Here is a 121896-nt window from a genome sequence, read left to right as displayed (position 1 = left end):
GACTCTACATTGGCTGGAGCTGCAAAGCTCATCGCTTTACAAAATATGAACTTCTCCTAGAAACAGCAAGAGTTATAGTAGGTTTGGTGTTTCTTCAAGGTTATTTTGGATTTCATAGATTTGCTTCATTTTCTGAGCAATCAGGAGAGACCATGATAATTTCTTTGTGTTAATTCCATCTCTGTATTTGGAATATTTGTGGAAACATGAACTGCAATGAGAATCGTTGTCTAATAGGTTAAAAATTAATGGCAAAATTTATAATGTTTGTTTCTACTTCTGTTGGGTGTTGGCTTACCTCAGGTGGGATGTTTCTTTATCTTTCTTCTCCTTTGTATTTCCAGTTTTTTATTTTGGGATTGCTGCAACCCAAAGAGAATCTACAACAAGGAAGTTGATTGGGTTTGCTGTTGCGATAACTCTTCCACACGTGACTTTTTTATTTTGTTAAAGAAAAAATAATTCCCGCACAGATTAATTCCACTTGATCATTTGGTTACCATTTTCAAATATTTTTGTTGAATAATCTTCAGGCAATGGGTTGTTTATGAAGTGTCATTTCATCTCTTTGTTCTTGCTGGTTTTTTTGTGTGGTTGCTCATTGAACATTACAATGTTCAACATTGAACATTGCCTGAACATTTGTTTGCATTCTGTCTTGTATTTCCATCCTGAACTGCTTGTGCAGCTGAGTGCTGTTCAGAGATGGTGCTACTTGTCATGCTCAAATACACATAATCCATGATGAAGAGCTTGTTCTCTGCACTGTGATAGCTTCTGATCAGGATTTAATTTCTGGTCTGTGAAGTCAAGCAAAATAAAATAAAGAATGATGACAAATGAGTAAAACAGTGAAACTGCTTGCCCTGAAGCCTTTGCAAAGGCGAGTCTTTTTCAATTAGTGCCAAAATGTGGAGGCACAGCTCTAATATAATTGAATAGAAGCAGAGAAACAAAAGCCAACCCCCTCAGGGTCTCCCCTTTCTATACCTGACTAAGTAAAATAGAGAAGCATAACAAAATCTTTCTTACTCTAGGTTTTTTCTTGCCAAGCTGTATTTCTTAAAAAATAATAGTAATAATAAAAGCATTTTGTTTTAGGAGACAAAATCTGTACATAAGACCAATCCTGAATTGTAGAGTAGCATGTGGACTACACTCCTTAAAGCCCACACATGATGGGTTCCAAAATCTTGTTTCAGCTGAAGGCATCGTTCCAGCATCTTTGGCCTTGTGTTTCCAGGTGATAAAATGTCTTCATCAGAATTTTGGTTTATATCAGTTTGATTTTCCATCTAAATTAGGGCAATAGTATTTTACATTCCTCAAAAGAAGGACATATAGGTGCATTAGCAGGATGTTTTTGAATACGAGGTTGTGGAAGTCATACAGGGCTTTGATAGCTCCTTATCTATAAAGTAGGTTTATAGCAGGTTTTGATAGCTCCTTATCTATAATGCAGGTTCATTTCATGAGGAAACATAGGCCTGCTCTTTCTCTTCCTCCTTGAGCAAAAATCAAGCAGTGGGATGTGGCTCAGCCTGCTGACACTTTGGTTTGTCTCACAAATCAGCCCTCTCTCCCCAGAGGACCCGAGCCCCTACCCAGTGAAAACAGGCTCCCAAATGCAGGGGGATTGTGTTTTAGTTTGTTGGGGTTTGATTTGGTTTGGACTTTTTACACAACCAAGTGGCTGCTGGCCCTAGTGCTGAAATATTATTTTTGCCGATTTTGATTAAACTGTTACATAGTAAAGAGCTATAATCTCCTGGAAGAGCAGCATTGTAGCTTTCTCCAGTCACCAAGTGGAAAATGAATTAACATCAGGGCTTGCATAGCCTGCGTGAATTGCTGAGAACTTAGTCTTGTTTAATTCATATTGATTTATTTATAAAGTGATAACAAGATTCTTGTGGCTTTTGTAACATCTGCTTTTAATTTTAGAAGCATATTAGTCAATTTGCTGCATGACAGTATTTGTCAACACCAGGTAACTATGACCTCTAACATGCCTTACTCTGTTGAGACTGGTTAACAGGCTAGACTGAGAAATAATATGCAAGCTCCTCTCTTATCAGGGGAGATCAGTTCCCAAAGTGACATGGATATTGTTGGTGTAGGTGATACCTTTAACCATGACATCACTTTAAACCCCTGGGCAACACTCTCGTCCTTGGGAGTGTATTGCTGCTGAAGGGAACTGCTTGACCTGAAACTCTGGGACTTTCTATGTTGAATTTCCTTCTCTCAAGGGAGCAAAGCTGCTGGGTTCAATCAAGAATCCCTTATTTTTACTGGCTTGCAGTCAGGAGCACTCAAGTGACTTTTACTTTTTTCTCCCAGCCTTTTCATTTTATGTTTTTTCCCTAGCCTTTTCTGTTCATTTTTCTTACATTCACTTGACACCTGTCCCTGCATTTGGAGGATGAGATAAGAAAAGAACTCTGTCCCTGTCAAGACAAGGAGCAGAATATGCCTGCACAAAAAGGGCCAGAGCAGGAATCAAACCTCTCCTGGGCAGGCAGGTGTGGGAGAGCTCCTTTGCTGCAGTTTTCTTTCTGGGGTGCCATCAGAGGGCTTTTGTCGCTGTAGTGGGTATAACTGGAAGCAGGTTTCTCTCTCTTTTGTTTTTCCTTATCTTTTTTATTTTTATTTTTTTGGAGTCATCATGCTGCAGCAAATTTTGCGTGATATGTATATTGACCCTGAGCTCCTGGCAGAGCTGAACGAAGAGCAGAAGCAGATCTTATTCTACAAGATGAGAGAAGAGCAGCTGAGGCGCTGGAGGGAAAGAGAAGAAAAAGCCCGAATGGAGGAGGCTGTGCTGAGAAAGACAGCAAGGCGCAACCAGAGTAAGATTTCTGACCTCCTTCTATGCTTCAGAGCTGGGGATGGTGGGCTTGCAACTGGCTGCGGTGCAGCAGGCGTCTGGAAGAGATGGCAAGGCTGAGAGCCAGCTGTCCCCATGGGCAAAATGACAGTCTGGGACTGCAAGAGCAGTGTGTTCCTGCTCCTTGTATCTCCAGGCTGGTCCTTTGTTTGGGGAGTGCCTTAGTGATGGAGTAAGGGGAATTGTTTTGAGGTGCCTGTTTCAGTCAGGAGTCACTGCTGATGTTCTGTCCGTGGTAACTGATGTGTCATGACCAAGTTTCTCCTCTACTCCTAAGGCCTTTCTTATTTTTCTATCACCTGACATCCTCACCCCTCACTCTAGGTCAGGCAAAAGCCTGTGCTGTTGCAGTTTCTTGACTTGGCATTAAATATTTCCATCTGGCTGTAGTAGGAAATAATTTTATGAATTTGATCTTGTTATGAAGGGGTCTTTGTGAATAAATATAATACCAAAAGAGCCATACTAGATGAGACAAAATTTTCAACTGTATTAATAAATAGTCTCCAAGAGATTGTTTAGGGAATAGGATAATAGTGTGGCAAGTCAACAACCAAAACCAAAGAGAAGAAACCAGAAATGGGTTTGCACACAATATGCAGTTAAAATATGGAGCTCCTCCCAGAGGCTGCTTGGAATGCTGAATGTATGTGTTGACTTGAAAAGAGAATAGGACAATGATGGAAGAAACATCAGAAAGTAACTTCTCCAAATGTCTTTTCCAACTGACTAGCCTTGGGTCCAAGTGGTTCCAAGTAAACAGAAATACTTAATTCCTTGCTCTTTTTTCTGAGTTAGTGCCTTTCCAACTCTTTCCCCCATTCATAGGATGAAGCTGTGAGGCTGGTGTAAAACAGAAAACGTTTTCATCTTGGAAATGTAACTACAGTGATTCCTCACTCAACAAGGAGATGTCACTGAGATACGTAAACCACTCATTTCCCTGCCAAAGATCTTATCACATCTTTAAATCTATTAAAGCTTGAATGTTCAAAGTTTCTATTAACTTTTGGTAGCTGATTTTGAGAAAGCTCTGTAATGGTTATGGGACTGCAATCAGCATTTCAAATGTTGCTTATTTGAACACACCCATGGCAGAAACACCCCAGTACAGAGACATTGTTGGATTCAGTTTTCAGACTTGAAATATCTAGAGCTTCTGAACCTTACAAAGTGCCCCTTAGATAGTTATCAATTCAAAGATTAATTTTAGAAAAGGGCTTCAAAGCAAAACTATTTTCCAAGACTCACTTGAAGCACAGACCTGCATGGAATGACTGGACTAAATTATAACAGTAGCCTTAAAACAAGGGGAAAATGACCAGAACACCCTAGTCAGCCATAGCAGGAGTTGAAAATGACCCCTCAGAGATGGCAAGGTGGATGTTGGAAAACATAATTCTGTTAAATTTTTAGTTTTTTTCATGATAGTGTTCTCACTGTGAATGGCCCTCTTGAGAGGGATGGCATCAGAACAGCTTCTCTTATACAGCACAAAAGCCTTGTTCATTTTGATTGATTTGCAGCTGAGAAAAAAATTAAAAATGCAGTTCATCTCCACATACCAAAACAACATCATATCATTGAGATAATCTGTATCATGCCCATTCTTTGAGGGAGACAGATACAGAAAACTCTAACTGCAAAAATATTTATCTGATGAATTGTCACAGTGTTGACACCTACATTTCCATATATAAATTATACATTAAACCTGTTCAGCTTCTTACTACAGGAAACCATTTTCTGGGTAAGAAATTTTCTGATTAGTTAAGTAATAGGAGAAAGAAGAGCAGCAGAGTACCCTATAGATTGTATTTGCTCTGACAAAGGCAGTCACAAATACACATTGAGTTAAATTTAAAAAAAACCCCATTTCCATTTTACCTTCTTAAATTGCCAATTAAAGGTATTGCTTAGGTTTGACTTTTGCCCACTCTTAGGAAATTTCTACTTTCTTCAGAACTGTAGTGAAGAACCATTGGAATCAGATTTGCATGTCAGGCATCTGGTTCTCCTGGAAACATTTTTTTACTTTCATGAACTGATGTGCACCAGAGTTGGAAAATGTAACTTCTTTCAGGTGTGCTGATCATTAACTGTACAGATACTTGTAATTGATTTCTACTGCACAGTTCCACAATGTGATGTTAAATGGTCTCTCAGTGAAGAAAGTTTCTTGTTTAAAACAGAAAAAAAAAAGCCAACTGCAAATTATGGATATAAAATTGTAACTACTGTGCAGTAGTCTTGCATATAGACTCAAGGGGTTAGAGTAGATGCCAATAATATTTTTTTTTCTTAAAATATTTTTTCCTAGAAGACAATTGACATCATAATTTTTTGGACCTTGAAGCTTCTTAATTTTAAATTGCCTTTAACATATAAGTGAATTTCCGGACCTTTTTCCCCTGCTACACAGTGTAGAATGCAGAGTGGTTTTCCTCCTGTTTTAAATTAGTGGCTACCAAGAGATGCAAAGCCATCCCAATTGCATGTTCTTTATTCCCTTGAAACTGAGGGATCTGAGGTTTTTCATCTGTGGGTTTGGTTTTGGCTATGCTGCATGACACATTTTATGTTCATGCAACTTGTTTTAGGCCAGGAGTTACTCTGAGTTTATAGATATTTTTGTAGCCTGAAAGAGTAGAATAGATGTGAGACTTCAATATTGCTAATGTTGCGCTGAATTTCTGAAAATGTGGATGTTGTTTGTGAATACAGCATAGCATTTGTATAAAATAATTTTATACTAATTTAACTGGAATTATCTTTATAGTACTGCCTTTCAAATCCCTTTGCTTTCCTCAAATTTTGAATAGCCACATATGAAAACTTTTCTTTCCATCTCTTTGGGATGGGATATGATGAGATTGAACAAAAGCTGTTAATGGACCCCTCTCTAATTAAAATGCTCTGAAAAGTGCCTTCTGCTTGATCTAGCATTCTATACCTCAGCTGCTGCAATTCCCCATGGATTCAGGAGCTTAGCTACAGGGGCATGTGTGCACCCAGCAGCACAAAAAAAGGCTTGGCTTTTTCAAAACAAAGCAGTGAGTGTGAGCTCAATTTTGATTTCCTACAATGACTTAAGGATGAAGTGTTCTTGTGTTTTAAGTGTGCTGTCCTATGGAAACCACAAGTGCAGAGCTGGGGGCAAAAAGATTGGCATATGCTAGTCAGAAAGGCCTTGTGCTAGAATTAAAATCATCAACAGACTTAGGGAATGCTCATTAACATGATCATTTTTTAATTGTTTGGAAACTAACTACCTAAGGCCCCAAATCTGCATTGTTTTTTAAAGCAGTGCCACTGAGTGCAGGTTGTCCATAAATGTCCTATTCGGTACTATGAAATTTGCCTTTTAAAAAACAAACAAGTCCAAGCCATGAAAAATATGTAAGTGGTTGAGAGTGTTTAGCAAGCCCCATAGTGCATCCATCTGTGTAGTCTTATTCTTAATTTCTAAAAAAAATAATATTAATCACCTGCAAAACGTGATGCTAAATGGTGCCTGCTTCTGTATTTTGACTGTTTGGTTCCATGTGTCTTGGGGAAAGGTTAAAATTGAAATTAGTATCAGAATGAGTCAATGTTGAAGGAATTATTTCACTTTGAGGGTGAATGAAATATGTTCAGATTATTCAATGGTTTTAATTTCTTTGCCAACTAAAAACCATAGATTGATGTCTAAAGGGAAGCAATGTATAAACATCACTTCAGAAGGAGTATTTCTTTTATATTTACTCCTATATTGAATAAATTTTCCCCATTTTTTTTGCTATTTATACCTTGCCTAAAATTATTAGTAGAATTTGGGCGTCATATGGATCCTCCCAAAATGACAGCAAATAGTGAGCTTTTTCAAGGTGAGGGAAATCTTTTGTAGCTTTAATTGAATAATGACTGCTGGCTGGTGCTGGAATAGCATCACAGGTGAGCTGAATTCTTGGAGGTCCACCTTCAACTCATTTACAAATTGGTCCTGGGCAGATGTTTCAGGAACATATCTTCATTGTAAAAAACCAGTTTGCTTGTTCCTACTGTGCTAAAATCACTGAGAGAAGTCTCCTCAAAATTTCAAGATCCTTTGGGCTTTTCTGATATTTGGCTGACAGACAGCTTTGCAATTTGCACAGAAACATGTTTATGTGTTTAGGCAGGAGCTCTTTAGCCACTACAGCTGAGCTGGGAGGAAGCAGAGGGCCCTGCCAATTTTGGTTTTGACACTGATGCAGTATCCAGAACTGCCAGCATTCCCAAAATGAGATCTCAAAAAGTATTGAGCATTAGGTAGCTGAAGGACAGTCATGTGGGAGAGGAGACAATGCTGGTCTGCTGCTGTTATTTCTGCCATTTATTCATTGTGAACTGCAGCTCATGGTGCTTAGATGGGAGCTATTTGTAAATGCTCTTATTTACCTGTCCTTAACAAGAGAAGCTGGGAGAAAATAGGGTAGGCTTATCACAGCATAGCTAGAAAAGAATTTATCTATCTAAATTACATTTGTGTTAGAAAGGTCATTAGAGAATAGATGATGCTGTTTGGAAGCAAGTAGCTCAAATATACCAGGTGGATGGCTGGAGAATACATCAGTGTCAGAGGAAGGCCAGTGAGTGAGCATGTGTTTCAGTGGGTGGACATGCAGTGACATTTTTTCTGACTTTGAACTTGGAAATGTATTCCTTATTTATGCTCAGGCCTCTACAGACCCTGGTAATACTTAGCTAAGATTTTATCTCCTGTGGAGACAAGCTCCTGTCAGCGTTCAGTGTCTCTTTCTCTGTATCACTGGATATGGATCTAACCAGGGACATCAGACCTCAGTATTTCTGAAGTTTCTGGCATTATGTGATCTTGAATTCTGTACAGTCCTGTCTTTTGTTTCCAATTCAGATATAGATGGAAAAGTAACAAGAGAACAGAAACAAGAACATTAAGACAATTTTTATTAGGGCACTGAGGCACCTAATTTGAAGTCATTGGATAAGTTTTAATGTAACACTCACAATGTAGAACAGCTTGAGATATGCTGCAGCTTTGTTATGCTCTGTACCTTGGACCAGAGCTGAGCTGCTCAGGGCCTGTGCCTGGTGTGGCTGAGTGCTGAGGTTTGGTTAGACAGCAGCTTCTGAACTCAGTTCTCTGAACCTGGGGCTATCAAGAAACCTCCAGCTGCTGGATGACCTAGGTATGCACCAGATGGAACAAATCCAGAGGGACTTCTCTCACCTCCTATGATCAGCAATAAGTCTGTGCTTTTTGGTTTTCTATCTTGTCCTGCAGCTGATTTCTCTGTTTTGCAGAAAAGTGACGGCAGAATATTGCTGCCTTCTCCTGCAGACATGCAATCCTCAGTGTTCCTGTTCCCTGAGACATCTGGCATCAGGCGCTCTGGGAGAGAGGCTGCTGGGTTAGTGGGCCTCTGGCACAGAGGGCATGGCTGTGTTTCTCTGCAGCATCCTGTTCCTCTGCCTGTCTGGACACAGCAGAGTTGGACTTTCTCCCACATACTGTGCCTCAGTAATGACACGAGGTTGTGGCTGTCTGCAAACTCATGAATACTTGATATGGAAAGAGGGCAGAACTGTGGCCAAGGGGAGAATGGGATTTGCCCAGGCTAATTCAATATTTTCTTGCTGATTTTGCCATTTTTTAACATAAATGACTAAAACATTCAAGGACAAAGGAACCAGGTTTTGAGAGCGGGATTTGGAAGGTACAGGAAAACTCAATGTGTTCAGGTCAGCAGTGGGTGTAGCCAGACACTGATGGCAGTTCAATAACCTTTGAGCCCACTTGTTTGCTGTGGTGCTAAAAAGGCTCACTGCAGGGTATAATACTCCCTGCTTCTGTGGTCCTGGGTGCCTGACAAAGGGAGCCAGTGCAAACCTGGCGTGCTGCATTAATCAGGAGAGCCTGGTACAGAAAATGATCCATAGCTCCCTGTTCATTCTGTGACACAGAACCCTTATCCTCCTGCTTTGAGTTTCCAGCAGACCCTGAAGCAGCCATGCAGACTTGGTTTTATGTTATTCTCAAAGGGAAAACCTGGAAGCTTTGTGGTAGGTCTGTGAGAGAAACTGAGCCTTCTATATAGCTTGTACACTTTACAAGATTTTGTTGGGATGAAAAATCAGAAAATATTGTGCTATGTTCTTGAAATGTTTTAGTGAAGAAAAACAATCTCAAATGAGCGATACTGATGGGAATGATTTTAAAACATTTCATTTTCCTCTCATGCTTACCTATATTTTTATGCTGTTTACAGTGAGAGGGTCAGCCATTAAAATGGACAGACAAGAGGCTGCCTCTAGATTATACAAGGAGTTAGAAAAATGTCTTTAAGAAAGAGTTTTGAATGTTATCTCCGAGTTGAAACAGGGACAATTACAAAATTGTTACATGTAACAGTGTGCCTTGGCCAGGGAGACACAAAATTGTTTGAAACATACTGGGCAGATGCAGCTTAAATGGTGTTTTATTTCTCTGTTTCTTTTTTCTTCTTCTTCTTGGTTTCTAACATGCAAACCCCTGTGTATGTATTGCATGTATACATACCATGTCCTAATGCAAACCCACTTACCTCTGAGTGTTGTGTACAGTTATCTCTGCAACATTTGTTAATTACCGGAGTCCTGTGTAACTGTTTCCTCCCTTAATATTTGCTCTCTTCAGTCACTCTTCCTTTATTTGATGTTGCAGGGGTTTATTGCAGCATAATTATTTCCATGGTAACAGGCTGTAATTCCATAAACAGAAGATTGAGTTTGTTATATGATCAGGAAGCAGCTGGAGAGCCATAAAGGGCTGATTTTTCAGCAATGCTGAAATCCTGCAATCCTTATTGATATATTAATGTAATCAGCTGAATTTCTCTCTGCCTTTGCAAATCCTCCCCTCAATGGAAAGGCACATAACACAGTATTGAAATTCAAAGGTGTGTAAATTGAAATGTCAGGGGCAGAATTTTCCCCCATTCTTCTAAGAATTGAAATGAAGGGGTTTTTTGAACATGTTTTGGGAAGAGAAGGATTCTATGCTCCCAAGCATAGAATTAGCAGAGGCAGAGCACAAATTAATTGTAGATCTTTAGTTTATTATGGGATGTTGTTATTTTCATTACTTTCCTTGTTACCATCTAGTTCTTCTCTGTATATTTTAATGGATTTACAGCAGTTATTGTTTTGAGAAGTGCATTCTGTCCTTTGAATAGTCTCTCAAAAACATTCACAGTAATTTCCTAGGTCTTCTCCTTAGAAAGACATTAAATTCTGTTTGTGTGCTTAAAAAAAAAAAAGATAATTTAATACTTATGTTGGCCAAGCTCAAGGAATTGAGAACAGCCTAAAGCTCACATCCTCATTTTCATCCTAATCAATGAGCTTCTAACACATGTCCTCTAGCTAAATGAAACTCTGAATGGAACCTCCTCTACCCCGCAGACTAGCAAGACTCAAGCCTCTACTTTAAAGAAGCCATAAAAATAATTTGCTTGGAAAGCCAAGAAATCACAAGTAAAGGACATTGTGCTCAGACCAGAGTATACCAGATATTTGAATTGCAGAAGAACAAAAAACCACAACTCTACAAACACAGCAAACTCCACAAGCTACGGTTTAGCTCTCCATGGCAAAAGTGGATCAGGCTGATCAGCTTTTAATGCACATGCAGCCCATTTCAAATGCCTAATAAATTTCAGGAGTTTTTTCCTAGCCCAGAGAGAGAAAAGAATAGAGATGTTTTCTGTAGAGAGTCAAAAGATACTTGTATGACTGCAAAGCTTCCCAGTGAGTGAGGAAGGACAGTCAATTGCTATTGCAGAGATTTGTAGCTTTCAAGCAGGAGAATTATGGTGAAAAGCCCAGAGAAACAAGGCTGTTCATGGAAATAGCAGATTCTTTAGTACAACATTCAGCAGAATTTGAATGCTGTCCCATGGTTCTGAGATTATAAATCGGTGATCACATAATTTTCTGAATTTACACCCTGTGGTGTTCCCTACCACAGAAATGCAGGAGGGTGCTTGGTGCTCTCTGTCATTTTGCTGGACTAAGCAGGCACAGCTGGGAATCCTGACACCAAATCAGGCTCTAGCTCCTTGGAACAGCTCCCGTGTAAACATGGATGGATGGGGATGGGTCACGAATGGGGACTGCTGGGGATTCTCTAAGTGTTAAAGCAATGGTGACCAAGCTTGGAGAAAGGAAGCTGACTCCAGCAGCATTCTATTTGCTCTAATTACCATTATTTCCAAAGCACTTTTATTTGGAGATGCACAAAAGGAGGCCAAGAACCCATAAAACTCCCAAACCCAGTGGGTGGCTCAGCTCCTCTGTTCCAGCTGGCAGAGGCAGCGTGGGGCTCTGCTCTCCTTGGTGTGTCTGTGTTTGTTCCAAGCCTCAGACACACGGCGGAGGTCTGAGCTGACAGGGTTGGAGCCCAGCGTGCCTGAGCTGGGATTCCCCGTCCCGGTGCTTCTCTGTGTCCCAGGTTTGTATCCAGGCAGTGTCTCTGTTCCCTGGCAGCGCTCAGCCGTGGCAGAGATGAGGTGGCAATGCCCAGCAGCCCGTGGTGCCCCATGGCTCAGCTCTGGGAGCGCTCCAGCGCTCCGCGGCTGGGATCGGGAGTGCCGCCGGCAGAGCCTCGTCATTCTTGTAGGGGAGAGCTCGAGTTTCCAGCCGCCCTCCAGGGCATTGTTTTGCACTTTCATTGCTGTTAGAGAATTGGCTGTGCAAATAACAGACAAATAGAAAACATGGCTTGGTCTTATTTTTGATTGTGTGCGTTTATGTACAAACGTAAGTCGCCATCGGTTCTGGCTTTAGGTCTCTGAGGAAGTTTTTGCTGTGATCCCTTTGTGCTGCAAATTTGAGAGACCTGATTTTCCATTTTCTCACCTGGCATTTGTCTGGAGTAAGGAGCCAGAAGCCAGTTTATTGGTCTCAAAGCAGTATGGGTGTAGATTTAGAGGAACTCCATGCGAGATGCTAATTCATGGATGAGCTTCAGGTGAAAAGAACTTCAAAAGTTTATTTTGTCTTCTTTTGGTGCTACAAAGTTGTTTTAGGTGAAAAACGGTGGAAGAGTAGAGATGGCAAAGACCTAGTAAATAATTCAGTAAGTTTTCCTAATAAAGCATTGCTTGTTTCTAAATTACTTCCATTTCTACTCTCCAATCCAGACTAACTTTGATGTCCACTGCTTCCTTAAGGTTATTATTTGCAGCCTGTCACACTCTCTCCAAGAAGAGAATGTACTTTTGTGGTCAAGGCACAAGACTGGGGCTCAAGAGGTTTAATTTTTGTTTCTTGACTCTGCATTAGGCTTTGTGACTGGGCTCAGAAGCCTACTGCTGACCAGGAAACATGAGGCTCTCTTGCCTCCTTCTGATCTACATTTCAATTTTGTTTAGTCAGGACCTGTCTCTTCCTTTTACATTAAGTTGAATTTTTCTTTTTTTGTGTGTTTTTCTCTTTCATTTGGAAGTAAAGTGAATTAAGAAAAATGTCTTATTTTGCAGAAAAAAAAAATACTTCAGAGGGCATTTTAAAGCAGGAATTATTTTGTTATAATCAGCCCTAAATAGTAGTAATTCTCTGCTTGCAAAGCAGACAACACTAGTTTCCTACAAGTATTAGGGAAAATAATTTTCTGGACTTTCTTGATCTTGCCATAGGTTCTGCAGTTTAAAATATCATTAGCCTAGAATAGCTGATCCTCTCACTGTGAATGTGATTCTGCAAGCTGCAGAGGCTTTTTGTATGGCAGAAATTCTGCTTTCACAATGCCAGATTTTCTCCCTGAGGTGCTCTTCTCTTTTCTGCACACTCATTTTTGATGTTATTTTGTGCTAAGAAAGTACTGAGTGTTATGATCAGATTGTACAGTAAAGCCCAGCTGTAGCTTTATGGGAGTGGAGGTTTAAGGGAAGGTTTGCATGGGAGTCATTTCTTGAAGTAAATGTGAAAAGGCCTTCTTATATTCTAGAGAAAAATCTGAATTAAGGCATTTATGCTCAAGCTGAATTATTTTAAAATTATATATATACATGGGGATCTATCTGTTTAATGCTGAAGGTAAAATTGCCAGTTTGTTTAATACACAAATCTTTCAGTTTTGACTGTATTTGAACATGTACTTTATGCATATACAGTAGAGTTCTGTACTGTGTGTAGTGCTGAACCAACAGTACTGATGGTTTCAAAGGAGTTTATACATCTTCTGGCTAGAACTTTATAAAAAAGATCCATTATTTTAAAAGAAGAAAGAATAATTTCTCAAAACACATCTACAAATCAGCTATTTGTTTTATTGGGCTGGGTTGCAATGGGTTAGTTGTGCCTCTGAGAAACACATTAATAAACCTTTGGCACAGAAAACCTTGAGAGAAGCAAAGATAAAATTTGTCTGCTTACCTGAAAAGTTATATATATTTTTTTTTCATTCCTGGTTCCCTCTGGTAAGCTCATAAATGAACAGAAATAGTGAAATTGTATCAGAACTGGAGTAGTATTTTGTATCCACCAGTTATGGTACAGATCAATTAATACAAGGTGTATTTTTTGCAATATTTTCTTTAAAGTACTAAATAAAGGAGAGCAACTAGAATATTCAGATTCCTCACAAGAAAGATGTGCTGTGCTTTTAAAACAAAAACTTACTTTGGTTTTATGGAACTAGTGTCCCTGGGAGTACTCATTCCATACTTCTCAAGATACTTTACCAGGAACAGCAGTAGGAGAAAACCTTGGAGGCAAGTAGTGGTATGGCCAGTCAGGTCTCAGCAGATGGTATTCTAATGCTGTATCCAAAAAATACAAGTTCAAAATAAACGTTGTGTTGACAGGAACACAATGTACAGAATAAGAACCACAATGAAATACATTCACATTTATAACCTGAGACATAATGTGATAGACTGTGAAAGAGCAAATACTTTTGAGAGTTATTGAAGGAAAACACTATTAGCTTAAATTTCCACCCCTCTTTGAAGTTAGTACCGTTAGGCCAACGCTGGGGATTCGTATAAATTACATTTTCAAATTTGATATAGAATATCAGCTTTCATGGGGAGATCTGATCCGTTCACTGCCTTCAGTCTGGATTGTCAACACTTGTGAGTGTGGGCTGGTGCTGACACTGCTGCTGTCAACAGCCCCACTCCACTGCCTCCTGCAGTTCTCTGCCTTCAGCCTGGGATGTCAGAAACACTTTATTGATTGTGCACTGGGAAACCTAATCCGGTTAAATGGATATGTCCTCACACAGAACAAGTGGGAGCTTAAGGTGAGAGTAGCTGAGCTGATGCTGGTAGAGAGAGTAGAGGAAAAGTGGAAGCAATGCCTTCCTGTTCAAATAGGACAGGTTCATTTTAACTCTTATGGGAACACTTGAGAAAAAATCCTTAGGAAAATGGTGCTCTGTCCATTTCCTCATGTTTTCAAATGAGACAAGATTCCTTTTAGAAGATAAAGATTTAGAAGTTTCCTTTTGTGATGCACAATTTTCTCGTATCAATGTTTGGGTGAGAGGATAAAATCTAGGGGACTCTAATATACAGGGAATGATGCCAAAGTGCTGACCCTGTATGTCCTTGTAGTCTGAATTCTTTGAAATAAATCCAGTGTTCATTTGGCAATGGTCTTTGTGGCAGAATCTCCTTTTGTGGAGGACAGTTTCAAGAAATTTGCAAGAAATGAAACATAAAAGTTGATGCATAAGAGGTGTTTCTACAAATTCCTTATTATGAACATCTAAAAGGCTTATAATATTTGAATACAGTTGTATTTATAAAAGCTGAAGGAAAAGACTAAACCACACTAAGTCAGGTAATGTAAATAACTATTACAATGGGTTCAGGTGGGATCTAGTGTCCTTTATAGTCATACAGTTGGTTCTTGTACTTGATGGCTCCCCAAATGCAATCTGTTTTGTAAAGAGCTCTCAGGCCTTTTGTGGCGTTCTTAAAATCATTCTGTCAACACAGTAACCATAGATTTTTGTGTAGTTTGTGTCTTGAAAACTGAACCAGAAATTTAATCCCTTTCAATTGCCTGTGTGAGCAGAATAGGCTCTGCAGCACTGAGTGGTGTGCTCTGAGTATGCAGACTCCCCGAAACTCCTGCTTCACACAGCGGGAGCAGGAAATTCCTGCATCCTTTGAAGGTGTTCTCATGAAGTTTCTCTGCCTGTGCAACACTGGACATTCTTTGTGCATAAAGCATTTTTAGTGACATAATATCACTGGCCATTGGTTTTGCCCCGTCTCTTTTTCCACGCTCTTCATTCATCCCTTGTTGAGCGAAGTGAGCAAATATAGCAATTAAAAAGGGATTATAATACTGGAATTCTGGGAAATGCATGCCTGAATTAATAATTTTTACTTTTGTGGGGCAGTGAATCTTCAAAGATTGGGTAATCCTCAGCATGAAAACCTTTTCGTTTTTTTTCCCCAGCATTTGACACGATTTGGTCAAATCTGAAGATTTCTTTGGACCTCTGAGCGATGTTTTCTTCTGAATTGTAAATAGCAAGCTTAATGTTTTCTAAGTGGCAGATTTCCCAGCCTTTCATGTCTGTTTCTGCAGGATTGGAGGCAGTGTTTACGTTGTGGTGTGCTGTTGCAGGTAACGGCAAACGCGTGCAGTGGCTGCGGGGCAAGGACGGCGAGGTCTGGGTCTGGGTGATGGGAGAAGCCCCGGGGGACAAACCCTACGAGCAGATCTCCGAGGAGCTCATAGCAGAGCGGGCCAGGCTGCAGGCACAGAAGGAGGCAGAAGAGCTATGGTGAGGATTCAAGAATCCGAGTTCAGGATCTACTTGGCATAACCTTGTAGAAAGGTGGGAGGTAAGGGTGGGTAAAACTGGTAAGTATGTTTGGTGAGCGTTTGCTTTCACTTGTTTCGTCAGGTTTTCAGCACGTTAAAAAAGTCATTTTGCTTTTATGGAATACTGAAAGCCAAAAGCCCTATTTGCAAAAAAAGCGGTGCCAACTTTTTTCTCTCTTGGGAATTTAGCTAAACCATTGACCAGCCTGCAAATAAAGAAAAATGAAGCCGTCTGGTTTGGAGATGATTAAATTAGATATGTTTGTTATATCACAGTTCTGAGCCCACAGTGGGGGTTTAGTACATAAAATCCTTTTTGAAATTGGTTTTATTTGCAATTTGCTTGTATTAATTTTTACTCCAGCAGTTCAAAACTCATTATACAAAGTGCCATGTGGCTCTTTCTAGCAGGGCCTCTTCCAGGTTTGGGGGAGATTCAAAAGTGTTTTGATGATTGATATTGTTAGAAATGAGGCCACCTGCCTCACACACTTCCCTTTGTAGTGCAGCACTGAAAAGTGACTCTTTAATATCAGGTTATTCTGCTATCCTTTTTCATATGGGATTATTCTTGCTTTGAGTGCTTGCATATTTAAGCAGGGATTGAAACCTTCAGCCTGTGCTCTGAATTCCTTCTACATTGTCAGTACTAATAAACAACCTAGCATAAGAATTTGGGACACATTTGTACTGGTATTTGAAAGACAGTAAATTCCCAACCATGCTTTGCTAGACTAATACAAAATTATAAGGTATGATTTAAGACATCCAAGAAGTACTTTTTAACTTGGAAGTGCTATTTAAATTAATAATTTTTCAGAAATTGTAAACTGTCTCTGCTTTCTGGATGGTTTCTTCAAATATCATTTGTGGTCGGTCTCTTGTTAAATACCTTTTAATTCTTTGTTTGCATCTTGCCATGAAGTCTTATGCTAATTATTTATTGCAACCAGTGAGTAAGTATTGATCCTCAATTTAAGAAAATTAGTGCATTAAATTTTTGTTTTCACATCCTTTTCTGAAGGAGACAAAAGGAAGCTGAAATAACAAAGAAATTCCGTGATGCTATGGCTCAAGAAAAAGCCAGAATAGTGGCAGAAAAATGGAAAATAGAAATGGAGGATCGCAAAGCAGCCAAACTGGAGGAAGAAAGAATTCAGGAGGAACTGAAGGTTGGCATAGAGAAATTTAGGGGGCTTTTTATAGTGTTTTCATATAGATTCAAAGTTCTTGTCACCTTCAGTGCATGCTTATTAATAAGCTTTAAAATCCAGAGTTGTAATTTTTCATTCTGGAATATACAGATAGCTACATGGTGTTGAGCAGAACAGCTGGGTGAGCGATGAGAAAAAATTACAGGTCTCATTCAGAAGTGCCAGAACAATCAAACTGGTTATTCAGCTCACACATTAACAGAATTGTTCAGTCAGCTGTGCTGGATGAATCATCCCGGGGAAAAAAATGTACAATTGGGAAAGATCTCATTTGAAGTTAGTTTTCTTGAATGTATTCTGTGTATTTTGGATGAGTTTGTTCACATAATGAACTTCAAAACTGTGTCACTACTTCCTTCAAAATAATTAGGGGTGGATCCTTCCCCTACTCAACATATGGGAAAAGTCCAGTTGGCTTTTCTGGGAGAAGTTAATTTGCTTGATTTTTATTGACTTTACAATGAACTTTTTCAGTTACAATATTTTAATGTTTCTTGGAAATAATATTTTTTCACATTTTCTAGTTGAAAATAGCAATTTCAAAGCTAAATAGGAAACACATCTGTCCACCCTTTTCATATTACTTGACAAAGATAAAAACTTGTTTAAAAATGAGAAAGCGAAATATATTGGGTTCATGCAGAGAAGTCATGACAGTCCTCTGAGACTGGGATGTGCACACAATTGGTGAGTTTCCCTGGAGAAAGCCTGTAGAAAATCTGACTCTGAGGATCCAGTAACTTCCATCCATGCTCCTCTGCCCTGATGGCAGCTCGCTGTGTCTCTTCTTCCTTTCCTGGTGCAGTGATTTAAGGTATGGAAAGAGGGGATAGACTTCTCCCATTGACCCTTTGTGATGGGAGGAATGCTGAAAACTTAGTGTTAAGTGTTTGTGGTTTGATTGCAAATAGCAAATTTCTTGTCACTCTGTAGACTGTGGGCCTGGGGTTTGAGGTGGTTGTGGAGCACAAAGCCAGGGCAGTCCCTGCAGAGGAGGCTGCATAGGGTTGCTGATTTACCTTTCCAAAATTAATTTGAATTCACAGGAGAGAATGGGGCCTTTGAAATATGATATCAGTGAGTAATGAAAGTATACCTTTCTGCTTTATTAATGCATGAATAATGAGCAGAGCAACCAATTAAACACTCTTTCCTCTGCTCTCTGGAAAGTAAAGCCCTCTTGAACAAAGGCTGACAGTGTCTATGTGGCTGACTCACAGGACACTTGATGGGGAATCCACAAGCTCACTGTTCCTGTTCTGTTTCAAAGAGACTTTTTCAAAGTGAGCAACTGGAGACTTTCAGTGGCCAGTATTCATAGCTTTCTATTCAGGGAAACTAGTTGTTCACTTGTTGATAAAATTAAAAGGAATGGCTCTAAGTTCTGCTCATGTTCATGTTGATGGAAAGGTAATGTCACAGTGATCTGTGTTTCCACTGTTTCCCAGGACATGAGCAGGTGTCCTCCATCCAGCTGTGTGCCTGGTAGGAGCACTGCTGGAAGTGGGATGAGATTATGGTTCAGTTTCTACTTTGAATTTCAAATACTTAACTTTGGCTGGGATTTCTCTATCTCTCCTCCTAAAGTTGCCAACTTATTTGTTCCGCTAAGAAAGTAGAAATTAGAAACCCTTTCTTTCCCAATGGTTTCTCTTAAACCAAGCATTTGAAAATAGAATTTGCAAAAATTTAAATAAATGCACCAAAGTTTTGAAAACAAGATCCAGCTGAAAGGAACTCCTGACTTAAAGAATTAGTTTGGAAACCAGATATGATACAGTGGTTGTTTCTTTAAATGCCCTTTATCAAGTGTTCCCCATAATTTCCTGTATTAATCCAACAACAGAATCTAATTCCACTTTCAGCATAGGCTCTTCAATTAGGGCTATAATCTGAGGTCAGCTGGGAGAGACTTGGTCTAGCATAGGGTTCCACCAGCAGAAATCCAAATGCAGGATTGATTCCTGGTACTTTGACACCACTCCTTTGCTACTCAGAAAAGCAGCTTATCTGTGACACACTGTACCTCTTGTGCATGAGGTACATGAGACAGGGAAAGAAAGTTGTGTTCCTGGCATCCATGTCCAACGAGAAGGAAGGAATACAACTAAGGCTCAGGGAAAATGGTGAATTAATGAATCTACTCATGTGTGACAGAAGTAATTGATATGTAAGCAAGCTTGCTTCAACAGATTTAAAATATTTAACACACTGGTAATCATCTTTCTGTGATGATGACCAGACCATGTTTAAAGAGGTCTCCAGACTGAGGTATGGAAAGTCCAGTCTCTGCTAATGCTTCATCCTCTTGAAGCAGTTTGCCTTGGGAAATTGAAACTGTCTCCTTTCTGCTGGCATGTTTAATTTCCAACCATATTGTGTCACAAAAACTCGTTTTTAAGATGCTTTTGTTCCTCTTGACCAATCATGGGGCGTTAGGGCTGTCTGCACTAGATAAATGATATCTTACATATCAAAGTGAGTGATGATCCCTATTTCCATTTCCAACACTATTCCAAAAGTACTGCTTTCCTTGGTGTTTCTAAGCAGAATTGCCTTTAATTTATGATGCTAGAATATAAACATTGACTACTCTGTTTTTGTAGTTTAAGGACAGCTATTCTTTCATGCACCTATTACAAAGGACAAATAAGAGAGCCAATTGCTAACATTAATCTTTTTGCTAATTCACAAAGGCTATGAGCTCATAGGCATAATTTTCTATGGTTATCAGTAGCTGTCATTAAGAGTCTGAACAATGTGCAGAGCTAAGGCAAATTGAAGATGTGAGTGTCATCCAGCCAGGGGTGGGTATCCTTCAGCTACATTTAGAAATAAGAGATCTCTCAGTTCAGTCTTCATGTGGTCTACATAAAGCAGGAGAATATTAATAGTAAAGTACTCTCCTTATGACAACATCAGCTACCTGCCAAATTTAATAAAATAAGCACAGTTGACAGCAGAGCTAGATTGCTTCTTAAAAATTCCCTGGGAGATGGAGTGTGTCTCATCAAAGAAGATAGGTTCAGAGAACAGAACAATTAGTGCTTCTGTTCAGGAAATATCTAATTAACCTTATGCTCAGTAGAAAGAATACACTTTCTATTGAGCTTGGATAAGCTTTCAACACATGCCTGAATGCTTTACTGTGCCCCCAAGTGCTGTGGACCTGATTCTTCAGAAAATTGCTGCCAGATGTAGAGTTTAGGAATACAGTGAACTGTCACCATTCCCATTTGGAGTACTGTGGGCTTCTCATGATAGAGCAGTGAGCATTCAGTCTTGATCTGGAAAAACCTCTTGTCTCCAAGTAAACGTCAAGCACTGTTATCTCCAAGTGCAAATAAGCTCTAAGTTCAGCTCTGTGCTTTGCTGTGCCAAGAAAACACTGAACTCTTTCCCAAAGACAGCATATTTATAATCTAGGAATATGACAACAGCTTCTTGCTGGGGTTCAGCACCCAATTCATTCTGCAAGTGCCTTAGCTGGGTTATTTCAGTGGCAATTGCAATAGTTCGTTTTGCTTTCTTTTGGGTCACCACAATTCAGTAATTCTTTTTTTTCCCTATGCTGGTGTCTCTTGAACAATGTTGTAAATGAGGAAACTGTTAGTTTTGGTTGGGAACTGGGTCTTCAGGTTTTCTCTGTCCTACTTGTAACTGATATTAATTTTAAAGGAAAATATTCCTCAGTGACATCAGTAATGATTGTGCTTCTGAAGCCACTGTCTTCAGTCTGGATGGCTGGTAAAAACTAGCATAGCTCAGGTGTTTTTCAGGGATAAATGGGAAAATCTGAGCCACTAATGAGGGCAGCTCACATGTTAGGAATTCAAGCTGTGAAGAGTCTCTAAGGTCCAGAGACAAACTTTAAATAGATGGTCAGTGGATCTATGGCAAATTACTCGAGCAGAGCCTGTTCCAGCACGTGCAGTAAATGTCAGATCTCTCCCAACCAGGAACAGTCCTTAGCTCTGCTTTCCACCTTATGGAACACAGGGTCTCTGTGATCAGAATAGGCTGATACATCTTTGTATGAGATGTGTGAATAGCATGTACTGGGGCACACCCATGGCAGAAATCTTGTAGCTTCTGCATAAAGCATGAGTGAAGTTCATAAATTTGTCTCTGTGCAAATACATGCACAGTGAAGTGATGCAAGGCCTGTGTTCCTTTTGAGACACTGGAGTGGAGAAAAAAAGAATGCCTCTAGACTTTCTTTTCTGAAGCAAGTGAGAGAATTTTCTCAGAAAAAGTCTGGGAAGGAGTTGGACATATTTCTGTCTTTACTCAGAGCTCTGTTGGCACCTGTCAGGTGGCTCTGGAGAGATGGCTGATCTCTGAACTCAGCAGGCTGTGTCAGAGAGCAGCCTGAGCTGCAGCTGGTGACCCTGGGCTTTCCAGATGTCCTTCCTCAGAGCAGGGAGTCCCTAAGGGCTCTCAGCTGTGTTTTGGGTGGGTGACTCTCTTGCCTGGCTCAGGAGGTTTGTTGCAGCTGTGGTGCATCTGGCTGGCTGCAGCTCCCTGCCAGCCTGAAGCCCTGAGAGGATCCCAGGTAGTATTTGCTTCAGAGGGCTGTTGTAATAAGCATGCCTTGTGGGTTTTGCCCTGAGCAGGAGGAGGGTGGTCATTCAGCTGCCCTGCAACCTGTAAGACTCCCCAGAAAGACCCCAAGAGCTGTGGCAGCCAGAAGCCCAGTTTTCCTCAGTAAAAAACCCCACTGCTCTATTTTACCTTTCCCTCAGTTTATTTTTTAAATCTTTCTGCAGCAAAAACTAAATGATGACCTAATCTCCTCTCATCTGCCTTGGACTAAAACATTAAAACTTAACCATAGCTAATATTAAATATTATTTAGAGCTGCTCATAGTAAAGCTGTCAAACACAGTGAGATACACATAGACAGAAACAAGTTTGTGGTAAATTCTCAACTGCCAGAGGATATATAAGCATGTTCAAATTCTCCAGTGGAGCAAAGGCTGGAGAGGATTACTGCTGCCTGTTGAATTGCCAGTGTGATTTGTTTCAGCAGCTTGGTATTTCCCAACAATTTGCAACTCTGAACTGAATTGTCACTTCCTAATTACTTTGGCAGAGCTAAAAGGGTCAGGCGAAGAGGACAATCTCTCTCCACTGTCAGGCAGAAGATGGGGTTTGTAGGTATTACAGCTCTTCACTCCCAGCTCTGATGTGCAGGATTAGATTCCTGGGGAGAAGCAGACAAACTGCTTGCTGTATTCTTCCAGTGGAGTAAATGTGAAAAGTTCAATTGTTGTTAATTTTAAATGCAAATATTCACTGTTTAGTTGTACAAAAGGATGACTGTTCTTTTCCTGTGTCATACCAGCAAGGATTGTTTCTACTCACACACACCTTGACAGAGTTGGGCAATATATCTGCCCATCTATGCACTAATTTAATAAATATAACTTAAATCTACTCTTTCTGTAAGAAGGAAAATTATGCAAAAAAATGTTTTGGTGAATTCAGAATCAAGTGCCCATGTTAAGCTTTTGTTATCTCTTCTTTGACTTAAATCTCCTTTTCAATTAGAAAGGTAGGATTTTCTTAGTTGGCATTGTTGCCTTCCATTAAGAAGGCAAACTCTACCTGAATTCTAGTTGTTGGTGTTGTGGGGGTGCTTTTTGTTTGTTTTTCTTAGATCCTTTCATCTTTTTACTAGAAATGTTTCAATAACAGCTACATTAAAAAACAAGCCCAAACTTACTACAAAACTCTTGTGTGTTTCATGAAAACTGCAGTGAGATTGATTTTTCCCCCTCCTCTATTTTAAGTTTACCTTGTGGTTTAAGTTGTTGAATAGCAAATATTCTGATAACCCAGGATTGCTTCTGTGTCTGTCCATCTTCCTGAAGGATAGACTGAATGTATTGAATTTTTTTAGCTAGTGAAGCTAAGTGAATAAATATTCTCCTCATAAGAACAAAGAACAGTTGATCTCATTTTTTTTTTCAAGAAGAGAATAGAACAATTTGCTTGCAGTTAAAATGTGCAATCCCTAATTCTACAGAGATATTAAAAAAGATAATTATTTTTTCTGAGGAAGCTGCTTGGCTTTGAAATTAACATTGTCTAAAAGCATTGACTTCTCAAAATTACTGAACTGTCCACTCAGCTCATGTTTTTAGGAGCCAGGAAATAACAGTGGAAGGATGATGCTAGAAATAATCCAAGATAGTAGCATTAGAAATGACTGAAGAATACTAGGCTTTTCTTTCTTAGAGAGATTAAGAGCAGTCTAATGTATTGTTCACAGAACCATATAACATTAAGAGCTGGACCCTTAAAACCTTCAACCTAGAAATTTCATAGGACTAACATTTTGCAACAACCTCCTTGGGCTTCCTGTACTTATAGTTTAGGTCAGGTAACTAGTGATTCAGGGTGATTTTACTCAGGGATTTATAAAAAAATTCTTACCTGTAAGTTTGTTACTTGTAAGGGTATAGTGCTGGTTCCATTATAAGCTTAAATAAAAACTGTTTTTATTTGTAATTCAAGTCATTTCAATAGTATGAATAGCACTTAATGAAGTTCAGTTTTCATTTTTTTGTGGGATTCTATTAAACTATATGATTTAAATCTACTTCTTCACTACCTAAGAGATTCAGGAAAACTCATTGGAAAACAGATACAGATTCCTAGTTCTGCATAAATTAAGCTCCTATGTTATTGATAGTGTGAACTGAAGAAGCAATTTTTCTCGATTTCCATTTCTTTTAAGGCTTTCTTGGAAGGGAACTTTTTTTGGCATGTTAGCTACTCTTAGCTACGTTTTACAAAGTGACTGTTTGGTGCTGAAGGATCTGCCTTTTCCTCCAGAATGAAGTGATCTTAATGTTTGGAAAATATTATTCCCTGTGCTGATTATGATGACACACTGGGACAGTTGTTAAACCAAGACCAGCAATAAATCAGTTCCTGAATTCTAAGGCTCTGTGGATGATGTGTGCAGTGCTCAAAGGCAGCAGTATCTGCAATGGGAGTACACACGGACTTAAAGCAAGCTTTGCTTACAGGCTGGAGAACAACACAGGCTTTGGTGCCACGTGACAAAATGTTTTCTCTAGAGTTTTCAGATCTTTGATGCTTTCATGTTCCTCATTCCTTTGATACCTGTGGTCCCAAAATGTACCCTCAGGAATTCCTAGGAGATGGGAAAATTCAGTGATGCCACTTGTGAGAGGTGAGAAGCCCAATGTTAGAAGAGATAGTGATTTGTCCAGGGTAATGCAGCTTCTCTGAGATAAGCAACCAAAGCAGCGTCTCAACTTTTGGCACATTCTTCCTCTTTAGTCACTTGTGGCTTACTTCATTTTCTCTAGAAAAGAGAAGAAGAGGAAAGACAGAAAGGTGAAGAACTAATCAGGCAGCAGGAAGAAATCCGGGCCAAGGAGCTGTACCTGAGCCTCAAGCAAGCTCAGCAGCACAGCCAGCACAGCGACGATGACCAGGAGTGGGAAGAACAGTGTGAGTAAAACTGCCTTCACAGCACTCATGTTCTTCTGAAAGCAGATAAAGGGACACTTGCAGAATGGAGAAGGTGTGGCCAAAAAATCTTCTACCTAGAGCAATACAAAGGGCTGTATTATTTTGGTGGAAATTGCCAGCTTAAAATTACAAACGAAAGTTTTGGATTTCTTCCTGAATCTGTGTCAATGCCTTATAGAAAAGTTTTTGTGTACAATGACTGAGATCATTAAATTCTGTCTAATGTACTTAATTAACAGTTTTGGCTTAGCAATAATAACTCAGGGCACAGTTATTTTGACAGCTTGTCCTCAGCTATCTTTGAAGAGATAAAATCTGTCTTCATCAGTATTTTAATTGCTTCCATATGGTAGTGGGGTGAAGCTATGATATCAATGCTGAAACTTACTTCATTCCAAAAGATTACAGTAAATCATACTTTGATTGTTGCTCTAAAAAAAACCACCTGATGATGATGGAGATCTAATTCTATGGCAGTATGTTCCTTCTTTATGAATATCATAATTGTGATTAGTTTCAATTTTTTTTGTGATTTAAAAATATATAAGGAACAGAACAACTATATTATTATATAGATGTATACATTGAAACTGTAAATAAGTAATGGCCCACATTATGAATAAATTTCAAAATATACAATTAGTTTATTTTATGCCTGTAGTCATCACTTCATTAATTCCTGAGGACTAATTACTGAAATGCTATTACCTGGAATTGATCTGATAATGAATCATTCTGTACAAGATGAATTAAATCTATCTGATGCACTGGTGCCATTTTCCAAGCTCATAGCAGAGTATGTTAATTTTGATCAACAAAACCTCGCATATTACGCTGTCAATAAAGACAAAGTAATTATTTTCTGGAGAATTATCTAAATCCAGGTGTACATGTTTATATGGAAAGGAAAACTAACTTTCTGTATTTTGGGTATGTGAGAGTAAAGTGAGTTGAGGAAAAAGTAGCCCTGCAGAAAATCAGCGTCAGCTGGCAACCCAGCATAGAGGATGGTATTATATACTTTAGGATTTCTTTGATACTATATAAGGAAAGAAAATTTCAATCATAATGTTAAAAGAAAAAAAAATCTGGGTTACCTTTGCATTGAAATAAAACAAAATACTACAAACTCTACTAAAAGCAGGTATCATTTGCTTACAATTGTATTAATGAGGTAACTGATGTTTTAAACTGTTGCCTCTGTTTCCTTGAGGAATGCTGTTTGTGCAGGGATAGACATGAAAAATTCAGTAGAATAATTATGGGAGAAGGGAGGGAGAAAAAGGAATAAGCTAGGGAAAGTTTTGACCAGGAGTTCTGTAATGGCATTTTTGGTCTGTTAAAACATTTGTGACTGCCTCACAGGCTGGTGGGGATAGTCTGCCACCAGTACTTTTTCTTGAAAAATCTCTGGGGTATTCTGTATGCTCTGAAGGAATTCTATCACCTCCAGTCTGTGTGCCTCAGTACCTGCAGGCCTGTCCCCTCAGCCAGAGGGTGACTGAGAGCAGCTCAGGTGACTCAGAGCTGCTGAGCCTGGTCACCAGCAGTTGCTCTGCCTCAGCACCTTCTCTCCTGCTGCTGGGTTTGCAGCCTGCTATAAATTCTCTGCTGCCAGAGTTATGCTGTTAGCAGTAATTGATTTAGCATTAAACTAACTGCAGACTAATGACTGGAGTGTTCCATATCCTGGTTTATCCTCTTATGCTTATCCAGTGTCTCAGTTTATCCCCGTTGGTTTGAGGGCTCAGAACTGTGCTCCATTAGCAAATGGGTGCAATGACTGACCATAGGAAGATGCAGGGTTTAGTGCCTTGTCTGAGACCAGTTGCTGGCTGGTTTAGACTGTGCTATCAAACTTTGCACTGAGTTTCCTCAGGGGTATTAACATCTTCCATTTCCTCACCTTTACTGCAGGAGCCAAAATGTGCAGCAGATAATAACAAGTATTTGGAAGTGGGAACATCTAAAATTGCTATGAAATTAATTAGTACCTCAGGTTCACCAGATTTTTCATTTTTTATTTCATTTCTAGGTATATTTTTCTTTTTATGGTAATCCTTCAATTTTGTCTGCAAGTATTCCTGTGGGGCACTGAGAGGAAATTTAGTGAGGTTAGGCAAAGCTGTCCATAAGTCAGCTTTTCTAAGTAATAAATAAATGCATGAATGTATACGAGAATTACAAGCAGATGTAGTATTTACATTTTTTGCTGCTGCAAACCTGCAGTGAGCTAGGCTCAGTGCTGCAGGGGAACAGCAGAGCTAGAGCAGGTATTGGGGAGAGGAATGTAGCAAGGATATTGATGACACTGCTAATTTGTTTAGTAGATGGAATTCAGAATGTGGTGGGGATCCATCTCTCCTCATCACATTATCCCTCAGCTGTTTATTGCCAAGGCAATAAGCAAAGTGGTGCTAATATTAGTTTCTGTTGTTTAGTTCAGTTTGCTTCTGCTGCTTGCCAAAGAACAATAATGACCCATAGAACTACTGTGTTAACCAAAATACATGATTTTAGGGCTTTTAGTATACTAAATAACAAGTGTAGAATAATTTGGGAAATCAGTGCTAAAAGGGAAAAATGATGTTGTAAGAGCAATTAGACACTTTGATTTCATATAAAAGATATATATTGGGGTATTTAGAGGACACTTGTAAGTTAGTAAGTTGAGCAGGGATATTAGTTGGCAAGTGGAAAGATGAATAGTGGAAGACTTATTCAGAGTCTACTGTTCAAAACTCTTATTTTTGAAACTGAAAAACAAAACTAAGCTTGGATAGCAGAGGGTACATATTCTCGTTAGTTTTGGACATTTCTGTGTGCTGTCCCATTTTTAGGTTTCTAGTTTATTTAAGTGTGACCTCTCTTTGAGAAAGCAAAAAAAGAATCTGTGAAACATGATAGGAAATTTGTAGCACAAATATTCATCTGACTGAATATTGTAAAAGGCATTCTGTTAATACACTTACAGAGCCCTGCAAACTGCATCAGGCAGTGAAGTATTCAGATACCATCTGACCAGCTTCATTAATCTCTAGAAAAAAAATTATTCCACTTAAAATGAAGACAGAGATGAGTGAGTTGATCTATTCTTTTGCCTTTCCCTGAGCAGCTACTTTTTTCTCTCTTGGAAGAAGGATACCAGGCTGACTCATTATATCTTCTTTTATATTGTTGTGTTTTCATGTTCTTCTATGAATTTGTCTATGAATTTGTTTTTGCCTGACTTGTAAAGAAATTCATTGGGTATTCATGTTCTCCAAAAATTCAAGTGAGTTTACTGGCAGGAGCATTGATAAAATGCTGAATTTTAAAGTGAGTGGTCCCCAGTTTTTGGGAGTAACTAGAAGGAGGAGGATAGGGAGAAAATCAGGAGTCCAGTAATGAGAAAAATGGATTAAGAGATCCTACGCATCCCTATGGTTAGTGATAGAACTCAGACACCTCCACTGGGAAATCTCAATAAAAATTCTTCCCAACATGAAAGAGATTATTCCATCTGTAAAATCTCAATATCTGTATACAGACTACCGTATCCTTATGTGTACACAGACACATACACACGTGTATGGGTATGTACATAAATTAAAACACACATGCATACATGTATATGTCTGCATAGAGAGGGCTGCATGCATTCTTTCAAAAGGTTTTCTGAATATTGATATTTAACAGTTGCTATTGATATTTGACTATGCTACCTCATGTCATATGTTTGTGATAAGAAGTACTAAAGTTTGATAGTTTGGGAAAATATGTCTGGGTCACTGACTTCTGGTGGTACAGACTTGTTGGCTAGCAAAAATACAATAGGAATGACTCTTGAAAAGAGTGCCTATTATTGAGGAAAAAGGGGCATGAAGATACCTTGCCTTTTTCATTGCCAGGCAGCCTGTAAATCTGTAGAAAAGAGTCCCAGAAAGCTCCAGGCAGTCTGCTCTCAATCTGAATGTGTGATGGTGGCAAACAGTGGAGGGTTTCTAGATATCTCGCAAAGTTGCATCACTCATCTTCCTTGCAGTCTCTCCTTGTGCTGCAAGCACAAAGTTCATCTTCAAAGTGACCATTATGAGTGGCTTTCTTAGGAGATAAATCACAGAAATACTGGAGCCACTGAAGCACTATATGTAAATGATGTTATCTACCCTTAAAAATAATGGTCTCTAAGATAAATAGTGGAGTCTGTTACTTGTGTTTCCTGTGCTGTGCATTTGTTTGTCACTGTGTTTAGCCAAAGCTGCAGGGTATGTAGTTAAGTGAAACTGAAATCCTGCCAGTTGTATACATGTGAAGCATCTATGACTCGTTTATTATGCTATCTTGATGAGCTTTTAGTCCTGCATATCTTTCTGCTTATGATAATATTATGTAATTCTCAGCTTAAAAGTCTTTTCTCTTTCCCTCATTTGCCCACAACGTTTTATTTCATTTCATTTGGCTTTGAGTGCTTTTATTTCTTGATTCCATTAAACCTTCTTAGAATTTGGGAGTTAAATCCAGTTATACTTCTGCTTGCTTTAAATTGGGAGTGTAAACCAGAGGGATGCAAACAGACTAATGAAATGCAGCTGTCTGGTATTATATCATGCATTCCTACTCACAGGTACAGTCACAGGGGTGTAGGAAATGGAGTGTTCCCTTTATGAACTGGGTATGATCTAAGCCAGGATAGTCATGGTAGGATTGATAATTGCTACTGGAGGCCATAGCTAGCTTCTTTAATATTTGCTTCACTGCATGTTAAAGGTTTGTTTTGCACTGGAATAATTTGCCTGCCTGAAGTTATTTGTGACTCAAAACCATCATCCAAATGGGGCTTGAGGCACCAGAAAAGAGCTGATAGATGACGAATATTTGCAGTAGAATTCTTGGTGCATTTAAGTTATGCCATGTCAAAGACAGGATTGTTGGAACATTAACTTTAAAATGAAGAAGTTTTAGTGAAAGATGCCTGAGCTGCAGTGGCCAGAACAGAATCTCATTTCAGGTTACAAAAATGGGTAACTCCGTGGTCAGTGCCATGGTTAGGTGTGTATTAAATCTTCCAGTACAAGTTCTGGTTCTCCATATACAATTTCAGCAACTGAAGTGTAAGGCAGCCCCATCCATAGCATCAACATGTCCTTTCCAATGGCTGTTAATTTATCCATTATTACTGAAACCATTTTTAGACTGCAAATTTCAAGTTGGAAATCTCTGTGACTATAAGCACCATGACAAAGAGAGCATAGGCCTTTCAGAAAGCAAACGGCGCTGACAAAGGGCAACCTACATGTCAGTTTCTATAATGGTAAATTTTGGGAGTTGACTCTTCAATTCTAGTTATGTTCGTAGTGGCCAAGAACACAGTTAGACACAGACTTAATTTAAAGCAGTAATTAGCATCCTTTCTTGAAATATAGAACTTGGTGCACTTCCAGGAGAAAAGATGTCCCCAAGCAGAATTTCTCTTATTACAGCCAAAAAAAGTGTCAGATTGAATCACAATATGTAGAAGCTCAGTTATTGCCAGTAGCGGTCAGATCATTGATATTTTGAGGCTTCTTCTAGAGGTGGGCCTGTGTTTGGAGCATCAGGGAAGCCATCCGCTTATCTGCCTTCGGTAACGTGTCTCAATTTATACATTCTTAAGAGCAGCTCATGTAGGAATAAGGGCACTAAGCTGCTTTAAGCAGAGGGCTCAGTGGCTGTTTGTAATTCTCAGTCTCTCCTCACGTTCACTCCACCCAGTGCGCCGCTCCAAGGCTGCCGACGAGGAGAGGAGCCACAAAGCGCGCCGGGCGCGGGACGAGTACCGGCGGCAGTCCCTGCGTGCCATCCAGAAGGGAAGAGTGGCTGGCCTGAGCCATTTGTTCCAGGGGACAAACCTGAGCAATGATCAGGAGACCAAACTGAACAACAACAGCGCGACTCCTTTGCTGTCTCCTGCGGCATCTAGGTTGGTTTGTGCTGGAGTGGTTTTGAAACAGTTTTCTCTTGGATTGCTCCCTCTCCAATCCCTACCATGTCAATAAGCTGCTCTTCAGGTTTTGGGAGTCCTCAGTCTTGCTATTTCCTTATGATCAGAGAAAAGAATGTCTAAAGGAAAAGAAAAACAGATTTAATGCAAACTAAATGTCATTTATCTTCAGGCTGATTTCTTAGAAATCACACAGAGATGACTCCTTGAGAAGACAGTATGAGATCAGTAAGCGAGGCTGAAGTCAAATGGACAAATTCTTAGGCAAGCCTTAAGCCTCAAGCCTAAAACTGCCTGCTGCTTAACTGCCTGCTTCTTAACAGCTTTTTTTTTTTTTAACAGAGAGCAGTCCTAAGTTTCAGAAGCTTTTATTTTTTTGTGGCTTTTTTCAGGCAAAACTAAGCATCTTTGGTTTTTACTAACCCTTCATTTCACTATTTAAGGAGCACAATTAATTGCAGGAGAGGAGAAGAATTCAAACTGGAGGATGATTCCTGCTAAATAAAACACATTGAAAGCAGTAGAAAGAGTTAAGGCAGGCTTTCAAGCAGAGAATGCAAAGGAAACATAAAATTTTAAACAAAAAATTCCCTCTATTGTGCTTAGTGGTTCCTGTTTGGAGACACAGTGTATTATAGCTGCTACTAGTAGTAAAAAGGAATATACTCAAGAAAAAAGAATTGCTTGTCAATATTTACATTGGAATAAAAACGAGGTGGAAAAGGAAAGCTGACTGACACATCCATTGCTGTAAGTTATTTTTTCAATTTAAGTTCTGTAAGAAAATATTTAAGGTGCCGTTGCAAATATAAAAATCATGCAACTATGGTTTCCATAAATACAAAGAGTAAATTTAACAAATTTTAAAAAGATCAAGTCGTTCAGTGAGTTGTACTGAGCAGAAGTTACACTGACCATTTTGCAGCTGTATGCTTTGTCAATATGTAAAAAGAGACTATTGTTTATGCTGTCCCTTTTTTCCCCACACTGCTGTGCTCTGTCTCTGCGTGCAGCAACATCTGGGAGCGCCCTTCGCGGCCCTTCTCCCGAGACGTCATCATCCGCTGGTTCAAGGAGGAGCAGATCCCTCGGCGGGCTGGCTTTGAGAGGAGCACCAACAGGATTGCTCAGTGGTTCCATGGTAATTCCCTGCTCTCTCATTTTGTGTATAACAGGGCTGTGAGCATCTGCTTGGGAAATTAATCTCGCCAGCTTCCATCACAAAAAACAAAGCCTACCGATATGGTGAAACCGAGGGCCTGTTAAAACAAGGCTTTTGCATCTTTCCTACTATTACTGTACAATTTTCCTGGTTTATTTTTACTAATTAAGTAGACTAATGTGGGACTCATATCACCAAAGATTTTTTTCAGGAATATTTTGGCCAAAATATACTTGCTGCAAAATAGCAAGTCAAGTGACAGTACTGAAACCAAGACAGGGTGAGAAGAACTCCGAAATTAACTGGAAAATACTACAATGATGTGGTAGGTAGATGACTTATGTTCAAGTTTTTGATTTACCTGATTTGCAAGAATGACTTGAACTCATATCTTTTTCATCATTGTTTTCCTTTATAAACTGGGGGAGTATTTTTTATTTCTTGCTTTCTTTTGCAAACAAAAATTATTATTGTTTTTCCTCAAAAATAATTGAGAGTGTATGATTTTAGGCAGTTTTCCTGAAATGGGACATGTGCAAATTCAAAATTTGCTGTCTTATCTGCTGGAGTTGCTAGCATCTCTGAGACTTTTGCTTTGTATAGCATTTGCAATGCAGCTGAATATGTTGATATCAAATTCACAGGTAAGATGTCTTATTTTCATAGGTGTTAGCAATGATATTCAGTATTTGTAGACATTAAAAAAAAGTTCTGGTTTAATAGCTGACATAATTGAGGGACCAGCAAGACTTTAAAGTCAAATCTGTTTTTTTCATTGCTGCTTTTGATGAGTCTATTGCTTTGTTCAAAGCACTAAGCTGACCCTCATCTGATTCATGATTCTCTAAGGCTAAGATGACGATGTGTGGGCGTTCTGAAGTGAGTCAGGCAAGGAAGATTTCTGAATAAGTTTAGTGTTTCATGTATTTCAGATTTCTGTTTATGATACACAAATCCTTATGTGTTAAAAGACATCAACAAGCTGCTATTTTCATTGGCTTAATTGGTCAAAGATACTGCAGTCAGCCATGTATAGCTTGTAAATTCTAAATACTTTCATTTCTTATGAACAGTGATGCAGACAGTGTTATGTGTTTCCTTAGGGAAGACATTAGGTGTGGTTGCTTTCTGAGAGACAAACTGATTAAAATTTCATTTGTGGACATTTGCCAGATGTGCTTCCAACCAGGATCTTTCTGTATGATCCAATGATAAATGTTTTCCCTGCATGTGGGAAGGTCACATCCATATAAATTCACGTGAGGAGTTACAAACATAATTTATGTTTAAAGTTAAGCAGGTATCTAGGCTTGAGCCAATGCATGTGCAATCTTTCTACTAATTTTGGTGTCTTTGGATTAGTTTGTTAATCACTGAAAGAATTGAGGCCTTTATGATCATTCTTTAATTTCCCAGATCATGCTCTTCATATCTTGAGAAACTGAATGCAATGACTTATAAAAGTGAGCAAAGTACCTAATTTTTTCTTCTCTCACTCAAAGAGCCAGACAAAGACAATCAAGTTACCCTCCCAGCCTAAAGCTAAGTGGTCTTCTTTGCAGGGACTCCTGTGAGTGCTGTTTTGGTACCTATTTGCTGCATGAGTTGTTTTGGCTTTTGCAGCTCTGGTCAGATTAATTGTTACAATTGTAAATTGTGAACAACTCAGCTGCCTTGTAACTCTTCTGCAGTGGTGGAATCTAAAGAGGCTATTACAGGTGCAGTAATTAGCGTTTGGTAGTGTTATCTGGGGTCTGTGTTACAGTTTGTAATGGACACAAGCTCTGAGGAAAACCAAACAAAACAGAATCACAGATTGTGCTGAGTTGGAATGGGACCCACAAGGATTATTGAGTCTGACTCCTGGGCCTCCTGTAATTTTGTATTGTATGCAGGGAACCAGGATACATTATGAATGATTTTTGTCTATGAACAAATATACAGCAGAATATATTTGGCTTGTATAAGACGTTGGCAGTACAAATGAAAGCCATTCTGCAAAGCCCAGAATTACAGCTGACAACTTGAGCCACTGGGTCACCTCAAGCATCTCTCACAACAGGTATAATCAGGTCCTTCACATCCTTGAGCATCTTCTGTGTTTTCTTATATCTCAGTTTTGGACCACAAAATGAGAGTTTAATATTCTGCCTCACGTTAAGGGTTTTTTGAATGCAATGCACTAAGAGAGCTATTGCAGCAGTACTGAAAAAGTAGATACCAGTTTATTACAGAATTACATGTTTTTGCCAGGGTCAGTAGAGCTTGGCTTGCCTGCTTGGACTGTCAGGCTGTTCAGCTTTTTAGCTGAAGTTGAGCATTAGCTGATTCACTGTCTTCAAATTGTACTGTGGACATATAACTTATTCTAGTTATGCAGAGATGAAGCTTTGAGACAGATGTGTGTAGCTAAAGTAGCAAAGTACTGATCATAACGCAAATGTCTTTATCCTCATATATTTGGCTTATTTTCCACTTTAAGTCATCAAACCAATCTGGATTCTGTTTAAAAATACACATTGTCTGAGGCATTTTCATGGTACATGAAACACGGTAACATATGGCTTGCTTAATGTACCTGAAGTTTTCCTTTTGTCTTCATTTGAAGAATCACTACAAATGTTTCATTTGAAGCAGGGTAGTAAAATCTGTAGTAACAAAAGGTCTTTCAAATCAGAACATTTCTTTCCTTATTCACAAGAAATCACTTCTTAAATAAATATCAGCTTCAGCTTCATCCGTCTCTATTGTCTCTTGAAATTATCATCAGTTATCTAAATTTCAGCAGATGTTTTTTAGCTCATTTGAAATAGGCTTTACTGTTTTCTTCATTTAAAAAATTGATGTTAAGGATACAAATTGTAACATACAGCTGAATTCTGGATGTAAATTCAGTTATTTTTTGCTCAGTTTAAATAATAGATCCCTGCCAAACCCCAGTTCATTTGCCCTTCCAATCTAGGATGCTTTTCTTAAGTTTGTAAAGAAAAAAAATACATATCTATTTTCAAAAGTTTTATATAAATTAAACCCAACTTTAATTTGCCCTAAGTTATAAAATTATGATATGATCTTTACTTCATTTGGGTTGTGAAGCGATGAACCATTATTTTTGAAGTAGCTTATGCCCACTTTATGGCCACAGTGCTCAATGCTCAATTCTCAAATGGTTAAAATAAAGAAGAATCAGAGCCAGTGATTAAGGTGTCACCAGGACTATCTTGGGATTTAATGTAATCAGTGTTTTTGTCTTTTGTATTGTCTAATAGTTGCCTCAGGTTTGAGTGAAAAGAAATATTATTGAATTTTTTTGACTACGAAAACGAAGAAATTGGTCTAAATTTAATTACCGGTAAATTCTGTATAGTGTGATAACCAGAAAGTTAATGATTGTATTCTAACTTCCTACCTGCTAATTGATGACTATAAGCATATTAATCAAACTTGTATGGGCATCCTAATGTTGTATCAAGTCGTATGAAAGGTTCTTGTTAATTTGAATTAAGAGCATTCTTTGCCAAGATCCCAGTTGCTGATATGCTTTGAAAGCAGGGAAGTAAATTGGTGTTTAGGATGGGAGAGCTGTCTCTCAAACCGCCTGGAAAGGGGGACCCATTCCTTGTTTTTCTGAGTTAAGCTTTGAGCAGGATTTTTCTTTTCAAACCCCTGTGGGACCCATGCCAAGTAAAGGGAAAGTTATCAGTCTTCCCTATATGTTGAAGAGTTTTGCCAAACTATCACAGACATTAGCAAATTGTGGTTTTTAGTTTATTGCAGGTATAAGACACTGAGGATAGAATTCCATGTGGCAGCAAAACTAAAGACCTTTCCTCCCCTAAATATTTAACAAAATGTTGCTGGTGGCTGAAATGTGTATTATTTCCATAACTGCCCTGTCATTTGTCTTTTAACCTTATTCTTGTGCTTGCAATTTGCTTCAGCACTTTTTTTCCCATTCCAATTAGTTTGTCAGCTGTTACTTTTGATAGTTTTGATATTTTTAACTTCAGATGTTAGACTGTTCCCTCTCACATACTTTGTTCTGCATTTGGTTATTTTCTATTCAGAATATAGGGGTGCTGGTCTTTGCTGGTGTTGATCTCAAAATACTTCCCCAGTTTTAATTCAGAGCAATGTTTTATGGTTGTTTTGTTTTTACACACTATAACAGGGATGCCTCAGGTGTGTAGTGAGCACAGTACAGAATTTATTCATTGCCTGGCTGTGGGTGGCTGTGGGCATGTTTGCCAAGCATCTGCTGCAGCACTATCAGATCTCCACTTGCCTTCAAGTTGAAAGGAAAGTCCAGAGGCTGGTATCACAGATCTGGAAACATGAGGTAGTTGCCCTAAAGGCTGTACCTTTAAAATGTAATTGCAGGAGCATGGGTGCTATTGTGGAGAACCATTTCACCAGGGGAAGTCAGAGTGGTGGTGCAGTTAAGGGAGTGGGGAGCTGTGGAGGAGCTGATCAGAGCAGATCAAAGGATGGATTGAAAGAATTCTGAGAGATGCAGGAGCTGAATAATCTCTGAAGTCAGGGGAGCCAGGCAAGAAAATTTTCAGTTTATCAGGAACGTGTTGCAAACGTTTACAGATCAAGATTTAACCGAGATGGCTAATGCTGTTTTCAGAAAGAAACTTGTTTCAAGAGGAAAATCTAGCACACCAAAAGAGTGATAATGGTTCTGCAAATCAGGTGTTCTCAGTAAAGGAGATATTTCTGAAAGTCTATGCATTCTGAGTCCTTGAACAACAGTGAGGGCAATTGGAATATTCGTATAGCTGGACCGTGGCAAATATAACATGTAGTCTGTGTTGTAATATTTTTAAAAGACGCAGAAATGGCAGTGGTTCGTTTGAAAAACATCTAACAGTGAATAAAGTTTGCTGCTTTGAGAAGAAAAGCATGCTTTTCCTTCTGCTCTTGAAGAGGAGCTTTTCAGGTTTTCAATAAATGCATTTTAGGAAGATGTAAAGCAAGTGTTGTAAATCTAGCAGAAGTACAGCCTTCTTCATATTAATGATCTATTTTCTAATTCGCTGCTTTATCATTACCTAGGTTTTACATCTATTTGAGAAAGTGTGCACATAGACTATTTACTTAAGTAAACAGACCCTAGGGGTCTGGATTTTTTATCTTCTGGAATGTTAGCTGATGATAAAAAGATACAAAGTTTGTTAAAACTCTCCTGAATTCACTGACAGCTTTTCACTGTCTTCCACAGGACTTAAAGGATGCAAATATGCAAGGCTTGGTATCTAAAATGTTCTGTGGCTGGGAAACGTCTGAAATGGAATCAGAGAATTCCTGACTCAAATGAAAATTGTGAATATCAATGCACCTGTTGCATATATTTGCAGGACAGATCCAGTTCTCTAATTTATGCAAATAATGAAGAAGGGGAAGTGAGGTTAAAAAAGGGGTTACAGAATATAAAAATTTATTTTGAACCATTGTCTGGAAAAGATTACAAAAAAAAGGATACTTTTGAGAGGATAGATTTTGAAGAGATTGTCTTACTTAGCTTATTAAAAAGGTAGAATTCTCTGTTCTCTGCCAGTCAGTTCTCAGAGAGGATGGACACAGCTGTGATCAGCAGTTCAAATATCTGTAGGCTTTGTGGCTTGTGGCTGCTGCAGGGATACAGCCAGGTCAGCACAGGCTGCCAGATATTGCCACATGGTTGGTTTTGTGCAAAATAAATAATGCCACAGTCAATTAGTATCAATCAGCATCCCCAGTCTGTGTGGTTTTCTCAGAAAAAATAGGTAGGAATGGAAGTCACCTTTGTTGGGAATCTTGGCAGGAAGAACAGATGTAGAATAAGTTTGGACACCAAATGACACTCTCATCACATAAGCCTACATTGGAGAAGGGGTTGAGAAGTAGTTAGGTCTGAGTGGGAAGGCAGGCTCAGCTGTCACCTCTGCTGTCCCCATCCTGTGGTTACACAGAGCACAGGAGATCCCAAGGCTGCTTAGTCCTGTGCTTTCCCCCACTGCTGAATTGAGGCACAGAATGATGACATTCCTGGCACAGTGGTGCTGCAGGATGAATGGGAGCCCTCTGGTGTGTTATACAGAGGGGCTGCTAAACCCTCTGTGAGGCTGGAAAATCTCTCTTGCATTTGAAGGACTGAGGATTGGCTCACGTTGGGTTTGTACCATGGCTGTTAAATAGTAACACTATTGTAATTTTACTTCAGAAATATCATAGAGCAGTAATTTTTATAACCTACATGTACAGGTTTTAATGCAGCACCAGGCATGAACCAGTTTGTCCTTGCAGTTTTAGATATATTCTTTACATGGGTGGATATGAGGGCTGTTATTAGAGTCTTGATAGTTTTTCACTTTTTTTACTTCCTGTGAGATGGAACATTCTTCTGTATTTTCTGAACATATTCTTTTCAAACATTTACTGGATATTCTGATAATATTTTTCAAAGATCACACAGTATTTGGAGTTAATATGATGGATTCTGGTATATGGTGGATTCTGGTACATGATTATTTTTGTGCTCAGTCAGACCCATAATATGAAAAACCCAAATGCTTCCTCAGCTTCAGTTCAGCTCTTGGCTTCTTTTTTAGGAAATGAGAGGTGTTTTTCTGTTTTCTGAGAAATAAGATGATCCTTCACACACTAATTCATTCCACTTAGGTCATAATGATTGTTTCAGTCTGTCAGTTCTTTTGAAGGCTTTGGAATTGTTTTTCTTACACCATTAGAGTTCCAAAGTGTCTACGCAGACAGGTTATTAGCAAACAAAATAAATGTTTTAGACTCATGGCTCCTCTTGGAAGGGAGCAAAGTATCAAAGTGAGGTAATGTGAGCTGTAACAGGCTGCAAGGAGAAAGGAAGCACAAAAGAACAGCAGGGAAATTGTAGAATGAGGCAGTTGAATAATTAATGTAAATAGGCTAATTGCTAATGTGAAATGAGCTTTCTTATTCTTTTACAATACATTGTCCTTCTTGACTGCTTTTTAACTGGAAGCTACATTCTAAAGATTTGGCATGTTCTGAAGATAGAAGGCAGCAATTTTTCTTAGCAGGTATGGCAGACATTTAGAATGAGAGATAATAAAGAACACGTGAGCACAAAGAGAAAACAGGTGTGGTGTGCTAACAGTTTCACTGACACAAACAGGTCAGGTACAGAGCCCAGACAGTGCAGGGTTAGTTAAAAATAATAATTTTTTAAAAAGAGGCCTTTCAAGTTTGTCAGGCAGTTCTTTGCATAAGTGAAGAATATTGAGCAACTTTTTCAGAGAGTTTACTCCCAGGTGAATTTATTGAAAGAATATTGAAAATCAAATTCCTCTACATTTTGAAGACCTCTTCCCCTTTCACTTAAAACACTTTTAAGATTTTCTTCTCCATCTGCTACTGTTAGAGCATGCCATTGTAAGCAATTATGATTTTGCTTAGTAACCCATCATGGTAGTTTACAGTATTTACCTGTATTTTTTCATGACAGTTCTGTCTCCATTTTGAGTTGGTCTGTGTGTCAGTACATTTCTCTGTTACTAGAGCTCCTTCAGGCTTTATCACATTACATAAAACAAAGCTTTCTGTCTGGACAGAAAGCTCTGCTGTTAGTGCTTAGATATGAAGATTAATTTACAAAAACCATGTGATATAAGAGCAAGAGTTATTTGGAAGAAATCATACGTGAAGACATAAATATCACATTTTACACAAAATAAGGAGTGTTACACACAAGTAAAAAGCCCAGACACCTACAAAGTTTGCTTATAGTAAGACTGGAAGGAATCATGGTTATTTGATGGTGACCAAAGCTAAAGCAGAAGGCTTTTTTATTCATCTGTCCAGCAGCCTGAATCTGAGCAGTGTACCCTTTTCCAGGTACTGTAGTCTGGTTCTTACCTGCTGGACCATGCTTTCTCCTTCCAGTGGCATTGTGGATGTGTCAGTTGGAGTTTATCCATGCACAAGGCACCTTTAGATATCAGACACTACCAGCACAGGACATTCAGCTCATCCTGTGCACCTTTAAGTGCTGTGTCTGTTTGTTTCCTGATCATCCCCTCTAGCATACCACAGGTATCCTGTGCAGAACCTTGTTAGTCCTGGATGAATTGCTCATATCCTGCTTATTGTTAGTCTATATCTAAGTGTCTATCAGCCATGCCTGCAGCTCTTGTTCCTTTGCCTGCATACTTACAAGAATGTGCTTTCTCTTTCACAGGCTTCTGTATATTTTTTCATCAGTTTACGACAGACTGAGTTATATTTATTATTTTATCTATTTAAAGCCCAGCAAACACTTGCAGACCTGAGGTCAGTAAATTTCCCCGATTTCCCAGAAGTTGGATGCCTTATTGGTCCTTCTTGCTCTGCTAAGCAGTGAACCTGCAGTCCTATTGATCCAGCCTCAAGGGAAAAGATTACAAGTTATTAGTTTGACAGCTCCTCTGAAGTAATACTATTTTCCTGCTAAGCAAAGACAACTCTCTCAAGCAGGGTACCAGCAGGTATTGTGTGTAGTCATGCAGGGGGGAAAGAGTGGGACTGAAAGAAAATATGTTGCTGGTTTAGCTTAATTCCAGTTCACCCAGTTAGAAGCAGATCATGACACTTGAACTGCATTCCCTACAGGAGGTAAACAGCAGGAGATGGTAGAGAAAGAAAGGGAAGAGATTTCTGTGACTGCAGGCAACCCACCTATGTGTGTCACTGCACTGTGTGCTGCTGGCATGGAGGCAAAATGGGGTGGAGTGAAGGAGACAGAAATTTGCCTTTCCCTTGCAAACATTAAAGGAATGACAGCTTCCTTCCCTTTTCAATTTCAGAAAGGTCAGTTCTTCCTTCTTCTCCTGGCCTTTAGGTGAATGGGATTGTCAAATCACAAACTCACAACTCTTTTGAAGAGGAAAAGCTCCAAAAGAGCCATGCAGGTTGGCACACTGATTGGCATTGGCTCTGACTGCTTCAAACCCTAGCTCTCTATCCAAGATTAACATCCATAATAAAATACACAAGAGTTCTTAATCCACAGGGGAGAGGACTGAGATGTAAATTATATATAATTCCATGGGCCATTCTGCCACTGCTACTACCGCTGCTTCTCACAATTAAACACAGCATGGCCTTTCATGAGTGCGTGTGGCCATTATAAATTCATTCATTGATAAAAGGAATCTTTTTGACTTGAAGTGTTCTATAAACACATATAGTTACTCAATCCAAAGTACAAGAAAGTAGTAGCTCATTAGTCATGGGACAGAACCCTGTCTCCTGTTTTCTCTCTTAACCATGCTACTGTTTACAGGGTGGTGACAGAAGTTTTGAGAACCTAGACAGTGGGAGGAGCAAATTATTCTGCACAGTTGATGTATGAGTGGAGTTCCTTTTATCGTGTTTTATTAATGAAATTTAGTGTAAAAGAAAGACACTTAATTCCAGACTTTGGATTAAAAAATTAAGTAAAAATTTGTGCCTGCTTCTGTTTATAACTTTTTTGGAACTTGAGATGAAGTTGGTTCCTCATTGAAGTAATTTCTGTTTCTGAGTAGTGGCTTCAAACCCCTCATTCAGATTATCCTGCTGTGAGTTTGAGCCTAGCTGCTAACTCACTCACCTTAGCTCTACTGCAGGTAGGAAATGAGGCAATTTAGTGCCTGGTTTTTGGTGGCTTAACTGAGAACCGTGTCAGACCCCAGGGGATGTCCAGAACTGGGTCACTGTCAGAGCTGCACATGGGCACTACACTGCCACTCATTAGGTGTGAAGTTTTTACTATCCCAATCTTGTTCTCATTTGACTTTCAACAGTGCTTCAGAGTCTGGTTCCCCTTATTGAGTGATTAAAAGTAACTTTTCCCCCTGAGGAGCAGTACAAGAAATCAATGCTCAAGAATGCTGCAAGCAGCCAGAAAGCACTGTAATTAACAAAGCTAGCCTAAGGTTCCCAAATCTAGCCAAGTGTGTGAGAAGAAAAATTAGTTATCAATATTATGCCTAGATTTACTTTTCTTTGAGCTAGATAAAGAAGTACAGTTTCTTAAGCAGTTACATAAAATGCTTTGTAGAATTCTATCTGGACCTGCTGTTTTAATTTGAATATGGGAAATTACTCCAGATATACCATGATTTAAATTTGTACCCCTTTTAGCAATAAAGGTTCTTATAATTACTTGATTAAAAAAACATGCAGAATGATTTCTTATGAGATCAGTGATGTCATCTGGAAGCTTCTCACACATAAAAATGGATTTCGGATTTGAGATTGCTAATGTATTTAAAAAATAAATGCGTTCTTAAACTTTACACAAAGGGAATATATTTAAGGAAAAAACCAGTTTCCTTCACCTGAGAGAAAAGTATGTAAAGCAAAGAACACAGTATATTTTCTGCCTAGTTATCTGTTGAAACATTCAGCTGTAAAATTTAAATTTTCCAGGGCTCCATGTCAACTGTGGCTTTTGTTTTTCTCCTCCTTTTGAGTGAGCTCTGCTGACACTGTGATTTACTAGTACACTTGTCACTTAGGTTTATGGTAAATGTGTCTTGACAGCTTCTTCAACACCCTTGAGATTATAGCATTCTAGGTGAGCTGTAAGATATGTGCTTTTAAAGACCATTGTGAGCATGTGTTTGTGGTTATATAATCAGGATTTTGTACTTTTTGGATCTGTTAATTTAATTATAGGAAGGGGAGGGGCTCATCAGTAATTTTTGATTGTGGGCTGTATTTTTTGTTTAAAACTGAGGGCTTCCTTATTAGATAAAAGCAAACTGAGAATGCATTCCACTACTTTTGTTCTGTCTAATTAATGGCCAAGAAGGGTAACAGTAAAGCCTACTGGAAAGCTTCCTTGCCTTGTACTCACACATTGCTGTGGTGACTGCCATTTGCACCACGTGACTGCCTTTATCAGCTGGTATCTACTCAGGATATTCATGAGAGGCTTTAAACTGTGGGGCAAATCTGTGGCACTAGTCTAGGTTCTTCTTGAAATTCAGAGTTTCACCTAGGAGCATGCAGCAACACTCAGCTGTGTCACGAGACACATGGAAACACAGCAAGTGGAGAAAGGGCCTCAGCATCTAAAAGCCAACTCTTGCTGCTTGAAGTCAAACTAGAGGTCTAAAGAATCCTGTTAGATGCAAGAATACAAACCTAACTTCCATGTAGTCAGATAAAAAAGCATAGATACATCAATACAAATCAGTATCAATATGTAAAGGCCAGTGGAAGACATTAGCAACTCTAGCAAGTTAGCAGCTTGTCAGAGGCTCTAGTGTAATATTTTGTTTACTACCATGCAACTCAATTATCTTCTAGACATTTCAGTGTTTGTTCATTGGGCAAATGCTTTTACAGTGAGACCACTGAATTAATGAAGTTTTATTCATAATGCATTCCCTGTGTACTGAATAGCAAATCAATATTAGCATAAATAAAGCATTTAAACTAGCAATGCAGCAGGAAGGCTCCCAAAGAAGGCTGAACATTCATAATGCTCAAAAAACATGACCAGCCTAGCTATCACCTCTCTGTTAGTAATCAGTAGAGTTACAAAGTCTTTCCTACCCACATGTATTTTGTGTTACATTATCCAAGACATTTGTTCACAGCAATTTGACATGTGAATAAACCTTACTAAGCATGGGTGTCTGTGGAGAGCTTTGGGTTTCAGTTTACACACAAGCAGATTTTGAATATCTAAGAGTCATTACTCATGTCAGCATTTTACTTCACTCTTTCATTGAAGTAATTGTGAAGCTTGTTTGTTTTAGGTAGAACTGCAGGTTAATTGCCTGTATGGAAAGTAATTGAAGAATTCATTCAGAGATGCATCATACAAAAAATTATTTGAATCCATCTGCTAGTCAAAAGCCAATGCAGTTGTCTTCTTCTTTATACACACCAACATGGTAACTTTTCTTCAGTGTTCCAAAATGTGGTTTCATTCAGTACATCTCATTTATTTCAAGATTTTTCCTAAATAGGACTAGGATATATTTCCTGTTTGCCTGAAGCTATAGTCTATATTTTGGTTGTGTTGTTACATCCAAGTAAAACATGTGAAACCCCTGATAAAGACAGTGAGTTCAGTTTCTAAGTCTGAATTTGAAGTGTTGGGATTTATCTTAATTCAACAAAATCATGAAAAACTGGAATATATATTCCAGTTTTGGAATGCTCCAAAAAACATTCTTTGTTTTTATAAAAACATTTTTGTTTTTATATGAAACATTCTATTGCTTTTATACAGGACATATTGAAAAGCTTTATAACAATGTGAAGAAGGAAAGAATGCCTGAGAATGACCTTTTTCTAAAATTATTTTCCTATTTTTCTAGAGATGAGCTTGAGAAAGTGGTACTGTTGTTTTTCTCTGAGTTTTAACCCCTAAGAATTGCAGGCTTTTTATAATTTGGCTCATGACTGAATGCACTGCTTTTCCCTCCAGTTTTTAGTTGTTGCTATTTTGTTTTTACTTTTTGTGTGTGTGGGGGTGGGTTTTTATTTTGTTTTGGTGAGTTTTTTCATGCTTAGTTGAGATGACATGATAAAGGCAGGAATACCCATAAAATATAGTGTTATAGACACATCTGCTTTGCTTTTGTTTGCCTTTTTATAGTTCATTTCATGCGGCTGCCGTGATTTCAGAGTATTCTTGTCCATTTTTCTGCCTTTCACTTGGCCTGATGAAATTTGCCAGTAGCTTCCTATTACCTACGCAATTAATTCCTTTTCTGCATTTAGTAAATACAGTTACTCTCTTTCCTAGCCATTTACAGCTATGGCAATAGCAGCACAGGGAACTGCACTAGGACTTAATGTTGCTGTCTTGGTAATTTTGATAGAAAATCAGAGCATGTTACAATTCTAAGTAATTTATTGCTATTATTATTACAAAGCTTTTTGGCAGTTGATTATCTCAGTCCAGTCTGTGTGGATATGGGCCTGATTTTTTAATTCTTCTTTATTTTCTGTACTTAATTACATGATGGAAAAATGGCTACAATGGGTCAAAACCTGCCTGAGAATAAATGGCTGCACAGTATACAAGGCGAAGAAGTCTAATCAGGCCCAAGCTGTTTTGCCAGAGTTTATGCTGATTTATTATATAATTTATTCAGGATAATATCAACCACAGTGTAGATATTATGAAATCCATGGGCACAGAATTAAATACCGTTTTTCTCTACAAGTGGTATACTCATGATAGAGCATGCAAATGGTGGGGTAATGTCCTGCTTTTGGCTGGGATGGAGTTCATTTGTTCTTAGCCCACAGCAGCCTTTTTGAATGAATGCTTAATATTTATTGTCTGTTCTATATATCCGTAAATGTGGCCGTGGTTTTGGAACAGGTTACACAAAGGAGCCAGTCTGCATTGCAAACTTAAATGTTTGTATGCCTAAGCAACCAAGTATTCACAATTCAGAAACATCGAAACTAATTTATGTATCAATATTGAAAGACTGCTAATGAAAAAATATATATTTGGTGTTAATATATAGTATTTTTCTTACGTCAAAATTAATTGAAGACAAAAGGAAGCATCTTACTTAAGAAACATCAATATATTAAATGTGTAGTGCAGAAGCAGAACCTGGTGCTAAAATAAGTAAATATATATGCATATCCATTAGCATTTACTTTTTAAAATAATGATTATGGATTTAGATGTCCTGTTAAGCATTCCACACTTCAGTCAGTAATGCTTATTTCAAAGATAGTAGAATATGTAGCTGTTTTAAAAGACTGCACAGTGGAAGTTTTGTGCTTGACTTGTCTTTCTTCTTGAGATTAAACATCTATAGATTTGCAAGTACAAGTATTTCTTCTGACACTGTTTTTGAAAGAAAATTCTGGTGTGTATAGCCTTGAGAGAAGGAAGATGCTGCAAGTAAATAAAAATCTAAGGAGACAGGTTTTTTTCCAAAACAATCCCTAAGACTGACAGTAGTTTTAACACTTGCAGTTTTTCACCCTTGTCTTCCACTTGCAGGCAGTGGGAAATGGTAACATCTCCATGCACTGAGTGAGCAGTGGGTTGAGTTCCAAATGCAGCTTGCACAGCATTCAGGGAACTGGCGCTCAGTTCTCATCGTGGTGCCTTCAGCGGGTGAAGTGTTCAGTGACTGCTGATTTTGAATTGCAAATAATTTCTGCTTTTACATATTTCTTTAAACTAATTTTTGAAGGAGCCTTGGTTTCCAGAAGGAATTATCCCCAGCTTCACAAACTTTCCTTATTTTCTGTGTGTTCAGAACTGTGTCCCCATGCCCCCTACTGCAACTGCCCATCAGCCAGTGATGGGCTCTGAGATCTCTGCAGGAAGGTCATTCCAGCTGAGGCTACTTAGTGCTGTTCCATAAACTGTTCTTGCCTTTGGTCCATGTGCTCCCCCTGGAGAGTCACCTGGCAATGTTGCCTTGGAATGGGTTGTACAAAGCCAGGAAGGTTCTACTAAAAGACTATTTTAATTTTTCTACTTTTATTTTTCTACTTTCTACTTTTCTTCTTTATTTCCTTTCTGCAGAAATCCAAAGTAAACAAGAATCTCACTCTGGGCTTTCTTTTGTTTTGTGCAATTGGTCTGGTTAAAGCTCAGTCTTTCATCTTTGTTCATGTCTGTGTTCCCTTCAGAAGTATTTAGGAGAAACAGAAGATGGCTAGAGTTATGAAAACATAAATAGGTCCCAGGAGAGCTTTTCCTCTTCCCTCTTCTTGCACATATCAGTTTTCTCATCTTTTTTCTTTATTTAGATATAATTTGCAAACTAAAAGGTTTCTCTCTCTCATTTTCAAATTCAGTAAACTTTGAGAATTTAGATGAGCAGTAACAAGGTGAGTAATGTCAACAAGGGAAATGCTCGCAAAAGATGACCACAAACTAGAATTTCCTGGTTCTTGTTTCCAAGACCAAGACTGAATAAATGAAACATTCTGTCTGCCTGGAGAAAGGATGGTGAGTACTGCCCACTAACCTCTTTAAAAAACTGTCCCACTCTTCAATTGCACACAAAACACAGTATCAGTGACTGTTGTACCAGGACAGAGGTGTTACAGTGTGCCGAGCCAGGATCAGAGCGTAAATCAGTTTCTTTGCTCTGTGTTTATTACTCCCCTGGACAATTTCTAGCCCTGTCAGGTTTTAGTTAGATATTTGTGTGCTTTACTGATTAAGCAAATGTCAGTGTCTCAGTAGATACAGCAAGGTCTTAATATCTACTGCATGTGTCACATCATGCACCCATCACAGAAGTTTGTTGACGGTCTGTATAGCTTGCTTTAGCTTTTTTGTACATAATAGAAATAAAAATTCAATCTCATCTGTATTGTAAGGAGGTGAATGCATCCTACAGGAATAATATTTGTAACAAATACTTGGACTATTGTACTGATATTTTCTCAAGTTGGAAGACATCCTCATGCATATATTTATTTTCCATGCTACTTGCAGGAAATGTCAGGTATCTATAACAGAGTGTAGAATGTTTATATAGGCCTGAAAGTATTTACTGACATAAAAACCCAACCAACAAAAGCAAAACCAAAACCCCAACCTTCCTGTTGTTGATCTTCCATTGAGTTCACTAGAACATTGAGGTTTCTGACTTTGAAACACGACAGTGTTTCAACAGTGAAAACAGTACAAAATGAAATATTCTTGACCCATAACTGATCATACGTAGTAAATTACACAGAAGATTTTAGTTTAAGAAGCCATTGAAAATTGATTGGTTAACTGTTCCATCTTTTAGCATAAGCATCTTTTCAGAAGCTATTTAGACAAGAAGAGAAAACTCACAAAAATTAAAGGGTAGCAGCAGAGACTTAATGCAGGGATTTCAGGTCAGAAGAGCCTATATCTAAAGCAAAAAAAGTAATATATATATGAGATAAAAGGTTAAAATGATTTTGTGCTTTATTTTTTCTTCTGATGCACGACAATAATGTAAAAAGAGAAGACAGAGGTTAAATTGTTTTCCTCCCAGCTAATGCATTCTATAGACTGTTCTGAAAAGAAGGAAGAAAAGAAACCAACATGAGGCTTTTAGGAGATATTAACAGAAAAATTTACAGCTCTATTATACACTGGTATATTCAGACAAGTAATGCCAACACCTGTCTTTTATGTGCTGCACTGCTTGCTAATGAATAAGGTGTAAACGTTTTGACAGTGGGTATAAAGGGTTTTTACAGTATTTGATAGCTGGATGTAGAATGAACTCTGAAGGAGACAATTAAGAGGTATATTTTCTGCAGAGTGCATAGGGAATTAACTGTGAGCTGCACTGGCAACAATGGATGTAACACACCCGATTTTCTGTAAACCTGAAGAAAAATACCCTTTATTACTGCATTATTCATTTAGATGGGATTTTTTAAGATTCACGGGGAGTAAAGCATCCATTCCTTTCAGACTTTCTGTAGGTTTTTAATTGCTTTAGAGAATCTTATTCATAGGGAATTAAGAAATCTGAGGACTGAGTTGCTTTATTCTTAGAACTGTTGTATCTGACAAACAAGGGAGCTGAGTCCACATTAGAAAAAAACCCCAAACCAAGCCATCAAAAAAACACTATAAAAAACCCCCTTTAAAAACTCCACCCAAACAAAACCAGTCCTATATATTTTTACCTGTGATACTTTTTCTTGAATTTCTCCTGTATAGAGATTCAAGATATGCATCAAGTAAGTCTTCAAGGAGAGCTTATTTAGGACATGATGGATTATCAAGGGGCCTCACCCTTGCCTAAAGGGATCTCTTGCCATCAAAAATACATTATTCCTCTGTGCCTTGGTTTGCTGTACATGTCTGTGCATAGCCCAGGGCATAGTTCCTATAGTGAGCAAGGCACACTGGAGAGTTGTCTGAATCTCACTGAGGTGTTGCTTCCCAATTCTGCATACACCAGAAATGTGCCAGGATGGTTACAAAGGATAGGAATGGTGAAGAATGGCTAATGGGCTCCTGCTCACCTTTCCCCAGCACAGATTTATCTCTATCTGAGGTATGTTACTGCATGCTTGACTCCTGAAATTGTGCAGGAGAGGTGGTGAGTGTGGAGCAGAAAAAACTTTCTCCAGAGGCTCCCTAGAGAGTCTCACTTTGCTTTGCCTATGTAGCTCAGAGAAGCCTGGTCCTATACTGGCCCCTGAGTACTGACTGAACTCATTTGTGAGTATATTTCAAATGTGAATTTTACCTGTTGATTTCTAAATACAACCCAGCTTTGTCTCCCAGTGCAGTTGTATGGAGACAAGAAGGTTTTATTTACACATATTTGTTTTGTTTTTTGTGACCTATTGCATATATTTTCTTTATTATCAGTATCCATAAATATTACTAGTTACTAGGACTCAGATTACCAGCCTGCAGCACAGCATGAAATAGCTGCATTCTTACTAGCTGTAAATAACAAAAGCATTACCTAGGAATTCAGGGCCCCTTGGCTCTTGGGTTCTTGCCATGACACTTCAAGCCAGAGTTTGGAAAACAAACAAACCAAACAGCAAAAAAAGACAATCTCCCCCCAAACCTCAACAAACCTTCCAGTCATTGTGCTGGCTTTTTGTTTGGGTTTTTTATTGAATTTTTGTTGTTTTGTTATTTGTTGGTTTTCTTACTAAGCTTGGCCATTTATTTCAATGTCTAAATGGAAACAGAACCCTTTTGAAGATCTAGTCCCATGTGAGTTTGTTCTGCCTTAACAGCAGATGGTGAATAGCTTCAACAGCTTTGTTTCTATTACCAGATGTCTTTGATTTACTCTCTTGCTTTGCTTTCTGGCCTTTATTGCTTCTATTCTGAAATAGCAGAGGCAGAGCTATTGTTACCTCTCAACTCAAGCTTTTCTCACACAATACTATTGATCTCTTCTTGTGGCATTATTCTAAAAAGCATTGTGACTAAAAGGAAGGAGAGGGTGAAACCTCTTCAATAGCAGTACACTGTAAGGTACCATTGCTGCAAATATTTGTGCATGTATTTAGTTGTGCATGCTACTCCTGCTGAAAACACCAGAGAAATGACAATGTATGACTTCTATTTATATATATTTATCATTAAAGGTAGAATGATCTTTTTATATAGACTTGACTGTTATATGTGGTACTTTAGACCCTTTGTTATTTTTTGACTATTTCAGTCGCAGCACAGTCCATAAACCACCGTACTGATAACAGTGTTCTTTAAATTCTGTGTGACATTGGCAGTCTCAAGGATGACATAAAGAATTCAGTTTAGACATCACCCTGCTGTAGATTAATTGAGACCTTCCCAATGAACAACCAAAACTATATTCAGTTTCAGAGTCCATTTACAGACTTGCACCCAGGAGAGAATTGTAAAAGTCAACCTGAGGAAACTTGCTTTGAGTGATGCTTTTCTTGAGAGTATAAACCATAGCTGCTCTAGCTCCTGCACTGCAGGGAAGCCATTACTTCACCTTCCCTGCTTTTATGCTTTTGCTCTTTCTGAGTGGCTGAAGGAGCTGGGTTTTTCACCCAGAGATGATTGCTAGTGTCATGCATTTGAGTGTTTGTTTCAAGTTTTTACCATCCCACCTTATTGTGGGACCTCAAAAAGGTCAGATCTATTCTAAGTTTTAGTTCCCCAGTTTCAGTTTTCATCTTGCCTCATGCTCCTCATGAGCATCTTCATCTTCTGTGGGCTCTGGAAGCTCTGCCCCCCTCCATGAGGTTCTCAGAAGCTGTTCTTGCTCCTCCTGGCTGTGGCTTATGTTAATACTGCCATGTGACGCAGCCTCAGCTCCTCTGAAACCACACTAGCTGCACTTGGATCAATCCCTTCTGACTTTCTGTTGTTGTCTGATTATTTCTTTTAAAACTATTGCCTTCATTCAGATTTTGGCCTCAGGCAGGTTTGATCTTTACTTCCAACTGCATGATTTTTTAAAATTGTAATGAAATAAGGAGAAAAACCTATGATGTATTTTCCTCTAACCAAACCACAACTTTTGATTCAAAATGCCCAAGACCCTGAAATCTGTTCTAAACAAAGTTATTTTCAAACTTCTATAGTGTTTTTCTTTTCCCTGAAATTTACTTCAGCTTTTTTCTTTCTTCCATTGTGAGGTGTAATCCAACTTTTGACTTTCAAATTAAGACTTGAAGAGAAGAAGTTAATTTGGAAATTTTTGGAAAATTTGCTGGTTTGCCATTGTGAATTTTTATTCCCAAATGCTATATTTAGAGTAATATGTCTGCGTTCCTCAGTTTTTCAGTTCAAAAAAGTGGAAGGGTTTGGCTGATGCTTGCCAAACTGCTCCTTCCCTCTTATGGCCATTTTATTGCTATCTTTCAAAGTCCTGATTAGATCTGCCTGTATGAATGAACAAATATATTCCTTTACACTATTCAGGAGTTATCTGCTAATTCCTCATATTTCCTTATGTTAACTTATTTATTTACTGTTTACACTTGCTCTCAGTGTAATGTGTTTTTATGACCTTTAACATATGAATCATTCATGTAATGATTGCCAGGCATATTTGTACTCATCTGGGCTTTGATCTAATCCTATTGAAAAAAAAAGAGATGCTGGTATTGGCTTCTCTCTGTTTTGGATCCTGATTATCACCTTGGTTAGATGTCTTAAGTTGTATTAACAGAATGGTCTCTTTCTTCTGCATTTATTACATGTGAATATTCATAATTGTTTATCAAATCAATTTTGCACAAGATAGAAGGCTTTTCATAATGGTCATGAAAGCACTTTTGCCATTAATTCTTTCATTACATTGTTCTCATTATTCCTGACAGTATTTGTAACACTTTTTCTGACTAAGACCTCATGCACTGAAGTGTTTGAGATCAAGCTAATGGAAAAAACACAAAAAGAGAAAATATCAGCTCAACAAATAGCTTCTGTTGGAGAATGGTAAATGAAAGCTTCTGGGCTGTGTTTGTACCTGCTGTCCCTCTAACCTTAGGTGGCCTCTTGGCATACACACATATATTATAATATACATGTATTATATATAATATTTTTTTTATATGTGTGTGTGTATTAAAAATTTATTGACCATTAAAGGCTGAATTATCTTTTTATATAGGCATGACTATTACATGTGGTACTTTAGAGTCTTGGTAGGTCACAACAAAGGATGTGATGTTACTTTATCCGTAAAATCTTGCAAAAAATAATTCTAGACTTCTATTACATAGTCTATCTTGTTGGGGAAATTTTTCAGCCTTGGATTCATGTTTGGTGTGGCATTCTTGTAACAAATATATATGTACTTCATCTTGAATTTCACTCAAGGATGTATGTAGGATAACCCTGAAAGTAGAGTGGGAAGCCGAGGTGTCATTGTAGAATATTGCAGAATAGCACTTTCTGCTGCTGAGGCTCCTGTAAACTTGGAAGGCAGCATTAGGATTTCTTAGCTGGGCTCATTAAATTAATAATGAACTCACTACTTTTCACATGAGCCTAATATACCCTAAATGCTAGGATGTTCTTTTTCCTGTTTGAAAGATTGGTGGCAGTAAAAAGAACATAATTACAACAAAAATGTTAAGACTTGCCTATCATCATCTAAAACTTGTCCTGTATTTTAAAAATGAAGCTGTTAGTTAGGAACATGTCAGTTGATGATGAATGTTCTGTGATTTGAAATAACTGTCTTAGAAAATGTTATTCTCTCTGCTAAGAATCCAAGCTGTTAATATCTATAAGCATTAAAAACTGGACTGGGCTTTCCCCTTTTTTAATCTTTTTTAAGAGATTAGCAAGAACAAGAGTGAGGGGAAATTAGTTTTCAAAGCATCAGTGATTTCTATTCAATATAATATATTTCATTAATGTCCTAACTAGCACAGATAAGAGCATTTGTGATTCTATACCTCTTACTGGAGCCTTGGGAAACCAAAGTTTCTTGATTTTAGTAAAAAGAATTTTAAATGTAGGGGTTTCACAGATGTTGTCTATCTTTCTACAATCATCTCAGGAGTGAACAGTGCCACTCTTTTTCCAATTGTCTTGAGAACAAGATAATGTTTTTTTAAGGCTAGAGAGAAACTTTCATTGCTGTAATAACCACCCTCTGAAGAATTGAACCGGAGAAAACTAAAATAACTGGGAGGCAAGGAGAGGGAGGAGATGGTGCAGAGAGATGGTTTCTTGTGAGCTATTAACAGAATCAGGTGAGTAAAAGGGAAGAGAGTGACTGGCTGATAATTTATTACAACATCTTTAGCAGAAAAGAGAATTAAAACAAAAAAAGAACTTGGCTGTGAGCGATGTAGCATTTCTCACCTACTCAATGATATGAAATGCCCAGAACACAACTAAGGTCTGGCAAAGAAGATGGCATTGTGTGGAAGCCTCCAGTGCTTTAGCTTCACTGGTGGGAGTTGAGAGCAGGTGAACAGATTGTTTGCCATTAAACTAATCAATGCTAAATGAATTTCCTATTATATGCCTGATAGTGATTCAAACCCTAGAAATACGCTAATAGTGTTCACTGTATAATAGAACCACTCTCTTTTTTTACAACTCTTTTTGTTTTACAAATCCTCTATATTCATTGAGGCTGAATTGTCTAGTCTACCTCATTCCTTGTCAGGGCTGCATAACAGTTCTGGCACTGTTTGGAGAAGAGGTAGTTATAATAACACCCACTTCCTATCTCAAAAGTTATCAGCATGCCTTCAATCTAGAACTACAGTATAAATACTGATTTATGGTAATTAATGTAGTATTTGCTGGTGATGGCACTGTTTATCCTTTCCTGTCATTAATTGCCCTGAGATTGGTAGTGTGGCTCATCTACATTTATTTCCACCTGAGATTTGTCAAGGAAGTAGCCATCATAATCACTAATAAAACATTTCATGCATATTTAAATTAGGCCAGTTTGAGAGAAGACTGGGTTAGCAGATACTGTGATTCAGAATGAGTTTTTGTGTAATTCTTGGGTACCTGGTATTGAGATGAGGTAGTGCAGCTTCCCATAATTCACTGTATCATATGGATTCATATTGGTACTGTCTTTTCATTTGAAAGAGTTCAAAAAATTTTAATAATTCATCTTGGAATACCTCCAATAAAAGTATTCTGAATTTTGAAAAGTGCATCAATTGACACTGTTGCTGAGCAGTTACTTGCTGTTTCTAAACAAATGCTTATGTTTGCACTGCTTGTTTTTCATGTCTGGTGCAAAGATGATGTAATATCCTTCATAAAAGAGAAATGGGCGTCATTCAGCAGACTGTATATGTGTACATTTCTTAGTACTGAGGGTATTCCCAAGGGGACCTCTGAACCCCATTGAGATTGAGCCCTTCGTCTCTGCACCAAGTAAAACTGTAAAAGAAACTTGTATTCTCAAAGTAGACAAAAAATTGAAAGAAGATGTTTTTCTACCTTTCCTAATATCACACTTGCTTGCTTTTAGTACCCAGACCTCCCCAGTCCCTTCCTATGTCTCCCAGATGCATAATTTTCCTTAAGGACTTAATTAGAGCATTTCAAACTTTCCAAAGGTAAACTCTTCTCTGTGCAAACAGATAATCCCTGAACTGTGTTTGTTATTACACTAAAACAATGTGGCTTTTCAGTACTTGGACTCCATGGAACTCTCTCTAGGACATGTGTAGGATTCTACGATGACAAGCAGTTCCACTAAATATTACATGCATTGTTTGGAGAAAGTTATCCCCCCAGAGAGTAACTTTGGAACATGTACATACATTATTTACTGACGTATGTGCCATGTTCACATTCAGAATGGCCTAATTCAACATCTGCTCCTGATGAGAGTGAGCATCTGGTGTTTCACAGATAATTGAGACATGAGCTGACTCTCCTCTAGGCCGACCAGACAGACTGGAACCAGGCTCTCTGGGTAGATGGTAAGACCTGGTTCAGTTCCAGGTGTAACTCTGATCATACCTTTGTTGTAGGTTGGGATCAGAATAGGTTTTATCTGTTATCATCTCTAGGCAAGCAGAAGTACCAGCAACTTCAGTGTTGTGCCCCAGAATAAGAAGGAACAAGAGAGATGAAGATTTTTCCAACATAAAAGAATAAAATGGGAAAGTTTTTGAAACTCTACTCCCATTAAACCTTTCCTTCCAATTTACCTATATGCATCTATGCATGTGTATGTGTGTGGATGTACAAAAGCTGAGAAATGCTTTTTCTCCTGATTCCTTCTGTAGGACATATAATGCAGTTTTAAGATATCAGAGTCTGCAGAACTGCAAGATAATTACAAATATCAGCAATGCATTGCAAATTCAAGCTGCAATGCCTAGCTGTGCTAGTCTGCTTAAATGACAGCTTGTCCAGAATTTGCTGGTTTGATAGGCCAGTTGCATTTATTTATCCTTTGAAAAAGAAGTAAGGATGGGAAAAAGCAAATCTTAATCATCAAATTAAAAAACATATCTCACCAGACTCCATCAAAACCCTTACAGCTATCCTTCAGAAGCAAACAGCATAAACATTGTCTCCATCTCCTAGAAACATTCCAGCCTTCAGATGTTACACCATTGTGATTTCACTCCTGTTCAGTGTTTGCTGCATTTGATTGCCTCTGGCAGACCTGTTACCTGCATAACCATGGGGTTTTTCTTGCCAGGCATTATCAGCCGTCAGGAAGCAGAGGAGCTGTTGATGAATAAATCTGAAGGCGCGTTCCTGGTGCGAGTCAGTGAGAAAATCTGGGGCTACGCCTTGTCCTACCGCCAGCAAAACGGCTTCAAGCACTTCCTGGTGGATGCCTCAGGGGATTTCTACAGCTTCCTGGGGGTAGATCCAAACCGACACCCAACGCTCACAGACCTGATTGATTTTCACAAGGTAACACTTGCTAGGTGGAGATCAATAGCTGAGTGGAATGGATTAATAATTTAATGAGGAGCCATGTAGCTTGAAACTACACTGGAAAATAGGAATGACCATAGAGGGAAAGAATATTGTACACTAAGCCCAGCTGTAACATTCATTCTTCTGTTGCAGTGAATCAGAAGGCTTTTCCTCTTCTTTCAAATGCTCCAGTATGTACTTGTGTCCCTTTATACAGTGTGTACTCTCCTTGGCTACAAATGGCCTAATAAGGGCTGACAGATGTAACGCTTTCTGAGCCTTTTTGCTGTGGAAAATTGGATTGGAAGTACCATAGAAAGGTCTTTCAATGAAATTTCAGCATTTTTCTACCTTTGATGTGAGGGCTGTAATGTGCAAAAGAAGAGAGTGTGACCCTGCACTAAAGAAGGGAACATGGAGGGGCTCTCTTTTAGGGATGTATTAAGGGTCACTTCTTATTACCCAAAACAATCTTGCAAGAAGAACTTGATATTCGACTTTAGATGGGTTTGAATTACTTTACCTCTAGGTTCTGTTTCTTGTTGCCAGACTGTAACTAAATAGTAGCACTGTTTCTGAAAGCATAAATTGTTTTCATCTGGCATCTCCCTATTTTCATCAGTTTTAATTCTTTTTTTTTCTTAGCCACCCTTATAGTTCCTCTTCATCCTTTCTTTTCTAGTTCTCCATCCTATTTTATCTTTTTCTCGCTCTGGTCTCAGAGTAATTCTATAATTTTTTTGCTCCTCCTTTTCTTCACAGCTTTTAATTTTTAAAATATTCAGTCTCAGGTTATTTTCCTTCTAAATTGCCTGTATTTTAAATCTTGCTTTTATCTCACTTGTTTTGCTGTATCTGTTTAGTGTTGCCTTAGTGTCCCCTCAGAGATCACTATGACATTAAATGTCCACAAATTATATTTCCACATGGGGAGATGGTAGGTGTCACATTTGACTAAAACATATGTCCTCCCCTAATTTAAATAACACCTTTCTCACTGGTCATCTTGGAAGCTCAAATCCCTGACACCCTTCTTGTACAGAATGTCCTTTTGGCCAATTTGGGTTAACCAATTGGGCTGTGTCCCCTCCTAGTTCTTCTTTATTCCCAGCCTACCCTGCTAGCAGGGCCTGAGTGGGAAAAAGAGAAAGCCTTTGTGCTGTACAAGCAGTGATCAGAAATAGACAAAATTGTTTTAGCCACAAATTCAAAACACAATGTCACAATGGAGCACAGGCAGCTGTGAAGTTCCATCCCAGCCAGCCAGCCCCAGTGCACCTGGGAAGAGTGTAACCAGGGCTTTGTCAGGGAAAGAAAAGCAGACATGCAACACCTCAAATGCAGCTTATCAGGTGTTGGATGTGGAACCTCTGGCTAATGTAGTTTCCCCTCTACTCCTGGTGATGGCAACAGCCAAGCCCAGCCATCTGTGCTCCAGCAACGTTCCTGTATTTTCATCACAGCTCATGTTAGGCAATCACTGTATTAGGAACACATCTATTTACAGACAGCAGTAGAGCACTTGTCAGAAGGAGAATGGCTTTTAGTTCCTGCCATTTAAAAAAAGAAAAAAACTTGCTTAGGTGTCCCATGATAAGAGTTAATAGCTGCCCCAGCAGTAAGCCTATGAGGGAAACCAGTTCAGCTTTACTGCCAACACACAGTTCTATTTTCCCTGTCTAGCTTATGGCTGTATTAAAACTGGTACCTTGGCAATCACCTCAGGAGGCATTTTATCCTGTCACTTGGTTTTCTTAGAGGTTTTTCTGCCTGCCCTCTCTGGTGAAGTACATTGTCAATTGTCCCAAAGCCTCCTGGTAACCCCAAGCAATCTGTATGGGACTGGTTGTGCTGTGGGCACATTTCCCTTGCAGCTATTGCTATATTTTTTAGAAAAGGTGCTGCTTTCCTCATGGCTATTTTTATCAAGAGTATACTTCCCAACCCCAAAGGTTGCATGGACATTTTTTTAAGGGCCTGAGGAGGACTGATGTAACTAATTTTTTTACTTGCTTATACTGAGTGACTTAATTTTGTTTCATTTTGATTAAAAACCTGAGAGGTCACTCAAGCAACTCAGCTGGCAGCCACAGGGGGGTGGTAACATTAGTTGGAAGAACAAACCTTACAGAATATGGTGTGAGTGTGCATATTCTGTGCATAGGTGCTATGAGTACAGACTGCCTTTTCCTAACACGGCAATGTCTTTCACCTTGCTGTCATCAGTCAGAGGCTGTTACTGTTGTGTGTGAGCACTCAACATTGAGCTCCTGCTCAGTCTGCCTGGGGGTAGCAGCATGGTAAGACTGGCATTTGTCTGTTCAATTAACCCATGAGAACACCCTCTATAAGCATCTGTAGTTGACTTCCTAAGTAGTGCAGCAATTTACAAGTAGTACAAATCAGAGAGTCTCTTGTGTGCACTGGTTTCACTGCTTGATAGTAGCACAAATTGCTACCAGCATAAATAAGACAAACAAAGCATGAAGAAAATGATTAACCTGTAAGATCCTTTCGCTGGTCTGTAATTATTTTATCAAGTGTTTATTCATAGTTGCATGCCAGTTACAGAGGAGTGATGGCCTTCATTGCTATTCTTAGAAGGCAGGTGCGGTTTAGATCTTTGGTATTTTAATTGGTTTTATCATTCCAGGAAGAAATCATCACGTCCTCAGGTGGGGAGCTACTCCTGGAGCCATGTGGACAGCAGAAGAATCCACCAGACTACAGCCCTTTATTTGAATAACTGATCCAGGACCAACAGGAATGCATTCTGGATAGCTGTAGTAAAAGATAGTTACAAAAGTAAACAATGGAAGTAGTTAAAGCCACTTTCAAAGCCACTGGTCTTGTGGCCAAAAAGTATCCTCATTAGGAGGCCTAAAATATTTCTGGTTTGCATCTGAATTATCATCATCATTATCCATACTGCTTGCACTTGAAAGGTGAGAAATTACCAGCAAATTGTAAAAGAGGACTACTTCAAAAAAATTTTCAAGGGGTTGTAGCCAATTGCACAGAATGCTAAGTTCCTGTCCTAATTTTCTCATGTTTTATACAGCAAGAAGCATGGGCAGGAGCCATTCCCAGAGTACTGTATGAAGTATCAGTGTTGGTGAACAGATTCTGTGTTCTAAAGCAAGGTTTGACAGTTTCTGTTGACAATTTCATTACCCAGTGGTGCACTTTGATGACAAGAGAAGCAGCCTTCAAACATCCCTGTGAAGTTTGTGATTGCATATGTAATTAGGTCTATCTTGAAAGTTGCCATTATGCTTTTGAATTCAGGCTTACTAAGTTCCCCACAGCATAGACAAAGGTCAAACACATTTTACTTACATTTTCATGAAGCCCAACAGTCTTGGAAGGAGCATTACTCCTGTACAGTAAGTGGTCAGTCTATTCTAAAGGAAACTGATTTGCTGCAATTCTCTCACTGGCCTTGTCATGCTTTCCACTTTTAGATGTGCAAGAGACACAGTGGATATTGCTAGCTTTACTTTGCTATAGGACTGGGTATTTTCCTTTTCTGAGTTATGAGAGAGGGCTGGGCTGGTATATTTATACATAGAAAAGGTACAGCTAATTACATTATCATCATGCTATTTTATGTGTAAAACCAAGATGCACACAATGTGTTCCTGATCCATTTACTATAAATATTAACCCCATGAAAATTGAACAGAAGCCTTGATCTGTGGGGCAGCTGCTTAGTGCTTGTACTAGAAAAATAATAAAACCTCATCACAGTACACATAGGAAAGGCACACTGAGCATATTTCTGTAAGCTACTGCTTTGGACATTGTCTGAGCCCTGTGGGGTTCTGTTCAAAATCCAGGTGAGACCTCTCCTGAACCTCCTGTCTCCTGAACCCTTTCTCCTCAAACAGTCATTTGACTCTTGACTCACTGTTACCTTCTGTACTCTGTCTGATCTAGATGGTAAAGTCAACCAGGAAAAGAAAAGAAACTTGTCTTATCCAAGCCAATAAAGCCCACTAAACATTTCAGGTGCTACAACAGTAAATATTTGTGGTAGTAATAACAGTATTTTTTTAATAATTAATTTTATGGCTAGCTTATATTACATTACAGATTTTTCTACACAAGCTTCGTTATTGATCAGAAATTTTTTCTTCTGGTAACATTGGGTTTTGTGTAATTTAATTCATCAGTGTTTGGGGCCCGTGAAAAGAAAATTCTATTGAACTTCCCACAGAGACAGCTGGGCAGTTTCTGTACTAATCACTGGGCACACTGGCTCAAGAGGTTTTAAATAGTTACTGTTAGCACCTTGGAACAAAGCAAGTAAGGACACAGCAAATAAGCAAAAAAATCTGCTTTCTCTGAGAAAAGCAGCTCTGCACTTTCTTCCTCCTTCAGAGGCATCTTAAGAACCATCTCAACCTCAGGTTATTCACAGCTGCACAGTTTTTTCATAGAACAATTCGACCTTTACTCAAAGAAGAATGGAAAGGACCTTTAAAATTATAAAAAATGTAAGTATCCACAGACTTACCTCTAAAATCAGAAAGCAGTAGGTGACTGTACAGGATTAGGCACCCAGGTGTCTTTACAGACCAGTCTTTTGCCTTTATGCACTGAAGAAAGCCCCCCCAAAAAACAAGAACAACAATAAAAAAAAAACCCAGGAAATGCTACCTTTTCTCTGGAAAAGGCACTAGGCACGCTAGAAGACATGCACATGCCAAAGTTTTTGGAAGATTACTCAACACAATGCTGTGAATGTTTATAGACAGAATATTGAAGAATTTTTTCCACATGCAATTCACATTCAGAAGCTGATAATAATACAGCTATTTATTTCTAGTGACGCAGTTCCCAGCAACTGCTTGTGTTTTGTTTAGTATTAAGAAGGCCTGGAAATAATAGTTCTTTAGCTTATGTGGCCTCTTGCAATGTAATTAACATTATTTTCACTTCAGAGCACATTTCCTAATTCTAATTTTCTAATTTCTTGTCTGTCATCAATTTCTCACTCTAAGTTTTACCTAGCTTTAAAATAAAGTCCTTTTAAGTTCCCCTGCAAATGATATTTCTTAGAATACTACAATTCCTCCTGAGAGTTTTACTCTCCAAATAAATGGCAGAATTCACAAGTAAAGAAATTGCTTCTTTTTTTCTCCCTTAAGCCCCATAGAAATAATGAAAAGTATTCAGCCAATTCATAGAGTTACCAAGAAAGAAATCTAAACAATATATAACCAGGAGCAGCTGCAATGAAATACTGTGCACTTGGCTGAATATAAGTTTTGAAGGAAAAAAAAGGAGATGATAGCTAGCAGAAACTAAGAACAGAAGCTTTCCTTAGTAGATATGTGCAGCTGTTGCCAATATACTTGAGTGAAGTACAGGCGTGGAGATGTTTTCTAAGTTAACAGGTGCTTCTTGTTGCCTAAGGGGGCAACAAGACAATAAGGGGACTATGAAAATGTAGCCCAGTTAGTAGGAAGAATAAGAGATAAAGCCTTGAAGGAATAAATATGTAAAATTAGGAAAATAAGAAAGAGCAAAATGTGCTTATCCTGTTCTTTTGAAAGTATTTTGGATTTTTGCTGTCCTGGGAGGAAGACCAGGCACTACTACGTCTTTTTCTCTCTGCAAGTCTGAAAGATTTCAGCTTTGAGCTAAATCTACCTTGGAGGTAGATTTGGCACCCTTGAATCTGTAAGAGCTGGGCTGGTCTGTGCTGCAGCCTTGAATGTTTCCCACTATTGCCTCTCCATGGAGTGCTGGCTGCAGCTGTTCATCGCTGGCTGAAAAAATGGTGATGGTGCTGCCATTTCCTTGGATGCCAGGGGGAGCTTTAGCTCATCCCCCTGGGACCTTCCAGACTTGCTTCCTGACCTGATTTTCTAGTGGTAACTATTGGTGAGTCGCAAGAGGGGCATGTTATGGAATTTCCTTATAAGATTCCCTGTCAATATTTCTTGCTGATGAGACCACCAGGAGTTCACTGAGAGGTCTGCTATGCTAATTGTGTTTCATAAATAAAAATGCCACAGCAGTAAGGTAAACTTTTAAACTTTGAAATGAATTAACTTTTCTCATATCTGTTTCACACCAATAAAATATGGCACACAAGGTTCAAAGCTTGTTTGCAGGTTTCTTTGAAAAAAGCATCTCTCGAGGATTTATTCTTGCTTCTTCATAGATCCACAGATCCATCTGTTCTTTTGAATTTTGTTTTAATCTGTTATTGCACACAGACATCTCCAATTTAATACTGCCATCTTCTCCAAAAGAGAACAAAAACCAAGTAAGGAAATTGACAGCAATCATGGATGAGATTTCCAAGGCTACTCGAAGAAAGTAGATGCCAGTCTAACTCTTGTAATTAATGGAATAATGATGTAGTATGAGTTTTTGCATACTAGTTTTATAATAGGTATCCTGGATTATTCTTTTAGGTACTAAATCCCTATTGTTCTGAACAAATCCTAAGCTAAATGAAATAACACTTCCCTCAAGAAGGAGATCCATAAAAGTTGTTTTTAAAACAGAGATTCATTTCCAGGCTGAGCAGAAACTATTTCAAAAAACCAAATTCAGAGGGAGAATTTCCACTAGATTTCAGTTACCTTGAATCAAATTAAACCTATTTCTTGGCTGAGGTGAGGCAGTATTAATACACTGACTACAGTAAAAGACTTCAGTTTTGTATGAACTAGGAATCCAATTCTGCTCAGACTTCCCTTGAAACACCAGAAGCCTGAATATTAAGCATTAGTGGAGTTACACTACATTTCATTGCAGTCTAAATTCTTCCATTTACCTCAACACAAACCTGGTCTCAAGTAGACTATGGTAGTTCACAGTGCGAGAAGCTTTTCTCTTTGTAGTAATAAATTTGTTTCCATAATTTACATGTCAGAGCTTATTTTTCAATGATTTTCAAGGACTGGCTTTCTTGTCTGTCTTATTGTGGCTTGGCTTTAAGATTCATTTTTTCCTTCCCAAGAGGATGGGGTAAGTGACCTCTCTGAAATGTGTCCCTGGCCAGGCTATCAATTGCAGAATGAGGTGTTTGCACTTGACCAGATGCTTGCTTTGTGTTTCCTGAGATGAATCTCCTGGATACATACTGTCAGATGATAATGATGCATAATTGATTTTTATAGCTAATTTCTTGCCATGCAAGTGCTGTGTGAAAGCATCTCTTCAAATATTTGTTTACTGCTAGTGATTAATCCTGTAGCTTGTGTATTTACATGATGGCCTGTAGCTAATGCAAATTTTCTACTAGGCTGGAGCCTTCAATGGGTTTGGGTTCTTTTCTCTTGGAATTTCTACCAGTAGTTTTAAATGAAGGTAACATTTTATGGTATCTTTATTATACAATGATAAGTGACTTTTCTTATGGAAGAGAATAACTTCAAAAGAGACTGGACATTTAGTTTGGTCCTATTTGTGTCCTTGTGATGTATGTACAAAGAAAACACTTGGCATGTTTATGTCTCCTTTAAAGTTTAGCTGCCATTTCTCCCCCGTTCTCAGTTTTAATGAGAACTGTGGGTGGGAGAAGGTCCCAAGCTCACAAGCCATGGAGGGAAAAGAGAGGAGGCAGGACTGGTTTATTCCACACAGATTTCCATGTAACAGCAGGCAAGGTTTGGATTAAGTATTCCTGAGATGCACAGGTTTTCCTGCTCACCATTCAAACTATTGTGGTCACTATTTTTCCCTCATACAACACCAATAGGAAGCAATTCCTAGTGAGTAAGAAAAAATCCCAGAAGTTGTTCAGTAAGTAACATTACAGTGCCCCAGGAGTGATATAGAAGGAGTGTTGATCAAGAACACAGTAAAGACATATTTTCTGTGTGGGTGTGTAGAAAGGGAGTGATTGCAAATTCTTTTTTGGTAGGAGGTAATTCTTTTAATGGCATGATTGTTGTTATTAATGGTCAATGCATGAGAAGATGTGGCCAAGTGTAATGCACCTTCTATTCCACAAGCTGGTAGAGCAGGGACTGCCTGAAAGGAAAATCAGACATAGTTGTCTTAGACAAACGTTACTAAGTATTCTTGTAGTTTATTTGGGGCAGAAAATTGTAAAATGTATAATGCATATCAGGATTTACAAATGTAGAAACCATGTACTGCTTACCACATAAAGTATGATGAGTTTGCCAGTGTAATTTTCACAGCACTTAAAAAAATCAGTGAAGAATAAAGGTATCCCTGGTTATTCTGGTCTCCTGTAGGAAACTTCAGCATTGTAAACAAGAAAATATCTTCCCATCCAGGAATTTAAGCTTAATAATGGACTACAGCAAGTAATTTATGAGAGCTGTACAATGAACACTGCACTGCAATCAGTAAGATAGCCAGCCTGTTGCACTTATGTCTGTTCTTGATTCTCAAAGTCTTTTTGCTCATGATAGCCAGATGCTAATGTGAAATATGTTTTCAGGAAGTCATTCAAATCCAATGTAATGAAGAAGTGTTAAAGTATATGTTTCATTATCATTTTTACTGTTGACATTTTCTCTCAAGGAACCCAAGGAAAAAATAAAATTCTAACAGCAATGCATAAGTTCTGGACTGCCTTCTAGACAATATTTTGTTACTTATTATGTGCTGTACTCACATAATGCTGCTTCATTTATTTTGAATTTCAGTAGTCTATGTGATGTATTGGACTCTATCTGATTTTTTAAATAAGAAAGCAGTAGAGACAGATGTAGGCAAGCAAACCATTCTGTGGGACAAAAAAATATTCACTGAATTCCAGTGCTGAGCTCCCACAACATTTGCTGGAGTTCATGTGGCAATCTTTAGTTGATAAATACGAAAATTTTTTATCAGGGCTGCCTGTTAAAATCACTTTTCAGTTTCCCCAGAGTTACTCTAAAATCTTCCATTGACAGTATTTAATGGAGAAATGTTCTGTTTTCAAGATGTCAAGCTTCATAAAATTGTTTCAATTCCTTACAGTAAAAAATAAAAAAAGAATAAAATTTTCTAAGGATATTTTTAATTGCAGAAAATATTAAGAATGAGCTCAAATTTAACACAGAAAATTTTATATTTTTATTAATATCTAAAAGAAAATATGCTACATTATGCTCCAAATTTAATGCAGATATTCAATGTTTTTGACATTTCATTAGGTATCCATTCTCTCCCTCAATGCTAGTTTCCTTTTAGGGGAGAATTAAAATACCCAGGGAACAGTTACTCAAAATGTCAAGCCCATTAAATATCTGATCTGATGACAGAAATAAATGTATGAAGGTTTAAATAAGACCCCAGATAATTTTTTCCAGAAAAAATCAAGCTAGGAAAGTGAGTTTAGAAAAAAAGAATGGATGCATCTTGTCCACAATTTTGAATATATCATGTTACATGCTTGGATCCTTAGAGTATGATTTACATTTATACACTACTAAAAAGTCTGAGCATCAAAAAGTAATTAACTTAAATTGAATAATAAATAACATAAAGGAAATTAGACCTACTGTTCCAGTTTCTCTGCAAAGGCTAATTCTATAAATGGTTATGCAAAAGCCTATTCATGAACATTTGTAGAAAAAAAGTATCTACTTTTTCAAGCTGTCATTGTGATCAATCACAATAGAAATCTCCTCCTGGATGAAAGATTGTGATTAAGAAATACAAAGTTCAGACTACACATTCAAATACCAAATGGAAACATTTGCAATGTACCAGCTCCTTGCAAAGGTGAAACATCCCACAGAACAGCTGTGGTGGTGCGGCAAAAATGAATAGCTTGGATTCCAGTTGTTGTCCTTGGGCTGGACTAGAAACACGCCCTTCAGAGTTGTATCAGCTCCTCTGCCAGAGACCCCTGACTATTTGAGAAGGCAGGATCAGGAGAGAGTGAGAAAACTTGTGAAACCTTGAAATATTACTATGAAAGGGAAAAAAACCCGAAACTTCCCCTTCCCCACCCTAGATAAGAATCAGTTTGTAATGAGGAAACAAGGAGGCATTGTGAAACTGGCATTGTTTCTTGTTGGGGATTCGTTGAAGTCAATGAGACAGAAGTGGGGAATAAGGGCTTCACAGCCCGGTCATTTTGTATTCATTCTGTCCTACAGCAGTGCACATACAGCCATGAAGTGCTTGGAGTGCTAACCCATCTGTTCTCGGGAGCAGCTCACATCCAGTGGGCTAAAAATACTCAGTCTGCTAAGGAGACAGTTGAGGTACTTTGAGAAGTCTTGGATGCTTTTACTTTGGACCACAGATAAAGGTGATAAATTAGGAGGCATCGGGCTTCTTTTTCTAAAATCTCTTTTCCTCCCCCAGACCTATTAATAATGAAGCAAATTCAAAACAACGAAGGAGAAAACTGGCTGCTGACTAAGACTCTGTTTGTAATCCTGGGTCTGCACCTGCCCACAGTGCTAAAGTTCAATTCCAGTTACACTTCAGTAATTGATGATCAGCTGTCATATCCCTTTATAAAGCTTTTTCATCAATGTCTCTTGTGGTTCGTTTTCTATCAGCAGCAAATCAATGAAATTTTAATGGAATAGAGAGCCTTCTTGAGACTGAATGATGTTGCTTTACCTGTTTTAATATCAAGTGAAGTTCTCAAAGGCTGGAAAGATAATAGTTTTCCAGAATTTTTTTCTTTGATAACTTTGTTTCTGCAGAAGGGTGGCATCTTTGTAATCAGCTGTAATAAAGACTGAAGGCATTAATGAACTGTACCGTTAGAGACAATAGGAAAATGTGGGGCTGGAAGCTGATAGACAGATCCTTATAAATGCAGCAATGTAGTAGGGAATGCATTAAGTCCTGGATGTGGTGATTCAGGGAGAATCTGAAATGGTTTAAAAATCTCCAGGGTAATGCAGTAATTACCCAGGCACAGGGGAGTACAAGGTCACGAATGAGTTCCCTTCTTGAAAACTGCAGTGGGAGCCGTACTGTCCCACCCATCCCTCTAAGGCAAAGCTGCTCCGGAGCCGGGTCTGCGAAGAGGGACGGGCAGGCTGAGGCTGCCCGTGGCCGCCCCTCAGAGAATATTTGAGACAAGCATCAGCCAAACAGCGCATCTCGCTTTTCCTGGGGTGAAATTCACTGGATGGATTTGAGCCCACTTGAGCCGGCCAGGATTCATTGCCTGGCTTTGCTGTATGTCGCCGGCTCGGAGCGCTCCGCCCGTGTCGCGCTGCGGCCGCTCCCCGGGCGCTGTGAGGGGCTGCGGGGCCTCCCTCGGCCGGCACAGTCTGCAGCCTTCCGGACGCGCTGCTGAACCCTGCGGGCCCTGCCGGCCTGACCCGTCCCACGGCCCGTGAGGGCTCGGCTCGCATCCGAGGCTCTGCCGCAGACGGCGGAGGAGCGGCGGCCGTGGACGAGGAGCGTGCGGGACGGAGCGGTCCCACACGGCAGCGCTCCGCAGGGAGGGCTCGGGGCCGAGGGCCCAGTCTGGCAGCTGTGCTCCAGGAAACTTTCCGAGCAGGTTTCCTCAGCCCAAAGCCTCGTGTTTCCCGAGCCCTACCCAAACCAGCTCCCGAAATACAGGCGTGATAAAATCGTGCCTCGTGGGCCGATTCCTCTCAGGTTGAACAGAGCAGATAATTTACATATGGACAGGATGAAATTGGCAGGAAATGCCAAACTGTCCTGGTTTTTGTCCTGGTTTAAAGACTCTTCACCTGCTGAAGATTGGGAAGCTCCCGGGAAGGAAGCTGCCCTTTTGTCCCTAAGGCAAGGGAAGGAACCCTCTTCTCCAGTAATACTTACGTGATGGAGGCAGATCAATAGGTAAGATGCGTTTTTTTTTTTTGCTCTAGTTTGGCTTAGCTTCCCTGAATTGCCAGAGTAACAGTGGTGGCATGCAGGAAAGCTACCAGCTGATTGCTGAAACAGGAAAATCACCCACAGGGATTGCTGAGGAGGTCATTGTTCACTGCCCCGATTTGTTAACCAAGTCCAAAGTTTGAGTCTGGTGTAGAACAAATCTAAAGGAAAAATTTTTCCAACATGCTTGGATCTCCATGAACCACTGAACACAAATCACATATCGGTCAAGGATGTTTACAAAAATGTGATATTTTCCAGTTATTCCAGTGGGTCTTGGGTCAAGCCTTGAATACAAAAGAAAATGAACCTGCCTTCTCATCTTCGCACTCACAGCTGGGGCACATATTATCAGGGCAGTTTGTGTTTCCCTTAATGGAACTGTTTCTATTTGATGAAGTAAACTGTATCATTCTCTGAAGCTGTAAATTTAAATATTATTACTACCACCTTGCTCCAGACAGCACTAAACACAATTTCAGGAGAGGGAAAACTGTCTGAAGACTTAGAAATGTCAAAATAAGAAATGTCCAAAATAGGATTGTGCTAGAGATTAGAGTGGCAAGCAGCTATGTTCTGGTTGATTTGATGTGCTTTGATACAGTCTATAAACTTTCAAAAACTATTTAACACATACTGAAATAATGCTCAGAAATGTAATGCAATAAAGCTTCTGTATAAAAAGGAGTGTAAATGGCTATCAAGAATGCAATGTTGCCTGGTTTTCACAATGAAATTATTCTGTTTTGATTTCTTTGTCTAAAGTAATCTCTGTGCATCCTTTTACCACAGAACAAGCTGAAGAACATCTAAACAAATGTAATGCTTTCTTAAGTAGTTTGACTGATATGTTTATGCTTATTTAATATTCTGTGAGTATTTTTCATGGTAGGTTAATTTTTAACAAAGCAAGGAGTCCAATAGAGAAAATAAAATGTGGACTTATGCCACTGTAATTGTATTTGATGAGAAGCAGCAAATAAAAGGTGAAGACTCTCCTGCCCTCATTCTACACAGCACAAAACTCAGGTAAAAAACCCCTTTGTGATACTAACAAAAGGAAGATGCTTTTGATTCAGAGTGGATGAATTGTGGCATCTTAGAATAATTTGGGGCTTTAGGGGCTTTTGGAAGTCATGTTTGTACTAAAATTTTAGGATGGTGTCTCCTGGATTTTCATGGAATTAACTTAATTTTCTTCAATCATTCAGCATCTGGACTTTCATTTTTTTCCTTGTCATTGCACCCTCTGAAGGACCATAGCTGTCTAATTTATTGGTCTAGCTAACAGATCTGCCCTTTTATTTTTATGAATGTCTTTCAGGCTGTCATTCCTGGAGCTCACTGTTCAGTGGAGCTTTTGCTGTACACCCTTTTTTTTTTTAATTTTCAGTTTTAAACTACAGTTTAGATGATGGACTTTGTTATGTGTGAATATGGGCAAAAAGTTCCATTGAAAAGGCTGAAAAATATTTTACATACCCCAACTTGAAATTCTTGCCCACCTTTTACTTTTGCACTATTAAACTTCTTTATGTATAGTCATAGAGCAATAGGAGAGTTGCTAATTTTGTTGTTTTGTTGAGGTTGTTAGCATTGGTTTTGCTTTTGTTTTATTTAAAAAAAGAAAACCTGTGATGGGATTTGCTGAAGGCTTCATGAAATTTCTTCTTAAAGCTTGATATTTTACAGTGATTGTTGTTGCTGCATGTCTAATAAAATGCCTTTGCTTTGAGTTCTGTAACAGCTATGGACATGACTGAGGTATTGGAAGGTATATAAGAAAAAGAAAAAGCAGCCCATTTCTAACTAAAGAATGCAAGGAAACAATTTGTCACTGCTGACAGCAGGAAAATGAATAAATATTGCAATAGATACATTTATAGACAATGAATTTGTACCAGCATCTGAGTGATGTCCTGTCTCAGGAAGGCAGGCAGACCAGGGTTATTAACTTCCTTTATGGAGAGTTTCCTTTCAGGCAGGGAATTTGTGGGGGAAATCACCAACTTGGTTTTCCTGTATTCTTTCTCTTTCTAAAGTACTATGCACATTATTACACAACACTATGTTAAAAAAAATATAACCCAGGGCTTAGTGGCCTGTCCAGAGATGGGCTCCAAAATTCACATTTTGGCATCGCAGTAGAAATGGACAAACTGAGAAGTCTCAAATGTTCTGCATAGCTGTGTATGTACAATATATGTTTAACCTATTGGAAAAATTGTGATTTAATATAGCCATAAAAAAAAAAAATTTGAGCTATGTTGAGGCACAGAAATTTCTGGCAGCTCCTGTCAATATATTTAGACACAGATTAGGAGTTCCTTATCAATATTATTTATAAGGTTATAAGAGGAATGGACCATGCCTTCTAGGACAATAAACAGCTAATGACTGTAGCACAAAGCCTGTGAACTGCCTCACTATTTCTTCATTATTTTTACTTCATTTTTCTTGTTGCTCAGTTTTACAGGTCCAGGATCTTCTGCCACTTTGCTGCTTTCAGAGACAGGGACATCTCCCCTTCTTGATTCCCACTTCCTGCCTTTTCTTTTCTCCTATTTTTTTTTTCTTTGTTACAATCTAATGTTTGTCAGTGAGTTGTCAATTCAGTGCACCATTAAACTGTTCATAACACGTTCCTTTGGCAAAGGTACCAGAACAGTTATTACAGAAAAGTTATTGTAGAAATAGAAGAGAAGAAAACCTTGGATAAACCATTTAGTTAAAGAAAACAAAACTATTTCAGGCAAACTGAATTCATTCTGGTTTTATTGGTAACCATAACAGAACTCTCTTGAAGTTTAAGAATAGTTCAGTGCTTCTACTTCCAGTCTCCCTTTAGGGCCTCATAAAGTTCCTGGTTCTTACTAGTTTTGATCTGAGTGCTAAAAGGATGCTCTGTGAGTACCTGCCTGATCCAAAAGTCCTGAAACTGCACGCAAGTTTGCCTTTATCTTCCTTTTACAACCTGTTACAAGAGTCTATTTATAGAATGGGAAGTCTCAAAAGACCACCTTGATGCATCCCAAAGACCTCAATTCCATGAAACACTTTCAGATGAGGGTTTGAACTCCTGTGCTTCCTATAAAAGCATCTGAACTTTTTGAGAAGAGCCAATCTCTAATGAAAATGTCCTTATGTATTTTTTAATCTATTCTTCTATTTTGGAGGCTAAATCCTTTAAAAACTCTTCAGAATAGATCAAAATGTCATATTGTGCCGAATGCCTACTTTTTTCCCTCTGGATCCTAGCTTAAAAATGAATGCTGTAGAATAAGAGATCATTTTGGATTACAGAACAACTTCTCAAAATGTCAGTTGTAAATAGTCAGCAAATCCCTCATTATCAATAAAATGGCACTGATAATGCAGTCAAAAAGTAATTTGTAATACTTCAAATCCATATTCTCACAAGCCATTTATCTTGTAGCAGTCCTAGCAGCACCAAGCAACATACAGTTTAATGCAAGAGGGATCTTTGGGGGTTTTGCATGCCTAATGAACAAAAGGTTTTAGAAACTGCTGCTGGACAAAGGACTGTGGTTTTACTAGTGTTTTGAATGAAACCACTCAAAGTTGTTTTCAAGTCATCATCTTTCATCACTGCAATAGATATAAAATCCTTTAGTATGTGTTCAGATAACCGTTCATTTTCTGGATAAGAGTCATTATTGTTTATGAAGCTGCATTGCTCACAATACAAGCTTGGATGTTACTTAATTCATATTTTTGAGGTTTTTGATCTCTAACTTGTGTTTAGTTACTTTATCTGTTCACTCATATTCCTTAAAAGGTCTTTATCATGTGTGAAGTGAAAAAACCTCTCTAGTGTTACTTGTGTGGAAATTGTAACTCAATAGGCCTAAAGCCAGTATTTCTTCAATGTAGGTCAACTGTAAAAATCCCATTGACTTAATTGTCAGAAGAGTTAGACCTGTATAAGAAGCAGAGAAAAAAAAACAAGTCAGTGGAAAAATTGTATGAAAATTTTATAGCATCAGAGAAAATGTGGTGATGTTGAAGGCAGAAAGTGTGAGCACAGTGCTAGGTATTGGTGTTGGATTGCAGAATGCAAGCTCATTTAACAACAGTGCTGGGTATTCAGCACCATGTTACTGCAAACTCATCTTGTTTCTGTAGATTTTATGGCTGGAATTTTACTCTGTACTTTTGACTTACCTGCTGAGGTTTTCTGACTGCTATTTAGATAACTGTTTACCCATTAATGTAACACAGCTCATCTTACATTAACATCTGTAAGTGAGCAGCCTGAGCTGAGTTGTCCTTGAATAAATGACTCCCAAGGGCAAGTCCAGGTATCTGGTTGCAAGCTGCTGACCAGTCAAACCTGTGTAAAGTATTAGGAAGCTTGTAAAATATAACTCATTAAGGAAAAAAGTTTTCCAGGAGATAAATGGATCTCTAACATTTTTGCTAAAAGAATAACAGGAAAATATTTTGTAAAATGCATCTGTTACATATGGTTGCTTACCAGCAAATATGCTTTCACTGACATGCAGTACAAGGTCTCCAAATATAGATGTTTTTGAAAGGAAAAAATTCCGAAGTCTTTGAATAAAAACTGGCTAGATTTGACTTCCAGAAATAATCCAGTCTGAGTAAAATAGTGCCACAAACATGTGTGAGAAGTTTTTCTCTAAATACCAAACCAATTTAGAATCAAATTCATGAATGGTAGCTAAGTTTCAAACACATACATTTGTTTTTAAAACATGGTACTCACATGCTCATTAGAAAAATTTGTAGACCTCTAGTTGACTTCACTAAAGCCTGAACTGCCTGCACAGCTTTTCTTGTGGTTCCTGAAAGTATTTTATAAGTCTTTCTCTACCTTCTTTTTTCTTCTCATCTCTCAATGATGGTTCATAATTGAGCAGTCAGCAATGCTGACAATGGACTGTGTACCTGAATCTCAAAATGCTTTCTGCCAGAAGTCCAGACTAGGTTATTGCTGTGGTATCCCTCATCTAATACGAGCTGGAAACAGCTAAGGCTGAACTTGATTATGTCCATCCAAAAGGATGGTACATGCAAGCTCCAGAGGATAATCTGGGCATGCTTCAAGATGCAGAAAGTAGAGCTTTTAGAGGTAAAAATGGAGCTCTGAGGTTTGGTTCACAACAGGTCCTCTGAGGTAAAAGTAAATGCAAGCCTTTTCCATAGTCTAGTCTATACCTTGGTTGTTTTGATTTTAGAGAATATAATCCCCAGCTTCAATTCATTCCCCACATGGGTATGATGTTTTAGATGATTTTCTCCCCTTTACATTTCCTAGTCCTTTTAGCCTACCACAGAAAAATTCAACCCTGTTCAGAACACCAGCACACAGCCAATGCACATCTCAAGTACTGTTTTGAAGCTTCCAATCAGCTGTGTAGGGTGACTTGGTATCCTGGGAAAATTGTAATGTTGCCTTGCCATGAAGGTAGTGTTTCCACAACCTGTAGAACAGGGCAGTTGGATGTGGGCTGGAGACATAATTGGAAAGATTGGGCTGAATTCCAGGGACTGAATTCCAGGGGAAGACCACCATAGCAAAAAGGTAATGATGGAAGGACTTCAAGTCAAACACTAAATACTTTCATGCAAAATGTTGGGTACCAAATATTTGCTTGCTGGGAGGATATATTTAATGCTACAGAAACAGTTTGTGAAAAGGTATGTACTGCCTAAGGAAGAAAAGTGCAATTAAAATCTCATTAAAACTGTTCTAAAGGGAAGTGCTTTGAAAAACTGACTCTCTCAAAGGTTCAGAATAACTAATTTCTTTCCTTTTGAACCTAGAGTACAGAATCTGAGAATGAGACTATAGTCTAAATACTGTTATTCACACAGATGTGAGTGAAATCTTTCACTTTGCATATTCCTGCTGCAAGCAGACGTGGAAGTGCTCTTGTGCTCAGAGAACTGAAGTCAGTGAGCACAGTGTTGAGGCAAGCTGCAAACCCTGAAGCAAATGAGTGCATATTAACTTAGCTCTGACAGCTGTTAAGCCCAGCTCATAAGTTTGGGGGCTCCACTGGATGATCATCTATAACTCATAGTGCTGGAGTCAGGAAACTCCTGATGGGTCAAAGTTGAATGAGGAAAGCCAGATCAATTTCTTTCCCATTTGTTCTAGGTATAATAGGACATCTTTGAGTAACTGGTATCATCCTCTTGTATTGGCTTTAAAAATATATGTTATATATATATATTTCTACTAGAATAAAACTTTTCTTCATATAAGATAGGGAACCTTCTGCTGCAATATTCTGCCAGGATTTGACAAGGGTTCATAACTCATCATGTATGTGCAATGAGGGTAGTTTTGACAGGCATGGAGTCAAGTAGGTTGCATTCAGTTTTCTTCTGGACATTCACAATTAAACCTTTCTCAGGATTTGGCAGACACAGCCAATTTAAAACATTTCAGATCACAGTAAAATTGGAACAGGCATAAAATCCTCCTTAACTAGTGTGTCCCTGTCACTGCAAAAGCCTGAGTTCTGAAATGTCAGTGAATTCACTTTCTCATCACCCTTCTACTTAGGAGACAAGCAGACAGCACCTTCTGTAAAAATAAATATTTTAATAGCATTTGGTTATTTGGCTTGCACGTGGAGTTATGCCCTTAAAATTAAAGCCAGAGAGCAAGACAGAAATTGACTTGTTTTATAGAAACAGTAGCCATTTATGGACCAGGATGATTGTATGCCCTTCCAAGAAATATAGAATACGGGGTTGATCATTTTGGCAGCACTCTGCAGTTCATATATTTGTATCTCAGTTTCAAGCACAATCTTGATTGGGAACATATCACAGCCCAACTTTTCAAACATGATGAATAATTTTGCATTGTCTTGTTGTGTTAGAGATATTTTGTAAGGTTAAAATTTGCTAGTGCTCTGCAGAACAATTCTTTCCAAGTGATCTTGGGCAAAAAAATTGAGGCATGCAAAATCAGTCATTTTTGAACAATCTTTCTTTCAATATTATTTGATAAAATCCTTCTCAACAGTTCTTGGTTAGAGCTTCTAAGAAAATTAAGCATCTGAATACGGTTCTCAACAAGAAAGCTCAATTGCTCAATACTTTTTATGTGTTTTAAATATAGTGCACAAATGCAATGCTGCAACCCAGCCTAATTAAGAGAGTGTTTAGGTCCTATCTGTCCCACCACCATCTTTTCGAGAAGATGTGGGGATGCATTGCCAAGACACAAAATGCTGCTCCTGATCTGGTGAAGTGTAGAGGAGTTTGTTTCTTCAGGAAGGGAAATTACTTTGCCCTCAAAGGAGAGGCATGCTAAGAAATACTTCAGCCCTTTTGGCTCACTCAGCCTCAGGTGGATGTGGAGCAGCTGGAGGACAGCACCTGCCCCTGGTCCTCAGGTGAGAGTGATGAGAAGTGAGTGCTCTCTTGCCCCACCAGTCCACTGGGATTTCTGTGGGTTCATATAAACTTGGGACATCCCCTCATTTCTTTTCACTTTGATGGGAATGCATGGGAAACTTCAGTACGAGGTGGAAAAACCTCACAGGCTGAAATGAAGTGAAAAGAAAATCAATCCCTGCTAGCAAGTGCCTAGACAGTAGTTAATCTAGGAGGCAGGCTGTCCTTTCCTCATGATTTGTGGCTGGTGCTTCTTCTGTTCCACATTATCACTGCAAAGGGTTGTCCTTCTGACTATGTGAGCTCTCAAGGTCTCTAGGTAAGTGCTATTAAGAAACTTATGTTGTTTTTTTCATTAATTACATGGTGGACTAAAATTATGATTTTTCTTTTGATATCTCAAATTAAATTTGGTATTTTTAAATTTTCCTGAAAGTGTTGAAAGAAGTTTACCCAGAGTTTCACAGCTGTGATGACTATAAAAAATATTTATATCCATGGATACCACTGAGAGCCAGCTTAAAACAAGAGCTTGAATATCAGTCTCTTACATCAGGTTGCTGCTTAAATAATTTGCAGGCTTTTGACTGTCTTGTCTCTGTTTGTGCCTTCCTTTTCTTTACTTCAGTATTCAGGGAAACTGAATTTGTGTAACCAACTTATCTTCTTACTGTACCTTGCAGCCTTCTGGTTCTCCCACCAGCACTGGATGAAGATACCAGGAATAGACTTGTTTTGGAGGGGGAGGAGTGTGTTTGTGGGGAGGTTCTCAGGTTTTGGTGTGTTTTCCTGAATTTTTTTCTCCCACAACTTGAGCAAGAGGTTCCTAACTGATAAAAACTTAGGTCATGAAGTTGGTCATGGTAGTAAGTAGAGGATGGAGCCCGATGGAAGTGACTCAGCAAGCAGTCAGAAGAAGGCAGGTAAATGTCTGCCTGCTTCTTTGTACAGCTTAAGCAAATACTTGCAGGGACAGTAAGATTGTTAAGGAGTCCTAAATTTTGGGGATATGCTAGTAATACACCACAGCACTGCCAAGGCTAAATTACAGACATAATGGCTTCAAGAACACAGCATTATTAGTCACATTTACTAATTAAAAAAATTGCACTATTCCCCCAAATATCATTAGAGAGAAATTATACAGTATTGACATTTCCCTGAGAAATCAGCATTAAAACCAGCGTTGTCCTCATAAAGCAAGTAATTAAATGAGGGATAAAACAGCACCAGCACACATTCCATGGGCTTCAGACATGATAACAAGGGATGTTGTGAACTGGGATTAAAAAAAAAAAAAGTCTACTGTGAATACTTCATATCTCTTTTACCCAATTTGCCTACAATACACTAGGCAGATTTAAAATATTTGTTTTGAATAGCAGAAAATAACTTAGCTGTTACTCAAACTCTTTCAATGGCTTAAAAATAAGCTTAAAAAATGAACAAGCTACTAATGGTAACATTTTCTATTCAGGGGTGGCATACACATAAACCTGGGAAAAGTTACTACTACCTATCATTCTTGCTGTAACGCTGCATGAATGTGTACTGTGCTCACAGCTTGAATGTGCAAAAGAATGTACTATGCAGAACAGGTGATGATCAATGCAATTTAAGCACTTCAGGGACCATCTGGGGTTTCAGATATTTTAAGATGGAGAAAAACAGCTTGACATGTTTACTGTGAAACTGCAAATACCATCACTGTACAATATTTTTCAGTATTTTGTTTTGTGTCTTTTAGCAAAAAAATGCTTACAAATCTTGGAAGCACTAGAGAGAGACCTTTTTATCCAGCTTGTCTCCTTTCAGTGAGATAGCATTAATGACAGATGTTTTGTCCCTTGCTGTCTAAGCAGTGACACAACTTCCCTGGACACTAATGATAGACATAGAAACATTGTGAATTAGAAATTTCTTTTCCAGACTCCATATGAAATCTCTTCAGCAGGCAAAGTTGTTTCTCTTTTTCCTCCTCCTCGTGAGACTGGGGAACAATTTATTGCTATAGCACTTTTCCCAGCTTTCATATTATAGAACTGTTGTCATGTTACCTGTAAAATCCCTCTTCTCTAGACTAACCCTGCTGAATTCATGGCAGCCTTTCCTTTTAGTTCACATTTTTAAACATTTGACTCTGGCTGTTCCCTTCAGGATTTGGTAATTTGCTTTTGTCTGCCTTAAGCAGATAGGCCAAGCTACAGACAAGGTTCTAGCTGGGCTCTCACCAGGAGGATGAAAAGGAGAGCATTTTCTCAATTTCAGATTTACAATATTCCTGTTAATACAGTTCAGAATAAGTTAACTCTTACTCAGATTGAATCTTAACAACCAGAATTCTCCCTGGTAAACTCTGATTGTTTGTTTCCCTTCTGTGTATTTACACTCTTTATTTCTCTTTACTATGGGTGGGGCTTTGCTGTGGTCCTAATTGAATTTATCTTACTGTCTCTAAACCATTTTTCTGGCTTACCAGGATTATTCTTCATCTTAGTATTTTTCTAAAGTATGCTTTTAAATTATCCCAGTACATGGTGACATGTGAATTTTCTGTGTTATTTAATTACTCAAATAAATTTATGGGTATTATTGCTTGAATAGTTAAAAAATGTGATCACAGGGTAGACTTCTGAAAGATCTCAAAGTCTCCTAGTCTGATAAGTAATAAACTGCTAATTTTTGAGATTATTTAACTGGCCTTCTCCAAATGTTCCAGTTTATTGTAATGCCAGTGTCCAATGCCTCACTAAATAGAGGTGGCCCATCTATTGTTTATCCTTGTTCACTAAGCCAGCTGGAAGGAAATTCACTTGCTCTAGTGAGCTGTTTTGTTTACATCATGGAGGAGATTATTTTATTTACTTATGGCTATTCTCAGAACGCTGCAAATCTTCCAGGATCTTCCCAAATATCTCATTCAGCTGGGTGATCTGCAATTCTCAGGTTCTTACACTTTTAAAAATAGCTTTGCTTTTCTCCCTCTGCGTGTGCAATCTCCGTCATACTTTTCCCTCCATATCAGGACCAGTTTCTGATCTCAAACCACAAGTATAGGTACTGTGTTTCTGGGGGAGCTCCTTCCAGCTGTGATTTTATTCATCTTGCAGGCTCACTGCATTTCATTGCTGTCACTCTCTGCATGCATGCATGTATTCAGGCACTCCCAGAAGTCTTTGTGTGAAAGAACTGAGTTCAGAAAAAGCAGGCTGGAGCCCACAGAGCAATAGAGTTTTTTCAAAACCTATCTCACAGTATCACTATTAGGATAAAAATATACAATTCCCACAGAATCAAAAAATTTGCCTGTTCCATAATGAAGGGGTAGGGAGAGGTCAAGGGCACAGGTGTGCCTGTACTTTTATTAGTTATCACACATTGTAAATGCATGTGCTTTGATTGCAAGTTACAAGGCAGTGGGTAAATTATGATGTTTTTAGTGAAATACATATTGCAGGAAATCCCCAATTGAAAGAGATGGTGGAAAATGGGAGCAAAATAATAAAGTATGAATTATGTACATTGCAAAAGCTACGTTTGCTCCATAATTTTTAGTTTAACAATGGACCAATGCCATTGCATGGGTGGTTATTTACTAGTGTTTATTTATGAATTGAAACAATAGTGCCTGCACTGTTAGAGCCTGGATATTGTCACTGGACATGTGCAAGCAAATAAAGTGGGAACAAATGTATAAAAAACCAATTCAGTACATTTTAACCTGCTGCAATTATTTGGAGAAATTGATTAGAGCATATCCTCAGGGTTTTTCAGGGTTAAGCTGTTAAGTGTATGGCACTAGTGCATGAAGCACATCTCTGAATTCCATGCAAGGACACTTCAAAATAGAGGCCCTGCATAGGAGCTCAGGGAAGCACTGCACTGGGTGGAGATGGCAGCCCTGGCTGAGTGGTGGCAAAGTGCTGTTCCTGAGGTTTTTCTGTGTGTTGATGCCATTCAACTTAGTAACCTGTTGGATTTAGGAGCTTTTTGTTTAATGTGCTCAGATTACAAAGAGCACTGTTATATTAGAATGGTGATAATGTGTGCCCTTGATGAGCTCTGGTGATAAACCTGTGGCTTGAATTTTGCAGGTGAAGCATGTTGGTTTATAAGGGGATGGAGCAAGTCCATGTGGGGTTTTTTTCTGAGGTGTTCCTGGGAACTGTCCCACTTTCAGTGAGAATCTTTGTTGGAGGCTGAGACTGCTACGGGGTTAGGGAAAATACTCTTCAAGCAGGATTTATTTTGAGGTAAATCTAAATGACTAATTAGTCATCGATTAACAGTTTAGAGGAAGGCAGCTAGAAGTAGTCAATACTCTCTTCTGAACTGTACTCTGTATCTCACAGCAGAACAGAGTTTTGCAAATTCTCATAATCAAATATCAAACCTTCAGTGCAGGTTGCCCAGCTTCCAAAGGATCAGTTGAATGGGAGCTGTGTACTCCAGCTGAGATTTCCTCCCATGGAGCTGTAGCAAGAGAAGCATCAACACTAAGATAAAATTGGCATGTCAGGTTTCCTTTTTGGGAGCTACAGTTAATCTGGGAACTAAGTTCTAGCATTACAGGGGAGAAAAAGTCTTTTAAACATGAAAATAATTAATGAACATTAAGCAGCAACTAAAGCAAACTTAGAAGTGGATAATCATGCCTTTCAGTAGTAGTTCAGATACAGTGTTGGGTATTTTTCTTTCAGAAAAAAAGTCAAAAGGATTGAATTAAGGAAAGTAAGATAATTATTTTAATTGTAAATACCGATTTCTACATCAAAGACTCAATTTCTGCTTTTAGTAGTGAGTAGAGAATGTTTTGAGGATTTAACATCTCTTTCCTAAGCCTGTGTTTTTTCAACTCCAGCACCAAAACTGATTTCACTCGCCCAATATGTGGTCTTTCATCACACTGTTAACTCTGAGAAAAGTCTTTCCAACATTTCAGAAATTCTTTAATAGAACAAATGCTACAGTTGCAATAACTGTTTCTTCTGACCCATGGGGGTTTGTGTGTCTGATGGCTGAGAAGCAAACATCTTTTTCTATGTTGAAAGGGAAGAATGACACATGCAAGCTGTGATACATTTCATTTCCTGAGACTTCATCATGTGCATTAGGCCTTGAAATTAAAGCTTCTTGTTAACTGCAAGTGCTTCTAGTAAGATTTGCCTTGATAAAAGCAAGAGTTCTACTGAAGACAAAATGACTTTGTTTGTTTGCTTTGTTTTAGTAACATTGAGAGTTAAAAGTCACATATGTTCATTTTTTTAGTTAAGTCAAAAACTGCTGTTTAATAAAACATTGACACAGCTTTAGTGATAGTAGATCAACATGATAATTAATTTCCCCATGTTCTCTAAAGGATCTCCTTCACGTTGGAGATGTGGGACAGAAAGCTTTGTAAATCCTTTATGGCTTCTACTGGCTTCCAAGTTCCTACCGGAACTTAGTGACTTCAGTTTTGCAGCATGACTTGTTTCTTCCTCATAAGAATATGAAGACTGAGAGCTGAAAAGTTCTGGTGCTGATTTTTTACAATATCTATGTCTGAATCAGCCAAAGAGTCCTATCATTAATTTCAATTATACACTATCAGTGTGTTTTAAGGCCTGATTTGATGACCTGAGGCTATAAAAGGACTTGAAAAATTCTTAATGATATCATTGTAAGTGCTGTTGCTTTTATGAACATTGAGGTATTCATTCATTTTTCATGATTAGGAATCTATCTATCCCTAAATGAATATTGGTGCCATGTGTCCTCAAAAGTATCTGATACGTTCAACAAAAGCCTTGTAGGGAGATGGTTTTTAAATTTAAAATTGCTTTTGATTTTTATAAGTAGTTGAGATAAAGAAGGTAAAAAGAAAGGAGAAATTAAGAAAAAACCTGATACATAATTTTCCATCTTGTAGCAAATAGTCTGCAAATTTTCCATTAAAGCAAAGTAACTTTTTCCTCTTGCTGTAGTTTTGAATTACTTTAAACCAGAAGTAGTAGCTTAAAAAGGAATAACAGTATGGCAGAGTATGGATAATATTGAGTACATTTAGCTAAATAAATAAACTCTGTATCCCTAGTGACTTAATGTAGCACCAAAATCTTCTGTTACCACCTTTCTTTTTTTTTTTAAATTTCTATACTTATGCACACACTTATTTGTGCACAAGTGTGTTTGCACAACTTGCACAACATGTTTTTAAATATATATATATATATATATATAATCAGCAGTGACAGCTGTGGCATGTGTTTAAGACACACAGGTGGAATTATTAATCTTGCTTGTTCTCAGCCTGAGGTCTCTAATGTTCTAAAAGAGCAAGGTACATTATGTAAGCCTCAAAGTGAAACTGGTGTCTCTAAATCACAAAATCAAACAGGGGAGAGCATTCAAAAAAGGTGTTAGAAGCTAATACAAAAAGGAAATGGTGTATGTGCAATAGTCCCCATAGTAATAAAACGGAAGTTCCCTGCTTTAAATTAGTCCAACAAGACTAGATAATATCCTTATACCTTGCTAAACATTATTCAGAATAGCCAAACAAATAATCATTCAGAATGATATCTATAGATTATTAACATTCAAGAACTCTTTGGTTAATTTTTTGGTTGACAAATTGGGAAGTTGTAGAGATGTACCATGAAACTACTGAAAAAAAAAAAAAATCATGCTGGCTCAGTTGACATTAAAACCTGGAATGAAACTGTACATGACTTAGAAAGATACCTTAAGGAATCACCCTTTTTTTTGTTATATACTAAAGTCATTGTGAGTTGTCACTTCCCAGGAAGTTCCTAGTGCCATGCAGCTGTTGATACTTGAAATAGGTGCAGTGGGACCTGGGTATTTATGTTCCCCTGCTTTTGGAGCACATGCTTACAAGTAACTATTACAAAGTTCACAGCACAGTGTCAGAGTTGCCATGTAGAGAGCTTCATGCTGCTTCTGCTGTGACAAGAGCTTGAGTGGAGTAATAAAGCTGGCTTTTGCTGTTTCATCTGGCTCTGATACCCCATGGTTAAGGGTCAAGGCCCTTAATCAATTCTCTGGGAGTCCTCTGTTTCTGATTTCACATTGCACTGAGCCCTTCCATAGAGAATTCTTGCAATCTCTTGCCTACTTCTATTACCATCAAGAATTTCTGTTTGCACCCTGCAAAATGAGGTCAGGAGAACTGAAAGCAAATCAGGTAAATTTTGGTGCATTTTAGGTAATCAGCACTGTAATTCAGTAGACATTTTGTAGGCACACAGAAAAATCCAGTCTGAAGAGCACTAAGACAATGCTGTTTATTTTAGCAATTCAACAAGAAAAAAGTGTCAATCTTTAAAAAAGATATGGCAGAAAATTAAAATACACCTATTACTCATACATGGGGAAAAAGGCTAAACCTTCATGATAGCTTGACTCCAAATTTAGAAAAAAAATCTTTCCTAAGAAGTTTGGAAGACTGATGGTCTGTGATGAGACTGAGTATGAGAAAACTCAAAAAAGTAAAAAAAAAAAAAAAAGGAGAAATCCCAAATGCAGACTCATTAATAGGTTGCAAGATGAGACCTTGTACTGCATCAGATGTCTCTGATACACTGAACTTTTTCTCACATCTGGTTATATGAAGGACAATCCACTTTGTAATGGTGACCTTTGGTCCTCATGTCCCTGCCTGCACAGTCATCACAGTCGGTACTTGTGATTTTAAACTGTTTCCAGTTCCATTCTGGTCTTTGCAGGAGTTCCATAATTTTCTGCTTTGGTGCAAGGTGGCAGAACAGTGGTAGGGTCAACGTCTCCTTTACGTGATGCCAAAGCGGTTGTAAGACTAAGTTGTTGAGCAATGAGTCCTGTTGGGCAAGTCACAAGTTTGGGCAAATTGCAGGGATGTCAAAAGAATAGATTACACAGGTGGAATTCATGGAAGCACGATTGATGGGAAATCAGATTATAGCAGAAGTACTTGACTGGGAAGTTCTTTGGGGGATGTTGTGTGTTGAATGCATGTGAAATTCCTGGTGGGTGCATATTCCTGGTCAGGTTCTTTTGAAGATCTTGATCTAGAAAGACAGAAACTTTATTAGTGTTCCTCCTGTTGGTGTGAATGCATAAATAAACACACCCATCATCTTGGCTACAGATCATGGTGCTCTTATCCTCGCTCACTCATTCTCCACATCTTTACTACTATTCATGCCAATTTCTTACACACAGGCTCCCATCCTTAATGTGCTCTTCTGAGAGCATTCTGCCTTTTTCCAATCAAATATTAATTTCACTTGTCCAACATGGTTTTAAAAGTTATTTTCTAGCCTAATATTCAGGAAATTTTCCTGTGAGACAGTCTTGCAACATTGATTGTGATGTAACAAACACAGCAGTAAGGCTAGTGCCTGAGGTCTTGGAGAAAATTTATTAATGTTCATATAGAATTTTACAAGAATAAATGTTTCAGATAAAATCCCAAGGACAAGGCAAACTGCATTTTAATAGAAAAACAGGTTTCTATTAAAGTTCTACAGGGAAAGCTCACATTTGAAAGCTCTTATTACCAAGGATAATGGGTATTCTTACTATCTAGTCATATATTACAGATCTGTTTGCTTTTCTTTGTGTGGGCATTGTGTGAGAACTGAGGTGATGAAATCTACCTGAAATCTAATTTAGTGAGGTCAGCCTTATCAAAGGTTTTGTACCTCGGTCAGATTTCCTGGGTTCTGTGGCTTGGCTCTGTTTGTAGAGCGGCAATAATGCTACCAGGTGGCAGCACATGCTGTGAAAGGCGGAGGAGGGTGATACTGAGTGTGCTCTGGGTGCCCACCCCTGCACAGCCCTGGCTGCTGCTGTGACTGGGAATGCTGTTCTGCATTAGAGCATTATCTGCTTTCCATTGTAATGTTGTTCTGTGAATAGCCCTGGCATCCCTTGGCTGTGCATCAGGCTGCTCACATGCCTCACCAAGACACAGTGCTGAAATTCCATAGAGAGAAGCTTTTCATTCCCTCTGCCAGTACCATCCAGAGGCAGAAAAAATTATCTTGAAAAATGAGTGAGGTTTTTCTTTGCAAAATTTTGCATAAATTCCCTTCAGCAGAAACATCTTTCCAAAACCAAGAGATTTAAAACATTCGCTCTGATATTGTTTTGGCAGTTAATGAGATCTGAAGTTATGATGAATTTGAGCTCAAACAAATTGATATTGTCCCCTTTAGAAGTATAAAGGAAAACAAGGTCATGAATAAAAAAGATTATTAAGGAGTTATTTATATGATTATCTGTTTGAGGTTATTCTGTCTATCCTCATTGTTTTGGATATGACTCCCTTTTCCCTTTCCTTCATTTCTGGCTGAATAATACTATGAAAAAAATAACACTGACTTGAAGTGTAGGATTTGAGTTTTTTTGGTTTTTTTTTTTTTTTTAAGGTAGGATGTATGTCAGGAAACTTTAACACATTCTAGCCTGCTTATATGTATTAAATATCAAGGAAATGGCTTCTACCTTTACCCTCCCACCACACAATTTATGCAGGATAGAATTCACTAGTTTGTTCTAGTTGCCTCTATGTGAAACTGAATGGATATATTGGTTTATTATTTAAGATAACATCTTACAGAAGTTACTCCACTGAGATTAGTGGTTATCTGCGTAGCTGGTCACTTCAATGCATATATTCCATGTGTACTTGTACATTCACTTTTACACAAGCCAAATTAAAGTCAACTGACAGTGTCATCCTGATTATAACTATAGGAAAAATTCCTCATCATTTGAAACTAAAGAGAAAATTATGTTTTGACAGAATAATCATCAGGGTAGAATTAGTGCAGATTGAAACACGTCTAGGAAAATTAAGTAAATTCACCTGACAAATGCACTCATCTTTCTCCAAAATAGCATTGCATTTGCTAGTATATGGTGAAAGAAATCAAGAAACCTGTGGTAAAATAGGACCTTTTTCTTCTTTGGAAGAACCTGCTTGTAAAACAGGATGTCTTGTATGGCCTACTACAGACAATAAAATTCAAAATACTTATGAAAATAGTTCTGCATGCCACACCTGCAAGCTTTCACATACATATGTTGCTGTGTGTACCCTGAAAGTTTGTGTCATAGTTACACAAAGGAATAAAAATGGAAGGAAGACTGGGAAAATACTGTGGTGCTCAACAGTAGTCTGCCTGTGAGTTGATATTAATAGTTCACACACTGCTGTTATTTGCTATTCAGACTGTAATTCATTTTTCATCATAGCAAAAAAGAGAATTCCCTCTCTTTCTTACCCCCTCCCCTCCCTTCCCTGGAGGATTTTAAAAAGTGAAGGGATGGCCAAATCTAGAGCACCCTCCTATAGCTAAGTCTGTAGGACCTTGTAATCTCATACATCATCACTGGACATCACTGCTGCTTCAGAACTGAATATTTATGTGAAAGAACTCCTTTGAATGGGGGAGTAAATAATGTCCATTTAAAAGTGCCACAGTGGGCAAGGGGACCAAGCAGTTTTGGTGTTATGATTTCTTGGAACACAGCATTTGAAAGAAAAAAACATCACAACTACACAGAAATGCCTTTATGAGAAAGCTTGGTGCAATGTTCAGTTTTCATTTACTCAAAGATCATGAGGATTAGAACAAAAAATTCAGATAAAACAAAATAAAGTGGATCAAACCACTTAATTTTGTAGTTTTATTTTTATTTTATATTTAAAATTATGACACATTTCTTTCATGAGGTCCAATTAATACCTTTTGTAATGAAATATGATTGACAAGAATAAATCATCAGATTTTTCTCTCTCTGTTCCTGCCCTTCATTTTGTTTTCCTCAAGTACCTACAAAGACTTCAAGGAGAATCCTTAGATCTGATACAGTGGCTTCAGTGCAGTGGAAACTGGGTGCTTTCTATGGGAGTGTTTTACATGACAGGTATTAGCAGTTGACTAAGTTTACCAGTTTCACTTTAAAATGTGTGGGTCAAGATATCCTTCTTTGCCTCTGAGAGCTGCACTTGATTTTTCTCTTCACAACACTCCCTGAATTATACTTGCTAACAGGTGTTTCATGTAGGCTTCACTTCCACCCTAGGAAACACAGTTCACCAACCATGAAACAGATCACTCTGTTTTCCTTCTTCATGCTTCCATTACTTTGGAAGATGATGTCTGGTTTCTGCTTTTTCCCCTCATTTTACTTGGCCACAAGATGTTGCAGGGAAGAAAAAGCAAACTCATGTGCTTCAGTTTCCTGAATTTTCCCTGTTTCAGGACTTGTATGTGAATGGTGATGCTGAGTATTTGCATAGAGGGATACCTCACAAACAGTAGCCCAAGTCTCCTGGAGATGCAAGATTTCTGTTGCTTGGACTCCTTTCAGGTGCTTGAGGACATCTCCACCCTGCCATTTCTGAGTGGCTATGCCACTATGGTGAAATAAATCCAGTCTCAAAGAGGATTTATCATCTCAATATTTGCCCTTTGTCAATGCTTGACCCTCTTTGTAAGAATTTTGTTTGGAGGGTTAATAGGAAGGTTGTGTTACCTGATGTAGAAGCTGAGCAGTTGACACAGAATGAGACTTCTGATGTTAAAATACAAGCATTCACTCACAGAAGACCTGTAGTTTCTTCAGTTTTATGAGCTTGACAGTAGAAGCTATGTTTTGTCTGCTTCCTTTCCTTCCTTCATACTCAGTGTGGTTTTATCTCTCTCTGAAATAGCTCGTCTCAGCTATAAAAAAGGAAAAGAATTCCTATTGCATAAACTACTAGCATTTATTAATATAGGATGACAAAAGTCTGATTAAGATAAGGAAAGAGACCATTTTAAGAATAAATATGGAAATATTTGAAGTTGGATCCTTTAAATCCACTGTTGTAATCTGAGGAAGAGACAGATGGGTAATGTTCACCTTCTAAATCCACAGCTCATTTGCACTTAGGCCGAGTCTGATTTCTAGCAACTGCCAGACAGAGTCTGTCGATCTCTGAAGGAGAATGAACGCGGCCAGGGGAAGGCAGGCAGGCAGGCAGGAAGCCTGGCTGGGCGGCGTGGCACAAGGCAGGAGGGCGGGAGGTGCCCCCTGAGCCGGGCGGAGGAGCGGCTCGGTGCGAGCCCGGCCCTGGAGCTCGCTCTCAGCAGGTGGCGCTCTTGAGCTGACCAGCCTGGCGCCGCTCCTTCCGCACCAGGTGTCTCCCTCTCCCTCGCTTTTTAATGAATTATTTTCTTTTAATGTCATGGTGATGGCTTCCGCATGTGTCTCAAACTGCAAGTCATGGCAGGGTGGTGTTGTACCACTTTAAATGCAGAGAGCAGCAAAATCCCTGTACAGGAACAAGGTTTTGCACTTTGTTCCTGCGGAAAGTCCATTTCTTTCTGCAACCATGATAAAACCTGCTTTGATTCTGAGTAGTGCCTACTTGTATCATGTTTTTAAAGACTAATTTTTTTCCTTGGTTGCAAGAAATTGCTTGCATGTTGACAAAATATATAATGGCACAGTAAACAGCTATGGACAGAATTTAGGAGGGTTCAGTCCTCCCAGCATCCTGCCCTGTGCGCCAGATGCAAAATGAATCCTGTGGGGGGATCTTTATGAAAGCTGGCCCCAGCCTTGTAGGGAATTGCCTGCCAAGTATCCTATTGCTCATACTGCCAGTGCCATCCTGCACAAGTATTAATGTGTGAAGTACTTTTAAGAATAGGAATACTGTGGTTACTGTAGCTGCATTTTTAAATTTCACTGCACCTGTCAAACCAGTTTCCAATGGCTGAATGCTCACATTTCACCCCTGCTGCTTCCCAAGCTATGAGATCTTAGGACTGTCATTGATGTAAAACTGAACATAATGAAGGTCTAATCTGCTAAAGTTGATTTGTATTACAGCAAGGTTTGGGTTTAAAGGAGATAACAATTCCTGATTCATTCTTGTATAGCTGCTGTCTGAATTACATTCTTCCATTTAAATGTATGCTAATTCAGAGCTGTGTACTTTCTTTCTTTTTTTTTTTTTTTTTTTTTTTTACTTCAAAAGAGCAGCACCAATGACAGTAAATGAATAAGAAGAATCAGGAATAACAACTTAGAATAAATACCCCTGCAAAACCTTCCTCAGTCTAGTTTGTAGGAGATAGTCTACATTGACTCAAGAGAAAAAGGAAAGAAGACAGACTGTGACTAAAAAATGCTTACAACTGGAATGTTAGTATTCTTAGCAGGTAAATAATAGCATCCTTCATACTTCCTCATTTATGTGTTAACAGGTGACAAGTAAAAATAGATTCAACAACACAATTAAATGTGTCTGTGTAAGGAGTTACTTCCACTCTTTTTTTATGTTGATCACATCCAGTCTGGGATAAACTCTCCCATAACACAACACAACACAGATGTGTTCAAGTTATTCCTGTGTATGATGTGTTCTTTGCCTCGGTCTTTAATAGCACGACCATTTGTTCTCTGGATGCCCAGCCCCCTGAGCTGGAAGACAGGGGTGCAGAGCAGAATGAAGCCCCGTGATCCAGGGGAAATGGTCGGCGTCCTGCTGAACCACTTGCACACACATACAAGTCTGTGGGGGCAGGTGAGGTCTATCCAAGGATACTGAGGGAGCTGGTGGAAGTGCTCACTGAAACATTTTCTGCCATTTACCAGCAGTCCTGGCTTCCCCAATTGGCTGGAAGTCAGGAACTGTGATGCCCATCTGCAAAAAGGGTTGGAAGGAGAATGGCGGGCACTACAGACCTGACCTCAGTGGACTGGTAGATTCTCTTGAGTGGCATCATGAGGCATGTGCAGGACACCCAGGGGACCAGACCCTACTAACTTGGTTTTAAGAAAGCAGGTCCTGCTTGATCAGCCTGATCTGTGACAAGGTGGGATGTTTAGTGGATGAGAGAACAGCTGTGGATGTTGTCTGCCTGGACTTCAGTATGGGTTTTGACACTGTTTCCCACAGCATTTTCCTGGACAAACTGCCTATTTGTGGCTTGGATATGTTCTGATACCCGGTCTAAACTTTCTGTTGTGCAACTTAAGGTCATTTCCTTTCATCCCATCACTTGATACTTTGGAGAAGAGACTGATTCCCGCCTTACCACAAATCCCTTTCGAGAAGTTGTAGAGATCAATAAGGTGCCCCCCTGAATCACTTCATCTCCAGGCTAAACGCACCCAGCTCCCTCAGCTATCCTCACTGCTCGTGTGCTCCAGACCTTTAACCAACTTCATTGCTCTTCTCTGCACCTGCTCCAGCACTTCAATATTGTTCTTGTAGTGAGGGACCCAAATTGAGCCCTGTACTCAAGGTGTGGCTTCATCATTGCCAAGAGCAGGGGATGATCATTGTCCTGGTCCTGCTGGCCACACTATTCCTGATACAGGCCAGGTGCCACTGGCCCTTGTTGTGGCAAGGTGAGGGTCAGTCTCCTACCAGGTACCAAGGGACAGGATGAGGGGAAATGGCCTCAAGTTGCAGGAGGGAAGGTTTGGATTGGATAATAGAAAACATTTTTTCCACTAAAAGAGTGACCAACTAGTAGAACAGGCTGCCCAGGGAAGTGATTGTGTCACCAGCTCTTGAGGTGTTTAAAAGACATGTAGATGTGGTACTTAAGGACGCGGTTTAGTGGTGGATGTGGCAGTCCTTGGTTGGACTGAAGGATCTTCCAAGACTTTTTCAATGTAAACAATTCTGTGGTTCTCTATATTGGGATGTCTTAGTCATTATTTTTAATACCTTTAAAAGAAAAATCAGATGTATTCCTATACACAATTGTATGGAACAAGAACACATTGTATACTATGTGTTCAGTTTTCTCAACTTTATACAGGCAAGAAAGAAATTAAAAGTCTCTGAGGCATGGTCCATGCCATTCTGACTGTGGTCTGTCCTTAGCTGCTTGAAAAATTTGTGTGTGGCCATGATACATTAAAATGTATTATGACCAGCTAGAATAACTGGCTGCTTTTAGAAAGGGTCTTGATATTTTCTTCAGAAACCATCCAGAAATCAGTTTCTGTCTCGGTTTTATACTTCATGAGAGAGAGTCTGTTTCTTTACTCATCACTTCTGAGACACTAGCAGCTTTCCAGGTAGGTATTCCATCTAACTGGAGATTCAAAAGGCATTTTGGAGCAGATGTTTCTGCAACATCTGATATGACTCATCATGGGTGAGATGCTACTAGAATACCAGAATTTATCCTCTCTTAAGACCAATAAGAAATCATCAAACTGCAGAGACAGTGCCCAGAGGTATGAAACATGACATGTTTCAGGGATGTGTCTCCAAACCTTTGTTGCTCAAAGGACATATGATGCCTCTAGACAAAATTGTTTCCCAGCACAGCATAGAACAACATCAGCACTCTCATAATGCACAGCTGTGTATCTTGTACCCTGTGGAGCTTAGTCTCTGCTCTGGAGAATTGCTTACATGACATTGCCATCTGGATGCATGCAAATTATTTTGTTCTTAGTTTTATAAAAACATTAGCCTTGCTGCTGAGAGGAGGTCATTCAGGGTGTCTTTATCTACACATACATAAACACATCTTCCCTGCCCAAACAAGCTTACTGTGTATAGTTGCAAGGATATAAGAATTTTGTGATGCTATAGGTATGTAAAAAATTTAGTGGTTTGCTTACTTTATTCTACTAGTGGAGACTGTCATTGCAGCAAACCTCTTCTAGTTGTTTTTCCCTTGTCAAGCCCAGCTAGCTGGATGTGGGATGAAAATATCTCAAACTGTATGTTTTGATCATCCTGTGGTCTTACTTGCCTCCTGCTGACCTTGCAATTGCAAGACATCCTCCTTGTAAGCATAGTGCTTGATTAATCACAGTTCCCCTTAAGTCAGGCTTCCAGCAGAGTAGGTGCCCTGTTTATGCTTCTTCAGAGCTTGGGGCTGTATTTGCTCTCTGGTTTTGAGGAGTCCTGAGCAGATAGCACCCTTTTTTTGTGTCAACCCTATTTTGGCTGAATGTGAATTAGCAAACAGACAGTAAAAAGGGTAAATAAAGTGTAATTCAAAACAAATGGTATTGTCCATTAGTTTAATCAGTTGGTTTATTTTTTGGGGGAAGGGTGTCTTATATCATTTTCTTTTAAGAAATATCTTTAATGCAATAATGTGCTAGGACATTATTTCATGTTCCTATGTACGACGTTTCAGAAATTTGGCAGGTTGTATGTGCATGCTGAGGTGTTTGCCAGCCTCAGAAAATAAATCGTGTTTTCTTAAAGTTGTTCTTGGAATAAGTGCTCTTAGAGAGGGAGAGGATGAGGAAGAATATTTCTCAGGTTGCTGTCATGCTTCAGTCATTTTAACCTCTGTACTTCATGCACTGTGCATGGAATCTATTTCCCTGCTGGTTCCCCTGGTTCATAGTACCTAGCTAGTGAGGTCTGCTAAAACATTAAGTGATTTCACCCTGGACTCAAATTAAGGTTTAAATTCTTGGAACTCTGACACCAACATGTGACAGGTTATGAAGTTGAGAGATCAGCTATGCTTTATTTAAAAGACATTAAGTAAGAGAGGTGATGGATTTGGGGCACCCATGTGACCTTTTAGAGGTTGGAACACTGAAACTTTCTTGCTATTCTAGTTTTAGAATACAGAACAAAAGAAATATGTACAAAAAGACAGTTATGTTGCTTCTTAATCTTGCATAATTTTCTGGATTATTTCAACAGACCAAGAAATTATGGTGTTAATACATGGTATAAATTTTTCTCCTTGTTCTACAGGAAATAAATAAGCCATCCAAGTGGTTTTCTTCACCCATGTGAGTTCTCTTTAGTAGCACAGCATTTCTGCTCAATACAACCCAGTTTTCACTTCTTTTTGTAGAAACCTACTAAATTCTGTTTTGGCCAGAAACTATGAACAGGGAAATCACATTAGCTGAGGCTTAAGTAGGAAAGATTTCTTTGGCAGCCTCATGATGAAGCACTTCTTTAATTTCTCCCTGTCCCTGACATATTAACATGTTGACTTTTGTAAAACTTGACTGCCAAGAGTATTTTATGATGCTGAGGAGAAATTATTGGATATTATTAAGAGCTTTCAACTTCTGCCCTTTTATTGGTAATCACTTAAATTATTGCCCCTGATCAGAAGAATTATTTGATCAGTATAAGGTGTGGATGGTGAGTATTAAAACTCCATATGAGTCTTTGTGTTTTCTCTAAAGTGGTTTGTGTTGTACAAGAAACACAGATGTCAGGGTGGGTAAACAAAAATGAGCTTTCAAGAAAAAACTATTGAAAGAGGTTTAAGAGAGTCCTTGGTTGTGTTCAGTGGAGATTGGTGAGAACGGAAGGACTTTCATCTCTGCCGCAGGTAAGAGTGATACTGAAATTCTGTGTGAAGTTGCAGTACTCCTGCTCTTCAAAAGATGGTTGAAAATCTGACAGTGCAAAAAAGAAAAAAACACCACTATGTGAATGAATTGGAGTCTATTCTTTATAGAGAGACAAAAGAGGTCAGCCTGATTAGTTGACCATCAGGCAAGATGTTTCCATCTATTAACTCTTTTTTTGTATAATTGAAAAAATGATATATTTCCATCTGACCATCATAATCAGTGACTTTATATAGCCTACCCTCATTTCAGCCTACACTGTAATTCAGTGAAGTTAAAATACCAATGGTTTGAGATTTGGAGGAAATGAGTGCTGCCTGCCTGGTTTGTTTCTGCATGGAAACTGAAGCAAGGTTTCTGTGTCTCAGTTAGAGGACAACGACAGACACTGTTTATTAGTCTGAAGACAATAGAGGGTCATCAGACTCTGCCATGCCAGCAGATATGAAAATATGAAGAAAAAGAAGGCACACTTATTTAGCATTTTAACATGATAAAGTATTTCTTTTTACGTGACTGTCTTCTTCAGTGACTACCAACACTGCATAATAAATCATCTAAATTGTACCCAGGGAGTCTCACTGTTCCATCACTGCTGCAATGAAGGTGTTTTCTATGCTCTGACTGCCTTCCTCTATGTTCCTTTCACTTGGAAGGCACTGAACCTCTTCCACAAACAAATTTCCATCCTGGACTGTGTTTCATTGGCTGCTCAGCAGATAATACCTTTAAAAGAGTGGGGTCAGAAGAGGGAAACTGAGTGAAAAGGTCAATACTGAGAAGTATCTAAATACTTTGTCACACCAAGAGTAAAGTAGTTACAGTCTGAACAACAGCTGGGGCTTCTTATGATGATTTCTTTCCTTTCTTTCTTTGAATTCTAGACCAGCATGCAAGGTGAAAGCTTAACTACAGTGCTTTACTTCAGAGATGCTCATAGGCAGTGGAGCGTGCCAGACTTTATTGGAATTTGAAACTGCAGTCAATGGCATTTTCTGCTGTTCTGCTGCTCATCCTATTCAAAGAGTAAATTTACTGTCTAATCACAAGTTGCATTGTCAGTCTAAACAGAGTAATGCAAGGCCTCGAGGCATAAGGTAATCCAACAAGAATGACAGCCAGTGGAATTACTCTTGTGTTTGCTTTTTCATTATGGAGGAAGCCTTTGAACTTTCAAAATTGGTGGCCTTATATTCTTTGGGGCTTCCCAGGTGTGTGAGTCCAAGTCGAACATGGAAATCAGACAGCTGGTCAATTACTACTTTCTAAGGCTAAATAGTGCAATTGGACATTGATGAAAAGCAAAATGAAATATTATGAGCACCCTGTAATTGCTTCATCAGAGGCAATAGGGCTTTCACTTTAGGCACTTGCACGCAAAGGATCTGTAATTCACCCAGGAAAAGAGTTCATGGTCCATGACCCAGTGAGTATTTCCTACTCACTGAAGCCCATTGTAATATTTTGTATGCTCTTGGCTCAAATTAAGGCTGGCACAGAAATTTAACAGCCCTGGAGAGTGGCTGATGATGTTGCTGGGAAGTCATTATTGACCTTTTAATCTTGTGCATTATGCACCCTCAGGGACACCCTCGGGTTAATGGCATTTTAGAATAACATCAATATTTTGACATGACAACCTTGCAAGGACCGTAATAGAGACTTAAGTCAGGTTTTACAAACAATTCATGTACAGCCAGATGCAGAAGGGAATGCTTAGTCTTGGAGGCCACACACTGTTCTGCATATTATTCCTTTTTCATACTTGGTCTCAAATTTAATGTTGCTGAAGTAACTTATAAATTGCGCTTCTGATGATTCATGCAAATATTTAGAAGGAACAGTAAACACAATAGGTAAGACCAAATTTTGCTGGAAAATGTAGCTTTGAACGTATCCGTGCCTCCTTCGTACATGTGATCTGATATTGGGTACCTCAGGGTAAGATGTGTTTAACTAGATGTTGAGTAAGGTGACCTAACATACTAGACACCTGAAATTATAGTAATCTAGAAGTTTATTCAGTTAACTGGAATTAAGAATTTGACATTGTTTTCTTATTTCTGACACAGCCTCGCCTGGTAACTTCACTTAAATAATTTAATCTTGTATGGTATTTTTGTACTAGAGATATAATAATTTCATCAGGGAGAAATTAAATAGAAATTAATTTTTACACATGGTGTTGTGCATTTTTCATGATGGGGATTTTTACCATCAGGTTTGCCTTGAGAAGTGAGCCTTGCTTCTGCTCCTCTTAAACTGAGCTAAGTGAAGTTTTAGACTGAGATTTCTCTGCTGCCACCCAGAGCTCAGTGAAACCCAGCCTTTTTTCTCCATTTCTTAGTCCCTTATCCATGGGGTAGACACATTCAGTGTCACCTTCAAGTTTCCTTACAACCATTTTTTTTAGTATAATCTGAGCTCTTTGAAACAACACAGAAAAAATCTATGAATTATTAGAGAATATAATTACACATATATTTTAGGTGTTAATGCAGTACAGACCTAGGGTTATTTGGGTCCTTACTGGCCTGAATTTTAGAGAATTGCAAACTAAAGCTATTTTTTTATGAGTCCATTAACTTTTAATGCAATGACAGGTTTCTTTCTCTTATGGGAAATAAATCAAGGCTTTAACAAAGGCCGACACATCGTACAAGACTAATGTTTGCATGACAAATATCAGGAACAATGACAAAAATAAACATCACTGAAAAACTGATTTATGAGGCTTGTTTTTTAATCTACCCAAATCGTATTAGCCTGGACCTTTTACTCAAAAGCTATTACCTCTGTCTGTTACCCTAAAGGAAACTGAAGAGAAGGACAAATATTTTAATACCAGGCTATAACCATTTATGTTGATGTGCTTAAGTATAGCAACAAGGTTTTGATTTATTTGATAGAAAAATAAGCTCATTATCTAGGAAGAGGGGTCTAGTGGTTAAAACCAAAGATATGTTTTTATACTCTTCATAATTGGTTAGATGGCACTTCAAAGAAATAGCCCATCCAGTAGAGAAATGACATGAAAGATCTAAATTTAAGCAAAAAAAAAAAAAAAGAAAAGCCAAGCAATCTATGCATTTGTCATTTAGAAGAATAACATCTAACAGCATAAATCACTTCATACTTTATTTTTCTCTAAATTCCTCTTAATTTTAAAAACTACATGTAATTTGAAATCATTGTCCTTTGTGCCATTAATACTAAAATCTCCAAAATTTCAAGAAGACTAGGGCAAATATTTGTCTAGTTTACTGTTATAAAGCTTTGAACAACTTTTATTCAAGATTCTGGGAGAGTTTGTGCTGACAAAACCAACTCTCCTGTTCATCCCTTGAGAACAAAGTTCATATAGGTACATTTTTTCAAGTGAATTTTTTTGATGGCTAAAGCTACAAATTACTATTATGACTATTAATGGCTATTTTGACTTTTAACATGTTTTTTTCCTCTGAAAGAGTAAAAAATAATGCTTTTTTATGTATTTTTTACAAGATGGTATAAAGTTTATTGTATGAATATTGTTGCATTGTAAGGACTGTATTTGGGAAAACAAACACCTTCTTAGTGTCTGCTGTCCTCCAGGACCTGTGTCTCTGCTAATCAACCACAGCTTTTCCTTAGACTAAAAAGAAGGATATTTCACAAGAGTCATGGATTTGTCTCAAATTTGTCATTTCTTGACTTACTCATGTGACAAAAAATTTAAGCACAAACTGCAGTGCAGAGTTTTAAATGATTACACAAAGATGTTCTAGTGCTAGTAATCTACCAGTACAGGTGTGAAAGGCAGAATTTGTTTTCATAACAGATAATGCTGAGTGACAGCTGAAGTAACTTATAAGAAATACACAACTATTGAGCTCCTTCATTAGAATACTGTGGCAGGATCCAGACATTAACTTTCCTTTGTTGTCGTTGTTGTGGTTTTTATTCCTCTAATAATAACATCAATTACATTAGAAAAAACTGCCTTGAGTGTGTGTCGGGGAAGTCTCCTCAAAAGTTCATGGTTGCTTTGTTTATGGAATATCTGATAGAGGAGAAGCAAAGAAACCATGCAGTTTTTCATGCACTTTTTCATGCAGTTTTCCATGCACTTTTTCATGGCTTCTACCTGTTAGGCATGGTTTAGTTTTCCTGTCACTGTGTCAGATTCCTACTGATTGATTCTCTTTCCATACTCCAGTGGCTTTAGGGTCAACCTAACTCCGTTAACTGGTCACAGAATATTAAAGTTCCTCACTGTAATATCCTGCCCTATGCCATTTAAGCAACCAAACCTCTAATGGGTGACAAACTGACCACCTGCCAGCTTCTCTTTGCTTTGTAGTGGAGTACAGAATGTGTAATATTGTCAGGTTTTAATGCCTTTCTCCAAACGTTTTTGCCCTTTTTGCTGTAGCAAGAAGGGACATGCTTTGAAGGGTCATCCTTCTGTAAGTGTATTCTGTAGCAATTGAAGTTCAGCAATGCCAGCCTCTAAATAGGGTGATGACTCATGTTAATTATTTATAGATTAATTGTGTGGAAAAGGAGATGATATCACTAGTAAAAAGCTATATTTCCTAACCTCCCATCCTACTCAGACTAAGTGGCAGTGACATCTGCAAAGTAGAGCTGTTGGACTAAATGATGTAAAAGGTCTCTCTTCATAATTAGTGCTTTTTACTTTTAGTCAAGGATACAGAAAAGTAAACGAGTGACTGCTAGACTGAAAAAAAAAAGCTCAAGGAATGTAAGAATATGGACGAGAGTTGGTAAAATGTCAAGATTTAGTGATGTGTTTTCACCTGTCCAGGTGCTGTCTGCTTCCCCTTCTCTTTACTGGTGTAAATCAGCTTAAGATACTTAACTAATAGAAGATCAGATCAACTGTTTTCTATGGAATCACTGTAGTAATTTCAACACTGTCAAACTCTTCAGGTATTCAGTTAAATACAATGCAGAGTTCCACTGTAATTATGTGTAACCTGTCAAAACTCATAAATGTCCACCTATATCCTTCAAAAGTGTTATAAAGGGATTTTCTTATCTCCAGGTACCACCAAGACTCTTGAGGACAGTAGTTCTAGAAGGCCATTAACACCAGTATTTAACTTGTGTGGGATAATTTGAAGAATATATTTATTTACACTGCATAGCTGTGAAATCATTTGTTTGTTTGCTGCTAAATAATGAACAGTTATTGCTACCCTGTAGCATTAGTGAAAGCAAACATTTCCCAACAAGAAAAGAAAAACAACCCTGAAAAAGCCTCACACACCTTTGTATTTCTCACTTTCAAGAACAAAAAGTACTATATTAACTTCCTTGAAGCCAGAGTGCCTAGTCTATGTTATATGTCTTTGTTAAGGGATTGAGGAGCAATAACTCACTTCCTTATTTCTGTGTGACAGCTAGCAATATTTGTGGTATATCTGCAGAGCTGCTGCTGTTCCCCTAGATAAATCATAGTAGGCCCAACATTTGAAATATTTTTTAACGAAAAAAGAAATCCACATTTCTATTTATTTTGGGCATATTTTAGAGAGCTTTCCATCACCCTGAAGCCTAGCTTTATTTTTTCTTTTAATTGACATTATCACATGCTTCAAAGATGAAGCACTTTCAAGGCAAACAAACCTTCTGCAAAAATTGTAGGATTTGGATAAGGGTCTGACATAAGAATGCAGGGGGGACTGGACAAAGCCAGGCACTCCTCTCTGACATCAGGCAAAGCAAGCACTAGGGAAAGTCATGTTCCATTAGGTCTATACAGTACCTCCCTTCAAGGGCAAGGAGGCAGGCCCTGACTGTCACTGCTCATTTCTCAGTTTCTTCTCTCAAAATGCTGAGTCCACACAGAGAAGGTGTGGAAAATGAAGCAGCAGCTCAGTCTGTTCCATCATAACATCAGAGAGTTATGAAAATACTCTTCCTTGAAAAGTCACCATTTTGTTGAGGAAGGAGAGAAAGAGGTGTCACAGTTGCATGTGTGAGAAAGTGAGAAAAAAGTAGTTTTGGAGGAATCTTTTAAATTTCCCATTGAAGTTTGAAAAATTTCCAGTGTTCTGTGGCCTTGTTGTACGTGTTTGTCAGACAAGAAATGTCAGAAACTTACAGAACTGGCACATTATTTGCCTTTTTAATGTATGGGTGTTTATGTGAACACTTCTTTTGTTGGGAAGGAGCTGTGGAAACTGAATGTTGTGTTTAACCTGTCAGTACTTGTTTTGAGAAAGGCATTCTTAGCAGCAATTTTTTTTTTCCCCAGGACTGACATAAAGGTTTTTAGGGTCCAGATCCTACTGTTTTTTTCTGTCCGTTTCTTTGGAGATATGCTAATTTTTCTATGCCAGGATATATCCACAGGAACTCCTAGATTCAGATTTTTCAAATTATTCAAGATTTAATTTTCTTTATATTATAGATTTTAAAAAAGTATTATTGATGTTATTTTTTTCAGCAATTTTTTTCCAGAGTATTTAGATTTTAAGCTCACTTTCTATCCCACTTCAGCCTCCTGAGAATAACTGTTTCTGAATTAATTCAGCTGAAAAAAACCCCAAACCAAATAATTTTTGCTGCCATGGAGTGGCTTCCAGCAAGCTAGGAGGGATTAATTTCAGGTTACTTGCCAAGATATTCTTACTTGGGAGTTTACTTAATTTTCCAATAATTGTATCCTCTGTGTACAGTTTCCCAAAAGTTGGTTCTGTGAGTAGTTTATTTCTGCTGTTGTTTCTCACTGTGTATGAAGCATCTCACTCAGGATCAGGTTTTTTCCTGGGGGTGTAGGGGCTGCCCTTCTGCAGGGCCCTTTGTGGAGCTGCTGCTTGTGAGCGCACAGCAAGGCTGGCTGTGACACCCAGGGTCACTGGGGCAGTGGGACAGTTCTGACCAGGCTGGCTGTGACACCAGGGTCACTGGGGCAGTGGAACAGTTCTGACCAGGCTGGCTGTGACACCCAGGGTCACTGGGGCAGTGGGACAGTTCTGACCAGGCTGGCTGTGACACCAGGGTCACTGGGGCAGTGGGACAGTTCTGACCAGGCTGGCTGTGACACCCAGGGGCAGTGGGGCAGTGGGACAGTTCTGACCAGGCTGGCTGTGACACCCAGGGGCAGTGGGGCAGTGGGACAGTTCTGACCAGGCTGGCCGTGACACCCAGGGTCAGTGGGGCAGTGGGACAGTTCTGACCAGGCTGGCTGTGACACCAGGGTCAGTGGGGCAGTGGGACAGTTCTGACCAGGCTGGCCGTGACACCCAGGGTCAGTGGGGCAGTGGGACAGTTCTGACCAGGCTGGCTGTGACACCCAGGGTCAGTGGGGCAGTGGGACAGTTCTGACCAGGCTGGCTGTGACACCCAGGGTCAGTGGGGCAGTGGGACAGTTCTGACCAGGCTGGCTGTGACACCCAGGGGCAGTGGGGCAGTGGGACAGTTCTGACCAGGCTGGCCGTGACACCCAGGGTCAGTGGGGCAGTGGGACAGTTCTGACCAGGCTGGCTGTGACACCAGGGTCAGTGGGGCAGTGGGACAGTTCTGACCAGGCTGGCCGTGACACCCAGGGTCAGTGGGGCAGTGGGACAGTTCTGACCAGGCTGGCTGTGACACCCAGGGGCAGTGGGGCAGTGGGACAGTTCTGACCAGGCTGGCTGTGACACCAGGGTCACTGGGGCAGTGGGACAGTTCTGACCAGGCTGGCTGTGACACCAGGGTCACTGGGGCAGTGGGACAGTTCTGACCAGGCTGGCTGTGACACCCAGGGTCACTGGGGCAGTGGGACAGTTCTGACCAGGCTGGCTGTGACACCAGGGTCAGTGGGGCAGTGGGACAGTTCTGACCAGGCTGGCTGTGACACCAGGGTCACTGGGGCAGTGGGACAGTTCTTACTGGGCTGGCTGTGGAGGGATGTGTGAAGTGGCTGGGAGCTGAGAGGTGGCTGGGAGTGCCTGGCATTGTGGAATACTGCAGTGAGAGCTTTGGATGGAGGGGAGGGAGAATGCAATTAGAGCCTTTGAGTTGCTTTGAGCTGCTTGCCTAACAACCCACTCCATTTATGAGGTTGGTAAGTGGGCTCCTACCTTCCATCAGACTCTTATGTATGAATAGAAACCATTTCAGTCTTATGAGGGAGAGAGGTTTATATTGTCCTCAATGTGTTTGGAGACCTTGTGCTGGCAATTTATGTTTATAGGGTAAATTTAAACACATACATTTATGAACTTACATAATTGTATGTCTAGAACTTCACTGATTGCCCATAATAAATTAAATCCTTTTCTAAGAATACGATGAAATATGGAGTCACACTAAAGGACTTCCTGCTTCTGAAGATGAAGCTATTGACAATATTCTAAATTTAATTCTCTAATCTCCCAAAGCATTCTAAATTAAATTTTCTAAACTCCCTTTCAGTTGGCACATTTTTTCCCATGTTTAAAGGCAAGTACCTTAACATTAGGATGAAAGGCTCATGCAATATAGGATAATTGACCATGAGATAAAAATGAATCTTTTAAAACATGAGATGAATAAATATCCCAAGTCTGATTTGAGCTTTAGCATTGCTGATACACCTGCTGCTAAGCCCATGTCAAATAAAGCTCTTTGTGTGGCTGTAACTTTAACCTACACAGCCACTGTGCAATGGGTATCTAACATATATTTAGGCACTTTGTCTACTAGCAATAGCAGCATATAGAGGAGCAGGACATAAGAATTATATTCTGTGACAAAGAACTAAAGAAGGTAACAGGCACAGCTTTCCTATGATTTAAAATACTGAGCACTTTGGAAATGAATTGTCTGTGAAATGTTCAAAGGGTGGACTTGACCTATGTAAACATGGAGAAACAAAGGAATTCCCATTCTGCCCTCAGCCTCAGCAATTTCATCTCACTCTTCAATCTTCTATTCATAAATGATGATTCAAAATTAATTATAATTACTAAAAACTAATTCTATTTAACCAGATAAAAGCTTGGACTAAGATGATTTAAGATATTTTTACTTGGAAAGGTGAAATCAATAATTGTATCACATTCTAGGAGTCTAGTGGGTAGTCTGCATTCTTCTGTACCACTGTTTACTTGGAAATATCTTTGCTGTCTCAAAACCAATATTGTCACCGTTAGAGAAATCAGATAATACCTTGTGGTGTGTTATCTCATCCTTCATTCGTGGGAAAATGCAGAGCAATACAGAAGTATTAGTATTCGTTTTTGTATTAATTTTTAAAGTTTAAACATGGAGGCCTGGGAGGAGGAAGAAGTGCTTCAAATCCTTAGCTAGAATCAAGTCTTTCTTAACTTACTTATGGCTGATCAGGAGATCCGAGATTTCATTTGTAATGATGATGTATTTACACTACTATAGATAAAATCTTACTGCATTCAGGGAAATGTTTGCTGTCTGGATCTGTCTCGTGAGAGTTGGTTGAGAGAGGTATTAGTGGATTAGCTAAGACTTTATTGGCCTTAAACTCAATACTAGCCTTACTACAATGAGTTTAGTAGATTTACGAAGCCCTCACTCAATACTTAGGAGGCAGGCAGGGTGGAATGAATTTTAGAATTTTTCAGAAAATTCAATGAAGAAAGTAGTGCACTTAATTATGCGATTTACAGCCAGGGCCATTCATATTATCAACAGAATATTCATCCGTAGCTCAGAGTAGACAGAAAGATCTCTCCATAGACAAGGGAGAGGACATGAGAGAGGTCTGTGAAGTCTCAGATGGCTTCCTGCTTTCAGAGAGTATCACCAGCAAGAGGACTGTCATGGGCAAAATGACTGTGAACAGGATATTACTGTAGAAAAGGATTACCATCTTTCAGAAGTAGCACAGAATTAACATTATTACTGTTTCGTGATAATACTATTGCATTATCAGTCTTTTTTTTTTTGTCATTGTCTGTTCTTATCATACGAGTAAGTTCACATGTGTCACTTCTCATCTACTTTCAGGTACTTGGACACAAAGGAATGCCATTGAAAATGTGTTTGGGCCATAAAAGATATCACAAAACTTGAAATTTTGTTGCATTCTGTAATTTCATCACTTGTTATTTTCTTCTGTATAAAATTCTAACATAACGCTTGTAAAGAATTTGTAGATTAGGCATTCAGTAAAATGATGTATTTGTTTTAAAAGAAAGTCCTGTTTCTGACTTAATTCTTTGATATAGAAATTGGATTTCAGGTAGTGAAAAACAGTTGTAGTAAGAGCAGCTAATAACACACTCTTTATATATCCATGGGAAAAGCTAATTTTTTTAAATCCCATTTTTACATTAGATTCCATATTTTGCTCCCACCACTTCTTCATGTCAGGAGCTTTTTATCCTTTCTTATGACTCAGTTTCGAGGCTTTGGAGAACCTCAGAGAACCCAGAGCATTAGAAGATCCAAAATGCTGTCTGAAATGGGCTTCAAAAATACTGCATTGTGTTTGCATGTCTTCATACTTTACTCTTTTTTGCATCACTCAACTTCTGTTTATATCCAAGCATATTTCCCAGTCTGAGTGTCCTAGCCTGTGCTGTAATCTGTTTCACTCTGACAGTTGCCGCACACTTTCATTTCATGTGATATGAATGACCTTCCCTTGGATCCACAAAAAATACATTGAACTTCTTTTATGAGGTAACATCACTGAATTTAACTCAAGGCTCAAAGGGCAAAAGGTTTCCTAATTACTTATTGTGCCTCTTGCTGCAACATTGACTAGAAAATGTCTGCTTATCAATCTGCTAAATGCTGGGAAATTGCATTTTTATGTGCTGTTAGTATGTAACCTTTTCACTGCTTCCCTGTGCCTTACATTCCTGATGTCTTTTTCAGATGTTATGAAAATGTCATAGATCAAACCTTTCAGTAAAGATGTAATACAGAACAAACCTGACTTGTTACGACCTTAAGGCCTGATTTGTTTGAGCTGCATTATATGTGTTTACAGAGCATGGCTTCCTAATCTGCACAGAGCAATATTTTTTTGTTTTGGTTTTGTTTTTTTAGCTTCTACCCAGTAGAAAGAGTGCTTCTTGCATGAAGATCAACCTTCCTAAATAAGGAATGAGTAACACGTATGGACCCACCTTACACTTTCAGGGAAATACCTTCCTCTACTCCCTCCAGTTACATTTATACTAAGAAGGCTTCACAGGAAGGAAAGAAGTTTGTAATTGGTTTGTGTATTTACATTTTACCAATTACTCTGGCAGGCCACTGAAAATGCTTCCTTTCAGAATCCTGTTTTCAGATCGGCCAAATTGAATTTCAAAACAAGCTCTTTTACCAACTGCATCAATAACAGATTAAAGAGAGCAGATTTGAGCAAACAGGATTATTCCTGTCAGTGGTATGAAGCATCACTGTCACTTGTTTTGGTTTTATACTCAAATACTTGAGCCTTGACTGTAGATTCTAAGAGGTAAGTTTGGATGTAAAGGGAAAGCTATGTTTGGGCTGGAGCACTGAAGTTAATGTAGTTTAATTGGTTTCATTGATTTTACCTCTTTTTTACCATTGTAGCATCATAATTGTGAAGGACATTCTAGATATTGTCCTCAGTTGTCATAACTGTCACTTCTCTAGAGAAAAGTGCCTTTGTAAACATAAACATCCACATTGCAAAATGAAAAATAAATATTGTGCATTGTACTGTGCAGTATCTGTGAAAAGCAAGAATTGTTTTTACATTATTCGTTTGTTTAGAAAGTGAAGCTGGCCTGCTTCTACTTCTAAATCCTCTTACATGTCTTAGGAATGTCAGACTCAGACATTCTTCTGTTGTAAGAACTCTTGTTGCAAAGTTAATTCTTTATGCTTACCTATGCAGACCTTGTAAAGATGGTGACAAAAATGTCTCTTACCAAGCACAAATTACAAGGGAAGACTTTTGAGTCCTTTTCCAGAATCAACCTTTCTCAGCCTCAAGGTTTTGCTTTGGAAACTTTAAGGTACACCATGGTGGTTGTCTTCCAGCTGGAACCCAGGCTGTACACCTTAATCTGCTTCCCGGTCATGGTTTCAGGAAAGGACTTGGTTTTGCTACTGGAAGTTTCTGACAGGTAAAATGCCCACTGTGAAATTGTGGTAGCCACTAATCCAGACCAATTCTTTCCTTACAAGCCAGAAATATCTCTGCAAGACATGAGATATGTGAAGAAGCAAAAGCAACCCATGGCTGCTCTCCAGCTCCTCTACCACACTCCCAAAGCAGAAGGGTGTTGTGGGAGGGAGCGGTGTGATCCCTGCCCCAGGAGAAAAGGAATTGGAGTCCCTAATGCTTCTCTCTGGCTGAAGCTGTGCCCTTATGCTTTTCCCTGCCGTCTGATCTTTATGTAGTTTGAGAGAGGTGCCCACTGTGATTGCTGTGTGTTCATGGAACACATTAAATCACATTACTTGAAATCCCCCTTGGCTCACGGTCAGAAGTCGCCAAATTTATCAGATTCCACCTGTCATACATAATTCAAAATTCTGATTAAGCCATGAGGAAGTCTGTTGGTTCAGTTCTTTGCCTTGCAGTCTGCCTTTTAAAAACTTTCTCTGGGAGGGGTTATGAGTGTTCTTTTTGAGAGAGCTGAGGAAATGTGAAGAATTTCTTCCCCCCCAAGCAAATTCTACTCTACTAGTATTTGGGTGGAAATAATTAATTTGGATGTAATCACAGTAAATTTTGCCTATACAGCTATAAGCATTGTGGCAGTCAATTACAAAATCACTCAAGTAGTTGTTACTGAGGAACATAGTATGGGGTTGAAGAGTATTAACGTAGTAACCCAAAATTAAATTAGCCAGCAGGAAGAAAAATAACCTGAAAACCCTCCTGAAAAAAACCTCTATCACTTTTTCAAGAAGTTATTATTTTCACTCTTTCCCAAGTACTGTCAAAAAGTTTACTAGACAACTCTTTTCCCCAGAAATGTAATTGAAAAGGACATGTCATTTGCAGATGAACTATGTCTCTGAATACATTAGTGAAAATATACAGCAGCCAAATCACCAAAGGAGCATGTATAATGAAGAGATTGTCATCAGGTTCTAGAGTGATATCTGTTTGTAAATTCATGTGTTTCAAGCTTTGAACAACGAACAAATCTCCATGTCAGTCAAACCCATGGTACCTGTTTGATTTCAAATGGATTTTTGAGGCCCACTGAGACCATAAAAGAGCTTCCCACATTGGAAGTCATTTCCCAGCCAGGTCCAAAAGGCAGAGTTCGCCAGGGTGACAAGGGGCTTAACGTGACGACATAACTTTTCATTTTACAAAATTTATAAATCTTTGTTCCCTTGGAGTATCCTAAAGTGTGGATGTATGAATATACCAAACTTAACTGGTCCTTCTAACTCTGATCCTTCAGATGCCTTTTTTTATCCAAAAGGAAAAGAAAATTTATGCACTCTGAACTGAATGAAAAAACAGGGCATAGACATCAGTGAAAGGGTGTAATTCAATTAATTTCCTTTTAAATAATCTGATTTCAGTGCTGAGAAGGAGGAAAATAAACATTGCTGGGATTATTAAATGTTAAGTAAGAGAATGTGGCAAGTGGCAGAAATGAAAATGATATTTAATGTGCAAAAAAAAATGTTCATTTAATGTGCAAAAGAAAACACTGATTCTAATTTATCACACCATTTAGGAAGGGACATTCATTAGCTCAAAGTTTGTAATTTTTTTATTCTACTTGTGGAGAAATAACCCCTGCTCCCTTCTCAAGGTTCAGGTGCTGGCAGGAGGGTCACTGCCACAGCTGCCCTGCCAACCTCCTTCGTGTCTGCAGCAGCAGCCGCCAAGGCCAGGCTGGTGCCTTCAGGTCAGTGTGGCTACGCACTGTCACAGGCTACTGGGTACTTCCCTCTAACATGTTTCTATCCAATTTGGGGATGAATAGAGAGCTTTGATCCTTGGGTTGGGAGCCCTGAAATGACAGCAGTCAGGTCTCAGTGGGTATGACAAATCCTGAACAGTGTTTTGTGTACAGAATTCGAGGCCGGATAAGAATTTAGGTCTATCAATGTATGTGTGGTCTAATAATGAAGTAATGGCTTTCTTGTATCAACTTAATCTTTGCTTACCACATCTACAGTGCCATGTATGATTTTCAGTGGTAAAAGGTGTTGGTGTGAAAAGCCTTTTGTTTCAAATTAACCATGAATGATACATAGAAAAAGCTAAAAGCGTCATACTTCTTAATACTGCACTAAGATTTACCATTTATTGTTCATTTTCCTAGACTAAACCAGATTATTTCTCAAATCAGATATTTATATAAGAAACACAATTTGTGAGAAGGAAATGTTTATGTAGAGGAGGAAAGCCATTAAAATAATTTCTGGCAGAATATTTGTAGCTGCAATGAGGCTGATATACAGTGGAAATTCTCAGGGAGGTGTGATTTTCATTTACAGACCATAATGAACTTCAGGTGGGGTTTTAAAAGGTCTGTGGTGCTTGGCAATCCTTTTGGTGGTAATCCTTTGGAAAAAATGTGGAAGCGAATACAGGGGTTTTACAAATGGAATTTATGTTCATAGAATCAATGTATTACCTATGTGTGAAAAAATCTTATTCCTTCCTTTCCTTTTGCCTTGATGTGTATTGATGGAGCCCCAAAGCAGCAGAAGTATATTTCAAATTTGGGTAGCTGTGGCAGACAATGCAGTGAGCTGGTGCAAGGTGTCAGGATGATGAAGCAGCAATTCACTGTGCTTCATTTGCAGAGCAGGAAGAAAGGAGGAATGCTGGAATGAGCTATAAGTGGGGGCAAAGGATCCCTGTAGTCATAGATCATCAGCCAAATGCAATGTCATGGGATGAATACCACCCTGAGTCCTCAGCAGTATCACTTACGTGCTTATATCTGTCCTTTGTGAGCTGTGGGAACATTCCACTACCTTCACTAACCTTGCAAAAATCCCATTTAAAGAGAAATTGCAGAAGGGATCAGTAGGACACTAAGTTAATATACATCTAAAAATCCATATGTTATAGTAACTATGATGCTATTATCAGGTGGCAATCCTTACACAGTTTAGGATGCTCCTTGAGATCATAATGTCTTCCACTGCCATAATTATTAGATACAAAACAGGAAGGAAGAAAAGTTTAATTTTTACTTTCTCTGCCATAAGGACAAGTACAGGTCTTAACAGACTAGGTTTAAATCGGTTATTTTCCATTTTCTGGTGAAGACACAGAGTGAGCCAGTAGTTGATAATTTGAAGTGATCAAGTACCAACTATTGTTTCTTCTCTGAGACACTGCTGAAGAGCTGAATTACTGGTATCAGAATTACAGATAGACTTGCCTCTATCTCCATCTCTGTTGTTTTTATGCTTTTTCAAAATCTGTTTGTATTGAGCAGCTTTGATATTGTCTTTGGGAAAGGAATGTGATGAGATATTAATTTCCTTCCTTTCAATTTTCCACTGTGGATTATTTTGCTTTTGTAAAGCTAATCATAATCAGTCCAATGCAAGAGTTTTTTTCATTTAAATCTATTTTTTACAGAACGATATTTTAACATCGTACATTTTTTCACTCCTGATGCTTTTTTTTCTTCAGTACAGATAGTAGGCTTTGAAAAAAGGTTGAGTTTTCAGATGCATAATGTGCATTGCTTTCAGTTTTTGATTTGAATGGTGAAGCAGCACCTGTAGGTGAAACTTCTGGGGTATGTCATAAACTGCAGGGCATAGAATGGATAGTAAGAAGTAAGACCAGCGGTGTTTCAAATTTGCTGTGTCTATTTTAGCTGTCGTATAACTTAGATCTATAATTATGTTCTGTCTGAATACTAAATACTCAGAGCAGTGGGATATACAAATTGTGGCTAAAAATCTCGAAAAAGTTTCTGTTGCTTCCTCTGCCAAAAGAAAACAACCGACAACCCAACCCCCACCCCTCCAAAAAAAAAAAAAACAAAAAAAACCCCAAAAAAAATCCCAACCCAGACATGCCCCCACCACACCCCTCCCCATTACTTAGAACTCCCCATTTTGTTTCCAGAAGTGAGTACTCTAAACTTTAGTTCCTAACAATAGTGTGCTTGCTCTCTCTACTGCAGTCTTGGTCAAACTCAGTTTTGACTCACAGAATTTAGACTGAAAATTGTGTTGAAGATCACACTAGGATGTGCTAGAGTCAGAAAACAATAAATTTCTAGGCTTTGTTTTCAAAAGTTTCTTGGATGGGTTTGACTAGGAATACTGCACATTGCTTGAGCCCGTGGGTATGCTGCTAATGGTGCTCCCAGACTGAGGGAATCACCAGGCTTCCTGCTCAGCCCTGCACTGTAGAGCTGTGAGAATAAATACTTGTGGGCAGTGACTTGCAGGGGCTGTTAAATAGATCTAATCTGCACTACAGTTGCCATGCACTTCTAAACTACCTTAGATTCACAATGCCTGTTCTATTAATTTTATATTGTCTTCTGAAAGCTCTCCTGTAAGAATGGGATCAGCATAAACTGGACTGTACTAATAGCTGAGACTGAGCAACTGCACACAGCTATTCAGGTTTCCAGGCCCTCCCTCTTCTTTGTTTAAGGAAGGCAGACATAGGGGACATTTAGGTGATCTGTCTCAGCCTTCACTCCTGACAATTGTGTGAAAATTTTGTCAGTGGGAGAGATAATTCATGAAGAGCACACTGAGTTTATCAAATTTGCTATAATTAAGCCTGTCCTGTCTTCAGTGATAATCAAATGTGATATTTTGTGTTGTAATTGTAGGATTAAGAAGTAAGCTTTTGAATGTGTGGGGAAATCCTAGTAGTAAATCCCATTTTGATTTCATGAGAATTGTATTAAAAGATGTAGTGTGAGAAGCAAGTGGGACTGATGACTCGGCATAGATGGAATTATTTCCAGCTTTGAAAATACAGTGTTTTAGTAGTAGTATGTATTAGTAGTATATTACTGCAAATTAAATAAACATCTGACTCAAGAAATTCTAGATATGTAGTAAAAAAAACCAAAGGGCCAGCATATGACAAATCTAGGAATGATGAATAAATAACCTGAAGGAAACTAGAAATAAATTCTATTAATTTGAAATTAATTAACTAATTAAAAATAAATAGCTCTATAAATATTTGATATTTTCATGCACTTAAATTGTTATTGCAATAACAGTTGCAAAAAGTGCGAGTCACAAATAGAAGAAGATTGATGTAGCAGCTCCTATCCCTCTGTGTCAGAAGCACAATGCTCTGAGCTGTTTGGGTATTTCTACACCAAGCAAAAGTTGAAATTTCACAGTCTTAGAGCCCAGCGTATTGAGGTAAACCGAGACTACCCTCTGGGTTTCTGTAATACATCAGGCTGTAATTTGTGGTTATTCAGCTGCTGCCACAAAAATAGTTGCACTTCCCTATAGTCAGCTAGAGCAGGACTACAGGATTGCCACCTGAATGCAAGTGGTCCTTAGTCATGAATCAGAGCCCTGGATATTTTCAAAAGCCAATTATCCCCATTACCCTTCTCTCTTGACTAGTTTTAACAAGTTCTGTGAACAGATTAATCTAGTCAGTCAGAGGGAAGCAGCAAACTCATGGGCTGTTCTGGATTGAAGAAGACAGCTGAAGGGTACCACCTTTGGAACTGAAGATAAGAAAGTGTTCCTGCATCCTCCTCAGTGGTGGGGAAACTGAAAACATGGCAGTAAAATTAATTGACAGCAATCCCTAAAATTGAACTGGGACAGACTTTTCTCAGAAAGATTACATAGGAACTAGTATGTTACATATAACTAGTATTACTCCAGAACGAGTTCCCATCCAAGAACCTGGAATAGTCTTCACTTAAATGCTCTGAGCTGTCCACTGCAAACAGAGTTGTTAACTTGAGGAATACATGTGATGTGGGCAGCTCAGGGTGCAGCTGCAATGGGAGCTGCAGGTTGAGCCCTGGGTGGTGGGAACCGGAGACAGGAATCTGTGAACTGCTGATCCTTTGTGTGACAAAGGGCTTGGGGACCTGGTGAGGGACACTCAGGGACACAGCAGGAGCTGAGGACCCCAGACTTTCACACACTTAGACTGTGAGGGGATAAAAGATCAGGGGTTCCTTTTTTGGGGTCCCTCCTTGGAGGCACCAGCTCAAGCTGAAGTTTTGTTATTTAGTTATTGCACCAAGATGAAACCATTTGAAGGATCTGGATGTCTGAGACTCTGCTGCGGGAAACCTAGAGTAAGGAAACCTGGTCTGACTGTGTGAGCAGGGGGGTGCAGCTGCAATGGGGCTTTGGTCCCAGCTCAGGTTGTGGGAGTGGGACTGCGAGAGTAAGAGTGCCTCCTGGATGGTCAGAGAGGGAGGTTTCCTTAACACTACTATTTAACTTTCCCTGGAAGTGTTTTCAGCAATAGCTAAATAATTTTTATGGAATTGTGAAAAAGTGTGAAGTTAGTTGTATGATTGTCTGTGACAAATGGAATTTAGGGATTGCTTGTTCTCAGGTTTCAAAGTAATCTTGTGAAGTGAGTGGTATCATATACACAAAAAGTGCCACTACCACCAGCTGAAAACTTTCAACCTGAATTTTTTTTCTTTCTTTTTTCATTTTACTGGTAGGAGTTCATATCTCATATAAACTTTGTCCAGCTGATATGTCAGGGAGAAAAGAAGTAAAATATTGAGATATGTGAAACTATACTTCACAGAGCTCAGGTCACATATTCTAAATCAAAATCAGGATCTGACCACTTTATTGAAGACTTAACAACATGAAATTAACAATCGGTGAACTATCAATATCAGATAATACAAAAAACGAGACGCTCACAAAATGTTAACAAATGCCCACAAATTTTGAAACACCCTTTGTAACTAATCCTACCCTCAGTGATGGGGTCAGCCCCCCTTCCCCCACGAGCTCCCCACCCTCCCTGAGTGATGTGTACCCCCTCCAGGATTGGGTGCCTACTTGGGGCACCCTAGGGTCTCAGTCTCCTGGTTGGATTGTGACTGCTCAGCATGTCTGATGATGAAGGTGCTCTGTGAGGTCTTGGCAGAGGCTGTGCCACTTGTGTGACAACCTGTGGTACCATCAAAACATGTTTTGGCCACCTCTGTGTCAACCTCCAGGTCTCCCCTCTCTTACAAATGTACGTGCTTCAATAATTGTTTTCAGGCTTGCTTCTTTGTTTCAGTAATTCCTCAGTAATTTAATCCAGTTGATGGTTCTCTTTCACTTTAATATGAACTATGTGGGGCAAGTGTCCTCCCAGACGGTTTTGTGTAATATGAGTCACTCACACTGTTTACTCTTGCATTTCTGTCATTGCAAGTGTTATTCAGGACATTTGTCAAAGGTGGACCATAGGAGCACTCACATATTATGCAGTTGAAAAAGAAATATTTACAGTATGTGTTTTGAAAGCTTTTGGTTAGTTCTCAACTGTGGGTGGATAGAAACATTGGTGTTGAAAATAGCAATTCAGATGTTTAAAGACAAATGTGAATGCTTTGGAAATTTTCACCCTGTCATAGATTTGTCATGCACTTGCCCATGCTTTTCTGTCTGTTAGCACAGTTCATCTTTCTGCCCTTAATAGAACAGAACCATATTGAAAAATCAAGGATAGATCTAAGTAGTTTTGTGTGTCCTTGATAATAAATACATATATATGACTCCCTTCATATCTATTATGCTAACTGTTACGTAACATAGCTTCCAGTTTGGCCTTTATATTAATTTATATTTTCCAGTGTGTTAGGGCACTTCAAGTCTTGCATTATGCTCATATAATAGACTGTTGATAAGATGAATTATGCTGCATTCTCTTACTTATATGGATTAATGAACATTGTATTTTCTGTTTGAAAGGACATTTTCTCTCTGTTCTATCTTTACTGTGTCTGCTTTGTAGTGAAAAAAGCTTTGTAAAAGCTTCAAAACTGAATCTTACCCATGTGTTCAGACATGTGTTATGGTGATACCAAAGGGTGGGTGTTTTTGCATCTAGAGTGGGATTCCTCTTAAATCACCTTTGGCTTAGCAAAAGCACACAAGGGTATTTAAATGCTTGGTCAAACTTTGCACTTTTGTTTTAAAAGTTTGTTTATATGTAGAAGTTAAATGGTAAATAGGAAAGAGCAAGTAGAAATCATGACAGCATTGCTTTCTTCCTAGCTTACCTGAAGTGAACACTTTAAAGGATATACACAGATGAACAGAGATTCCATTTCTGTGGTTTTTTATCTTCAAGTCTTTCCTGCACTACCTAGAGTAGAATTTAGGTGTTATTTGCAGTGTCAGTAGTCTGTAGGAGTGAATAAACTTCTCATGTTTAGCACAGGGCTAAGTACATTCAACACTCATGACAATGTTATAGCTAAAATTATTACAGAACTTGATGAAAGTAATTTGCAGTGTTTTGGTTGAAGACTGAAAAATTGCACCTGCAAAGACATAGGCTCCAAATTGTGGAGAGCAAAGCATAGTCATGGTCTCTACAATCCAGGACAGCCATCCTTTCTTTTCTCTATAGCCAAAGAAGGAGAAAATAAAAGGAATGTATTTGTGCTGCAAAAGTAATTGAAGTACCTTGGTGTTAAAGAAAACTGCTCTCTCCAGTCCTGTCAGAAGAGGGAATAATGAACCTTGCTACAACAAGGTAAGTACTTTTTCCTTTTCCTTCATGGCTGGCATTTTGCAGCAGCGTGTATGTCATTGGCAGAGACTTGATTATGGTACCAAAGAAGATTCACACATTCTAGCAGGGATGATAACTTCCTGGCTTCTGGAGGCCAGTCACTATTATTGCTGTGTATTTCTTGTTTTACTTTAGGTAAAGCCTCTGATATCTTTCTTCTTCTTTCCTACTCTGTAAAATGGATTTTACAGTATATCCTTTGTCTTTTTCTATTACAAACTCGTATACATGTATGGGTGGGCTGTTGGGTTTGGCTTCTGATCTTTATTTTAGTATAAATTACATTAAAAATCCAGGAGGAAAGGAACAATCTTTATTACTTTGATTTAGATTTTTTTTTCCTTTAATACAGCAAATCTGTGGGGACCAAAGGCCATCTTAATCAGCTTCCAGAAAATTTAGTGCAGTGGGTCTCTATGCATCACTGCCCAACACTGGGCTCATTATAAAGTCTTTTCTATTCAAAGTAGCTTATCTTTAACAAGTAAATCCACTAGAGTTCACACAGTATATACATGATTGCAGCAGGAGCTACAGTAGTATTAAAAGCTGAGGTAGATAGTATGTCTAAAAATGGTACTGCAAGAGACATAGCTCAAAACTCTATTGCAACCCTCATACTGCAATTGCAGCTGATATAGGAAGAACTAACCCTTTGTCACAGCAACAAACATTGACAAAGACGCAATTGCCCAAATTTTCTTCTTTTATAGCAATGTGATCAATGACAGCTAACTATCACAGCTGCAGAAGTTTCCATGAGCTACAACATCTCCTCAGACATATGGAGAAGAGTAAATATAGTAAATAGTAATCTGAGCAGCACATAGATAACTGAGAAAAGCATCTTTTAAGCATTGTGTGAGTCAAGGGGATGTTACATAGTTTTCAATATTGTTTTCACCTGCAATCCAGTACTGCATTCTGTATATCTGTAATTCCTGTTCAGAATCTCCACAATCATGGATTCATAGAATAGTTTGGGTTGGAAGGGACCTTTTGAGGTGATTATCTTCTACCCCACATATGGTAATTGATTGACTTACACGTGTTCCTTTTGCTAAAAGCCATGTAAAGAGAAAAGCATGTGACAAAATAATTTCATTTCGTTTCAGATTAACACTTCTAGCCCTGCCGCTGAACTTTGTGGTGAGTCTTGGTGAGGGCAGGATTCCATCACCAATACAAAAAAGCCAACCAAACAAAACAACAACAAAAAAAATAAAACAACCCAAAGCTGATTTTGTTAAACTTCTGCTTAGGATGAATACTTGAACATTCAAACAACATCAAAATTTTCTATTTTAACATTTTGAAATGTATTTTTATGTTCTTCATGTTTAGTATTCGGTATTAGCAATCCCATGTAAACAGGCTTTTTTATTGCTTCAAGAATTCTGAAGACTTCAGTCTTCACTTACAGTTTGAATGAATATGTGTTTTTAAATCTCACTTTTTTAGTGAAACTGCCATTTTGCCCTCTGTACATTTCTAGTTATGCTCCTCTCGAGGCTATAAAGTGCAGAGTGGTTCTTGATTATACTGTTGGAAACAGTGCTTAATTTGTATACAGAGATCTGTAAATGTAGTTTCAGCCTCAGTTACTACTGAAATAAAACACCTCCTTTCTTCTTGTTAGGGATCCTCCTTTTTTTGATCATTGCCTTTTCCATGACCATGTGGTAGCTTTTTCTGTACTTCTAGATTGTACTATAACCATGGCAATTTGCTCCAGAGTAAACAGAACATGTACAAGCAATTTCTATTTTGTAGGCACTGAAATTCAAGGCCAGTCCAAAGACAATGTCAGATGTGAGCAATGTATTCAAGACAAAACCGTGAATCATTGCAACTGGAAGAATGGCCCATTTTCAGAGCTCACCACTCTTTTCTTCCCTGCTGTTATTGCTCTGGAGATGTGGGACATATTTTGGATGATGGTGTTTATTCAAAAGCCTCATCTCCCTTTTCAGGATGGAGTCTGAATTTCAATTCTGATGCGCTGCTGACACTAGAAACAGATGGCTGTGAAGCCACTGGAGTAAAATAGCTGCTAAGAGAGGTTAGCTGAGTTTGTGTCTTGTGTTTTGAAAACAGAAATGTCAAGAGCCAAGGAGCTTTATATCTGTTTCCCAAAGCGAAAAGATTTAGTACCTTGCATTTCTTATTTTGATCACAATCTACATTTTAAAATAATTTAGACAATTCCTTCTAGTGGTATTTCTCTGAGTAACAGTCTGGAAGAGGTGAAAAACTGATGCCTTGTGTCTTATGACAATCAATACATCCTCAGGCTTTTCAGAATGGTTTGAAGCTAAAAGCTCTGACTTAAATCTAATTTGTATCAGAAAAAGCAATATGATGTAATTTCAATATAGGTAGTGATAAACATTGGTTTTCAGCAGTATAAATAATACAGCAACTAAACTGGAGGTCAGGGACTCAAAAACTTTAATTTATACCATAAATCTTAGTAAACTCTGGCTGGGAAATTTTTCAATCCTTAATATTTATTTATTTATTTAATCATTTGTTGTCCAAAGGAACAAGGATGCATTTGAACCACAGTGAAAACCTCATTTCCTGGGACTAAATGGTGCTGGGAATTTATACCAGGGCAATAGTTATTTTCCAGAATGATCTGTAGGCCTCACCTACTATCAAGATTTCAGAACCTAAGAAAAATATATAAATAAGGAGCCTCTCCCTCAAAATGCATGTCCTACAGAAACATAGAGCGCTCAGTTATGATACTCCAATCTCAGCCTTAGTCTCCAGTGGAAGCAAAGCAGTTAACATCCCACAGAAAGCCTAGCTAGTTAAGAAACTTGCAGCTAATGGTCTTGCCAGTCAGCACAATTTAATTAACAACAGCATGGATTATGTAAAGGGAGAGGATTCTTTGTAAATGGATTTTCTGTCTGCAGGTTTTCAATTGCTCATGTTAATTATCATTCAGCTTGTTGGCAGAATTTTGGTGAAGGAGTTAAATAATCTAAAGAAATTCTGCAACTGCCCCATTTTGGCAGGGTTCTGTCATTCTGTTGTCTAGTGCTCTCTTCTATAGCTATATTGATAAGCTGCTTGTTTTCTGACCTGATCTTAATTGCAACTCTGGTTATGTTTTCATAACACCAGTCTGAATTTAAAAAGTTAGACTGTGCCTCAGTGGAAATTCATTGAGGGTCTTCCTGTTTTGTTTTTGGTCTCTGTTGAACTGATTATGCAAACTGGATTTAAATGAAGTTCCAAAAATGTCTTGGATGTACTTCCAAGCACCTGCAAATCTCCATTGTTCACTGCTGTCCATTGGCCACAAAGGCCCAGTGAGCCCTTACAGACAGAGTTCAAATAACACTCCTAGTCTGGTTACTTCCTTCCTGCTGGCATGTGCTTACTGAACCTATCTTGCCATATATTAAATAAAGCCCTCCAAAACACTGAAATGGAAATAAAAATGGTTAAAACCAAAATGAATAGTGGTTTAAGTATAAAATAATTCAGCAGCCACTGTATTGGTTCCCAAGTAAAGTACTGTTTTTCTACAAGTTGTAATTACAGCCAAATAGTGGTAAATGCACAACCTTGTTTCATACAGTCATGCCTTTAACAAGGTTATTCCTCTCCTTTATCTTTATTTAACAGAGCCTATTGTGTTCTCACCTATGGTTTGATGCAAAACCAATGTACTCTTTAATAGCTTTTGAAGGAAACTTCTTTAACAGGTACCCACAGAAACACTTCTGGAATCAACATATTTGCATTTCAATACAGCTCTGTTTAACTGGCTCAAAATGAGGTCGACTGTCCCACAGCTTGTATCTCTGTAGAAAGGCTATTTTTAATTGCTTCTTTCAGCAATTCTTTCTACTTTGCAGTGCATGAATGGTCTTACAGTCTGACCCCTGGTTGTGTATACACTGTATTATTAATTTTATGAGGCAAGTGGACATTAGTGAGAGGCAGAGGATGACAAAAACAGTAGTGTATGACTCTGAAAATATTTCATTCTTTTTAAAGACTGTTTTGATTCAGAAAAGCATAAAAGCTGTAATTTTCATAAAAGCATTAGCATGCTTTATTATTTCTTCTCTCACATGTGCACACATGCATGCCACACAAAAATTGCACACAGTAATATCAGCAGCAGCAGTTGCCTCTCATCATTAGTACCTGCTTTAGTGTCGGCAGAAGGAGAAGATGATGTGGGGCTTGTGGGAGCAAGGACCGATGATACCAGAATATCTTGTCAGCCTTAGGCAACTGCTTATTTCTCTTAGAACTAGACACAGCAAAAGCCAGACAGCGCTGCAATGCTGCTTGATGGGTATTTACCTCCTCTGATCATTTTTTAGATGGTAGATTTTTGTCTACATCTGCTCTATTAGGTATGCAGGCAGTCTTCCCAGCAGTGTTGGGTCGTTTGGATTTTTTTTTCTGAAGTTTTTTGTGGGGAGGGTGGTTTTGGTTGGTTGGTTTTTGTTGTTGCTGTTCTTGTTGTTATTGTTGTTGGGTTTTTTCTTTTTTTAATCTATGTCTATCACTGAGTTTAGAAATTCAGAAAATTCTTCCTGTCCCTTGCAGAATATTTTTTTAGTTGTGAAAGCACTCCAAGTCTGGTATAAGAAATCATTAAAACATTGCTTTACTTTAATCACACAGGGGAACAACAATGGGGATTTGAAACCCTAATGGTAGAAACAATGAAATAATTCTTGCAGAAGTGCAAATTACTCAAGACAACTTTGTACTACATTTAGGAGGACTTCAATCTCTTAGGCTTTGTAGTAATGGAACATTTGATTCAAAGTTACTGAACTTCAACTTTTGTTTTATGGAAAGCTTATAGTCTAGGTATGGCTTAAACGATGAAAGGTAGATAAAGAGACACTTTTGTTCGTGTTCTTACCTAAAAAATACACCTAAAAGGGAATGTGAGCTGACAAATCAAAGCTAAAAAAAAAAAAAATTAGCATCAGATTGGTATTGGATGGAAAGAAAAACACAAGTTATAAATATAATTGCATAGAGATATGTATGTGTTTGAGCCTTGAACAACTGGTTGTAGCAGATTAAAGGAAAAGATCAAAAGGAATTAAGAGAAAAAGTAGGCAACTTGAACAGAATCCTGAGTGCTTTGTCTATTTATAGTTTTTAATGCTGGAAAGATCATTGCAACTGCCCAGTCTAGCTACTTGTGCAACTTCTAGTTTGAAACCTTGTAAGTAGAGGGAATCGTTCCAGACCTGACTGACTGTAAATTGCCCCTTCCTGGGACTAGCAGTGCTCTCACTCACTTGCTCTCACTCACTGAGCACAGCAGGGTACAGGGGCCTCTCCACTTGAGTACATCAACATTGCCCATCTGCTTATTCCCTGTTGTGACAGGCAGCTGAGCTCATGTTTGCCTGTGTCATGAACATTATTTAACCCAAAAGACTTTTACCTGATTTAAAAAGAGCTATCCAGAGATACCAGAAACATTTGTGAATGAGTTTCTTTTTGTTTATAACAGAAAGTTGTCTTTCATTTACAGGCACATATAAGTATATGCATACACATAGACACAAATGAGAAACATTAACTCAGCTGGTCAGAGCATGGTGCTAATGATTCCAATAATACTCAAGGTAGCTTTACTTTTTATCTCAGCCTGAAATTGTATGGATGCATGGTTCAACCCATTTCAACTTTCATGGAATTTTAAAGGAAAAAACTTCTCCTTGGATATTTAAAAATAGTTTTTTTCTTCTAAATTCTTTCCTCACTATTGAATTTGCTTAGCATCTAGTCATCTCAATGCACATCATTCCCCTTTTTTTTTGGTAGTGCTTCACACTGCTGATGTTCTAGTCTAAATTTCTTAGGAGTTCCTACCCTGGAAAATCCCATGTTATTGTATAGTCTCTTTGTTGATCATTTCTCTGTCTTGCTCTTAGCATACCATTTTCCTCATTCTTATCACTAAAGGAGCAGGAGAAAGCAGAGCTACTTCCAGAGCTCCTAGCACTTGGAGATCAAATGTCAGAATCACAGGGGAAGAGTACAGTACCTGTTTTCTGTGGCTAAGGGTTTTCAGGCCAAAGTCCATCTACTATAAGCTATGCTAAACTGTACTTTTGTATAGTTTTCGAATCTTTTCATGAAGGGAACAGAAACATAAGAGTTACAGGCTAAAGCCTGTGATGAAGATGACTGAACTTTTCAAAAATCAAATTTTTCAAATCAAAACATGATCAATATCCACTTCAGAAGTTGTCTAGTGAAGTGTTACCTGTGTCACTGGGTAAGAATTCTTATTGTATTCTTACCTGAGCTGAAGATTGGCACTGCTGCCATCACTGGGAATTCTGCTGATGGCCTGGTTGGGAACAAGACTCTCCTTTCCCTCCTTGCATCCTGTGATGTGTTGCAGACAGATCACATCCTGTGTGCAGACAGCAGCACATTTTCTCTGACTGCAGAGATTCCCTCTATTCTGCTCCAGGGTGTCAACAATTTGCAGATTAAAATGCCCAAAAGTTGCACTTGTATCTTATCAGTGATAGGAATATCAGCACACCCAGCGTAAAGCCAGTAAAATTTTTGTGCTGCTTTGTGAATTACTGTGATATGTGGCAAAACACAGACCAAAAGGTTTGTGCTGTTCTACTGATTCTAATTATGGCCCTGTTTTTAATGGTCACGTTCAGAAAACAATTCAGTTGAAGAAATCAGAAGGCATGACTCAAGGTTTCCCTCCTAGAAAGAGCTCCCTAACCCCTACCCTGGCTCCATTAACTCTCCTGGCTTCCTTAATGCAGGCTCATCTTCTGTCTGGGTCTTATAAAAGTAGAGGGAGAAATTTACTTTGTGAACAGGATTCTACATTCTGGTTCTGTGTTGGAAGAAGTGTCTTCTTTCAGCCCTCACTTAGGCTTTATCTATGGCCTCACTGGAGAATTTGCAGCAAAAATGTAGGAAAAAGGTGAAACTGTTTCATGATCATTATGTGTATGGTTCTTTACCTTTCTGAGACAGAGACCAAATTCAGTTGTTCCTTTTACAACAAGAGGCTGTGCTGTGCTTTCCATGGAAGCTCAGTGTGTTTCAGTGATAAGGCAGGAAGAAATCCCTTCTGAAATATCATACCTCTCCCCCATAATATGTGCAAGCCTGCTGTTTAGTTTTAGCTGATTAAACTAGTAGAAAAATTTACATATAGTAGGCAAGAGAAGGCAAGACAAAACTATTTAACTTTAAAAGTTTTCGCTTTAAATTAAGGTCTAGTTTCCTAAAAAATATTGCACTGGGGATTCGTTTTAAAAGTCTTCTATCTCAAGTTACTGTAATCTATATTTTCCTTCAGTAGAGTGTGCATAAGGGAAAATACAACTGAGTGTCTTTCAGACACCCATTAGAAGCAGCAATCACTTATTTAACCTTTGACAGTTAAAGCTGTGGGATTTCATCTCAGATGTAGGCTTTAGAACAATAAAAGTTAATAAAACCTTATTGTCAAGGCTGTATTATTTTCTGTGGTGAAATCATTGGAACTTGAAAATTGAGTTCTACAACAGAAGGAAAGTAAGGGAGGGAGAAAAACATTATATCCAGATGAAACATAATTCAAAGGCAAGAGAAATTTATAAAGTCATACCCAGTTGAGCTGTCCTAGTCTATTTATTGATTTATTAAGCAGAATAGTTAACTGGGAAATGGTTATGGAAGATGCAATTTTTGCAGATACTCTCAGTCATGAAAAAACATTTGTTATGTTCAGCTCTCAAAAGCCAAATCTGTATTACAATGCAAAGATTTTGAGAAAGAGGAATGTCTTAGTATTAAATATATTTAGCACAACAGCTCAGAGCTTCTGCATTTTGTGTGTGCGCATGTAAATATGCAAATCAATATTAATGCTTTGTAATTTATGTGTTGCGTAATACAAAACCTGTTTGGCCATAAAGTCACTAATTTTGGGGAAAACTGAAAACCCTTAGTGGTGAATGGGATGATATACATGAGACACTTGTAGTAGCTCAACCAATTGCCATGGGAAAGATTGCTCCACCCTTAAATTTGCAGTAAGGTAACACAGTGTTACAGCTCCTGAACAGGGTTAGGTTTTGACTGTATTAATGAATTAATGTCAGAGCTGTGTTGTGACAATGATTCCTGTAAAACTGCACAGAGGCTAAGCAAACATGGATGTCTGAACCATCAGATTAGGCATGTGTGTATTTCCATAGAGAAATGAAATATATTCCTAGAGCTCTTGGGATGGTTTGTTACAAAATCATAATTCCTTGCATGTGTTTATGTTGTGTTCCATGTATCCATACATGTCTTTTTGATGATAGCCTGAGACTGGAATGCCAGGGCTTTGACTAATGAGATAACCTTTGCTGTCCGTAGCAGCAGTGATATCTTTTTACATAAATTCAGGATGGCATTAAAAAAAAAAAATTTGCAAACACAGAATAAATGTATGCAGTTATTGTTGAGACCTTTGTGCAGGGAGATCTGCAATTTCACCTACCCCATTCTACCCCATTTTCTTAACCATTCTTTGGAAGATTTTCTGTTTTCTTCTTTTTCTCCCTCCTTTCATTCAAGGGATGTTGTAATTCTCCCCCCCCCCCCCCCCCCCCCCCCCCCCCCCATTACATGCCAGCTAATCATGAAGAATATGTAAATTAGACACAATTAATATTCAGATCCACTCGATGAGCTAAATTAACCTATTTTGTTTGGAAGATGAAATTGATTATCTTTTAGCAATGGTTAAAATCAAGGTTAGGTAATTAAGAGTTTCCTGTAGGCTCAGGAAATGATTTTAGTAAAGCCCTCCTGAAAAAGTCCCTGGAGTAAAGAAAGCTGGAGTTAAAAATGCAGACAACCTGAAGATGATTACTGCATTACTAATACTGCAGCTTGTTTTTCAAGTCTTCATTAAAATATTTACTGTGATGGTTCAGCTACACACCACAGTCAGCAATGCACTACAGCTGATATTTATTTCCTCATTTTAAGCCCATTTTAAAAGGTAGAGAAAACTATACCTTGGTTAAAACAGACAATTGACAGTTGTAGTGAATCTGGTCTTTTCAATACTGAATAGCAACAAGGAATAAAATAAAGTTCCTGCTGATAGCTCATAATTGGAAATTGTTTCCTACAAGAAGAGAATAATTGTCCTTCTATTTTTTTCTTCCCTTAGAAAAGCACTCTTAAAAAAAAAAAAAAAAGTTATTTTTGTCCCCTACCCCCCTTCCCCCTTT

The 121896-nt window shown here is 38.6% G+C and overlaps 1 protein-coding gene across 1 annotated transcript; it reads left to right on the top strand.

Annotated features, from left to right (window-relative positions):
* The first annotated feature begins 2384 nt into the window (after positions 1 to 2384).
* Positions 2385 to 60472, top strand: SH2D4B (SH2 domain containing 4B). Its single transcript, XM_084210205.1, has 8 exons — positions 2385 to 2852; positions 15521 to 15680; positions 16746 to 16893; positions 24282 to 24426; positions 30181 to 30388; positions 31423 to 31550; positions 55181 to 55401; positions 58061 to 60472. Exons 1-8 carry the CDS (start codon positions 2669 to 2671, stop codon positions 58151 to 58153), a joined length of 1287 nt encoding a protein of 428 aa, XP_084066331.1. The 5' UTR covers positions 2385 to 2668; the 3' UTR covers positions 58154 to 60472.
* Positions 60473 to 121896: the final 61424 nt, after the last annotated feature.

This window comes from Fringilla coelebs (genome assembly GCF_963513975.1).
Source record: "Fringilla coelebs genome assembly, chromosome: 8".
NCBI lineage: Eukaryota > Metazoa > Chordata > Aves > Passeriformes > Fringillidae > Fringilla > Fringilla coelebs.
This window is presented reverse-complemented; position numbering and strand designations above follow the sequence as displayed.

Excerpts from the sequence above, each read along its gene's own strand:
- SH2D4B (XM_084210205.1), top strand. The coding sequence starts at position 2,669 with ATGCTGCAGCAAATTTTGCGTGATATGTATATTGACCCTGAGCTCCTG. Across the intron at positions 15,681-16,745 it reads AAGGAGGCAGAAGAGCTATG|GAGACAAAAGGAAGCTGAAA; the intron begins GTGAGGATTCAA and ends CCTTTTCTGAAG. Across the intron at positions 30,389-31,422 it reads CTGTCTCCTGCGGCATCTAG|CAACATCTGGGAGCGCCCTT; the intron begins GTTGGTTTGTGC and ends CTCTGCGTGCAG.